Here is a 141,954-nt window from a genome sequence, read left to right on the forward strand (position 1 = left end):
TCCCATAAGATTTGTTTAGCGTTTATGTGCTTAGATTATTTATCATAAGAAATATTATTATTATACAATTTCCTATTTGTCCCTCTATTTTCATTTTTTTAATTGTAATTGCTTTTGAAATATTTTAAAATTGCTTTAAATAAAATTAAAATTTGAAGAGTCAAATCTTTATACTTTTATTTTAATAGTTTCAATATTTTAATTGTCATATATTATAAAAGAGATCGTTTTTAATAGTATTGGGTAATTTCAAAGATTTCCTTTTATTTTTTTATAACTTGCTAACTATTGACTATTTTCCCCTGTGTAGATACAAAAACAAACAGCCACTGTACTATAGTAACTGGCAGCAGGTTCAAACTCAGGGGCCATGGTTAAATTGGGACCAAAGGGGGCGTAAAGGGGGCGGGGCGTGGGAAGTGTGCAGCCAAGTGGCGTGTGGTCATTGTTGTTGTCTTGCTTTTACTACTCCAGTTGTTGTTGTTGTTATTGTTTTTGCTGCGTGGGCGTTGCTCTGGTGTCAGTTGTGGGTTCAGATCATGCATCGAGTTGTTGCTGGCTCACTTGCCGTTGTTTACATAAAAGGCGTTTAATTAAGTCATTAACAAGGGGGAGATAATAATGCACTTATTTATGTAGTGCCACCAAATGGATTTTAAGGAGTTTTTGTTGTTTCTGGGTTGTTAGGCTTACAATCAGATAATAAATTAATATTACCTAAGGCTATTGTTAAACATCAAACCAATTCATGCCTATTAAAAAATAGTAAAAAGTTGGTTTTATAGCTCATAATTTAATATTATATTCAATTTTATAGTCCGCGATTCCATTAATATTACAGAATACAAATCCTGTACATAGCTGTTTAATTTAGTTCTCTTAAAAGTTTTAGTTATGTTTAACTTCCCCAAAACAAGTTTGTTGCCTAAGTCTTTTGTTTATGTACCTCCGCTGATGAATAAATCTCCTGCTACGCACAAAAGTTCCTTTGACTTAAAAAACCACTTATCTTGAGCCCAGCTCAAATAGATTTGTAATAAATTATGCGCTATATGCACGATAATAAATCAATAAATTGTGGCCATACGCAATTTTTTGCTGGTCATCGATTTTTCTTGTCTTTTTGCTAACTTTTTTTGCGTGTGCTCAATTTTTTTTTTTTGCATACTGCGAAAACGCATTTTTCTACACAGAGCTGGCAGCGTGTGCCAAGTATAGTATACGAAAGGAGCAGGGGTTTTTTTCTTTATTGAAAACTGGGAAAACACACGCCATATAAGAGGGGAAAATGGGGGAAATCAGGGGGCTTTGGAGGTGACAGTTCAGACAGTGACAGTGAAGGGGTGGTCAAAGATTGCTTTTGGATTAGATCAGGTTAAAAACTGTGAGTAAAATTTTCTCAATAAGGAAAACATGGAAATAGTATACATTAAAAGCATAGTTTTCTATGAAAGAAAAAAAAAGAAAGCCTGATGTAGTTTTTCAGAAAAATCGGATAAATTCAGTCAATTTCATATTTTTATTTATTTAATTATTTATTTCAATTTAAAATCAAAATTTAAAGAAATGTTATGTATACCTAGTGATGAATATAAAGGCACTTCTCGTCGTTTAAATCAATTGAAATAAAAGTATTAAAAGCATGTTTTTGTTATGAGAGAAAATGCAAAAATATGTTTACTTAATTTTAATAGCATACAATTTCTGGTGATTAATAGTAGCTTGTTAAGTAACTTAATAAATTCCTTGTATTACTAGACTTGAAAAGCATTTCTTACCATTACAAATTTAGTGAAGTAAAACATAATAAATGCAATATGAGAGAACATGTTAAAAACATAGATATTTTAATAACTTACATTTCCTACTGATTAAAAGTTGCTTGTTAAGTAGTTTGAAATTTTAAGAAAACCTCACCCTCTTCCCAACGCCACTGGACTTGAAAGGCACTTGGCCAGCAGGTAAAAACGTCAACTTGCGTGTTGTTGGCCACTTCAGGCTCAATGAATGAATTGCATTGATTGAACGGCTCACGCACCTCGCTTTGGGCCTGGCTTTTTTTAGCTCACATCGCTCTATAAATTTTCTGTGGATTTTCCGCCGCCAGGGAACAGAGGGGCGGGGCAGGGAGTGGGCGGAAGGCGGTGGAAAGCGGGGCGGGAAAACTGTGTCAATGCAGCTCTCGGACTCGCTTTGATTTGTTGATAATTTTTGCGTGGCACATTGCATCACCGAAAATGTGGCGCACTTTTTTTTTGTATTTTATTTTTGGCAGCGGAAATTAGATTTTTAGCCAATCTGTTAATTAAAATCCTTTACGATTTTCCCAGTCACTTGTATGTGAGTAAGAGCCAAAGGCTAAGAAGTTGCGGCCATAAAACGTAATCAATGCGTTGCATATTAAGTTGCAGTAGCCAGGATGTCACGTTATGGCCTCCTTCTCTCTGCAAGTTGTGCAATTTGCAGTCTTTTTATTTCTATATTTTTGGGTTTTACGGATTAGCTGGAGGGGCGTTTTGTTTGGGTTTTCGGATTGCATTGCGTTTAAACTGGTTTTGATAAACTGGTATCAATTGGCATCTCGATACTTAAAATAATCTCTGGATGATGGTGGCGAGCAGGGCCGGAATGCGAATTGCTAGCTATTGCATCAGTGGGGGTTGCTAGCCGAGTTGCCGGCACATTAATCACTCGGCTGTACATCCTTCTACCAGCGATTTACACGCCGAAAATGACCATGTCCAGACCGAGTGGACATATCATGACAAATGTTGCGTATGCGCCGCGTTGACCGACTAAGAAACGTGAAAGGAACTGTGGTGGAGTCGCTTGAAGGTGGAATACTCTTGCAAAACGTTCAATAGCTACTGATTTATTAAATAATTACTAAATTGTTAGCTAGAAGTAACTAAGAAACTATTACATTTTCCTTTCTGCATTACAAAAAAGTATTTAAAGTAATAAGAATCTATTTTTTTGTCAATATATGAAGCCATAATTTATTAAGTTTTCTTATATTGATAACAAAACGTACTGATTGATAAGCAAAAAGCTTAACAACTTAAACTTAATATTATGGATCTATAAAAAAATACATTTTTAAAATAAAATATGATATTTTGTCCTTATTTAAAGCAATAAGAATTTATTCATTTTATCAATATATTTGTTAAACCGTAATCTAAAAAGTTTTCTTATATCGAAAATCAAACGTTTCCATATTTTTTACGCATTTTTGGACTTACTTCCTTATTAATAAGGAAAAGGCTTAACACATTATATAATAATATTTCCTCAAAACTACAAAACTTTATTAATCAATAAAAAAACTCGCACTTTTATTATTTTCTTCTTCTCTCTTCTCTGAAACTGAAGTAATAAAAATATGCCATCAAATGTCAGCCAAACGTAACATAGCTAAGTTAATTAATTATTTACTTTCCCCATAAAAAAACCCATTAACTATCCTGAGGCCATCAAACCCCTCAATGCGATCTCGTCGCCCGCAATCGTTTAAGGGTACTCAGAAAAAAGTTATCAAATCGAACGACAAGTTTTTAATTACCAACGCAGCGCAGCACAGCACTTTCAAATGCGTAAACTAGTTGTCTAGTTGCCAGACAGTCAGACCATTGCAGATTTCAATTAAAAATCTTTGAAACTGCAACTCCAGACATCGAATTCAACACACACAGTGTGTCTAGCTGGCACTCGAGAAAACAGAGTCAGAGTCCCAGAGACCGAGATCCAAAGACATGGCCCGATTAGGGTGTGTCGCTGAGTATCTCCCTCTGATGAGGCGGCTTTTAGAGGCTCGGACATTTGGGGCCTTAGGGGAGATTGCAGATCGAGGATCTGGGGGTAAACTGAGGAGGGGAAGGGGTAGATTCAGGGGACGGAGCACCGAGGACTGACAAAATTTGCGTAAGTTGCCGGCGCGTAACTCGAGCGCTGCCTTTCCAAATGGCTTCCAATCTGGCCACGCAATCTTGACCAGGTCTCCTTGTTGACCAGTACACAGGAAAAAACGGGAACCCATAATAGGTATTTTAGATATTAACCCTTAGCTAATAAATTTATTTGTACCATTCTCTTATGCTCTATTGATACTATCTGATCCATTGATAATATTTTTATAAAAAGATAGGGTTATTTTTATAAGTAATAAATATCTGTTTTTTTTATTAAAATAATACGTTTCTATGCGTTTCTTTGCTCAAATTAGTATATTATTTAAAACCATCAAAACCCTTTATAACATACTTTTATGATCTATTGAATTTATAAAATACTCTTTTAAAAATTCAGCTAAATATATAATATAATAATAGATACAAAATAGGTTAAACATAAAAAAACACTATTGAAAAATTATATATTATTTTATTACTCAAGGTTATAAGACTTTTGAATGGTGGTATAAATAGAGATCATATCCTTTTATTAGTATAATAACAAACATACATTGAACTATTGTTTTGTTGTGTACCTACTCCACACCGCAGTAGGAAAATTGATTGACTTGAGGCGTTTTTCGACGCATTTTTCTCTTGCGCTTTTCAGCGTTTTTCACGCCAAATGTGGAACGCACTTAAAATGCCGCTAATTGATGTCGTTCGTAGCCAGCGACGCTGTTGCAGGTTGCATGTCGCTAGTTGCTAGTTGCTGGTTGTCGCGGCTAGTTGCAACATCTGAATCTATCTGGAAGAAAATCTGCTATGATCTGAGTGGGCCTATCTCGTTCTGGCCAATGATAATTTACATAATCACTCATGTGTCACAGCTTAAATTCTTTTCGGCAATTAAAGCGGGTGTTCGAGCGAGTCTAATTGCACAAAATATATTTGGCAGACCAAGGGTGGCAAATTGCTTAGTGCAATAGAATATGTGAGTTACATATATAAATTACAAAAAATCTAAGCTAATTGATTATATTCTCTTTTGTTGTATATAACAATTAGGAAACATTTCGAAATTGTTTCGATATGAAATACCTGCACCTTTTTTTTTTAAATTCTTAAGACAGAAGATTCAAGAGAAACTTCTGCCGACATTGATACTTGTTAATTGCTTTGTAACAAGACGGATTTATATCTAAGGCAATTAGAAAGTTCAGTCTATCAAGACAATGATTTAAGTGGAAACAATTGATAGCTGTAATTAGTTATAGAATTGGGTCTGTAGGAATACATACACAGAAAACATTTTGATTAAAGAATACATAATTTATGTAGTAGTAAACAAAAATATTAACTTGGTCTCTGAAGAAAAATAAAGTACAACTTGTGGATTCAATATGGCTCAATTGAAGAATAACATCAAATAATTTTATTATTTATTATTTTTAAATGTTATATAATAATATAATTGAATTATTTTTGTTTTTTAGCCCCACCTTTAAATTTCTTATTGCACAGTTCAAGGCAAACTTCACCGAGTAAACTCAATATGCTCACACATTTTCCAGCCTTTATTCTTTGCGAAACCGAAATTCTAATCAAAAGCTACGCCTTTTGTGGCCGGGCGGACACGCCCACATGTGCGTTAACTAAGGCCAAATTGAAAGCAAAACGCAATTTGTAGCTGAGCATTGCCTAATAACTTGCATCAAATGACAGCCGCATTGACCTGGATACCAATAGCGAAAAATAAGCATAAACAAGAAGTAACATGTGTATGCTATATAAGTGCCAATAAAAATGTTTCAATAAGTTGCCAATAAAAATGTTTCAATAAGTTGGGACAGGTGCTAACAGCTATGCAAATGCAACAGCAGCAGCAAGAGCAACACATCACTGCACAATCGAAGGAAACAACAATTAAGATCCGGCGATTAAAGATCCGAAACAGTGAGTTAAAACTATTAATTAGGGGGCCAAAAAAACACAAGGCAGATTCAACCCGTTTTCAAATCAAGTTCGTTGCCTCAGTCTTTCGTTTTCGCAGGCAGGCAGGGGCTTTGGCATTTTGATAAAGCAATTAAAACGGAATTAAAGTGAAGCAACAACACAAACAAAGCTGAACTGAAATTCGTCACAAATGCCAGCGACATTGGACGATTTATTTTGAAAGGTTCTGCTAATTGCGAGGTTCCAGCAAAAGTGTCAACTGGCGAGTACTAAAAAGGGGCGGTGTGACCTCCAACACATTCTAACGCCCGCTGACATATCACGAACTTTGTCTGGGAAATGCAAATTGAATTTGGGCTCAAGTAACTTCGTTCCGATCAATTTGCATAGCACTCATAGCAATAGTCTAAACTCGAATTGAGAAATCGCCAGCAAACAAAACAAAAAGAGATTCAGATTCAAACGAAATTGAAAGGGGCATATGCGTGACTACCCGACTGGCTGACTGACTTGAGTAACTCAACCCAACTTGAACTCGGCCTACCATCAATAATTTTGCCAATTTGAACTTTTGACTGGCCCACAATAATCGACGCCTCGGGGAAAAATCGGAATAACGGGAGGCAAAGAAACAATGGTTTGGATAAAATTGGTTTCTTCTTAGAAATGTTTTGGATCCTCAATTGGCCAGTTGCGAAATACCAGTGGGAGTTTCATTCAAAATAAGGTTCGGTTGGGAAATTTTGGGAATTTGTAATGCCTTCGGTAAGCTTAACCTTAATATATTAAATATTATAGATACATATTATTATTGTCTTTTATTTTATTTGTTGCAATATTTATGTAATGTGCTGTTATAAAACAAATTGTATAAAACAGAAGTGTTAATCTTTAGACCTTCAAAACTCTAAAAATGTTTTTGGAACCATTTCTTAACTTCTCTGAAATTCAATTTTGAGAAATATCCAATCAACTGCTTAATTACCCAGAGGTTAGTGGGAGGAAACCCTTTCGACAGCCTGAAAACTTTTCCAGTCTGTTAAACCAATCTCCCGCTGGGCTCAATCAATTTTGGGTTCAATCACTAAATGGATGGCTTTGCTCTTCCGCGCTCTTCAATTCAATTTGATTTTTCTGATTGCTAGACGATATTAAATGCTCGTAAGTTTTGTAAATACTTTCAATTAATTCGACGGTCTGCCCTTGTTATTGTTTGTTTTTTGTTTCGACTTGGATTTCGATATTCGATTCGCTTACACTTACATTGGGATTTCACAACAATTGTTTGTTTTCCTGCTGCTGCTGTTGTAATTGAACTTTGCACCGAAATGTTTGCTTTGGTTAATTTGTAAATTGAACATTTAGCGGGCGAAGATACAAGAGTTACACAATCCAATGGCCCAACTGGGCGACGCCCACCCTTAATGAAGCCAAAGGTTGGATCTTGGCCACTCCACTTCTCCTTCAAGAGGGTAATTAATGTAAGTCTCGCAAGGGGGAAACTCAATTAGTAATTGTCTGTCTCAGGGACCGTCTTGTGTTTCTGTTACTGTTTCTGTCGCTGTTTTTGACTCCAACTCAGAGTGTCTTGTAAGGTTGTCGGGCGAAATGTCAACGGTTTTGTACGCATTTCTGGGTGCAGCCCAGACTTTGGCTTGTGCCTCACCTCAAACTTGGTTCTGGTTTCCTTTTTTTCCATTTTATTTTATTAATTTTCTGCAATAAGTTGAGCTCACTTGAATTTCAAATCCATGTTCACCTGCTTCAGTCGGTTTCCCCCGCGGGAATTGTCAGGGTTCTGACTTGATTATGACACATATCTCGTGTGGGGAAATCAAATTGAATTCAAATAAAAGTCATTTAACTTTGCTTCATTAATTAGCCTTGTTTGATGGCTGCGCTAATAGTGTTAATTAAAATGACCCAAAGATGTGCCAGGCCATAGTATATTATAAAAAACAAAAAGTCATCTTAAGTAAAGCGAAGTTTTTATACTCTTAAAGAAAGCCATAAAGTCGGATTTATGGGTATTCTAGTAGTACATTAAATATATAGAAAGAAGCAATACAATTTATAGGGTTGAGACCATTTGTTAACAACAATTTAGGGTTTTTTGTTCTACAAAATAATTTTTGTAAACAACTAAGACAAGCTCTTAGCTTTTAGTTGGTCGTCGAACTTGTGAATATAGTATAATAAATAATTACACTGGTTGGTTTCAAAGTCTTACTTTTGAAGATCAACAAGAAATGGGGGTTTTTGAACCACTCAAGCTGTAATTTATTTTAAAAGGAATTGGAATTGTTTCCAAGAAACTGCTTTACTCTGAAAAAATGTATAATTTACAGGCTTTCTAATTGAATGTAATTTGGCTTACAGTCATCTTATAAAAATTTGCTTTGTTATGCCTTGGTAATATGAAAACTTGAAAATAAACCTTATTCAGAGGATATAACACTGTTTTTATTGGGTTTAATTAATATAAGTTGTAAGATATTTTAAACGGAATCGAAATTGCTTCCAAGAAAATGTTAAGCTCAGAAAATATGATGTTACGGTAATATAAAAATTAAAAAATATTCAAGTTTCCTTTAAATTAATAGAAAGACTTAGAGGGAATATGACTGTTTTTATTGGTTGTAATCATTTTAACCATACGTCAAATATAAATCTAAAACTAATTTAATTCTTAACCATAAAATGTATACCTAAGAAGCTCCAAATTAGTCTCGATTGGTAATAAATTTTAAGGGTGATAGCATCACGCACTTGGCCCTGACCTTGGCAGCCCGAAAGACAAACAACTATCGAGAATTAATATCACTCGGCTAGTTTCAGGTCTTCTTTTCGGCATTTCCATTTGCTAGTTTTTTCATTGCAATTAAAAGTCGTGGGAATGAAATTTGCATATGCAAATTCGATGATGGAATACAGTTCGAGATTTGCGAATTTTTTTTATGTGTCTGCTTTGCTTTGGTTTCGCCAAAAAAGTTTTTTTTTTGCTTTTGACAATGACATTGAATGGTTAGTGTGTAACAATTTGCCAAGCTTGTCATTCGTTAGGCGGAAGTTTTAATAGGTGATACGTTTTTATTACTCCCAGAAAAGAGAAATGAGAGTGGGATGATGCTGGCAAAAATTCGCAGTCAATCAATCAAAAGACTTAGGCAACGAACTTGCTTTCAGTTTGCACTTTTTTTCTGCTGTAACCACATTTGTTTGGACAATCTGTAGCTGCATTGTATTTAAATTTATTCTGTGTCTGATTTTATTGGACCCACCACGTAGCCAGGGCAGCTGCAATCGCCAATGGCTCTATTTCAATTCGGTTTTCATTTCGATTTGAGTTTGAGCTCGAATTTGAGTTTGAGTCTGCGGGCTGACATTTCCCATTTCAATTCGAATGAACTTTATCGATGGATGTCTCCTGCCGGTCGCTGTTCACTCAATTAAAATTAATATGCAAATTAGTCTGTCTGCCACCGTGTGACGTCTGTCAGCCTGATTAAAGCGCAATTCGCTTGCAATTTCAATGGCCAATTCAATTTAAATTGAATCTAATCTAAGTAATTCGTAATATAATATAAAGACATTTGTAATTGTCATTCAGCAACAAAGTCTGACTTCCCTTGCTCGTAGTATATTTTATCCCCACTGAAAACTGAGCTATAATCTTCATACTACTTAGCACAATTTGTATTTATTAGATATTGCACATTTCCGCATTGCAAGGGGTTGACAAAAAAATAAACTAGGCAAACTGGTATGAATATTAATAAATGTGAGCCAACACTAGATTTTTATTTATGTGTAGATCCTCTTAAAAAGCCAATAATTTTGTGTGGTGCTATGTTTATGCAATCTGTGACATTTGGCCTATTGAAAGTTCTCGATGAAAAACAAAGCTTAAGCCGAAAAATGTTGTCATACATAAATAGTTCTATTTCACGTTTTTCTGATATATGCGTTGTATATTTAACAGGCAAACTTTAATTTGTTAAATGGTTTTAATCTTTATGCAATCTGTGGCATTTAGATCTCAAATAGTTTTCTAGGAAAAAAAAGGTATAATCAGAAAATAGTGGCTTATTTTGAATAACAAGTAAGTATTTAGATGGAGATCACATTCTTTAGATTTAATTTTCAGGAAATTTTAAGCTTAATAATAAATCAGACCGATTATATTTTTATAAAATATATTTTTGGAAGAAATCAAACCGTAATCGTAAAAACAACTAAAATCTTTAAACAAAAAAGGTTTTGCTCATTTCACTTTTAAAAAAAGCATTCTGAACCGGAGTTAAATTTTTGTTTATCAAATGGTATTTTCTCTGTTTGGCATATTTTATTCAATTTTTGGCATTTGCCTAATCTAATGTTCTAACGTCAAAAACATAACACATGGACATCATAAATAATCGATTTAGTCGATGCTCAGGAACTTTCGTGCAAAAGTGAATAATAATAATCCAACGATTTCCGAAATTTATGCCAAAAACTGGCTCACATACGCCCCGTTGACTCTTCATTTTTCTTACCTTCACTTTTGTTTAGAACTCAATTATTTGATGTATCCAAAATTAAGTGTGTTTTTATTCCAAATGCTGTGTTTATTTTTTTTTAAGGGACTTAATAAACACAGGGGAGTTTTACGCTGCCTCCATATACTATAGAGGATAAAGGATATAGAAGCTTGATCCTTGGCTGCACTGCACTTCCGCGCGTTTTAAAGTCCGCGATTTGTTACGAGGCGATCGCGACGCTTTCGGTTTGAAGGCGTTTGCTCCACTGAACCACTTTTTATGCAACGCCAAGTAGAAGTAGCCGTTCGACTCCGAAAGTCCGGTATTCCGAACCGCCAACGAATGCGCCGCGAAAAACGAACAAACGAAGGCTTCTCTTCGGCTCCGGTTTAAGTCTCCGCTGGCGAGGCTTTCGAAGATGGTATCCAACTTATAAACTTAACCCTAGAATAGTATGCAAATAGCCCCGAGATTACCTGCCCATTGGCCTGTAATCGGCAGCTAATTAAATTTCAGATCGCCAACAATTAGAGAGACAGCTAGACAAAGGCCACTCCCTACAGGCCTCCTAATCACGGTTATTATTTATGGGCTTTGGGATAAATCATGATCAAATTGAACTATAAATCTGTGAGCTGAAAATTGCCGCCGGTGGCAATGCTAAAATTGCATTGCTACAACATTTCATATTTCAAATGCTCGATCAAACAAATCGTAAATTGAAATCGGTGCACCAGGCGTATGACTTTATTTGGACAATGGGCTGGCGAATCGATGTGAGAGTTTATCAAGTCATAAACTATATAAAGTGTCAGTGCAGTGTGCATGTAAAGTTTCATAATCACCGGAGTCTTAAAGTGGAGTGTCTGGGCATGTTCATGCTGTCGATTTTGCGAGGTTGTTGTTGCAATGTTGCTGTTGCACTGCAATGTTGGTTGCTAATGTTGCCGTTGTTCCCACCTATAAAACGTCAAACCCGAAAGTGAGTGTGAATTATTGCACTTTGTCTTGAAACGACTTTTTCGGGCTGCTCTCCTGGCCCTCCTTCAAAAATGCCCAAAATCCAAATTCCCCAAGACTCAAGTACTAAATCTATACCATATCGTTGCGAGAGGCCTGGTCAAATGTTATCTAAATGTCTCACACTTCCCCATTACATAAGCTTTTCATTTCACATGCCCAGGCAAAAATAATATTCGATTGTTCCGTTGGTTAAAGATCAAAGTCATTATTGTGTGAGCATTGAGGATGGCCATTTGTTTTGAAAGAAGTTGGGTAGCGATTTTTTGGGTATAATGGTTTTTGAGGTAAGTTTGCAAAAGGTGGCAAGAAAGCGTAAAAAATTAGCATATTCTTAATGAAAAGGAGTAGCCTCTAGTGGAAATTTGGTAAATTAAAACTAAAATTTTGTAAAAGGGTAAATTATAACTTAAAATGGGTAAATTATAACTTATGCCAAATATTGAAAATTAAAACTAAAATTTTAGCTTTTTGAGTTCGGAATCCGCATGTAAATGTTATGATTTAGATACTATTTCATGATTTAAATGACTTTATTATTTTTAGGATAGCTTTTAAATTTAAAGTCTTACCAAAATCTAAGAAAAACAAATTTAAATGACTTCTTGCTTCCCTTCCAATTTGGGAAATCCCAATAATATTAACATTTATTGTTCTCTGAAGTAGCCAATAAAAAAAATCAAGTATCTTCCATAAAATCTTCGATTAGAGTATTAAAACTTACCCAAAACCACAAAAACTTTCTTGCCGCTCTTTTCGTGCCCGTTGACAACTATTCGTGTATGTGGGATAATAGCTTATTGTGGTCTATAAATTATAGCAACCTGTTGTGGCCATTGCCATTGCCATTTCTGAACTTGAACTCAACTTTCAAATTGAACAAGTTTCGCGATCGACTAGCTCATTGTGCTATTTAATGTGCCGGAGTCTTTGAAAATATCTTCTTTTGTAGGGAGCGCGCTGCTCTTCACTTTCAAATCAGCGGCTTCCGCTTCGATTTGCATATTGGCTATTTAGCCATTTAGCACCCTGGTCTAATCTTGAATTATTATAACTGAGTGACCACCCCGAGTAATGTGTTTTCTCACTTCTGGTGCTGACAACTCAATTGACGAGTGACGGCGGCGGCGGCAACCAGTCAAAGGTGCTTAATGTGCCTCAGACACGCAATCTGCTCCGAAAAGTCATCGAATAATAATTCCCACCGAACGAAAATCAACTGCAAACTCAACGCAAACACTAAAAAAACCTAAACCATAAAGCAAGAGCAAATCTGAAGACGGAGGCGCACGTTTACAGCAAATAAAATTAGCTGCCTGTCTTGGTAATTGCACTGCCGCCTGCATTTTGGTTAGAAGTTGCAGTCCGACTTGCAGGCGAATAGGAAATCCAAAAAAAGAGACCGTCACCAGCACACCACAATGGTAGGCAAAGGCAATGCCACGAATGAGCAATTTGGGGACGACTTTTTGAGCGAGTGATTTCAAAAGAAAATTAAAAGAATATTTAAGATCAACCACAAATAAAAAATAAACAAAAAAATCTTATAAATTAATAAACAGTTGTATAGTTTATTCAATTTAAAGAGCTTATTTTAGTAAAAATCATAGCCAAATAAAGATAAAAGGGGCTTTTGAAAGGAAAATCAAGATTTTTATACGGTTTTTTGGTTAAAACTTATCCAAATGGCGACCGTTTTCCAAAAGAATGACTGTTTTGAGCAGCTAAAGATCTAAATAAACAAACCTCATCACTTTTTTAATGATTTCAAGAAATAAAATTTTTGATAAACTTTCGTATTTTTTATAAGGGGTAACATCATCATTTTTTGTAAAAATTTTCAAAATATAAAAATTTTAAGTTTTGATTGCCAGCTTATTGGGAATTTTATTACGAATTTTAAGAGGTATAGCATTCCATTTTTTACCCAATATTTGAATTGTTATGACCAAAATGGTGATTTTTCTGTTAGGTTTTAATGAAAGTTGGTATATGATCTATTGATGAGTTAAATAATATATTATGTAGCCAAATAGGTCCATATAATACATATTTTCGGATTATTTTGTTAAGAATTTGTTTGTTTATTAAGCAACATCAAAGCTTATAAAATATAAGTTTGTAGAAATATAAATGCGAATAAATATATATATAAACTCGCAATGCTGCAACGCTAAATAAATCACTGATCATATGAGCTTAAATAAAAATGTGGATAGTACGCATACAACTTTCAAATAAGTACAAGGTGCTACTATTAAATTATTTATGCTTACTTATAATCAATTGATCAAAACAACAGAATGAGGAAATAAATTAAGGCAAAACGGAACTAAGCAAACCATAAGAGACCATATTAAATTTCCGAATTGGATCGCAACCACGGTGAATCAGTTACCTCCCAAAAACCTCTCGCCATTCTGGGTGATCTGGCCAAGTCAAGAACTCGTGGCCATCTAGAGTTGGTCGAGAGTGGACTGTCGTCTTGGCCATGTTGCAATTAACTAGCCAACTAAGCACCAATTGGCCACAATTATTATTATTATTTCTTGTACGAGTAGTATGCTTATGCTCCGATGGCCGATTGTTGTGCCCGCCGCATTTTGGTAATTGTTTTAGCCATGTTTTGCCATTTATGTATGGGCTAGACCAAGACTGAATATGTGACTGGAACCGAGTCGCCTTAGTTTTATTTATTACACTGAGAGTTGTACTATTTGATAATATATTTTGATTGATTTTAAATTGGACTGTAATGGATTCGAAAATTAAATAACTGCTTGCATTATAAGCTTGCATACTATTTTTATAATAATTTTATGTTGGGGTCTAGTATACCCGATTATATATTAAATATTATTTATCAAAAATCTTGAATTTTATTTTTGTAATTTCTCAATATACTCGTATTAAAAAAAAATGTCTTAAAAAAGGATTTTTTTTTTGTTTTTAAACTGTCTTTTTATTTTAATAATTTAATAAGGGTTTCAATATACCCGACTACATTTTGACAGTTATTTATTTTGTGTTTATTAAATTGTTGCTTTAGAATTTTAAATGTTTCTAAAATATGCGATTTAATTTTAAAAATCAGTGAATAAAATCATTTATGAGATTATTAACATGTTTCTTTAGTATTCTTGAAATTTGTAGTCGTTTTTATATTTTTTATCAATACATACCTATTTTAGCAATTTTTTTTCTCTGTAATTTTTTTTTTATATTTATTAGCTGCATTTGTTTTTGTTCAGTTCTTTTGGCTACCGTGCGTGGAGTCTCCCCCGATTGGCCCCCCCCCAAAACCCCTGACCCCCAGATCGGCCAGATGACCTTAATTCGTTTTGGCCACCGCTATGCCACCACTCGTTTATCTTTCGGCTCCGCCAATTTGCTGCACATTATTCACATTTGGACTTGCACCCGAGTCAGAGACAGAGATTTGTGGCTTTTTGGCTACAGAGAAAGCTTTATTACTGCTAAGCATAACTTATGACTAAGGATATACATACAGATGGATTTTTGGATACGGACGCTCTTCAATCTTCATTCTTAAATCGTGTAAATAGATTTATCTGTGTATATATTTGCACTATTTCAACCAGGAACTGCCCATTTACATATGTGTATGTGTATGTGGTAAGTGGTAAGTGTGTACAGAGAATACAATTGAAAACTAAGGTTAACTTAAGGATATCTAATGACAGGAATAGAATCTACAGAGCCTCACAGCTATTAACCAAACTTTATAATGCACTTCTCATTAATTTCTGCTTAGACTTCATCTTTAACCATAGATAGTAATGCACTTTATGCGTTAGCTAATTAATCAGGTATACTTTTGCATTTAGAGGTCATTAAATGTACAATCCTTGTGCTGGGTCAGTATATTAAAAGTTACGTTTCACTTGATTTAGGAACAATTCAATCCAGCTGTTGGTTGTTTTAGTATTCGGGATACCAGATCAATGATAGTAGGGCACCCGGAATTCGGTTCGCTCGAGTCGATCGTCCTCATCACTCACATACATTCTGGTCAGATCCGAGGCCAATGAGACATTGTCGCTGCTGCAATGATCCAATGAGCCAAAAGTCGAAACATGAGCAACACACACATCAAATTACCCGCCCAAAAAAAGGCCAAGTTTCCCGGCCAAAAACAGCCAATGAAATTGAGTTAAAAAAAGGTAGGAAACTGAATAATTGCTTGCCATAAATTTATGTGAGACACTGTTCAGCAATGCCAGGCATTTTCGAGCATTTTCCTATTGACAAGATGACGGCCTGCCATTTGCGCAATCTGTCTAATTGTCAATTAGCCAATAGGCTTGACTTTGACATGAGCCTCGCCTCCATTGCGATTGAATTTTCAGACTCACTTAATTTCCTCAGCTGCCAGTCAGGCAAAAAATCTTCCAGACTTTAAACATAGCCAATAAAACCTACTGATAAATTGCAATAGGAGTTTTTCGGGGTCACAAAATAAATTAATTAGGTGGGCTAGATGGTGGTACAATTCACCATCCTTAATGTATAACAATTATTCATCTTAGTTTATGCTTTCAAAGCTTGGGCGAATTGTATTGAAGAAATTTGTCTAACAATTATTTCTGTTTATATTAAGTACTATAGTTGGTAATGGGGAATTATGCAAGATGCACAGCATCAATACATATTTCAATATATTTCTCTATTCAAGAAATCTGTTCAAACAATATTTTCCGAATAATATTTAAGAGAAAATATTTTGTGAGAAGAAAAAAGAAAATATTGCATTGAAAAAATCAAGTGTTTTCGGACAAACAAAAGTCCCCACAAATAAATAAAAAAAGAGCATAGTGCGACTTCTTAAATGGGCGTCCTTTGAGCTGAATGTTCAGTTCCCATCGCACACGCACTCACTTTAATTCCTTTTCCTTCTCGTACACAGATGCCACCATGGCACTGTATTCCTGGTCCAAGTTGTTGGCCCTCGAGAAGTGCGATCCGTTGACCTCCAGTCGCTCGAACGAGGACTTCATGGAGGCATCCACATCCATGTCCAGTCCGGACGAGCCACCTCCTCCTCCTCCTCCACCACCTCCACCACCTCCACCTCCACCTCCTGCGCCACCCGCTGTTCCCGTGCTCATCAGGGCCACCATGGAAAGCGAGGACACGGTGCCCCCGCATCCCGAACTGCTACTGTTCTCATTGTGACTACCCATAAACGTGTTCAGCATGCTGATCTTCAACGTGGTCGTCGGATTCACCGAGCTCATCGAGGTGCTCGCCGCCTGCGAGGTGGCCGCACTGATGGACTTCCCCAATCCCTCATCGTCCATGGTCGTCGACGAGGATCCCATGCTGCAAAGAGAAAAAAATTAAATTTTATATAAATAGTTTGTACAAATAAAGCGGATAATCAGGTTATGTGTTTTAGATGCCATTTATGGATATTTAGTTAAAGCTCCAGTGAAGAATAACAAATGGGTTTACCTATATTGTTCTGTCTAACATAAGATTTTAAATTAATATTAAGCTACTTAGCTACAAAACTCTTTATTACTTCAAATAAATAAACTTTAGTATATCTAAAACGCAAATTGATTGGACTTAATATATTTTTTTTCTTTGCGAATGGTGTATAAGATTAATTTGTAGTACTAGATATTTTTAACACAAAGATTAACAAATAATAATAAAATAAAAACCTATAAGATATAATAAGATAAAAGACATTTTTAATAGCTTATTAAAAATAAAAGCAGACACAGTTTCAGTTTCTTTCCTACAAAATAATAATTGAAGTTACGATATCAGAACGTGTTGCTTAATGTAGGTCTTTTATTATTCATATGCATAAACAAAAGAAACCTTTTAATAACAATCTCCGACCTCCCAATTTATATTTTTCCATTAATTCACCTTTTCTTCTAACATGTTCCTTCCCTTTCAAAGAAACCTTACAGATCGTTGCCCAATTAACCCTTTGGTACTCGAGCCCATATATTCTCACACTTTGCGATCATAGTAGCAGTTACTGAATTGAATGACTCAGCAAGACTCCATGGCCTGAACTTGTTTATTTAATAATTAAAATGATTTATGGGGCTGATTGATGTAGTAGCAGCAGCAGTCCGCTGCATGTTGCACTCATTGCTCTGCAGCAGCAACAAAATGCATTGGCAATAAATGCAAAATGTTAACAAAACTAAAACTGAAGCCAAACCCAAAAAGGAGTCAGAGCCAAAGAAGGTCGCAAATTGAAGCTGGGAAAACCATAGCGAAAAAAAAAAATATATACTAAAGTTAGTAGTCTTCTGCCCGATGTTGCTGCTGTTTGGCTGGGTGTTGCTGCTGTGCACTTGGTGTTGCTGTTGTGCCCGACAGATTGCAGAGTCGAAAAAACACAGCCCACGGGCCACTTGAAAAGTGCAACTCAAGCTCGAGCTTTTGACTTTGGTTTCCTTGTGGGCTGGCCATTGCATATTGCATATACTACTCCCAGCAGAAAAAAAATGAGAAAAATGTCAAATTCAATTTTCGCCAGGCGTCAAAGTAAATTACTTCGGAAAATTGCCTTTTGTCAACGCCCACGCCCCCTTGGCAATAAGTAAAAAAATGCATTAAAAGGCGGCCAAAAAGCGTGCCCACATCTCGTGTTAATTTGCCTATGGTTTTATAGAAAGTTGTGAAATTACTCAAAGTATCTGTAAGATACTTCAACTCTGTGTGGTTTAATTAAATGCCAGCAATAAAAAGTTTACATAATTTTAATGTTTTTTGCACATCATTTAAATATATAAAATATTTATGGATTTTTTCGCAACTTAATGAGCTCTCAAATAGTTTGAAAACGAAAATTAGTTTTCTGGTTGGCGTTTATTTCCTATATATAAAATATATTTTATTTTACACACTTTTTAGTGCTCAACTATAAAGACCATTGAAAGTGTATTTTTCGAAGAAAAAACGCAGCATTTCCAATGACTAATATCAAAAGAAATTAATACACTATTTGAAAGTGCCTAAAGAAATGTTAGCGTTTTTGCTAGTACAGATTTCCAAGCTCTTTGGAAAAAATCAGATGACTTCATCCTTAATGATCTAAGCCAACTATTGAGTCAGCAGCTGAGCCAGCTTTTTATATGCTATCCAAACTAACAAAAGAACTTGTTTGGCTGCACTCTGGTGGGACATAGCATACGCACTGCCGTTTAGCTCGGGGATGCCCCGGGGGGCCAAAGATCGCGTAACTTTTGACTTTTACTTTCCACGGAAAAAAAAAAACAGTAACAGCAACAAACTGTAAGCACTGAAAACTCGTTTGACAAAGGCAGAGGAACCAAAGCACTGGTGCAGCAAACAATAAATAAAATATCAGCAAGAATATTTCACATGCCTTTGCGGGAACGAAACAGAAAAAAATATGCAAATTTTAACCCAAAACTGGTTCAGTTTACTGGAAATTCTCAGGGGGTCGACAACACAGCCTCATCTAAGGATGCAAAAGTTGTAATCTCAAATGTCAACATCACTCGTTGTGATTAATGGTTGTTTTTGACTTCTCCAGCTCCGATTTCTAATTACCGCAAAAAACAATGGGCAATTATTTAAGCGGTTTATTTTTAAAAGTTAATTCGGTGTAAATGCTTTGATTTCGCCCTATAAGCCTAATGAATTGATTGACTCCGAGCAGCGAGATTATCTGGGCTTATTTATGCGACCAAGACGAAGTCAATTTATGCAGTGTGGCCACTGTCCTCCACTTTTCGAGTACCAGTACGAGTACGAGTACGAGTACGAGTATCTATCAGATACAACTGAACGACATTCATAGGCTCTGTCTCAGCTGCGCGTGCTAATCGCGATGACTTCATTTCGTGTTGCTCTTGATGTCGCTAGTGTCGCTGGTGTTGCTGGTGTTGCTGCTGCAGTTGTTGCTCATGTTGCTGCTGGGTTTTTGCTGCTGTTGCTGCTGCTGTTGGGTTCGACGACAGAGGTCAGGCCACTGTATCTCATGGATAGCATTGATTGTTCGCTTGCTGCGGACATGGCAGACTTGTCAAAGGTGTAAATGATTCTAAAGAAAAAACGCCTGGTGTTTTATTTTATGTTAAAGTAGGGAGTGGAAAGTCTGGGTATTGAAGGGAAGTTTGATTCTAAAATATTATAAGCATTGCTAAAAAGATTTATTTCGATAAAAATAGCTGGTAAAAAAAAATAGAATGGAAATTAGTACCATTACTCTAAAGTTTTTTTGTTAAGTTTTTGCTTTGTTGATTTATTACGATAAAATAATATTTAATATTTATTATAAAAATTATCAATAGCAAGAAAATATTAAATATTAAATATTAAGTACCATTTCTCATAATCTTTCAAATATTATTACATGAATTTCTTCTTAATTTTAAAAATGGCAAAGAAATATTATTTTTAATAACCTACCATTACTCTTAGGCTTAAACATATTACTTAAATGTTTTATTTCGATAAAAATAGCTGATAATTTAAAAGTATGTGCTTAAAGTTGCTTATATTGTATATTTTTAAACCTATATATATAACTTATTATCTCAGTGGAATTATGTTAATATTATCTCAGAAAATTACATTGTGAAAATAAAATCAAACATATATGGCTGCCTTAAATCATCAAAGTAAGTCTAAGGCTGAATTATTCAATATTGCCAATCACAGTTAAATTCTTTGCATTTAATTAGAGATTAAATTCTTTAATTGCCTGATATCAATCATGTTTGACTAGTTTAAATGTCCAAATTAAACGCAGCCCCTCCTTTTTTGGACTCATTCCCAGGCGTTTTACACGGCGAACCCAATATACTTTGCGTTATCCTCTAATCGGCAAAGTCCGACTATTTATCGCAGATCTAAGCTCTTTGGTGTAACAACAAAATGCCATACAAAAAGTCATAAACCCAAATGCAAAATGCTGTTCAACATGAGCAGCAGCCGTCGCAATCGGAATCGGAAAATCGAAAAATTTGGAAAATCGCAGGAGCAGCTCCGCCAGCGGGTGAGCTGATCGTGTGGGGTCCAAAAGTGGGCCCAAAAGTACGGAGCCTGGCTAAAAACGTACGAGTAACACGGAATAACACATGGCCAATGACCAAACGGATGAGATACACTCTATATGCATCTAGATAGATAGTCGAGCGGTGGCCTCAAGTGCACTGCGAAAATCCTGAACACTGAATTATTTTGTTAGCGTTTTAAATATTTAAATTATTTATTTTATTTTTGTAAAAACATTTAAAATTCAATTTTGAAGCATTCTACTTCAAAGGAGGAACAATCATTAAGTACTTTGTGTTGTCGTCAAGTTCTGAAGTTACTATTTGCCATTGGCACATCAAAAATATGATCACAATTGCATAAGTCATAAAAGTATTTGTTATTGTTCGATCAAACTATATTTATATTATGATTATGATAATTATATCATTTTGTAAGGAATATATTTTTTCGAGTGCAGTCAGTTCTGAGTGGAAGGCAATGAGACTGAGACTGAGACAGAGTCTGGCCGACAGACACAATGGCCAAAACGGAGCTGACATTTGGTGCGCAACTGGCGACAACGACTGTCAACACGGGAAAGTAAATGTACGAGGGGCCGCAAAGTTCATAAATCGCGGTCTAGAGTTTAGAGTTTTTGGCCAGCAGATTTCAGTTTTCAGTTAGCAGGGAGAGCGTCGCGTCGTGTTAACAATATGTTATGTTAGCCATTCGGAGGAGAGCCTTAACGGCTGCCGTGTGCCATAAATCTGAAGATTTTGCTGCATTGTCTTCGCTTAGGTTGGGCTAGGTCGCGCGACTTGTGTCCGGATTTGTATTTGGGTATGTATAGTACATTGGTATGGATTATAGATTATGGTTATATGTGGACAAAGTGCACTCACCAATCGCTGGGATCACCAGACGGACCTGGGCGCTGATTGCATTTGCTGCGCATGACCAACTGCAGCCAGTTGGGAACTGGAGGCGTGGGATCGGGCGTATATCTGTCAGATCAAGACAAGATCAAGGAAAATTAGTAAATGAAGGCAAATCGGAGACTTTAATTTATGCTATTCTAAAAAAATGAATTTTGTAAACTCTATTGAAGAAATGAATCCGGCAAATGAATCACGAAATCAATGATAGAAGGAGGATTTCAAAAATCGACTTTGTAAATACACGAGAAAATATCTTCTGAGGAAACTTTTTTTTAAGCATTTAATTAAATGATTGCATTGAAAATTTAGATTCTTTCTGATGCCTTTACCAATTCATTGAACAAGGAAAGAGTTTTGTAATGGAACCTACCTGATAATCGAATTGCAGTGCTTGGTCTTGGGCACGGCGAAGATTTCGCTGGGCGGAGGCGTCGATTCCATGGCGTGGGCCTTCTCCACGTCCGGGTCCACTTCGGGGATGAGGGCCAGCTCCTCCGGCTCACCCAGGTCCACATCCAGGCTGCTAACCGAACTGAGCGAGTTCCTTGGCCCCGTGTGATGATATCGGGAAGGACTCGACGCGGTGGCATCCTCCAGCACACTGGCATCGAACTTGAGGTTGACTATAAGAGCCCAGATGGAGAAGAGGGAAGGAGAGAGGCACACAGCATATCGAGATACACCGACGGACACACAATGAGAATGCGAGTGCATGGAAGTACGGATTGGGATTCGGATTCGATCAAAATTTCACACACAGAGAGAGAGCAAAAATTGTTGATAACGGTATACACAACACCTTATGCGACATGATAGGTAGCGGGGTTGAATTCAACTCACGTTTGTCCACGGGTCCCAGCTTCTTGGCCAGTCCGTACATCGTCTCCGGCGTCCAGTAGTCTGGGATTCTGGCAAAGATCGAGCCCGCATCCGCTGGCAATTGGATGCCCAGTTTATGAAGCAGCAACACAAATGGCTGGTACAACATCGTGGTGGACTGCTCGTTGTTCCACTGCACCACCGGTATGGATTTCTGCTTGCAGATGCAGTGATAGGCCACCGGCTCCATGATGTGATCTCCGTCCGGCACTTTTAGGCCATTCCTCAGGGTCAACTTGACGAAACAGCACTCGATCAGGATCTTCTGCAGCCACAACAAATGCTGCGACTTGTGTTCCTTGATGATCAGGTCAAGCAGGATCTGTATAAATACGAAACAAAATTATATGAGTTTAGAGTTACTCTAAGAGTACATGGTATTCGTAGAATCATGTTAGAGGTCAGTTATTGGACGGTTAATGTGTATTTGGTCAATATGTTTCGACACAGTAAAAATTGTTTAAATCTAACAAGTATTTTAGAAGTTATTAGGAAATTTTCAATTATGACGTCATATTTGCAAAACTGAGTGCACATATCTGAAAGAGCGAAAGAGAGCAAAGTAATGGGGCGGTTCGCGGTGGTTAACCAACCTGCACATCATCCGAGGGCTTGCCGTAAGCACACTCTTTAATCTCTATTCCGGACTCAGTTGTTCCGGAAGTGGGTGTCGTCAGCAAAGTTCTCTGATACTCAGCATCCTCGAACTTCATCAAGTCATCGTACTCCAACAAGGTAATAATATCCTGCAAAAAAGTAGCAAACACATTCATAAAACTCATTTTAGATCAGGTATTCGTATATCCTTACCTGTTGCAGAAGTTGTTGGATTATGGAAATCCGAGTCTTCAATTTGTTGCCATTGTTGCTGAATAGCTTCACTATTTTACCCACAATATCGTTGTTTTTCTTGCTCTGCACATAATACCAATACAGCGTGTCCATTTCTTCCTGAGACCACGAGCTAATAGGAAAAATAATAATAATAAATTAAATGACTCCTCTAATTGTTTTAGTTTTAATTTAGAGGAGGACCTTAAGCACTTGAATTCTACATTTTGGTTAGTATGCTCTTTGTTAAGAAAGGTTTGTTAGTAGGCTCATAAAATCTAAGAAAATAAATAACATAAATACTTGTTTCCCTAAAAATGAATGAATAATGTATGGGGAATTCACTTGTAGAACATCCATGGCTTCGTAAAGAAGATTAAATTGGTGTGACTTAATATTTCTAAAGTAAAACACTAAACGCCGATTCTTATTGGTTCACAAATGTTTCAAATGATTTTTATTCTTAATGGCACTTAAGTCTCTCAATCAATTCAATGAATTTGATTAATTATTTTAGTAAAATTCACGCTTGCAAGTAATACACCCTAAGTGAGATATTGCTTTTACAAAAACGTCTGAAATCCTTACCAAACGGTATGTTCCTGATTGTGTTCTTTGGTCATTTCAGTCAAAGAAGTTGTGGGAATGGTTAGAGGCGATTTTGGCGGAGTGTTCATGAACTTATGAATCACGTATTCGATCAGATCGGACCAGTCCTGTTAAATATAAAAAAATTAATAAAATGAATAAATAAATTTTTCTCCTAAAACTTACATCACATAGTTCATAGTCGGCCTCCCAAATTCTTGAATAGGTCTTCAAAATAATTGGTTGAAATAGCACACCAATCTGGCCCAGATCACCACCTATATGATGCATCATAGTAAAGATGCAGTCATTCACAAACTCTCCATTGTTGTTAAAGTCCTCCAAAAGGATGCCATAGTAGTGCATTACCTCCAGGGTGGCAAACCTTTATAATAAATATTTTCATAATATTTTTTAATGATTTGCTATTAAGTTAAAAACATACTGTGTTATGTGCTCTGAAAGGCGTATAGATTGACTTCCACCTAGTTTCGCCGAACTGTCTAGGATAAGCAGGAGTATGTGATTTGTGACCACCAGATCCTGAAGATACTGTTTGGAATGAATGCTGGGATTAAATCGTCTTAGCAGCAGCACAAAAAGACATCGCAGATCGGACATTTCGCTAATTTGCAACTGCAGTTGCCTCAAATGAGCTCGATCGTCTTCATTTAGATGGTTGACTTTATTGTATGTGTCGATGGCCTGTAGGAATTCTCTTATGGCCGTCACCACCAAGTGCATCCTTCTCAAATAGGGCTTCAGATCACTTCCCTCTTGTCTGGCATTCAGTTCCAACTGCTCACAAAGGGTCACACCCTCATAGGTCAAGTAGCTCAATACATCGTAGGTGAGTATGGTGTCGATGTGCTCCATGTCCAGTTCCAGTTGGGCGGCAAACTTCAGGAAGTACGTGACCAGCCAGAAAAAGTGCGACGTATCAATGGGCACCTTCTAGAGGCAAATGGAAATATATGTTATTCTTTTGATCTTAAATTTTAAAAACATATTATAAAATATTATATGAAGGTTGCAGTAAGGTTGCAGTAAAACTTTATTTTGAAGAAAATGTTTAATAATGTTTTTCTCAAATAGGCAGAGGAACGTTAAAGTATATTAAGATATTGTAATTAAATATAAAAACTTTAAATAAATATATTCGTTCGAGCAGTGAACATAAAATTGATAAAAATGAAAAAAATATTTTAATTCTAGCAGTACACAAATAGATTATAATTTATACATAATTTTAATATTTTTTATTTAAACCAAACAAGCATAGAAATATGTTAAAAATTTCACCTTGTTCTGCCCCATTTCGTAATAAATTAAATTTAATGACATTAAGTAAAACAAAATTAGGCAATTGAAGATTTAATTAAATCTAGAATTATCGCTACCTACCGCATTGGAAAGCAGTTGCGTGTGTAGCTCCTCCACTAGATAATTGTAGCCCTTGAGGAGGAAGTCCACAGTGAATTCCTTCAGCAGATTGGATATGTCATCATCGGTGGGTGTGTGCTGCACCAGACCTTTCATGTTGATGCTGTAGATTGGATATGGTAATTTGTAAATATATACGCTTTCCCTTTTTTATATTCCCTAAAAGAGGGTGCTTTAACTTCAGGCAGAAGTTAGCTTTCATGTCCGTTAATACGCAGTTTTAAACACACAAATGTCTTCTTGATATTGCAGGTAGTATACAAGTCGGGTGGTTTAAATTTAAATAAAATTTTCAGGTATTAAAATTAATTCCAAAAATAGTGAAAAAATTTAAATATTTGGATTTACTATTTTTTTTAGGCAGTGTATGTAGTACACTTTAGTGTCCATGGCTTACCATTCATGGGTTTAATAAAAAAAAAATCGAACAATCATTACATAAAGCTGTCATAGGAATGATGGAAAAATTGATCTTTTAAGCGACATAGCTTCATTGTTTTAAACATATAAGCACAAAAAACGAAGTATTGTCGTTTTATAGAATATTTTGTTTTTGCTTTATATTTGTTTTTTCTATTTTTATATATTTTTTCTTTTTTTTTCTAAAACTCACAGACTGCTCTTGCTGCGCTTGACCAGCTTTTTGCGTCTCAGCTCCTTCTTGTCCATGGGTGACATAATGGTGCGTGGCTTGTTCCTCGGTTTCGTGTTACACGGCGGCTTCTGGTGCTGGGGCTTGCCCTGCGGCCCGTCGTCGTCGTTGCTGGAGGTGGATATGGACTCCTGGTTCTCCACCTGGGTGCCATAGCCGCAATCCGATAGCTCCGATTGCGAGGAGGGGCACTCGCGCTTCTGCGGACAGCACTTGCCCTTGGTCAACTGAAGTTGGCCGGAATGGGGTGACTTCTGGCCCAGTTTCACCGCCGACACGTGGGACGTGTAGGAGGACTCGTGGAACTGGTGCATTTGAGCTTGGGCCGAGGTGCAGGCTCTTACTGGTAGTGGTGGTGGCGGCTTGAAGGGCTCGTTGCCCAGGCATCCATTCGCTGTGGCGCTTGGGTTGGTAGTGTTGTTGACCTTGTCAGCTGGTTGTTGTGTCAGGTTCAAGGGTTCAGAGGCTGCGGCCATTCGCAGATACTCCTCTTCCTCCCTTTCGTCCTGGAAAATGTAGGAGATTTAAAATTGAAAATAAATTAAAACGTAAATTTTGATTTTGTAGAAAATCTTGAATATTACTAGGAATTTATCCCTACTTTTTTATGTATTTTTAAGTTTCAGGTTAGAGAGTATTAATAAGAATATTTAATTGGATTTCTTATAGCATTGAAGACACAATTTTTGGGCTATTATTTAATAATAATTTTTAGAAATTAATGGCACTCAATTAAATTTAGCTTTACAACGTTTGTGAACTTAAAAAACGAAACGGAGCATCTTGATAATTATTAAGAGTATTTATTTATTAATAATACTCTATTTAATATATCTTAAAACTCAAAATTAAAGAATATACCCCATGCTATCATTTAAAGTCTGCTTTCAAGGAATCTGGAGAATCTAAAGAAATGCTATATTTGCTTACCTCATCTTCTCCATCCTCCTCATGGCGCTCGATCCGCTGCTGATCCTCGTAGTCGCCATCGTCCATGGACTCTCCGGCGGGCTGCGATTGTTCCGGCGATCCGGGCAGCTCGCTGTCGTTGCCGGTCATGTCGCTGGCCTCCTCGGAGCCATCTGGCTTATCGGCCGGCACCCTGGCCATGGCATTCTGATACTCCTGGCCCTTGCGACTCACCTCCTGGAGGGTGGCCGCCGTGCCACGCCCATTGCTGCCATTGTCGGAGGAATCGGAGGTGGGGTCAGAGGTCAGCATGGGACTGGAGTCGCCACTGCCCTGCTTGGGCGGCGAGGTATTACTCTCGTTATCCTCAGAACTCTCCGACAGCGAGGCTTCGAACCAGATGTTGAGCAGCTTCTGCAGCGTGCTGACATGCTGATCCTTGTAGATCAGGGCAATCAGCTGGACCATGGTCACACCCCAGAAGGCTCGCTGCGGACAGGTCATCAGATAGAGGAGTAATTTGTCAATGCTCTGGATGAACAGGTTCCAAAGGATCGTGTTCTGCATGGAGATGCCATGGGGCATCGACTGCATCATGGGCATCACACAATGGGCATGGGTTTCCGGAATGTGCAGGATATTCCTCAGCAACAGCAGGCAATTGTTGATCTGATCGCATTTGTGCGGCGACAGTTTGGGATCCGATTCCAGGATATGCTTCATGTACTCCACCACACTCTTGGTACTCTTCGCCTCGGTGAAAGCCTCCTTGCTGGTGTACAGCAGCTTGTTCAGCTCGAAAATCGTGTGGCGACCCACATCCGTGCGGTACATCACGTCCACGGAGAACAGGCACTCCACCGGCACCGTCAGATTCACCAGGATCCTGATGACCGACTCCAGCACCGCATCGTCCTTCGCATTTTCCAGCAGCGGTATCAGATCGGAGCGCACATTCTGTCCAAATCCAATGGCCCGGCGAAAGGTGCGCAGCGTTTGGTCTTCATATGTCAGCTTGTAGTTGATCTCCTCTAGAATGGCTGGGGACAACAAAGAACTCCATTACTACACTGATAGAAAAATATGGCTATTAAATCCTTTGAATTAATTCTATTAATTATATAATTTAAATTTAATATGAAATCCATTTAGTTAATACAAAGCATAAAAAACTTGATGATGTATAATTAAAATATGTGAATTAATCTCAAAAAAATTATACAAATAAAATAAGTCATAATTGTTTAAAATGATTAATATTTCAGTTAAAAGTTGTTTAAATTTAAAGTATATTTTTAGGCATTACCATTTATCCCGAAAATAGCCAAATAATAAACAACAAAAAACTTAATTAATTAGCTTACTCTTAAAGGTTTTTTTTAAATAATGCACTTTCAAGGTAAACCGTTCATAAATAAAATCTTAAAATAATATCAATTTCAATTTTATTTTCTTGTATTTTATTTCAAATACAATTATTTAAATGCGTTTTTAACGACATCGCAGGATTCTTAATAGTTTTTTTGTTCAACACAATAAGCTAAACAACTCACCCAATGCATTTGGATTGACCACATAGGTATCACCCTCCAGGCAACCCAAGGAGGAGAATGCGCTGTACAACTGCGGAGTTGCAAGTAACCAGTCCATAACCAACTTCACTCAATATAGTTTTGATTATTCCAGATGTGATTGTGATTCTTGAGCTGCCTGCCTTTGCTCATTGTTGGTTCCAAACATTGAAATACTCCTTTGAAGTTGCGCACAGGAACTGCAAAAATATATACAAAATATTATATAAAGTTAGTTAAAATTGTTACCTTAATATTAAATTAATTATTATGTTTATTACTGTTAACTATTTAAAGGCAATTGATTTAAAGCACTTTATTTTGTTTTAAATGAAACTACATTTTGAAAAAATAATTATATATGTTTATATGTTTAATAGTTCTTAAGTAAAAGTGAATTACTATTTTAAGCCAACTTTAAAGCTTTGCATTAATTATAATTAAAAAGAAAACGCACACAAGTTTATTGTTAATGTAACTACATTTGGAAATAGTTACCTAAAAAAAGAAAAGAAAAAACAATTACCTGAAAAACCTTAGCCTTGATTGGTATACATATATACCAATAAATGGTACATAATTATAAATAACCAATAATAACATAAGAAAAATCTACAAGCCTAATGTTATTGTTACTAAATCTTCCAATTATTATCTAAAAATAGGAAAATGTCATTTGACCTTTGTCTATCATAAAGGCCAAACAGAATTAATAAACAAATTCAAAGTCTTTAGACTAATTGTACATGAATGAACTTCTCACAAACATGACCTAAAAATAATAAAGGCTTTAAAATAGAAATACTGAATGATTAACTGTCGTTTGTTCAATTATACAACCGCAAATGCCACACATCACCGTCTGCTATAAATATTTGCGTTCGCAAACAAAATCACTGGACATGTGACCATAAAGGGCGCAGTCAATGCAATGTGCTGCAATTGCAGCACCTTGGGGATGAAACCCGAATCAACTTTTATTAATTCCGGGCCTTTAAAACACGTGCCCTTAACAGCCACAGCCAGTATTAACCACCTACCACCCGTTGTGAATCAAATCTCGAAAAATGCCTACCAGACGAGCCCCAAAATTCCGGGAAGCCACACTTCTTAGAGAAAATAAGTGGGTTAGAAGGACCATTAGGGAGGGTGGTGAATTTCCTACCTTCACCCATCATGTAACCAGGTAAATCCTCAACAACCGGTGGCCGCATGTGACTCACTTGCAGACAAACTCGGGGACTGATTGTGTAAACAACACACATTGTGCCAGTGAGTTCGATTTCCAAGGGAACAATGGCTGCAGCAGTAGCATTCTCATACTCAATGGATAAATGTGTTTTCTGTCGAACCCCCGTGGCGATATTTATAGAGCATGAATCGGGATGCAGAATGGCGCAGCATTGGGTTCCTTTTTGTCTATGGCTTCCAGGTTACTGAATTTGAATGCCTTCGCGCTATATTTGTCAACAAAAGCGAACATGCAGTTGGGCTGCATTGAAAACGTATTGCCCTCTTTTGGGCGAACACGTTAAATGGCACGTTAAATGGTCAAAAACAACAAAATGTATAAAAAAATATATATTTAGTTTAATTTTCATAGTTGGAAAGAAAACCTATAATATTTAAATTGGGTTTTAATCAAGAGTTCTTCAATTAACATACTAATTATAAAACAAAATAAAAATCTACACCCAGTGATTGTAATAAAACAAAAAAAAATATAATGATAATTCTTAAAATGAAAGGTGAAAAGCCACTGTTCAAAATCTTAAACTTAAAATTCTACAAGCCAACAAGCTTTAAGCAATTTTGCAGTAAACAAAAATAAATTGTATGCTAATTTTCCAGATAAAAAATGAAAGCAAAAACAAAAAGTTGTATTCCTTAAGTTCTAGCAGCGTAAAATTTAAATTTTATAATTGTTAACTTATTAATAAACAACCAAAATGTGGATATCAATTAAACCTAATTGCCATTCTATAGTGCAGCATAATTTTTGCACAACTAAATCAATAATCATATATAATCTGGAAATCTATCTTTGGTGCATTTCTAGCAACCCCAATACCATTTCCGCTGACTGGTTATGAAATCAAAGACAAAACTTACATAAAAGGCAAATCGAGAACTACAAAATGATATGCGCATTGAAATCTAGAGTTGAGTATTTTTTTTTCCAGATAGCTAGTAAATTTGTCATTCTTTCGCAAAAAGGCAATTCATTGAGGCGAGCGCAAAAATTTGCATTTGAAACGGAAAATGTAGATAGGACCAGCAAAATAAAAAATTTAAGAAATTTCATTTGCAATGCCAATAAATGCAGGTTCTGAGGGTCGTTAAAAGTCCTGGATAAACAGCAACAACACACTCAACATCTGAGTCCTGTCATGAAATGTGTCAGCTGCAGAATTGATGGGGGAAATTTCCCGGAATTATTTTGTTATCCTGCCATTGACAGGAAATCTAAAGAAAGGCCAAGCCTCTTTTTCTGCCAGTTGAGTGGGTGCAATTTACATAACAGCTGTTGCCTAAATTGCCCCTTTAATTGTTCCTTATTTTATTTATTTTTCTTATTTTTTTACTGTGAAATCAATTGTGGTCAAGCTTTGCTTTTTTTGAAATTTAGCGCCTAATAAAAGTTAGCTTTGTGAAGAGAGCTTTTTAAATCGTGCAATTTTCACAATACTCAATTCAAGTAAAACTGTGTTAGGTCAAGTCTTATCTTTAGTATGTCTATTAAACTATCTTTTTTCTTACCGATTTATAATAATTTACTCTGTTGTGTTAGTTGTTAATGTGTTGTTTCACTGTGATGTTTAGTTTGATTGTTTATAAATGTTTTAAGAGCTGTATTGAGCACTTGTTGGGTTTCTTTGTGGTCTAGATCACGTTCTAGTTAATTCGTTTTATATCCACTTTCCAAATAAGAATTGTTTAATATCTGAAAGTAGTTTTAAAAAAATTATGGTTTTATTTTTGAAATTTTGTTTTTATTCTCAAAAATTTAGTTGGAAGATGCGCAGCTTCATTTCACAGTTTTGCACTTTGCTTTCGTGTTTACACTGCACAAAACTTCTTTATTAATACGTTGGTTGCGTGTCTTGGCTTACGTAAAATTCACAAGCAACTTGTACAATAAAAACAATTAATTTGCACTTTTTTGATTGCAATCTAGACAAGACACTGAGAGAAAAAGCAGTGAATCACAAAGGCACTCTCTCTGGTAAAATTGCTGAGCACTTTTATGGAAATTGTTTTATTAGTATTATTGTTTTCTCAGTATTGCAGTTGAAGATTAAAATATACATTGTTTGTAAAGATTTATTTATTTTGAAGATTTTTATTTTGAGTTATATGTTTTGTGGATAAATTTGCACCCGCTAAACGAACCGCTTACTTGGAACTCAAAACGCTGAATGCGATCTAAGTTCTCGTTCGACCACCGAAGTCAGATACAAATTGCAACTCACAGATACACACACACACTTACGGCGAGTCCCACCCACACAGGGGCAACGTGCCGCTGCCGGCGCTTGTGTGAGTGAGAGAGGCGAGCCGAGAGCTTTCGCCGCGCTTCCCCGTCTCTGTCGCACCCAGGTGCGAGCGGACGGTTAGCTCGGCTCACGTGTAGCGGCAACGTGCCGCACGTTTATTTGCCAACCGCCACTGGCGAATGTTCGATAACCATGAATAACCAGCGCCGGAAAATACGGAGAATACTCGGCAAACAACAGCAACAGTCAGAGCTATTCCATGCACTCAAAAAAAAAAAACGTTTTCTAAAAGGTTTTGCATATTCGCACTGAATAGAAAAGAAACATTTTCAAGCCATCTTTAAACAATATATGTTTTAAAAAATTGAAATTCAAATTTGTAGGTCTATTTAAATCCCATATTCATATAAAACACAAATAAACATTTAATAAGCTTTGACATTTTTTAACCATTAAATTTTCCGTAAATATCCATGATCATAGCCTATATAAATATTTCTAATGGAATGCCATTTTTAAATAACAACATATTTATTTTTAATTTTCAAAATATTTAATTTCCTTTTAAAAATTTAAAATATATGTAGTCATTATTTCATTTCATTGTAATAACTTATAATTTTTTAATGAAATATTTTTTATAAGCTAGAAGGAAACGTAAATGACAAATGTCTGATAGTAATATAACTTGGTTATTGTAAAAAGGTTTTAAAAGAAATAAATAAACCTTATTTGCAAATATAAGTATGTCTACATTTTTGTTTAAATTTGTTGTGTGTTTAAAAAATATTAAATTTTTCTTTTGTAAAAAAATTTAGTCTTCTAAAATCAAGATAACGAAATTTAATTGTACTTTATTTGGGAAGCTGTTTTTTCAGTGTAGCGTTAAACGTTTTCACCCAGCTGAATTTCGCCTTTATTCGACTCGTTCATAGGCTTCGTCAGGGTGACTTTGTTCGGCTTTGAGTGCCACAGATGATTTTGCTGATCTGTTGCCTAATCCTTTGGGGAACGGAATCAACAGTTGGTTGCAGACACACGGGCACACGCGGCGTATACGCACCGGTTTCATTGCACACTTATACCAAGTGGTATTTAGTATATATGTGTCTTCTCGAAGGCGAGAGCTTCGGCACGTCGTCACTGAATCGCGACTGCAAGTCAACTAAAAACAGTGGTTTGGGGCGTACTTTTGCTCTGCCGAAGGCACTCAGAATTATTCGTTGGCACTCTCAAGTTACAAGTTACAAAGTCATTCGCACGCAACAAAGGCCATTTGAGTTGGTCAGAATGTTATTCAACAAATTATTTTAGGGACAGACAAGCGAATTCCGCAGTGGCTAAAAATCTCCTTAGCAACATTAAAATAATTTCAATTATTAGCAAAAGCTTCTTAAGAAAGTTGTTAATAAGCTATATATAAAATTATATATAATACTAAAAATCTCTATTGCCTTAATAAAAAAAAACAATATTTTATAAAAATTTCATAAATTTTAACAGATAGTTGTTTTTATTTGTTATTTTTTTTAAGAGTTTTTCTTGATTATAAGTTATTTTTGATTAAATAATATTTGTCATACTAAATTTAAAGATTTTTTTGGTCTCTTATTGGGTCAATTATATTATTTTATTTTTTAGAAATAAATAAAAAATTTGAAGTTTAAAGATAACGTCAATTACGTTAGGGATTAACATAAGCAACTTTTTGCTTAGTATTCATTACATTCCCTTTGACACCTCTGAGTTAGGCAATTAATTAATAATCGTACAAGCTAACTCAGACATTGTTTTAACATTGCAAAAAATTAAAAAAGCAAAAGTGAGAGTGACGAAACAAAATCTTCACAATTATGGCCCACTTCAACTGATCAGCTTGTGTGATCATTTTTGTAATGCCAAGGCTATATAAGTACATACATCTAGATTATGTCACATCTAATATTAATTTTCCCAAGCTAATTTATCCGTAAGAACACAACAAAAAAAAAACGACTCCGGTCAATAGAAAAATAACCCACGCCAACTGATTGCCTTTTGCATTTGTTCATACCAAATACAAAGTTGTTCAGACGTATACGTAATGCAAGTAATTGCGTATACGCCGCATGTAACACATGAACGGAATGGCAGGCCGATAAGCCTCCCAACGAAACAATTAAAATGTGATGTGATGCCTGGACATCGAAACGCAGTGCCGACCCCCCGCATCTAAGCCCATCTAAAGGTCGCAGGACTCGTGCCAGGACTACTGACTACCGACATCCCCCTAACGTGGCCAACTAGACTCCGACCTCGAGCAACGCGACATGCGCCTGCAAAGTGTGCAAAATCCAGGTGGGTCGCGTGTCTTGCAAGTTGACTGTGTGCCGGCAACGTGTGCGGTGTGCGGATGTTCGCGTCCGAACAGCAGATTATGAAATGATTTTAGGGGATCAGATGCTTACACGATTGTTGATTTATGACTCTGAATACATGTCTACACCAAAAAAAAAATTTTGCACCATTGGGTATAACAAATTTCTCAAGTTGAGTATTAAATTAATACCAGGAAGTATCGCAATTGTTTAAAAAACTCTGGGCAAAGATTGTGTGTCAACAAAATATATTAAAACATATGCAATGTACCATAATGTTATTAAAACCTTAATTTATTTATTGAAAATGTTTAAAATATTTTTCTTTTTACATTTTAGTGGATAATAAGAATAATCGGAATTCCGAAAAAGAAATAAGGTTTTCTGGGGTTCCACTTCAATGACGTATTTAGCAATTGGTAGGAAGGAATCTGAAATAATTTTGGGCTAAAAGGTTAAGGGTATCTGAGCACTGAGTATTGTACCCAGAAATATGGATGTTATATGATATATTAACACTAAACTTCTTCATCAGCCTGGCAAATAAATTTTTTTTCGATCGAACACAACATTAGTAAGTTCCTGGCTATTTTAAACTCCTTGAAAAAGAAGTCAACGCAGCTCGGATGTCCGAACAAATAGTCGGGCTGGCCATCTGTCCAATTCAAAAAGGCTGGTTTACCAGAGGCCAAGGACACAAAGGTGCCCTTCTCTGCGTGATCGTTTGTGCCCAACCAGTAGCCCTCATTGTTGTTGAGTCTCACGCTTAAAGCGTCTAGCTCCTCTTGGTCCTTAATCGAGGCCAGATGGCCACCCAGTTGGCGACAGGTACTGGCGGCACTTTGCCAATCCACATAACTGTCCTTTTCGATGTAAAAATACCTTGAGCCAATCAGCTCGAACTTCGGGGGGATGCTTTTTGTTGGTGCGACTGCCTTTGGCCCAAAATTCTTTTGCAACGCTTCCAGTTGATTATGCATACTGTTCATCTGCGAAATGATTTTCCCCAGTGAACTCTCAACTTTGGAGAGCGATTCATTAAAAACTTTATGTTGGGCATCCAGCTTGTCCTGTAGATTATTTTCAAAGACTATAAATGATTCCGGCAAGTCCATCCTGTCCAGCCATGAGTCCTTGGGCTCCTGTGATCTTGCTATCATTTGGTTGCAGGTACTCCAGCGATCCTGATTGGCAACAACGTAATCCATCACTGTTCGCATCCTTGAGAAGCAGTGTCCATCGCAGCGGGTCTCAAGGTCCTCCAGGGGTCTTCTTTTATATGCTGCCTGAGATCCGTGACATCCGCCAGAAATCATCACAAAGAACAAAAGCGCCTTAAACTTATACATCTTTGTGTTATTGTTGAAACAGTAGAAGGGAATTAGATCAGCTTTTGAAGGCAACTGAAATAATTTCGCCCTCTTTCGTGTTTTTATACGCTCTCTGCCAGCGCTTATCAATGACGTATATGTATTGTTATCAATCGGTAGAGATGAATTTTAAATATTTTTGGTGCTAAAAGGTTACGGGTCTGTGAGTACTGCAATTATTTGAGATTAAGTTGACCGCAGATAACTTCTGTTTCGGAGGAGTGAAAAATAAAAAATCTTTGTCACTTTTGCAATTGATATCAAATTTGTCAAATTTGTTTCAATTGCCGAAGAAGTTTATTTGTAAACAGTGATATTTTATAATATTAAAAAAAAGTTGTTATTGTTCTTTTTGCAATTGATATTCTATTATTAGATATTAATTTCAATTACTTAGCTTATTTAAAAAAAAACATGCTTTATAAAACAGTCGTGTCTTATGTGGCGCCATCTGCCGATATGCAGGGTCAACATTATAAGCTAAGAGCGAGCAGTTCTTTCACTCTCTTCGATTTTAAAATATTAAGTGACGTCATAATTCGAATTTTCTTAATAACTTCTACAAAATTGGTTCGATTTGGAAAATTTTAAGTGTGTCCGTAGATATAAACCGAATAAACATTTAAAGCCTAATAACAAGCCTTTACCTTGTCTCAGAATATCATTGCAGAGTTTCGGGAGAAGCGGGTATGATTAAAAGCAATTAATATATTTAGATGAACAAATTTTGCATTTATTGTTTTGTCAAACTAGGTTTATATTGTGGGTTTAATTCTTTTAAACACCACTGTGCTCCTTGATCCAGTCCCGGGCAAAGCTCACTCTAGAGTAGACACCCGGATAATCCGGTTTAGCACAACCATAGCCCCAGCTAACCACGCCCACCAGTTCGCCCGCCTCGCTGACCATCGGACCACCGGAATCCCCTTGGCACGCATCCTTGCCGCCCTCCAGAAATCCGGCACAGATCATTCGCTCGGTAACACCGCCATACTGCTTGTACTTCTCGCTGCACAGCTCCTGATTGACCAGAGGCACCTCCACCTGACGCAGCCACTCCCTGGACTCCAGCAGGTTCTGGGTATTGCCCCAACCGCTCACAAAACAGGTCGTCCCGTCCATGAACTTCATCTGCGACTCGGGCAGCCTGATGGCCTTTTTGGTCTCATCGAACTGGATGGGATGCGCCAGCTGGAGCAGTGAGAAGTCATAGTCAACGTTGGTGTAGTTAAACTGCGAGTGCTGAACAATTTTCTGAACCCTCAGCAGTTGTCCGCTGCGAGCAAATTCACTGGTTCCCAGGCGAACTTTCAGGCGATCTGCTGTTTTGCCACTGTTATTTTTGGTAGAATTTTCATTGTGAATATAACTATTAAGCATGTTAACTTCGGCAAGCCGAATTTAAACATATAATTCTTAAAAACGAATTAATTTACAAAATTTTAACAGTTTGCTCCTAAGTCAGCTATAGGATATAGTCATCCGATCAGTAAGACATTTATATCTATATATAAGAGCAATATTTAATGCAAAATACACCGAGTTATGTAGAAATTTTAAATAAATATTCAAAATTGTATAGTTTAAGCCCGGTTGTTTCTATGGCGGCTAATAGGATATATATGGATATAATTACTTTGTTACTTACTAAGTGCAATGGGCGGCAGTCAATATCCACTCCTCCGAAATCAGGGAGCCTCCACAGATGTGAGACGACGTCTGCAGCGAAACCTGATGCGGTGCATCGGTGATGTTGATGCGATGACCTCCCACAATCCGACCATCCAAGCGGGGTGATATTTTCCATGGTTTTTCCAGCATATCCTTTAGCGAACGCTGCCTTTTAATGGGCTGTGGTATTAGACAAACGCCGGCCAAAACCAAAAGGCTGCACTGCAGCAGTAGAATCAAGCGAAGAGCCAACATGGTTATGTACTATGGCTTTTAGCAGAGCAATGCCTTATATAGGTGTTCTTCTTTTCTTGGATTAGTGATAGCCACCCAGTGGGCAGAAGACCCGCTGAGAGACCACTGTTCAGCTTATCTGTTCAGCCAACTGACACACTAAACACGTTGTTTAGGGGTGGCATTGGATACACTCTCGCTTACAATTAACAATCAAGTCAGTTATCTTTAGTTACAATTAATTGGGGCACATTTGTTTCCTTTACAAGGTTGCAAGTTCACGTTTGAATGTTGAGCATAAATTAAACATGCATTTGATACAATTTAGTTTAGTTTTTAGCAAGGCATACCAATGAAAACAATAACAAAAGACCCAACTCATTTACAAATATGTGAAATGTTTCTCTTAAATTAAAATAATATTGTTTTTCTAAACGAGCAAAGCCATTTTTGCTAATGCTTTTAGTTACTAGTTAGCATTTAGTTTTAAATCTCAAGCTAACGTTATATAAAATATAATTTTCATTTGACTTGGAGCTCACAGTTCATTTTAATAGCCATGGATTTGTTTAACAAGGTCGTGTTGTTTCATTTAATGAATAAATTAGTATAGCTTGTGATGCTCTTCGACTTAATCCACCACATAGATAAGATTTCTGCCCACTTCCGTCAGTTTTCCGGCCTGCTCCAGGCTCACCTTCTTGGCCGCCACATCCAGAACAAAGTTGCCTTCGGTGAGCAGGGACTTGCCCGTTTTGTAGTCCCCAAAGTTGGGCATCTTTCTGGGTCCCAGAATGGGATCCACATGGGACCAGATCTTAAGACTGGCCGTGTCCGCCTTGAGGCCAATGATCTTGGCAAGCTTTTCGCGCAGCGAACGCACGGTGTCACCCTCGGAGATGACGGTGTTGACCTGGAAGAAGGAGGAGCGCTCGATGGGATTCGTCAGCTCCACGCTCACATTGGGTGCCACCGAGAAGCTGATGAAGGGCGAGCCAGGACGAACTTCCTCACGAGTTTTCTCCGGCGCAGACGGATCATCGGTATACTTAATTTCCAAGACGTCGAGCTAAAAAGCAATTAAGAGTTAATAAGAGGGAAACGATCAAAAAGTTTAGAGCTACTTACATCCAGTGTGTTTTTCAGATACTCCAGATTATTGACCAACACCTGGCGCTCGTCGAACTCCAAAGTGACGGCCAGGGCAGCCACACCCTTGCCGGATTCCACCTTCTCGCGAATCATCTGGGCGAAGGGCATCACGCGTTTCATGAACTTCTTCAGCTCCGCCTTTTGTTGCAGCGTCGCCGCAATGACTTTGTTATCCGGCAGGGCCTGCGATTTGTTGAACAACTCCTTCATGGTGTCCAGCACACAGCACTGCCACGGCGGATAAGTCTTGGCCACCCAGATGAGGCCTCTGTTGGGCTTCGCTGCTTGGACATCCGCAGACTTGTCTTTTCCCGCCTTGCCCTTGAATTGCAGCAGGTTCTTGAGGTTCAGACGGAACGAATGGGCGGCCTCCATGAGATATTCGGAGCACAGGATATCCACTTCGTTGATCTCCCCCACTTCTGGCCAGCGAGCATGAACAATGGACTCCTTGTTGCCCAGCAATCCCCACACATGCTCCGCCATGTGCGGACAAATGGGGGACACCAAGAGGGCTTGCCGGCGTATGAACTCCAGCACCAGATCCTCGTGCATTCCCTGGGTGCCGCACAGTTGGCTGTACTTGTCCCTGGCCAACTGCAGCTCGTAGAAGCCACTTCGCAAGGCCTCCTTGAACAACATCTTCCGGTAGTTGTCATCCGTTTGCTGCGTCTTCAAGTTAAGCTCGCTCAGGAAGACCTGATCGTTGAAGGTCTTATCCTTGCCCTTTCGCAAACTGCTCCTGCTGTCCAGCATCTCCTTGACCCACTCAATGAAGGTGTAAAGACGCAGGATGCCAGCGTCTGCCGTGCTCTCCACAAAATTGGCATCCTCCACACTGTCGCCTGCGTCGGCCAGACAAAGACGCATGCCATCGGCTGAGAACTTGTCCACAGCCTCGGTTAGCGTTAGGAAGTTGCCATCCGATTTGGACATCTTCGATGAGTTGAGCAACAGGTGACCATTCACACGCATGCCCTTGGGCCATTTGTTCTCATCGTTTGGCCAAATGGCAGCATGATTGTACAGACAGAAGGTCAAATGGTTCTGGATGAGATCCTTGCCAGAGACACGCAAATCCATGGGATACCAGTACTCAAACTCACGACGCAAGACAGCCAGATGCTCCTGTTTAATGGCTGTTTTCTTGGGCAGTGGGGTTTCCTTAAAGAAGATGTAGTCCCAGATCTCGGCGGTCATGTCAGAAGGTTTGATGCCTGCAAAAGCGGAGGGGAAATATAAATAAACAAAGTTCGCTATAAGAGTAATAAGTTCACCCACCAAATGGACCTGGCTTCTCGCCGCGGAAAGTGCCGCCCTGCAGCAAGTGCACCACCGTGTAGAAGGCCATGTAGATGGTGGAATCCGAGAGGGACTCAATCAGCCACTTGTCGTCCCAGGGCAGTTTGGTTCCCAGACCGTAGGTCCTGGAGCAGGCGTACTCGTGCAGCCAGTTCAGGCAGGCTTCGAAGTTGTTGCGCGCCTCCTCGTGGAACGTCTCCATGTCCTGCAGTATCTTGGTGGCCTGGGCCTGCCACACTGGCTCGCCGTAGTTCAAATACCACTGGTTGCACAGCGCCACCACGCATTCGTCAGCCGAACGCGACATGATGGTCTTCTCCGGTTCGTAGTAAACATCCGCCTCGTTGGCATCGACCAAACGCTTCTGCAGATCCTTTTTCACATCCTGAATCTTGCGGCCAGCAAATTCGCCCACCAACATTACGCCATCATAGAAACCTTTAGGTAAATAAATAAATTTATTATCAGAAAGTCATTAGGTTTTATTGAATTAAACTTACTCTTGAGGTAGCACATTTCCTTGGCTTCGGCCAACTTGTCCTTGTCGTTTTGTGACTGAATCTTGAGCGTCTCATACGCATGGACGGCACTTAGTTTGCCCAGAGTAGGCACTTCGATGATGGGAATGGGCTCATAGGGCAGCACCATCTCATCCTTCAGTCCGTACTTCTGGCGGAATGCCTCCTTCTTTTGCAGATCCACCAGGGCGGCATAATCATCGGGGGAATCGGAGGGCACCGAAGTGACCACTCCAGTGCCCTTGTCCTCCTTGATGCTCAGCATGGGCAGCGTGTATACGATTTTGTGCGGGGTCAGAGGAGCCGAGAGGGGCACTCCCAGCAGCTCTTGGCCAGTCAGTTCAGCCAGCACCTTGACATCACCCTCCTCGGCTGTGAATCCCTGGTAAGTCATGTTTCTGGCCGCTCGCCGTGTGCTGATCCACACCTCGTTATTTCTGCTGGTCTGCCAGGCAATGTACTTGATGTCCGGATGCAGCCAGCAATTGGTCTGGCCATACATCGTCTCCGGACGCAGAGTGGCGGCCACCATGTAAATCGGCTGCTTGATGGAGCTGAAATTAATAAGATTGCAGGATATATATGAATTTTCTATTGAGTATTTGACAAAAATTCAATTTTCAATTGAATATTCTTCATCTGGTACCAAATTCTGTACCATTTAAACTGAGATTACAAAATCATATTATAGAGAAAACCCTTATTTGTACCTCAAAGCCTTTGGCGCCTCCAGCACCTTCATCTTGATGAGCGTGTACTCCTGGGGACCCACTCCCTCGCCGGAAGAGCGATCGTGGTCCATGCAGGGCTGCCCATCCTTGGGCGAGTAGATGGTGTACCGCTTGCCGTACATGATCTTGCCCCTTGCCTTCAGGTGATTGAACTGCCAGCGTACGAACGAATCGAAGTAGGGATTGGCATCGGTGGTGATGAAGGTGCGCCGCCAATCGATGTGCACGCCAATCCGCTTGAGATCCTGCACCGCCAGCGGTGGGAAGTAGTTAAGCCAGTGCTCGGCATTGGCAAAGTCCTTGATTTCCTCGTCCTTGAGGCCGAGGCTCTGCATGATTTGCCATTGATATTTGGCGGCTCCCGTCTTGGCCACCGCCTTGCTCTTCTTTCCCTTCGACTTGTCCTTGGGCACTTCGGATGCGGTGGTTTCCACGGCAGCTGGGGCCACATCCTGGCTGTCCGGGAACGTTGGTGGAAAGCCGAACTGCTCCAATTCCCGGGTTAACTTATCCGCACAGGCCTTGATGGGCATGCCAGTGCAGTGGAAGCCAAAGGGCCAGAGGACACGACGTCCCTTGAGGCGGTGATACCGCACCGAGTACTCCGCCTTGGACAGGGAGAAGGTGTGACCCAAATGGAGGCGTCCATTCATGTAGGGAAACGGAAAGGTCACAAAGAACTTCTCCGCCTGGCGTTTTTTGGGCGCCGTCGGCGCATCCGACTGGTGCACCTTCTCCAACTCCCATCGCTGCTGCACTTGCTGCTCGATCTTCTGAAGATATTCCACCTTAAAGGTGCCTTTCCGTTCGCTGGTGGCCTATGGCATATAAACTAATTAGCATGTGTACAATATTTGCATTTTAAATGCAGTCATTCAGCGGCGAATTGCATCAGCCGGCATGCGTTCGTGGCAATTTCGATGAGTCATTAATCGAGGGGGGATTTTCTATACCGATAAGAACTCACCATTGTCGATTTGATGCAGGCACTTGTAATTGTTTAAAACAATTCTTTTATTCAGATTGCCGCACTCAACAGAAAATAAAATAAGTTTCGCACTGCAACGTGTTTACCTTCGCCAGTGTGACCGTGGGTGATTACTGTTAAAATAATACCATACGAGCTTTTCGTATTTTATTTATACCATTTTCACACTGCTAAACCATTTTATTTTTGTCCGTTTCAATATTTTGCTTACGGCAATCTATCTATCAGGCCGGGCGGTATATTTTAACGAACGATCGACGGTCACACTTCAAATTTAACCTAGTTTTTTTTTCTTAATTAGTTGTGAAAAGTTTTAGGACATTTAGATAAATTGTAACTTAAGTTAACCGACCAGATTGCGCCAACACGTGATCCCGCCAAGATGCGACCAGTATTTGCCTTTCTGCTGCTGGCGCTCCTCTGCTTTGCGAGCACAAAATCGGAGGAGAGTGACTTCGAGGAAGACGATGGTGATTTTGCCGAATTCGACGATGGCAATTTCTACGCGGAACCAGCGGCCAAAAACGCGGACTCCTTTTCCGGCGGAGCAGGATCGATCCGTGAGGATCAGGTTGCGGCCCCCAAGGACTCCACCCAGTCCCGCAAGCCAGCACAAAATGTGGAGAGCGACGAGGAGGATGGTCTTGTGGAGGACGATGACGAGTTCGAGCACTTTCAGGTAAACAAAGACAGGTGTTCGGTTTTCCATGGCGTGACACAAGGGTTAAGAACTTTGATCACGTACTAAGCCTATCGATTCAAATGCTTCATTAATTAGTAATTCTGTCTAATTGGATTGGTTTTAAGTGCCCTTCTTGGACTATAGAATGTCAAGGGAGAGGCTACAATTCCAATATATATTTTTAACTAACCATTAATTAATTATATCAAGCGTTTTAAACTTTCATCTTTTGTGACAGAAAGTATTTTATTTAACTTTCTTTATCTCTAAGTTTTTTAAAAAGCTGTTTTTAAAACTCGAAGACATTATAAGCCTGTAAAATTTGTTAAAGTGTTATCATCACTTGCTTAATTATGTAACTAGATATCAGTTAATTTAAAATAAAATAAGTTTCTTTAGCTAAAAAGGAACAACATTTGTAAACAATTTTGATAACTACTTCAACAGTTGTAGGCAAATGTTTTCTGCTAGTTTATTAGATCTGGTCTAATTTTATCACATTGATATTTCTAAAAAGTATACCAATCTGGCTAAAATAAAACACCCATTTTGATATATTATATTTTCAGGATGAAGAAGAGTTCGAGGGTTACGATGGCGGAGACTCCAAGGACCCGCCCATCGACCAGAAGGTTGAGCCCAAACTGAACATACCCAACATACCGCTCCACTTCCGCACCCACTGGGACTCCTACTGGATGGAGATGCTCATGGTGGCCGGCCTGTTGGCCTACTTTGCCAACTTCTTTGCGGGCAAGGCGAAGAATGCGCGTTTGGCGCAGCTCTGGTTCAGCACGCACAGAGCCCTGCTCGATGAGAATTTCGCCCTGGTGGGGGACGATGGCAAGGCGGATAACGAGAATCCAGGACTGATCAAGGAGAGCGAGAGTCTCTACACCTTGTGGTGCTCTGGCAGGACCTGCTGCGAGGGCATGCTCGTCGAGCTGAAGATGATCAAGCGACAGGATCTGGTCTCCTTGGTGGCGGGATTAATGCGACCACAGCTGGATCAGGCCCACATCAAAATCGAACTCACACGCGGCGTAATGGATGCATTTGTATTTGCAGTCGGTACCAAAAAGACCATTACCAAGGTCTTTAAAGAGTACACAGATCTGGTAAGCCCTCGAATATATTTACACTGTGCTATATGTTTAGCGATTTGACTTTCTGTCCCTGAAAGTATTAAACTCCTTTGGGTTTTTCAAGCTTAGTTCAATACTTAAAATATTGTAGCTTTATTGTAGGTACGGTCATAAAATAACATTATGTTGCTATAATTTCCGAAACTAAAATATATATTATTCATACCTTTAACTAAGATTATACCCATATTTTTTTGCAGAGCAAGTTCTGTAGTTTAGTCGGCAAGCCGGAGGATCGCTACAACGTGCCCACCGGCTTTGGTGTGCTCTCCGAAGTTCCGGAGGCCACGTCCGCCATACTCGAGTCACGCGTTATCACTGCACTTAACAAGTACCAAAGCTATATCGATTACCTGCACATCTCGGACCAGTTCAGTGGGCCCATCCAGCAGGAGGAGGGCGGCACCCTCAAGCAGCCCGAGACGAAGGCCGTTCTCCTGGCCGGCTTCAATCTGCCCAAGCACGCCGAAATGGAGACCATTAAGCCGTTGTTATTGTTGATCTTTTATTTGATGGAACGCCTGAAGACCTACCGCATGTCCAAGGAGGTAGCTAACCATAGATTACTCTTTCTTTCCGAATTATCTTGTGACTTATTATATCATTTATTTTGTAGGGCAAAGCCAAGTCGGACAAGAATCGGCAGCGCGTCGAGGAGGAGTTCTTGAAGAGCACCCATGCTGCTCGTGCTGAGGCCGCCGCTCAGCGTCGCGAGGACAAGCGCAAGCAGGAGAAGGAGCGCATCCTGGCCGACGAGGATCCGGAGAAGCAGCGTCGCTGGGAGGCCAAGGAGCAGAAGCGGCAGGCCAAGCGGAATGCGCCCAAGATGAAGAGGCTGGCCGTCAAGTCGCTGTAGATCTACGTCGCCAGTGTGTGCCATTTGCACGGCAAGGAGCGCTCCTCCTTAACGTACACAAAAACCGACCATTTGTAGCTCTTCCTCTCAAATGCCACAATAAAAGCAATATCTATTTGTTTCCTATGGAGCGCCAAAACAAAAATAGCCTCTGTGTCTACCTAAACTGGATAATTTAAAGCGATAAGCAACGATGAGATAGTGGGTGAGATAAGTAAGTACAAGCCTTTGTAATATAAGCTATACGTACGTTATAAGCAACTGATTTTTACAGTGTAGAATGAATTCATTTTTTTCAGTTTTCAGTCGAAGGTTTGTATGTGAGTAACGAACAACTCTATTCGGATAAGCCTACAAAATATTTATAATTAATGACTAATGCTTGTAAGCTCCTTGAAATAAGTTATATTAAACCTATTTATATTTATATTAATATTTATATGATCTTTGAAGTTAATTATGAAGTATGTAAGCTTTACTTAGTTATTTTGTTGAACGAAAGAACACAATTATTTATTATTTTGACTGGGATTCAGATAATAACAATTTAAATGAGCTATGGCCATCTTATTTAACTTAATTGTAGAAATAGTAGATACGATCAAATCTCACAACTTAATTATCTAAACAGGAAAAATATTTGTATTTACTGTAGCTATTTATATTTAAATACTTATTTATTATTTGTATATTTATAACTGATCATAGCTCACAACTTATTTAGTTAAATAGGAATACTAGTAAGATCCCCTGTAGTTATTAACGTTTAACCACTTATTCAGCTATTTAGTTGGCCGAAAGAATACTAATATTTATTAGCTTAACAGAGATTTGGATTACAAACAAATTGGAATGAGCAGTTTGCGAATCGAACAATTTTTTCACAGGCACGGTACGTTTGATGAGCTTCGAGTGATCGATACCCAGCCAATTCAACACTTGACGGGGAAACAGTTCTCGTTGGACACATACGCTATGTGATTGCGCAGCGTTTTGATCTGTTTCTGGGCGGCATCGAAGCTGTAGGACAGGGTGTTCAGTTGGCCCTGCATCTCGCGGATGACGGCCTCGCGGTCGTTGACCGAAAGCGAGGCAGTTGCTCGGCACTGGGCCAACTCCTTCTCCAGCCGATTGATTTGCTCCTGCTGCTGCGACTTGATCAGCTCGGCTCGCTCCTTGGTGCCGGCTATGATCTTGGCCGATTCGGTGCGCAGCGTGTCGAGATCATCTTGGGTGGACTTGAGCTGCTCGCAGAAGAGATCCCGCTGGCGGAGCAGCTCCTCCAGTTCGTTACGGGCCTGGGTCAACTCCATTTGGCACTGGGCCAACTGCGGACGCACATCGATGCTGGGCTGCTCCAGTTGGGCCTTGCAGGCCTTCAGTTCCTTGCAAACCACCACCAGTTTGGTCTGCATCTCATCCTTTTCCTTGCAAACCTGCGCCAACTTCAACTGCTCGTTCTCCAGCAGCTTGGGGAAGTGGAGCAGCTCGTTGAGCTTCTCCTGGAACTTGGCTCGGATCTCCTTGACCTCCGTGTTGATCTGCTGCTCGATGCGCTTGTTGTTCATATTCAGCTTCTCCAGCGAGACGCACTGCTCCTCCACTTTTTGCTGCGCCAGCAGGTACTTGTTGCGGTAATCCTCCAACTGCTGCGACTGCTCCTTCATGATGCACTTGAACTCCAGCTGCTCCTCCTTCAGTTCGTTGACCCGGGCGCGAAGTAGATTCAACTCGGCAGCATCGGCATCCCCATCGCCTCCTTTCGATGGACAGGGACCGCAGATGCCCTTCATTCTGGTGAGGTGGGGATATGGGTTATTTATTTAAGTTTTTATACCCGTGAAGAATACATTTCTGCCCCTATTAAAAATATTTATTCTTGATCAACATATCAGCCTAACGAAGCAAGTTTATATAGCCAAACTAGACACTCAATTTAAAATCTATATGGGTAAATTATTATGATCCTTTGTTTAAAGTTACCTTTCTACCAAGTCATTTTTTAAAATTTTTAAAAAATCGATACAAAATTTGTAACAGATTTGTTTGAATGCAGATTTGCTGGCATTAAAGCCACAAACTTTTAGAGGTACGCCTTTTTTAATTCGGATTTCTGAGAGAAAAGTTATGCAATTAAAGGAGCTGGGCTTCGGTCATTTTTCGACAAACATCCATATTTGGGAAAAATTGAAAGGGGTACCCTCATCAAAATTTCAAGAAAATCGACCCGAAATTACAAGCCAATATTTAAACGCAGATTTATGGGAAACTAATCCAAAAACCTAAAGAATTAAGTCTTTTCCAAATCGGATATCTGTAAGAAAAGTTATGGAATTAAATATGCTGGTTTTGGTTCACTTTTCTGCAAGGCTTTTTTTTAAACTTAAATTTCATTAAATCGCTTAGAAAATCAACACAAAATTTAAGAGTAAAATTTGGATGCAGAATCCTAGAACACTAAACCACAAAGCTTAGGAAGCATGCCTTTTCAAAATCGGATTTCTGAGAGAAAAGTTATGCAATTAAAGGAACTGGGTGTGGGTCATTTTTTGACAAACATCCGTTTTTGGAAAAAATTATAAGGGGTACCATCATCAAAATTTCTATAAAATCAAACCATAATTACTAGCCAACATTTAAACGCAGATTTATGGGAAACTAATCCAAAAACCTAAAGAATTAAGTCTTTTCCAAATCGGATATCTGTAAGAAAAGTTATGGAATTAAATATGCTGGTTTTGGTTCACTTTTCTGCAAGCCTTTTTTTTAAACTTAAATTTCATTAAATCGCTTAGAAAATCAACACAAAGTTTAAGAGTGAAATTTGAATGCAGAATCTTAGAACATTAAACCACAAAGCTAAGGAGGCATGCCTTTTTAAAATCTGATTTCTGAGAGAGAAGTTATGCAATTAAAGGATATAGGTTTAGGTCATTTTTTGACAAACATCCGTTTTTGGAAAAAATTGAAAGGGGTACCATCATCAAAATTTCAAAAAAATCGACCCGAAATTACATGCCAACATTTAAACGCAGATTTATGGGAAACTAATCCAAAAACCTAAAGAATTAAGTCTTTTCCAAATCGGATATCTGTAAGAAAAGTTATGGAATTAAATGTGCTGGTATTGGTTCACTTTTCTGCAAACATTTTTTTTAATTTAAATTTCATTAAATCGCTTAGAAAATCTACAGAAAATCCAAGAGTGAAATTTGAATGCAGAATCGTAGATTACTAATCCACAAACCTTAGGAGGTATGCCTTTTTAAAATCGGATATCTGAGAGAAAAGTTATGCAATTAAAGGAACTGGGTTGAGGTCATTTTTCGACAAACATCCATTTTTGGGAAAAATTGAAAGGGGTACCATCATCAAAATTTCAAAAAAATCGACCCGAAATTACATGCCAACATTTAAACGCAGATTTATGGGAAACTAATCCAAAAACCTAAAGAATTAAGTCTTTTCCAAATCGGATATCTGTAAGAAAAGTTATGGAATTAAATGTGCTGGTATTGGTTCACTTTTCTGCAAACATTTTTTTTTAATTTAAATTTCATTAAATCGCTTAGAAAATCTACAGAAAATCCAAGAGTGAAATTTGAATGCAGAATCGTAGATTACTAATCCACAAACCTTAGGAGGTATGCCTTTTTAAAATCGGATATCTGAGAGAAAAGTTATGCAATTAAAGGAACTGGGTTGAGGTCATTTTTCGACAAACATCCATTTTTGGGAAAAATTGAAAGGGGTACCATCATCAAAATTTCGAAAAAATCGACTTGAAATAACAAGCCAACATTTAAACGCAGATTTATGGGAAACTAGTCCAAAAGCCTAAAGAATTAAGTCTTTTCCAAATCGGATATCTGTAAGAAAAGTTATGGAATTAAATGTGCTTGTTTCGATTCACGTCTCTGCAAGGCATTTTTTTAAATTTAAATTTCATTAAATCGCTTAGAAAATCAACAATAAGTACAAGAGTGAAATTTGAATGCAGAATCTTAGAACACTAAGCCACAAACCTAAGGAGGTATGCCTTTTCAAAATCGGATATCTGAGAGAAAAGTTATGCAATTATAAGTGCTTGGCTTAGGTCGCTTTTCGACAAACATCCATGTTTGGGAAAAATTAAAAGGGGTAACATCATCAAAGTTCCAAAAAAAAGTCTACCCTATAGCTGTTATAGGAATAATCGGGTAATATTTACTTAACTTGGTTGTTTTTTTTTTTTGTTGCCTAATATGGTTATATATTAAATCATTTGGGAGCCATTCCTTGCCTGCAAGGGTATATAAACTTTGGCTTTCCGAAGTTTCCCTTCTTTTAATACTAAATGAATGGTTTAATTTTTAAATGTAGCTTAAGGACAGCCCTACCTTTTCTGCAGCTCCTTCATCTGGCAGTCCTTGCGCTGGAACTCGGTCAGCAGGCGGGTGTAGTTCTCCTTCATCTTCTCGTACTTGTCGGCCTTGGTGTTCCGCTTGCCGCCGCAGATGACCAGCGGATCGGGATCCTCGGGACAGGGAGGCCGCGGTGGGCATGGCCTGGAGCAGGGACTGGCAGCCTCCTCCGCCTCCGCCTCCCCATCGTCGTCGTCCTGGTAGTCCGGGCAGGGCTCTGGGCCATCCCGATTGCTCACCTCCTGGAGCAGCTTCTTCACCGAAGCCTGCATGCTCTGGATGCGTCGCTTCAGCTTCTCCATGGACTCGCACTTGCCAGGCGATGGTGCAGCAGGCGGCATGGGACAGGGTTTCTTTTTCGGTGGAGGTGCACATGGCGGACCCATGCTGCTGCTGCTGCTCTCCTCCGGTGGACATGGGGGCTTGGGACAGGGTCCTGGACTGCAGACTGGCTGCTTTTTGCAGCTCATTATGGCACAGGCTATCTCCTCGATCATTTTCTTGTCCTCCGGACAGGCGCCCTTCATCTTCTGCATGGCCTTTTGCAGGGCGCAGATCAGCTTGTCATCCTGGCCAGCCATATCCCGCTGACCGCCACCAGCTCCTCCACCACAAACACTGGCACAGGAGCTGGCTTCATCCGCACAGGGATCTGTGCCACTGCCAGCCGGGGCACAAGGACCAATGCCACACATATAGGGCGACAGGTTGTCCTCATCCACAGTGGTGGTCATGGGCAGCTCCTTGTAGTGCCGGTGCGAGCCAAAGTTCTGCAGCTGCACGGCCCTGTTCATCATGGTGTGCAGCTTGATGTTCTCCTGCTCCATGCAGATCCTCAGCCTCTTGATCTCCCTCAACTCATTACGCGTCTTACACGGCTTGGCACACATATCCATTATGTTGCTCTTGATGTCCTGTATTATCTTGTTCTGGCAATCGATCTCCTTGATCAGCGCCAAGTACTCCATATACATGCGCGTCTGCTCCGGATCGTCCGAGGATTCGCCCAGCTTGGAGAAGAGATCCTCGTCGGGACCCTCCTCCATCATGTGCTGCTCGCCCAGGTACTGATTCTCATCGTCCTCGTACTCACCACCCTCGTCCGTGTACTCCGTGTTCTCCGCCATCTCAGCTTCTCAATATTCACTTTAACTTTATACCAAAATTTAACCAAGAAGTAAGTCTACCTATCTATCTATCTGAAGTTTCTTTTTTTTTCGTTTTTTATCCAGTTAGGATTACTAACGATTTTGGGCCACTTCCAATCTGGTTAAAATTTTAACACATATTCTGAAGGAGAAAATTTCGAACAAAAGTTTCAGAACGAATCAGTTGTTTTCTTCGTTAACGAATAAAATGAACTGAAAGATCGATTGGACTTCTGCCTTGGCAATTGGCAACAGATTTGGAATGGCCTGCTCGGATTTTGGGGCGGAGAACGAAGGTTCACGGAGCTCTACGTTGGGCTACCTCCAGTTAAAGTCTAGCTTCTCCAGAAATCTGGAGGATCAAACAAATCTTCTGAAGGAGAACAATGTTTCAGTTAATTTGTTCGGCGAAACAAACAACTATATTTACTACTGCCGCTACTTGAATTGGGTCAAAATTAAAACGCAGTCTAACTTAAAGGCAATGCAATTTTTTAATAAATAAATAAAATTACTTGTTTTAATAAAATAACTCTTATGACGAAGTTAAAATAAATATTAATTAATGTTTTAAAATGCTTATGCTAAAACAATTTTTATTGTTGTACTTTAGAAACAAATTTAATTAATTAAAGCAAAATAGCTTTATTATTAAGGTTTTTTAGTTATACCTATCATATATTTCCTCCTCCGCAACTCTTATTTCCGCGAACCACTATTATAATGCCATACGAGTAGGCGTAACATCATATTTTCTATCAAATAATTTTCGTAACGTCTCAGGCAAAAATATCTTCAATTTTTTTGGGAAACGAATGTGTCATAACGTTTTAAAAAATTCTCTGTTGGCCAAAAGCAGTGCAAAAAATTAGACAAGTGAATTTACAAACGAAATAGGCTAAATTTTCGTAGATGTTAAAGCCATCCAAGGGGTCACTGGCCACAAGACAACGCACACTTGGATTCCGACCGCAGAATCGTGCTAAAATCGAGGATCACAACCAGGAAAAAGACTCAATGGGCGAGGATTTCGAACTGGAGGAGAAGGGCGGAGATCAGTTGGATGAGAAGAGTAGCTATGTCTGTCTATCCCGGCGGAATTCCAAAATCCAGGGCTCGATGAGTGCCAGCAGTTTGGGTTTCAGGGATCACATTCCCGACGGAGAACCCGAATCGGAAGGTTATCGAAAAAATCACAACTCTGAGAGAAGGTCAAAAAATACACCCGATTCAGAAGCCATTGGCGACAAGTTAAAGGATGAACTCTGCAGATATAAGCAGGAGCTCAAGGAATACAACGAGACCACCAAGGACCTGGAGGAAAAGTATATGAAGATCAATTACGAGCTAAGCGAAATGCAGCAGAAACACGATCGTTTTGTGTCCAGCCGAGGACAAACTTCGGAAATGGATATGGAAAGTGAGGGCGATCCGGATAATTTCTATAGTTCGGCCAGCAGTGTGGCCTCGCAAATGACGGTCAAGCGGAAGAGTCCCCAAATTCTGCACAGCAATACCAGTTTCATGACCGTTCTCTCGGCCCGGAGTTCCTGTGACAACATTTCTCGTAAAAAATACTCCTCCGAAAGAAGCAATCATCAGCGAAAGGATCATCGAAGTAATGAAAATAGTGTATTTGATAGCCGTGTTGTGGAAACACTGGCCAGTCGACATGCTAAGCGGAGGAAGAGATCCTTGGAGCAGGACGATCGGGAGAGGGAGCCCGCCGCCTCCTTCAAGGATGTCTACAATGTGCTAAAAGACGTGATTAACACCTCACAGGTAAGCATCATTAATGAGGAAATATATGATACTCTAAGTGAGTAAGCAAAAGTTGCTTTTGTTTTTAAGAGGTGTCTATATCAGGTTCGTTAAACAGAAACAAGTAGGAGGAAGCGTTTATAAAGGTTGTTATTTATTATATATCTGGATCAATAGCTATGTGAGTTTGAGGGTTTTAAAGTCTGAGATTTGGGATCTTAAATGCAGTTTCTTGTTGTCATTTGTTTATTGGCTTAGTGTCTATCGACACACCAAAAATATTCCAAATCGAACCAGTACTTAAGAAGTTATTAGGAAAATACTAATTATGACGTCACTGCATGTTTAAAAAAGGTAGTCCACATAATTGAGAGAGCGAAAGAGAGCGAGGGAGTGCTGCTTGCTCTCAGCGTAAAGTGTTGACCCTTGACGGTAGATGGCGCCACCCGATGGTGTATTTATTTCAAAATTTGTTAGCTAATATTGGTTTTACCCCTTTTCACCCAAAATCAGGACCACAAGTACAAGCATGATCGAGATCGGGATAGAGATCCAAGGGATACGGGTGACCTGAGGCAACTGCAGAGCACCATCAAGAGCTTGAAAAGCGAGCAGCTCCAATTCCGGACGCTTATTCGGCAGCAACAGGACCGGATTGCGGACTACCACACGCGATGTGTGAAGGCCCAGGACATCATGAGCAACCAAAAGCACGAGATCGACAAGCTGCACCTGAACAACAAGCAATTGGAGACCAGCATATATCATGACATTGACAGTCTGCGCTCCAAGATCGACACCAAGCTGAAGAGTGTGTCCCATTTGCCCAAGAAGATGCGCGAAGAGCACTCCAAATACGAGAAGGTAATGCGGGAAAATTGTCTGCTGGCGGATAAACTTCATGCCCTCCAACAGGAGGCCATGCAACTGAAGGTCAAGATCGATGATCTGGGGCGAAGAAAACTGGTCACCATCAATAGACTAAAGGCGGCCGAAAGGGATCTGAAGATATTCAAGAACTACAACTCGGCTCTAAAGACGGAAAAGCGAAAATTAACCCAGGAACTGTCGACCATGAAGGATCAGCTGGAGCAACTCCAGGCGAGCAGTAAGAGGCAACTTTCCCGCCATCGCGAGCAGAGTGAAAAACAGCGCAGGGATCTGCAGAAAAGGATTTACGACCTGGAACTTAAGCTGAGTAGAAGTCAGAACTCAACCTCCAGTTTGATTCAGGAACGGGATAGCCTGATAGCCGAACTCCAGACGCAACTGCACACTTTGGTTCACAACTTCGAGGTGTCGCAGAAACACATACGGGTGCTCCGGCGGCACATCTACTCCATGACCAATCCGGGCGGGAATCCGGGAATTCCTGGCGGTGCTTCTGCTGGCATTGGCGGCTCCCAGCGACCCAGTTTAATCAGGATCAATCATACGCCACATGGTTCCAGCACTGGACGCATCGGTAACCCGCGAACGCTGATGGGCAAGATCTAGATAAAGATTGGCCATATATAACTATAACCCAAGATCTAGAGATCATGCCCATCAGCTGTCCAGGCAATTTGAAGGTAAGGTTTTTATAGTCTAGACCATATCATCAAGTTGCCTGGACTTTTCACGCCGATATCGTCTCGATACTGACACTTTTATTTGGTGATCATGCAAACTAATCGTCTTTTTACAAACCCTGTTAGTATCTGGTTTTAATGGGTTAGGGATTTGGCAATTGGTACTACCTTTTTTAGAAATCCAGGAGTATGTGGAAATATATTTAGGTGTAAGGAAGCAAGCACACTGATAAAAAAAAATATATTTCTGACAATTGCATTCAAAAAACTTGTATTTAGATTAAATATTAAATCAAAGTATATTAAATAGCATGTTTTAAAATGGTTCCTATTTGATTTAAATGCATTTTATTTAAGTTAAATATGGTTTAAATCTAAATTTAATTTTTAGATATTAAAAAAAAAATTCCAATAACACTTTGAACAAGTCCTGTATTTTTAGGTTTTCTGAATAATATTATTCTAAATTTTTTTAACTAAAAAATGTTAAAAAACAAGAATTATATTATATTAAAGTATAGTCGTACTTAAATGTAAAGCTTCGTTTTTTCTGAGTGAAGTAAACAATAATAAATTATACAGTTTGAAATCCAACGTTGCAATCAAGAATCAAAATGAATAATTATGGAAACAAAATATTTATTTTTTGTGTTAATCATCCACATATATGTACCATAACACTTTGTATTTTTAATTTTTCAAATTGTGTGATGTTGTTTGAGCAGCTATTGCGTTTGATGGTGCTGATATATGAAGATTGTCATTACGGTTGCCCTGCTTCCAAAGTCTCGTGAAGGTCGGCTGATTATAGGGATTTGTGACTAATCCTGCGACGCATTCCTTGATATAATTCAGGCAGCAATTGCCATCCGAAAGGCAGGACTCAGTGCATCCACAACCCTCGTTTATATAGTGGCCTGAAATTGAGACTTGGCCACAACGAGCAGTGCAGTTTGCCATTTCGTAAGTTAATGTACCATGTACCAACTGGCTGTATCCTACACTATAGACCAGCATAAACTGCACCAAAGTCCAGAAAAATTGCATAACTTTAAATACTCCAAAAGAAGATGTCTATACCCAAGAAGCGAATGAACGACTGATCGATTTTTGATTTCCAGGGCATGCAGCGATTTTAAGGCCATACCAAGTGGGCTTATTTGGCTTCTTGTGATCTCATTCCAAATCTAAGTACTCAGCCAACAGTTGCCGGTTAAAATTGGCAATGTAAACAATAAATTTCCAAAGAAATCTGGCCTTATTATTGGCCTTTCTATGCACAGTATGCCAACAAATCGATCGGGTGTTGTATATATTAATATGTAAACAATTTCCACAGCCACTTTGAAGCGTGATTCTGCGCGAAATGTTTTTGGAAACGGAATCGAGTGGTTTTTGTAGGCGCCAGTGGAAAAAAAAGGGGCGGGGAATTGGGGCCGATGACAGCTGAAATAAAATGAAATTAAAACAAATAGGAAGCATTCTTCTGCGGAGAAAGAGAGCGAAAAGAACGAACGTCAGCCGGTCTAAATATAAAACAAAGATTCTCTCAGAAATAATTTTTAATATTAAAAAAAAAACTAGAAATGCCTAAGTTCAGTTCGACGACTACAAGATACCTGGTGTATGCACCTTGAAACGAAGACATGGCGTATACTTAATTTCATTTCAACTTTAAAATCAAAGTTAGTTAGCAAATTAAAAATATAAATAATATATATAAATACATAAAATTTGATTTAATTTAAACTTAAAAAGTAAAGTTATTTAAAGAATTAAAAACAGCTTTACTTCACTTAAATTTGTTGATTTGTAAATGTTCCCAAAACAAAATATTATTATTAAATTTGAGGGAATAATCATAAACTTATTTATTGAATTAAAAAAAAAAAAGATCTTAAGGTATATGTTTTGCCTTTAAAAAAAAATAAGAATATATTAAATTTGAGAAAATATTCATTGTTGTGAAATGTACTTTGTTTTAAAATTTATAAATGTCATTATTATAAAATATATCATTTGTCTAATAAAATAAGTCCATACAAGTAAATGTAATTAAAGGTTTTTTTACTTTATTTTCATTAAAGTAATTCAAAGTTTCCCTGAAAAATAACAATTATGATAACTGTTTAATCAGTGTTTTGTACTAAGTGCAATGATTTACATAAACTCATACTAATTTAAACTAAATAAATATCCTAAACGTGTACGTGGAACCATGTATGAATATCCACAGAATTTGTAGTTTCTGAATTATTTATAAGCCTGGCATACCCTGGCTATTTATGTACAGTGGGTAGCATATTATCGGAGATGGCCAGCGGGGAGCATATTGAAACGAAACGAAATAAAGCCAAAGGTGCGCCGGTGGTTTGTCGGTTTTTCAGTTTGGCTTTTCCAATGTGAGGGTCGTTCGTCGATTTGTGCTCGCCTCAGTTTGAATTTCGCACACGACGCGTCGCGAACGGACGAATATTTTGGTAGTTCATTGGGTAGGATTGGCATCTTTGCGCGTTGATGATGACGCAGTGCGTCGCATACCTCGCATTGGCGTTCCTCATTTTGTCACACGTGCGGGCAGCCGACGATGAGATGACGATGTCTTCCGGCTACGAATCTGCATCCAATAGCCCTGATTGCGTCATCCGTGCCACACTCTATGTGACACCATCTTATCCGGCCAGAAGTGGCCAGGATTTCGGCTTACCCTTGGACATAGATTGCAGTGGCAATAGCTCCCTAGAGCTCAAATCCTTTGATCTGGGTGCCCAACGAGTGGCCGGAAAGAGGCATGTACTCCTCGATGGCTCACAAACGCCGCCTTTGGGAATCTCCAGTTATGGCCTGGAGTATCTGGACAATTGTGTGGAACTGGAAACGCTGGAGATCCAAAAGTTCGTGGGTGATGCCAGCCTAAAACTAAGCTGTGGAGGAGCTCTACTACCTAATCTCACAGTAGTTGTGCTAAAAAACAATGAATTGGGCACTTTAAGCGAAGATACTTTTCAGGAGGTTCCCCACCTGAAACTACTCCACATAAAGCAGAACTCTTTGAGATATATGGAAAAGCTTAAGGCTTGTGATGAACTGGAGGAACTTGCTATCCAGGATGAAACGGATCTAGTGCTCAAAGATAGTGACTTCATACAGCAGCTGACAGAGCTGAAAAAACTGCGTTTGGGAAATCTTAAAATGATAGAAGAGTCATTTCTAAGTGTCTTGCCCGAGAATTTAACGGATTTGATAATCGAAGATACAGCCATACAGCCTGGAGATTTATTTCTCACAAAAGGCATAGCCAAATTGGTTAATATTAGCCTCACAAATTGCCAGCTTAAGAGTTTTACTTTGGATCCTCCACACAATTTGGATGTTATGCACTTAAACCTCAGTGGCAATGCCTTGGTTTATTTTAATATAAGTTTTCAAGATGGACCAAGTACTTTGGAGACCTTGGATTTGAGCAGAAATAAATTGGAGCACTTGAACTACACTTGGTTTTATAGAACCACTAATCTGAGGATTCTACACCTGCAGCAGAATAATTTCCATACACTTTCGCTCTACCAATTGGGCCTGATTTCTCCAGGGTCAATTCAACGTATCGATTTGAGATCCAACAATCTAATGAGTCTGGGGGATATAGAAAAAGCCAACTATCCCTACTGGAATCCACAAATACGTCTGCTAATCGATGGAAATCCCTGGAGCTGCCAATGGATATTGCATTTCTCGCATACGCAACCTCAACTATTTCGACTTTTCCAGTACTCCAAATACATATCCCACATCAATGTTAATGGCCTGAGTTGCAGACCCCAAGAGCCGCCAGTGGAGGAGACAACAAAGGCGAGAAGGATTCATGGATCAGTCGATATTGCGATTCCCAGGCCACATCATAGCTCAAATGTCAGCAGTTTTGAGGTACTCTACGGCAATCCCGTGCAACTCCATCGAAGTCAGCGATCTCTGGCATTAATAATCGTGTTCATGCTGCCTCTGGGCATAGCATTTCTCTTTCTCCTCCTCTATCTGTATCTCCATTGCGAGAGGCTCTTCCACTTGTCGTACTATATCTCGGGATTGCCCTGTTTTGGTGGCGAAAAATCAACACCTAGATTTGTGGATCATGTGGATATCGTACGCTATCCCATTCCAAATGGTGGTGCTTCACCAGTGGATCTGGACATGGAACTGCCAGATGGCTATGAGACGCCAGTGAGTGGTGGAACCTCGATCTGCAACTGCACGGGTCACAGGGAATCCACCTGCTCCAGGACCCATCATGTCACCTATGAATCCCTGCCAACTGAGCTGCCCTATCAACTCTATGCGGAGATCAAGGAGCAGGCGGATGAGAACAAGGGCGATAAGGATGGTATATTGGCAGGCACTCCAGTGCCCACGGCTCCCATCTACGATCATCTCTCCTTTGTGGAGGAATTGCCCAAACTGGAGGAACTGAGGGATATATCCTAAGAGCGAACCCACAGTCGAACTTCTTAAAAACTGAAAATATGAATAAGTAAATAGTTACTAAAACAATGTCTGTAAGAGCTGCATATAATTGCGCTACTACCTTTTAAACAAGTGCACTATATTTAGAATTTAACAGAGAAAAGTGATAAATGACTTAAAAATGATACTGATCGTGGGATAAAAAGCCGATTACACAGATCTTCTATTAAACAGATAAGTAATGTGAATTGAGTGTAAATTTAAATTGTAAGAAAAGCCTTTGCTTAACTGAATGCAGAAGATTGTCTAATATATAGTCTATAAAATAGTTATTGTTCTAATAATGTCGATATGCTAACAAATACAAAAGTGAGCTATAAACAAGTGTACTAATGTTTAATGTTGTACCTCTAAAAACTGTATCATACAAAAAAGATAAAACACTTAAAAAACATACAAATATGGACTGCAAGTTGTTCATCTTTAAAAACAAAGATGAAAATGTTGATTGTTTAGATCGATTGTTTTACAAAAATATAAACTATATTTTGATATTTAATCTGGAGGTGATAAACTACTGTTTTATTTATTTAACAAAACAGAAGTGAATTTAAAAGGCAAGAAAATACTATCAGAAATGAAAAAAAGTGGTAGAAATAATCTGAAAGATCTATTTGCTAAATTTTAAATGAATGTGTGACATTTCTCACTGAAGTACATTGCAAGTTCATAGTAAGTGTCATACGGACATTAAGAATACAAACAGAATGCCCATATGACACTTCCTGTAAATTTGCTGGCTGATTACATCTTTTAAAATAAAAAACATTAAAAAAGAACAAAATTCTACTAGTGCAAAGCAATTGAAGTGCCTCTGAAAGCTACTAACTTACAAAAAAAAATATTACTAACTTGCTATACAAAGAAGTTCGACTGTATTTATACTGCTGTTTTTTTATTGATTAGCTTAATTAGTTTTAAAGCCCTCTCGAAATTCGATAAAATAAAAAACAAATTTACATTATTATATTTGTCTCTATTTGTAAACTTAATTGCTCTGCCTTGCTTGGCTACTAATGGTTAAGATTGGCTACGTCTAGACTTCTTTAGAAAACAAGAAGAAATCATTTCATCGTGGGTTTCATTGAGCTTACTACAATACGCCGTATGATATTTGGTCTTTTAATTACGGGCTTAATGTCCTTGTTTTCTTCAGTTTCAGTTTCCAATGGCTTTTCATTTTCCTTGGCGACCTCCTCATTGAGCAATCTCTCGGCAGGACTTAAGTTGTGGACAATGGGATCGCTCGCACTAAACTTGACCGCCTTTTGCGAATCTTCGGCAAAAACTTGGCGTTTTTTGCTCAGGATAGAGCGCACATTGCTGGTATTGGTGGTATCTTTGATGGCCACAATCCGCACTGGAGTTCCCTTACGTTGTGGTTTTTGTGGCGTGGGACTGTCAAGGATTTCAATTGCTTCGATTTTGCTTACTCCAATGGGAGATGTCTCCTTGAAGGACTCTTCGCTGCTATCTTGGGTTTCGGCTTCTAGTTTAATAAACTTTACAGGAGTTCCCTTGCGCAAAGGTTTGGCAGGTGTCTCCGCTTTGGACTTTCCTGTGCCCAGCAACTCTTCATTGGACTTCACTTTTATGCCACCCAAAAGGTTCTTAACTGGCGTGCCTTTCATCAAAGGTTTGGCTGGGGTGTTCGTAGTTTTAACATCCTCTTCTTCGGCTTCATTTTGGTTCATTTCCTTTTGAGGGCTCTCTTTATAGTTTTCGAATTTTTGAATAGGCTTCGGAATAAATTCTAAATTTTCCAATTCCGTATTTAGTGGGGCCTCCTCTTTAATATTTAGTTGGACTTTCTCAACCACTTTTGAGTTGACTACTCTTTTTATTTTAAAACCCATTGTTGCTTTAACGGGTGTGCTGTTAATAAAGGGTTCTACACCATAATCTTGTGACTCTTTTTTCACTTTTACTGCCTCTTCAATAGGTTCCTTTTCCTCTGCTTTAATGGGCAGAGTTGTGGATGTGTTTTCCGTGGCAGTTATCAAAGAAGTCTTCATTGCAGTTAATTGAGCAGCTGGAGAGGGCGATGATGTAGCCACACTGACGATTCGTGGCAAAGCTGCCTTGAGTTCCGCCTCCCTGATGTCAAACTCCATGGCCTGCATGGGTTTGAAAGCGATCTTGTGCTCCGTTAGCAGATTTTCGCGATCAATGAGCACACAGCGTGATTTGAGGGACTCAAAGCGCCAGCTGGAAAATAACGTTTATTACTTTTTTTTGAAATGAAAGATTAGGCAAAAGTAAATACCGTGCCATTTCCTGCTGCACGGATCGCATTCGCTCCTCGAGTCCAGCCTTCTGGATGCGCATGCTGTGCAGCTGCGCCTTCAGCTCGTCCGTTTCGCGTCTAAATTGGGGATGAGGATTAGGCATTAGGGGTATGGAGAGGGGCTACACCCAACTGGTCACCAAAAACAGGCCGTAGCTGGTGAGGCTCAGCAACTGATTGCCGAGCGAGGCCAGCGCGGCGTCGACCAGGTGGGGCAACTCATACTTGCAGAAATCCAGCATCGAGTCCAGCCAAGTGACCGACTTCTCGCTGGCCAGCTGGCGCATCCGCTCCTGGGAGAGATTTAGCTGCTTCTCCAGACTGTCATTGGCAGCCATTAGCTGTCGAATGCGCTCGTTCAGTTTGTCTGTGAAAGGAATTGAAAGAATGAGCTTTAGTAAGGGTTTAAAAAGGTATAAAATTAATTTAATTTCTCTGATTCGAGTTGAAACATGAAAGTATTCCTACACAGGAGGTGTATAGAGGCAAATCGGAAGATTAATACCTTTAAATTGATCAAATTGGTGTGCCATATTTGTTAGTTATATGTTCAATCTTTGTGAAATAAAATATGAAAGTTCCCAGTGATACAGGAGGTATAAAAATTAAATTTAGACATTTAATACCCTCAAATGGATCAAATTGGTGAGTGATACTATTTGCAAGCTATAAGTATGATCATTTCTTATATTTTAATGGATACTATTGGAGAGTGATTCTATTTCAAAGCTATATATAACTCATATATAGCTCACTCTGGTGGAAGAAAGTATATAAATGGAAGCCAGAAGATTAATACTCACAAAAGGATCTAATTGGTGAGTGATACTATTTGTAAGCTATATGTAAACTCAATTCAAATAGTATGCAATGCTATTTCTTAGCTATATGTAAGATCTTATCTTAAAATGGATCAATTACGTGTCTGTTTCCATTTCTAAGCTATATAAGTGATCTTATCTTATTTCCAGAAAGGACTATAACTCTTTTGAAAACAAAATTCAAAGATTTCCCTATCCAATACCCACTCTGGTAGGTTTTATCCGCACTGCAGAAGATGGTGCTGCAGGCCTGCAACTCGGTGTGCATGGCCACGTTCTCCCGCTTCAGCCGTCTGATCTCGAACTGGCTGTCCGTGAAGGTCTTCTTCATGTCCAGGTAGCTCTTCTTCTGGGCCGCCAATAGCTGCTTCATCACCTGCCTTTGATCGTCCACCTCGGCGAACAACGAGTTGCCCTTGCGATCTACAGAAATGGTAATGGTAAATTACACTATATAAGTTAAATTTCTTGAAACGTATTTAAGCCATAAGTACCATTGTCTTTGGGGGCAGAAGTGAGCAGAGCTATCTTGGCATTGGCGTCCACCAGCTGCTCCTGGCAGCTCTCCAGCAATTGTAGCTTCTCCTCCAGTTCGTCTCGTTTGCAATTGAGATTCTGCTCCATGCAACTCACGCGATCTTCGAGGCATTCAATGGTTTTCTGTGTACAAATGAGTTACTTTAGATTTTGACTATATTAAAGGCATTAAGGGTTTAAGGGCAACCTCTTTTTCGGCCACAACCAGGGTGTTGGTGACCTGGGAGTCCTCATATTCCGAGAGTTTCTGCATCAGTTCGCTGTTTTCCAGTTCCAGGGCATTCAAACGGGCCAAACAATCCTCGTGGGTATCCGTTGACCTGGTTGCCGACTTATCCGCCAATTGCTTTTCAAAGGCAGCCAGTTTATCCTGTAGTTTTGAGGACTCCTCCACTTTGGAGTCGTAGTCCTGCTGCAGGATGTCCTGTTCCTCCTTCAGCGACTTGTACTTGCGACGCAGCTCCTCCAGTTCCTGGGAATCCGCTCCCGACTTGCTGGCCACCGGCTGGCTACTCAGTTGCTCCAGTTCCTGCGTTAAATACGCTTCTGCAGCCAAAGCGGTGTCCAGATTCCTTTTGAGCTCGTAAATCCTTTGCGCATCCTGGTCGCTCTGAACCTTCAATTGCTGATGACGATCGTGCAGCAGTTTGTACTCCTCCACAATGTCATCCACACTCAGGGCGTTCAGGTCCAGATTGTTATACATATTGCACTGTTCAAATTGCTTACTAGATCTCTTTCCAAAATTAACTTGTTTTTTTCAAAAAAGTGACGCTAGAGATGGTAAAACATCGATGCCAACCAGTGTTGCCAGGTGTAAGAACTGTTTTCCCCCTAAATAATCTCGCAGAACTTAACGATAACGATAAGAAGTATTACCCGCCAAAAATCAAATACTACAATTTAACAGCGATAACACTTAGCAGCACAAGTGCTGTTAGACGCGCATTAACAGCAGTGTTAATTTCAATGTTAGCGCCATCTGCTGGAAAACTCTGATATATTTAAAATTTGTTCAGTAATGTAGTCTAAAATCAAAAAATTAGATTTTCAAAATAAAAAACTAAAAATAAATCCTTATAATTATGATAAAATTAAACTAAAATGTATTTCTTTTTTTATGCTCTCGCAAAAATTGTCTTATCGTATTTATATATACATAAGTGAAAGTATTTAGTTTTTATTTCTTATATAATATTAATGAAAATGCAAAGAATAAAAATAAGTCTTAACAGTAATTGAAGAACATTATAATTTTAAAATAAAAATAAATAAAACGCATGCGCATGTTGTAAGTTTACCCACATGTTGTTGCCAAGGCGACTAATTTGTTTTTCAAAACAAACTTCACCTTCACTTAACCAAAGTATTATTTGGCTAAAGTAAAAGCTAGAAAATGCAGCAAGATGATGGCCAGGAAAAAACACAGCAGCTGCAGAACTTTCAATCGGATGACTTGCTGGAAAAATTGAAATTACTCAACTACGAGAAGCATTTGCTGAAGGAATTCAAACTGAAGCCGTTGTCACGTTTCTATTTCGTGAAGGCCACAAATCCCGGTGAGCAGTTCTATATGTTTACGTTGATATGCTGGTGGCTTTGCAAGAAACTTGGAAAGGATATGGAACGGCCACAGGAGTACGATGATCCCAACACTGTGGCTGCCAAAATCATTCAATTGCTTGGGGAGATTGTGAGTATTTAAATATAACATAATAATAATAACAATAAAGAGCTATTAATAATTCAATTTTAAAACTAGGTGTTAAGGTGTCATAAGTATGCAATGAAAAATTTTCGATTTTATATAGATATATTATATATAGATATATTTGTTAGTTTTTACTGTTCCATTATTTGATCTGTGTATATTTCATACTTAACTTCATATTACTAATACCAAACACCTTTTGCAAACCTTTAATATTTATTCTTCATAAATAGTTTTTGGCTTACAACAATTACAGTTTATAAAAAACTTATTTTATGCAAAAAAAAAAAAATAAAATATTTAATATAATAAAGCGAATTTTTAAACAAACGCTCCCTTTTTCAGGATGTCCCCGTCGACTTTCAACCAAATAAGCTGATACGTGGAGCCGGACCCATTTGCCTGATGGTCCTGGATGTCCTTTCCACGCAGGCCTGCAAAGTGGCCAAGGTGGGTTACCAAAAACTGCACATCGCCCAGGAGGAGGAGTTCCTCGGCGATTATCTCGAGGATAATGCTGAGATAATATTGGAGAAGCTGGAGGATGAGCAGAATGCAGCCGCTTTGAGTGACGACAGCGACATGGAGTTGGAGTCGCACAATTTCAGGCAACTCAACTGGCTAAATCGACCGCAAAAGAAGTCCATGGGTGATGTGAATCTGGATGAGCGGAGTCAGGAACTGAATGCCCGGATGAGTGACCATCAGGAGTGGCATTTGGAACTGGAGAGGGTGCTGCCCCATCTGAAAGTATTCGTGAAGGCAGATGCCCGCGACTGGAGAACACACATCACTCAAATGGAGGCCTATGAAAAGAGCATATCAGAATTGTCGGAAACCACCGAAACTCAGCTAAAGAAACTGCATAGTGAGTTCACATTCAGTTTGGAGAAAATCGAGAGTCGCGAGAAGCATCTGAACAACGAACTCCAACCGTTGATTCAGCAGTTCAAGGAACTCTCCATCGAACTGTCCGCCATTCAGTATGCCCAGAATCAAGTGCAGACGGACACGGAGAAGCAGATGGCCCAGCTCAGCGAGGTCATCATGGAGCAGGAGCTCAAAAAAGAGGAAATGGAGCGACGTGGCCAGGTCATGTCAGATGGCAGTGAGTATCAAGGGATAAGTTGACTAGAGGATTTGGGGATCAGAAAAAAAATTAGTATAATAAATGGTCGAGGTTATCTTGAAAGCACATTTCATTCTACTGAAATAATATTTCAGGATCAACAGTATAAATAAAGTTAGTAAAATCATGAGAAAGTCAAGGTTATTTTTAAATATTGTAGATAACCAAGAAAATGTTTTAATAATTATTTCAAGCTCAATAGTTGTAGTTTATACTCTTAATTCAAAAGCTAAATTTTTTCGTTTTCATTTCCATGATAAAGAAAAATAAAAGGATTTGGTTTATTTTGTAAATAATTTTTTTTGTTTTCCTCAAGTATATTCCTAGAGTAACATTTTGGATATAGTTTTTAAAAATTTATATAGTGAATATATAGGAATTGCTTTAAGAAATGTTTCAAGAAAAACAAAAATATATTTTAGGTAATATAAGAATTAGTGGCTAGAATCTTTTTTACATTTACGTTAGGATTAGGATGAGGCTCAAAAACTCTGTATTACCGACACCTTTGCCACTCTATTTACTCTGCAATGATAAGCGATCGCCTGTTTACATTCCTCGATCCCAGATTCTGGTCAACAAAATCAGAAATCCCTTTTTGGGAAACCACCCACAATGCTGTTTGGTGCTAATCCCAATCGCAATCCCATTGCCTTTCTTTGCTTTTCAGGTTCGGTGCAGCAGATCAGGAAATCGATCGTCAAGCTGAAGGAGGACATCAACCAGCTGAATCTGGAGGTGGCTCTGCTGGTGCATGCCCACGATCAAGATATTGTGGTGCGGCAGTTGCAGCAAACCACCGACCTGGCAAACAACCCATAGAATACACTGTATGCTCTATACCAAGCTGATAAGGAACTACTTAGCATACTATCTGATTATATGTACCATATATATCCCATCCAGGGGATGTCCCAGCCCGATCTTTTCACACCTCGCAAATGGGTGTGCGGTTGCTCTCGTTTACACTCGTTCTCAAAGAGATAACTCCACTGAAAAATAAATCACTGATAAAACAAGTTCACTAAAGAAACAAATTATTGAAAATGAGTTTATTTTTTTAGAGGGTTTTTCCTATAGACACATTGATAGATATTTTTGATGATATCTTGATTGGGTTTACTCTTTAACGTTTCTTTATTCTAAAGTTTTACTTTAAATCCTTAAATTTCTTTACTATCTTTTGTGGTCTTTAAAATTGATTAATCTTGAGACGTATTCTGTTAATCCAAAAAAAAATATTATAATATATAATATTTGCAATATAATTAGATTTGTTTGGATTTTTTCTATTTTAACTTCATTCTATATTTATTTTTAATAAATAAAAAATTACAATGATTATGCCTTATAACAATTTACTTCTTTTATTGTGTCATTTACAATTCATTATTCCAAAGATTGTAAACAATTTTATAAGCTATACATATATTGCTATAAATTAGTTCCAATTTTTATGGCAGCTCTTACTATTTTCATCATTTTTCTAAATGATTTTTCACTGTAGGTACGATTTTTTTGAGTGTATCGGTGCTAGAAAGCCTTTGGACCACCGGCGTTGACTCCGCCCGCTTTGACGATCGTTTGATTTGATTGCCGGTGCCGCTGATAAGTTTCGTAATTGGTTGCCAAGCCAATTGGGCGGTCAATTATCACCTCCTTGTTATCTGCTCCTTGGACAAATACACACACACACACACACACACACATGGTTACACCAGCAAACGCGTGCGACGATCCTTCGACGATCGATCGGAGATAACGGTACGGAGCGGAACGTAGGTCGTGCTAGAGCAGGACGGAAGCAGCAGCGGTACACCGACGGCAGTGGCGCACGTACTTGACCAAAGACGCCGCCGACAACTACATCTTACACAGCCATGCACTCCGAGAAAAAGTAAAGCGAAAAGTTCTTACCAATAATAGTATTTATAATTATAAACATACCTTTTCAGATGTAAGATCGACAATAGTGATTGGATTTATTACTATTAATTACAATCTGGTTTGGAAAATATGTATGATAATTAAAAAGACAAAGTGGAATATTTGAAGAAGTTGAAGTGAAATCAGTTTTATTTACAATTTTTTTTTATATATTTAATTATTTCTGATCGACATATTTAATGACTATGCTGAATTTTAAAAATGTGCATCATAATATTTAAAAAAAAACTTGAGGCAGCTAAATTTATTTCTATAGTAAGAATAAAATAAATATTAAAAAAAAAAAACAAAAGGTACCTAAATTATTTTTTTTTCAAAAACAATTTTAACAATTTTCTTCAGTGTAACTGAAACCATCACCTAAGCAAACCACTTTGAACCTGGAAAACCCTCGAAAACCAGTAAAGAGGTGTTGTGTGCGCTGCATCCGCGGCCACATTGCGCATCTGCATCGGGTATTTCGCATCCAAAATACCATATCCTACTTACCTCTATTCAATGTTTGGCCACTTTTTGGCGCGGTAACTGATAAGCCAAAAACGGAGTTCTCGGTTTGGCCCGCAACTTGTTGTCATTTGAGTTGCGGCCTGCCAAAGGTGCTAAAAGGTTTTTCCCAAATGCTAGCCACACAAAGGGAAAGGAAAATAAGCCTAAAAATAAAACAATTCAAAACCAGATCGGAAAAAAACCCGAGTTCTCATTTTTGATGTCAAAATTATGGCAACAAAAAGAAAATGAGAACAATAATGAGTAAAATTAATATATATTTCCAAACGATTATAATTTTATGTATACATTTCATAACATCATTTTGGGTTCAAAGTTTTTAACAATTTAATTTGTTAAAGACTTTAAAAGTGATACTTATAGCAATGAAAACCATAATGAGTACAATTATTATAAATTTCAAACGACTATAATTTCAAGCTTATATTTTATCCATCATTTTGGGTTTAAAAAGTTTTCAATTTTATATATTAAAGTTTTTGAAGGGTATTAAAATTAATGTTGTTTGTACCTGAGTAATTATATTGAGTGTTTACTAAATTTTACTGTCTATCAAATATTACGTATACGTAATAGGATCTTTTTGAGTTATGTTAATTAACTAATTAAGTTAATTGAATCATTTTTCTAAGGTTTTTTCCAGTTGCCTCCTTAAAATATTTATTCAAATATTTAAATTTAAATTTCATCTGCTTGGCAAATGAAATGTTTATTGTCATAACAATCTTTAGTATGCCAATCTCTAATCGACAGTGAAAGGCAGCGAAAATTTGGAATTATTTCGTCAAAATAAATTGAAATTCCGGAGCCCAAATTCACGAAATCCCCCTGATTTGCTAGATTATTTACCCCCAGCCAGTAGTCACCATTTACATGCAGTTTTTTCATGATAAGCCTCACCTCCTTTTCGTTCCTACCGGATGCCAAATGTCCGCCCATCTGGCGACAGGTGTTTGCAGCGGCAAACCAATTTTGCTTACTTTTGTGTTCGATATAGAAGTACCTTTCACCGATCTGCTCGAACTTCGGCGGAATGGGTTTGGTGAAATTCTTTAAACTCGATAGTGATTCCTGCAAGTCTTGAAATTTGCTTGCCAGCCCGTTTTGAACCTCTACACTGTTAACAAAAAAATAGATTAGCTAAAATAAATATCTGACTCTTGAAATCAACATTTTAGTATTTAAATACATACAATATTAAATAACTATGTTAAATACTTAATGATTTAATATTAATATATTTTTATTAATGTGCAAAATATTATATATTAAAAGCCTAAAATTAAGGTTGAATATCGAATTTAAATTACATTTTCAGATATTTAAATCAATTCCGAAAATAAGCAAATTAAAAATTAAATACTTTGATATAAACGCGATAGAATTAAATCAAAGCGATAAACATTTAAATCATGTTCAAAATATTTGAATTTACAAATTTTATTTTACCTGTTTTCCAATTTTTTTTCCAGTTTTTCAAGCATTGCTTGCATTTTATTATCCATGGCTGAAAGTATCCCTTGTTGCATTGCCTTCATTTTGTTTTCTATGATTATTTCCACACTCTGTTGTATTTCCCGTATTTTAGTGTCACGTAAACTGAGCTTCAGCTCAGCCATGTCATCGAACAGGGGTGAAAGTGCGGCGAGGGTGAAAGCACCACATTGGTGTGGGGCATCCGTAAGTAGACATATGCCCCTATGGCCTTGGGAATAGGCCGGGGATCCCAAAAGAGCCACGGCTACCAAGGCTCACAAAATATAATTCCCGAACTTGGACATACCGCGAGTGTATGATGAAGGCAACTGTCTTCACGGAACTAATTTGATTTGAAGCACAATCTACTCTTAAAAATGCGCGACAAGATTATTATATTTTTGCGTGTTATCTCTGCCGCGCAACCTTTGCTGATCTACATTTGTCAAAATACCGATAATTCAAAAACAAGAGCGTAGCAACGCATATTTTTAAACAATTTAAACATTATAGAAGTTTATAGTATTTCCATGCTACAAATTTTTTAAGAAATCGCCAAAAATATTACGAAAATAATAATACTAGTTATATTATTTATACAAATTACTCTCAAATTTGTATAATACTTTATTGTTTGATATTTGTTAAAGTAAATAAGCAATGTCATTAAGTTAAAATTTAATTTTATTCGTTGCTCATATATGAGTAACTTAGTGTCTGCAAATTGAGTGTGCAGTAATTTTCTTTGTGTACCGAATATTACGTATACGCCTTCATTTCATATTTGTTTTTTATGTTAAAAGATCAATGCAGTGAAACAGTTTGGTTTTGAATTATTTAATTTAACCTTAACGAAAATTACGTATACGTAAGAACACATATGTATGTGCATACATACATACTTACATGTATTGCTTTCCGTTAAATATAAAATTCTTTTATTTCCAAGCCTTTCTTTCTCTTTCTCTTGCCCTATGTTCGCGCTGCTTCCACTTGGCTTAAATTGCATTATTATTAGGCTCATTTGAAATGCGCCGACAACAACAACAAAAGCAAAACGCTGCAGTGAAATTGCAAAAGCTCACTCAGCCAAACAATAAGAGCAACAACAACAACAAAGATAGCAAAAGAGTGGGTGAAGAGGGTAGAAGGAGAGAGAGGCGAAGGAGGAGGAAGAAGGAACGTCAGTAAACTGGCTGCTGCTTATTGTTGTTGTTTCTGCGCTTACTGCTTTTATTGCAGCTGTTTGTTGTTGTTAGTGCAAAAAGCCAAAAGACTACTGTTCATTTCCCACGGTAGGACTCCCTCTCTCTCTCGCTATCTCTCTCTCTCTCTCTCTCTCTTTCGGATGCCATTCCAGTGAGGCAGAAAAAAAAAGAATGAGATGGAGACTGAGTGACTGGCAGCAACAACAACAACAAAAGGGGAGCCTCTCTTTACTGCTCACCCTGTTGTTATTGTTGTTGCTGTTTGAGCTTGATTCGAGCTTCGTTTTTTTTTTCGCCCTCGGCTTTTTGAGCTTCGGCGGATTTGCTCTCATTGTTGTTGTTGTTGTGTGAGTACTTGGATGAGTTTCATTTTCTCATTGTTCAATTTACTGGTGAACTTTGCTAGAATGAACAAGCAGCAAAATAACATAAATAAATGGAAACCGAAAATATACAACAAAAATCGTAATTTTCAGGAAAAACCTTGATTGAAAATAAAACTTAAAAAAAAAAACTATATATCTCATTGTTTAGTACTGATTAACATAGCCAAATTGAACAAGCAGAAAATTAGGGTATTTGAAATTCTTAAAATAAACAGAAGACCAAAATAAAAAAATAAAAAAAAAGTTTAAATCAAATAAAGTTCTTCAAAATTCCATCAATTCCGTCTTGGTAAGTCTTCCTGTTCGGCAACAACAGCGAAAAAAAATAAACCTGTTGTCCGTTTTCGACTTCACTTTGAATGAACAAAAATGTCTTTTTTGTAGTTTCTTTTTGAAGCCTGCGGCTAAAAGCATTTTGTGAGCGCAAATCGTGAGGGGATCGGATCTCTCCCATAGGTTTCCCTCTTCTTGCTTTTTGTTGTGCCTCTCAGAGTTTTAAGCCTCTAATCCCTAAGCAAGGCGCCACCGACCCCAGAGACTCCCTTTGCCCTCCGATGCCCTTCGATGCCCTCCCTTTTGTAATTCCTCAATAAAAATGGAAAAACTAATAAATTTTGCCCAACTAGCGAGTGGAAGGAAGTGGGGGGCTCAAGACTCAGCGGGGTGGCTACTGGAAGCACGACAGAGCCACAAAAAAAAATATATTATTTGTTTTGTCATATATGCAAAGTTCCATAATTTATGATCTAATATACAAAAGAAAAAAGTTTCCAGATTGAAGGATGAAAACTTCGGCGCTTCCCATTCAACAAAACAGAAAAAAAGAAAGAAGAGAAAAAGAAAGAAACAAATTCATTGAAACTTTTAAGATTTTTGGGTTGGGTTGTTTTTTTTTTGGAACTGATCGCGGTGTGGGATATCTGGGATCATTGTCAACATTTTGACCGCTCGCTGTGCCCGTAATCATCGGTCTATTCCCTCCACAAAAACCCCAAACCCCCTCTATCCAAAATCGGATAGAATGACGCCGCCGCCAACATCGATTTAAATGCAAATCAATGTAATAAAACATTTTTTGGTCTTTTCACTTTGGTGGCATTCGATTTACAGATAAAAAAAAATATTTCAAAAGCAAAACAATTGTATTAAATGGGTGTATCAAATAAAATTCCATTATTAATAATTCATTTTAAATTAATAGAAATTTAAAATATCAAAATAATAATAATCTATAATCATTTTAGAGGATTCTTTTTATTTGTTAGATTTACAATATTTACAATATGACAATATTTTATTTACAATTTAGCAGGATTATAAAAGGATCAATTTAAATATTTGTTTTTATAATATTAAACTTCTAGCAAATAAGGTTATATCTTTGTATGCATTTTATAGGCTACTATTTATTTTTCTGTGCGCCAACAGTGTTAAATGTCGCATAAGTTAACCCAATACTATTAATTTCGAATTGAATTCGTGACACCCACGCAGGCGACACCTTTAAGATTATATATCCCCATTATACTATATATCCCCCATGTTCGGAACGGAAGTTCGTGTGGCGCTTAGGAAAAGAGCAGAGAACTAAATGAATCGTAAATCACTTAGAATCCAGGTGAAAATGTTGGAAAAGATGTGGGCTGGTAATTTGTATAGAATGGGGATTGTGTTCCTAGGAAAATGCAGCAATTTACAAGTTTTAAAGCACAAAGCGGAAAGGGAGGTGAGGAATTCCTATTTAGAAACGAAAAAGACATGGGTTGACACCTTTTCAGATCAATTGGGCAGTGATAAGTGTTATAAGAGCCGAGATACAATTGTCAATTTGGTTGGTGGGGATGCATTCTACATGAGGTCAAGTGGTAGAGTGATTTAATGGTATGGTTTCCCTTTTGAACATTAAAGTAATTCAAAACAAATGGTAAAGTGCTTAAATGGTTAATAAAATGGATCATGAGCTCAATTATTTTTCGACAAATTGGAACAGGAGAGAACCTAATCCCTTGTTTGGTTTTTAACTAACTAAGTAATCAAGCTGGAAATTGATTTAAAAACTTAGCTAACGACAAACACTCGGTTGAACAATGGATCCCCTCCTGTCTACCCACTTTGAAAGCTTTTGCCACACACTTTGCCCATTTCTTTATGGCAAATTAATGACCGAAAAAACGAACAAGAATTCCAAATAAACCATAAATTTTATTAATTTCTATAGCGGCTGCCTCACAAAAATAAAAGAGAGCTTTGTGTGTTGGTGTTTTTTTTTTTATAACTGAACAATAGGTTCGATTCATGGAGTTCTGCAGAAATACTACCGAACCACTGCGAACCGCACCCAATTATAATAAAATTCGTTTCGTATAAGTTGAAAAACCTCGGCTGCTCCCACAGAAGTGACAACAAATTTAAAATTTACGAAATAAAAATTAAAATTAAATAAAACACCGCTCGGGCAAACAGCCAAAAAAAAAAAAAAACAGAAAATGAACAATGGACGCGAAAGACTGAAACCGAAAACCCGAACAACGAAAATTAGCATACAAACTGAAGATCGAAGCTGCATATCAAATGAGGATCCGATCCGATCCGAGTTTTGTTGGGCCAGTTCATTCAGATCGTTCGGAATTCATTGATAGATCGTTCGCCGTTCGGTTGCCGTCCCCCGACTAACTGTTAAAATAGACACATCACCCAGCGACTTTACGAGCCAGCGGACCATAATTCAAATTTATGTGAATACACAGGTTCGGGCCAAAAAAATAAATCAAGTCACGACTTTGGTGGGGAGAGAATACACTCGGAAAAAATGCGTTAATTCACAAATGTCATACGATATTAGGCTACGACGATAATAACTAGTTTGGCCTTAACAATATCTCGAATAATGGAACATTATGTGCTTTTTAAAATTTGTAGAGTCCAGAACTAGATGAGAATTATAAGGATACAATGTAATTATTTTTATGAAACTTGAAAGCTGTTTCAAAATGTTAAGTTTTCCAAAAGCTTACAGTTATTTGTTGGTCAAGTTTTAGTTAGAGTTCTAAATATAAAATTGTTTTAAGATATATTGGTAATACTTTTTTGCCTCAAGAGATCTTATATCCTCGATTTTCCCTCAGTGAAGAGCTACCCCCAGTATTTTTAGTACTCGCACACCTTGAATGAGGCCCAGAAACCTGAAGCTAAATGACAACTCAGCCAACTACCGTGCGCCAAATGGAGAAAAGAAAAGATGAAGATGGAACCAAGTCGTCATCATCGGAATCATCATCAGCAACTCATCGCCGCCAACTGTTGACAACGCCTTGCTGCGGTGGCTGCGGTCCAGTTTCATTATTATTAACCAAAAAGTATAAAAAAAAAGCAGCCAAGTCGAAAAAAACCCCAACGGATCCCATTCAACGCCCACGTCTTCGACATTTGCCTGCTTCCACAGATTCATCCGTATACCTTCTCGTGTATATATTTATTATAATTTTTTGCATCTGTCGCGGTCTTTGTTGCTCCTTCAAAATTTATGTGACCGCATCGCTGCCGTATGAATTTTTAATTTTTAACCAATCTTTTTTGTTGTCCGATTTTGTTTGCCTTTTTAATTTTGGCAATTAATGAAACTTAATACTTTTGAGTGCACTGTCTGGGGCAGAAGTTTTGGCTCGTTGGAATTTTTTATTTGGCCTTAACTTTGTTTATTGATAGATTGAGAAAGTTTTAGCAAGGTATTTGGGCAGAACTCAAGGGTTTTTGGCATAACAGATTGTCCGCAGATGATAGATAAGTATACAAAATGGATTATTTTTTTAAGATAAAATGATGAAAAAACTATAAAAAGCTTTAGTTCCTTATAAATTGATAGAGCAAAACTTTGAATTTATATTTCAATACTTAATTCCATCTTTCAACATCCAATAAAATATTGCATTACATTTTTTTCCTCCAAAAAATGAAGTCTCCAAAAATGCCAATACATTTTTTTTGGGCTCTTCTTTGGCCGGTTCATAATTAGTTTCTCCTTCATAAGGAAGCTCCTCGCAATTGTCGAAACGTCTCCTTGTCGATTTTGTTGATTGCCCATTTAAAATATGCAAATTTGATTCGAAAAACCAATAAGACAGACGGAAACGGAGAAAAACAAAAGCGAGGCGGACTAAGATGAAGCCATCAAAGTGGAGTTGCCAACGGATAGCACTTAAAAATGCCCAAAAGCAGTCGAAAATAATTTGTTAAACTTTATGGACAGTCGAAAACTTAATTAAAAACAATCCTTTTCGGGCGCACTTAATTAAAAACACTGGGTGTTAAGTTAATGAAGTATTTTTTTGTTGAATGAAAGACACAATTTTTCAGTTTTCATTGAGAAATCGTAAAAGATAAACAGATATGGTGGGGCACAAAAGATAAACAGACCATCAGTATGGGTGTCTTTTCTGTTTTTTATTTTTTTATTTTGGGTCTAAAGAGGCCACACAAGAAGAAGAGGAGAACAAAGGCGGAGGCGGCGAAGCCAAAAGAAATGCGAGAAAAAAATTTCCCAGGCCCTGAAAACAAAATGGAGCTCCACCAAAAAAAAAAAATAAAAAAGAGAAGAAAAATATAAAAAAGGAGTACTGCGTAATACGGTTGCTCTGCTCTGCCACTGGTTTTTATGTTCCACCTCTCTCGCATGCACACAAAACGGGTTAAGAAGCAGTTAAAAAGAGGGTAAGAGAGAGCGAGAAGGCCAGCAGGAGGGAGAGAGAGACAGATAGAGCCCTGCCCAAAGCCACGCCCACATCTATAAAAACATGCACAGGTATAAGTGAAAGAAAGTTACCTTTTAAATTAACCAGCAGCTAGAAAGAAAGAGAGCGAGAGAGACAGTAAATAACCAAATTCAAAGAAATCGCAAAGATATTACTTTATTCAGTCACCAACACACCTTTCACTCATTAGCGCGCTTAACTTAATTGAAATGTTGACTTACTTAAGCTTAATTAACAGTCAGCTCAGGTAACGCCTTCAAAACCACTCAACTCAGGTAGCCCTCTCTCGCTCTCGCACTCTCCCTGGCTCTCATGCCGCTCTTGAGCTCATTTCCACTGACCAATCAGCTGAAACACTCAAAACTCGTTCGTTCCCGTTAAAACAGTGCGAGAGAAAGAGATGGCCAACCAAGAGAGGGCTGTAAAAAAAGAGGGTAACGAACAAAAAAGAAAAAACACAAAAAGTTCAACCCATCAAGCTGAAGTTTTCGATCGTAACTTTGCAGTTGACTCTCGCGCACAGAAGCGTTCGGAAGTGAAATATATTTTATTAATAATATTACCCAACAGTTGCGGGCTAACAGTGCTACCAAATAAAAAGTTCATATACAAGTGATTTGGCGAAAAGCTGCAGGAATTTCGGGGCTTTTGCAATAGGTAAGTGACGCCATTTTGTGTTCTTCTTGGTGGCTTCCGTTAGAAGCGACGCCATTTTGTGGCTACTGTTTGTTCAGCTTCCGCACTTACGCCTAAGAACTTAGGGAGTGAAAAAGAGATGGCTAGCGAACGTTGCGCATGAGCAGTAGCTTCGGCTACTGGTCTTCGTTTCGTCTCGTTTCTTTTCGTTTCTCTTCGGATGACTCACACACACACACAGTGCCACCGAATTGAGTAACAGACAGGGACAGAGCGATGATCTCGCTTCCTCAACTTCCAAGCAGCGACGTTGGCAGCGACGACGGCAGAGGACGTCGGCAGAGGCGACTACTATTTCTTTCAGTTATTAGTAGCATTCATTCATTCAACTTTGTGCCGCTCGAGCGTGCGTATATAGTTCCCTCTCATCAGTATCAGTATCAGTAAAAGTAACAGTAACAGTAACAGTATCAGTTCCTTCGCGAGTACCTTCAAAAAAGATACAAATCGATCCACGGTCGCAGTCCCAAACATTCGATCGAAAGAAAATCATCTGAATAGAAAACGGTCTACTTCTCGATTTCGAACTCGAAGAACGCGTAATTCCAGTGTTTTCCCATTGGTTAAGGTAAGTCTTTCTTCCGCTCTTCTTCACCTCGTTCTTCTGCTCGTTCTTCCCCCTTCCACACTTGTTTCGCTACCAGTTTTACGCCGCTTTCATTGGACAACTGAAAACTGAGTAAAGAAAAAGAAGAAAAAACCCCACACGTAACACGGGTGCGTGTATCGCCCTCTCTTTCTGCCCGGGCCTCTCTTTTGGGGGCCGTTAAGTGTGCCAGAGGGAGAGAGGGCGTTGCGTCTAATATGGCGTGCGTGTGGCCAACGGAGCTTTTATCTCGCATCTGTGTGTGTGTGAGAAAGTGTCGCCATTTGCCAAAATGGCGGACGCTAAATTTGAACATTTCCCTATTGGATTTAAAAAAGCATTCAACCTTATATCTTGACACAAATTCTCAAATGGGGTTATCTACTTGATCACAAAGTCTTAAATTTTAACCACAACTCAAACATTTGCCTATTGGATTGCAAAGAAAGAAAAGGAAATATATATTTTATGATTTGAAAATGAAAATATTCATAAGTTTCTTTTAAAAATTATAAAACAAAAATTTAAGATATCTTTTTAAAGCCCAAAAACAATATTAAAATTACAAAAGATTCTTGTATGTTACAAATTTAGATTTAAATTTCGCATTTAGGTCTTATAATTAAAAACTAGCTACATTAATGAAAATGTCCTTAATTATCAATAGATACATTTTTTATGTTAACTTTTTTGCGCCTATTTGTCATGTTTAAAAATTATCTATATCCGAATCTTGCTTATGATAAAGGCAAAGTTTTTCTGAGACTTCCACTGACTTTTCTTTTACACATAAAAAACTTAAGGATTCCTTAAAAGTTACAAAAGCCGTCGGCATTTGTTCAGTTCGAACGAATGGAAGTTAAAAAAGTTGATGAGTCAGCATGAAAAAACTTCTTTTAGATTGGACAAAAGCCTAGTTTGTCGAAGGTTGATCGCAAGACGCACAAAACACAGCGAATCATCGCCAAGAATGTCCGACTGATCATCATCAGCCGTTTTGGTACAAGTTTTTAAACTATGACTCACTGAGTTGAGTTTTTTTTCATTCGATTATGAAATACCAATGAGTACGGCTCAAGCTACCAACAGATGTTCCAAAAAGTTTGGTGAATGTCTAATATTTAGAAATACCAAGCTGGCAACACCTGTGCCTAAAGTCCAATGAATCTAAGGGGAAACTTTGGGAAATCAGAGGTTTTTCTATTTTCTACTCACAATTCACAAGTGTTTTGGTAAAGTTTTTCAACAGTTTGCTTAAAATACTTTGAATGAGATCCTCTTAAATGTAAGGAATACATTTTGGAATGCCTTTACGAAGTCTTTTGATTGTTGGTTTATAACGAAAATTAACTCAGAAAACATAAAAGATAAATCTTTAAATATTTGTTTTTATTAATTTTTTTAAAAAAAGGGTTTCCTTATAATTTCAATATCAATATATCTTCAATGTAATTTTTTCTGTGGAAGACTTAAACGCTAAACAATCCATTTGAATAATTTATGTATTACTTTGGTTTCTGGTTTATTGGTTTGTGCATTGAGGAATACTGGAATTTGTACCGCTTCACAGGCGACCATTTCTTTTCCGTTGTTTTCACCTCCTGACTGTGTGACTGTCTGATCTTTGACCTCGTCTGGACCGCCCGTTGCGCTCCATCAATTAGCGTCTAATTAGCTAAGCGATTACGGTAAATGGGCTCAGCTGGCAGCTAATCTCCGTCGACTTTTGAGCAACTGTCATATCTTAACAGCTGAAGGTGAGAAGCGGCTAAAATCGCCCCGAAATTCCCAACCGATTTGAGATGGATCTAAAGATACTATACGTATATCCCATACCTCAATCTATTTGTATCTTTGTATCTTTGTATCTTGTGGTGTGTGTTTGTGTTTGTGTTTGGGGTTAGCTAGCCTTTTGTTCGCGTTGAAGTGGCAGTGCCACATATCCTAATTGTTTCCACCGACTTATTGGTTTCGTTTGTCAGGACTCTGGGTGTTTTTTCCCGGGAATTCTGCGCCATTAGCACAATTAGATTCGTATCAAATGGACTTCGGTACCTTCGGTGCCTTTGTCTTGGCCAGCCTTATGTCCTTTTATTGTCATTTATTCTCGCTTCGGTTTTTTTTTACTTTTTCACTTTTTGGTTGTAATTTTTAATGGCACCTTGCCAACTCACTGTCCGCCTCCTACAAAAAAAAATAAAATAAAGGATGGTGAAAGAAGTGTGGTAATCGCTTTTGACCATATCCCATCCTTCGACGTGTGTGTCACTGGTTTGAGCCCTTCTACTTCTTTTTTGGTTTGGTTTGGGCCCAGTTTTGAGCCTGTTATCGCCCATACCGCTACACATTTATCTCGGGGTGTTAAACTGTAACTCTCGACGCTCGAAGAGTTTCGTGGAAGTCGCCGACGCACTTACTCTGCACTTCTTTCGCCCAAGAAATCTCTGTTTGCCATTTTATTTCTCTTTCCCATCGCTGCAAATCTAATTTCACGCAGCATTAACGCCTTTCGCATGCCCTTCGCACGGCAACCAAAAGCCTTAACTCCAGAGTCAGGATCATGCTGTGCCAAAGATCTCCCAGATCTTCACATCTTCAAATCTCCTTCAAAACGGGATGTGTGTGTGAGTGTGTGTGTGTGTGTGTGTGTGCACAACACTAATTATTTTCAGTGCGGATTAATGGGATTATCTTTGCGTTGGACAACAGTTTATTATACAATATTTGGGCAGTTTTCCATCCACTGATCTGTAAACTGTGATCTTTGGGTGTTCGCTTTTCGCATAAGCGGATTGCCATTCGCAGTTGCCAAATACTAACAGTTGGATATCGCTTTGAATTCCGGATCGGAAAAGGTGCCAAGTAACAGGTTCTTCGATGGTTCATGAAGATTGTTTGGCTTGGGTTTTCAACGGATTAGAAATATCCGCTTAGCAGATCCATAGATTGGGATTTTAATGCTTTAGGCTACCATTTTAGTTTGCAAAAGTTAATACCTTTTAGCGTTACAGAGTTAAGGTGATAAGATTGACTTTGTTTCGGCTTAGATGGGCTTAAATGAAACAATTTTCAAGCAATATTTAGTGATTAGTATTCTCTTGTAAAACAATGTCAAAATTTGGCTTAAGAAATTCTTATATAAGTGGCTTTTGCTAAATTATAATAAATACAATATTTAATAAATATTGTTCTTTGTAACTTTGTTGATTTTTTTGGTATAACATCATAATTGTTTTATATTTTACTTTTGATGATTGAATGCATCAAAAATTGGTAAACAAGCTAGTTATGCATCTTTTCACCTTTTAACTATTTTACTATAATATTATTCAGAAACTTATAGTTATAATTAAACCCCAAGGATAGTCCTGCCATTTGCCATTGGAAACCTTTATTGCTTAAATGGTCCAACTCACTTAACCCTCAAAATTGATGGGCTCACTCAATTGTCAGCTCGAATTTCACCGCTCCCCAAAGGTTTGTCCACCACTTTTTCCCCTGGTCCCCTGTCATCTGAAGACTAAAGACTACACAGACAATTTCATCGTCATCCGACGCATCGCACATCGCAGTAAATGAGCAAATAGAGTGCTTAACCCCGGAGTGCAACCCGTGGCTAATGCTGCTCCACTTAGGCCCACGCTCCCAGGGACAAACTGAAGACTAAAGCCTAAAGACCAAAGACAAACATCCACAGCTCAGCCACTTCCACGTCCAAATCCGAGTCCAAATCCAAAGCAAAGCATGGCCAAATGGCAAAGAGACCCGGACCCAAAGAATCCAAATCCGAATCCAAATCCGAATCCATATCGAATGGATGGCCTTATGCAGGCGCCCTGTGTCGCATGATTAACGGCGTTAAAATGCCAATGTGACGCCACATTGTGTACACAAATTAACATTGGAGGAGTCTCTTTGGGCCAGGCTTTCGACTTTTGGGCCGAGATCCCAGGCGAGGTCCCCGTTCCAGACATGACCAATGCGATCAGCGATCAGCGACCCAAGTCCAAACCTCTCCCACTGGTCAAAAATCGGGGTACCCAAATTAGAAATTATATTCACAAGTTAGAAGAGCAAATAAATCTATTATAATTCTTTATTTCATTTCTAATCTACTTCTTATTATATTAGGGGAATTTTTAGAAGCATGCGTAATAAGGATAAAATGGTTCAAAGATGGGACGATATAAGGATCTTATATTCCATTATTTAACCATTTTCATAATACTAAAACCTTTTAGATATTTAATGCAATATTGTTAGTTTTTAGGGGGTGTCATGCCAACTTAATAACCAAATCATATAACTTTCAAAGGCCATTGCTTTAGTGAAACCAAATGAAATCAATAATAGGTTTCTCAGAATAGAGGCCCTCCCATTTCTCGCAGTGCAGGTCTCTCGCGCGACTCAGTGTTATAATTTGAATATGTTTAGTGGGCATTAATGTTATAATGACAATAACTACGTACCGTCTGCGGCCGGTGCAACACCCGCTGTGACGTTTGCCTTTTGTTGTCAACGTTAGCTCCCCGATCTCCGATCCCCCAAACCGAACCCGTTTCCATTCCCATTCCCATTCCCATTCCGAATATGAATCTGAATCTGAATCCAAATCCCAGTCCGATTCCCATTGCCATTCCCATTCCCATTACCAAAAGTGTTCCAGCTGCGAGCTGAAAGCACCATAACATATAAATAAATATCGAAATCGGGTCTTGCCGAGCCGCTTGTCGCTACCAGTCAGCGCTGGCTTTTGTTTCGCGCAGGAAGAAAAAATACCTTAAGCGAATACCAGTAAATCTGGGAAATATATATCCCGAAAAGAAAAGACCCAAGGGAAGAAAATAAAAAAAAAATTCAGAAATCCAGCGGCGCCGAAATGACAAAAATAAAATTACATAAAAAATAACAGTTGTTAACTACCGCGCTGGCAAGGAAGATGGGGCATAAATTTCAATCGGCTACGCCAGGCGCCAATTAAAAATATACTTGTTACAGCGCCACCTTAATGAAGTGGCCAAAAACAGGGAGAATTTGGCAACTGTACTTGGTCATAACGCGGCGGGGGAGTTGCCAAATGTATTTAACCAGCTGCGAGATGACTCAGTTAATTTAGAAATGCAAACCGACCATGGGAACTTGGGTTTTTATGGCCGTATCTTCATGAATTTTGGTATAGGAGGTATTTTGGCTATGGGAATTCCTTTCAGAAAGGTTTCATTAAAGTCAAAGCATTTATGCCTTTGTTATTCCAAATATTTTGCTTACTTTGAGCGGCGATATGTAAAGAAATGATATTTAAATAGCATACCTAGTGCCTAGCCCTTTAATTGAATAATTGTGTTTGCGGAAATAAAGCGCAGTCCTCTTCCGTCAATGAACTTCACTAAAGTTTGTATTTAAGCACATATATCCAGAGACAACGGTGTCGTTGAAGACAAATTACTATAAGGCCTGCCGAAGGTTAGCAACTGTGAAAAAACAGTTGTCTGGATGTCGGGGTGATTTGTAAATGTCAACACCGCGTCCGAGGTGCGGATTTGGTTGCTTTTAATGAGTCATTGCCGATTCCATGTTGCGTGATCTCGACAACTTGTTGTTGCCGCAAATATATGCATGGAAATAATACCCATAATATGTATACAGCTGTGGTCAATGTAATGGCACTTGGGAATATCCATAAATTAGTAAAGTTGTTGGACAACAGAAGCCTAATCAAATATTTCAAGAAGAGAATAGGTGTTGCCAAGTAAGATTACTTTTGAAAATGATAACTAAGCATCCTTTTATTTTATATATAATAATTTATCCTCTAAAGTAATAATTGATATTGATAAAATGTAGCTAAATCTAGTATTTTCTCAATAGTTCCTCCATTTTAATTTTTGGCATTGATTGAAACTAAAGAAATCAAGGAATCCTTTTAATTCGAATCTAAAATGTTTACCTTGCCTTTATTTTGATAAAAGTCGGAAAATGTTTTAAAATTTAAGCCTTAGGATGAAACATTCTTTGATTTTACAATTTCATTTCTGAAAAGTTCCCTAATATTAATTTATGGCATTGATTAAGTAATCCTTATTTACCTTGCTATTGTTTTGACCGCAACTGTTTAGATACAAGTCGTGACATATAAATATATATATTTTGCTTGAAATTTATTAACCCATAAAAGTTGTCGCAGGCGTTGCTAACTTAACTTTATTGAAACTTTGCGTCTCCCTCTGTTTTAGGTGTTTGCCTTAAAGTGAGCCATAAACTAAAAACCGAAACCTAAAAGTCGGCGGAGAGGAAAAAAACTAAATAACGCCCACTGCAAAAAACACCACCTACTGGTTACCCGTGGAAAAAGCTAAAAAAAAGGGGAGTAAAGGTGAAATCACAGAGCGGCGAAACGAGCAAAAAAAAAAGCAAAAAAAGAAAAATAGAAAAGATAGATAAAGCCGGAAGCGACGTTGCCGCTTTTCACCGACGACCAATCCAAGCCGAAAAGCAGCAGCAATTAACCGCCGGGTGTTATCTGGCAGATAGCGATTAGAGGAACTCAACCCGGTGGAAATAAACCCCCATTGAGTGGAAACGCACACCCCCCACCCCCCCAAACAAATTGAGCCGACCAAAAAGAGCGCCATAGAGAGGGCAGCGAAGAGCGGGAGTGTAGCCCACGGAAATCACCATTTGTCGAGAGCGGGAGTACTGAGTTTGGAGAGCACCGAGAATCGTACCTCGTACTGCCACTGCCACTAAAAAAAAAAGCACTCAACACTCAACAATCAACGCCGAACACAAAACACTCAACTGCCAAGCAGAAGTACACATATCGCCTGTCAAAATGTTTGCTGTAATGCGAATCGACAACGATGACTGCCGGTCCGATTTCCGCCGCAAGATGCGTCCGAAGTGCGAGTTCATTTGCAAGTACTGCCAGCGGCGATTCACCAAGCCGTACAACCTGATGATCCACGAGCGCACCCACAAGTCCCCCGAGATCACCTACTCGTGCGAGGTGTGCGGCAAGTACTTCAAGCAGCGCGACAACCTGCGCCAGCACAGGTAAGCCAAATCCCAAATATCCCAAATATCCCAAATATCCCAAATATCCCAAATATCCCACATCCACATCCCGAAATCAAAAGTCCAACAAAGTCGCCATCACCCCCATTAAGTCTACAGCACAAGAATTTTCACATTTGGTGTAGATATTCTCGTTTTTTTACTGGTTTATTTGATGAGTTTTTATTTTTATTTACACAAGTTCTTACTAAGTACAAAGAATTAAAAAATTAGCACAAAGTCAATTGATTTCACCAGAAATAAGGTCAAAAGTTATATTTCCATTTAGTTGTACTGATTTAACTAATGATTTTTAAGCTGGAAAATTATTGCACAGCATATATTTTCAACAAAATAAATAAAATATTTGTTTAATTCCACTTAAGTTTTTACTGAGTACTAATAAAAAGTACAAAATTCATTGCTTTCACCAGAAATAAGGTTAAAGTAACATTTGCATATGAGCTTAGCAGTTTGAATTTTTCTAACAAAAAAAACATTTTCTAAATCTTTTCAAATAATCAAACATAAAAAAAAGTTTTTCTATGAATAAATTTATGGGTCAAATCAATTATAATTCTCTCCAATATAAAAGCAACAGGATAATATTATATTTGTAAATAAAAACATATCAAAGAATAGATGTAAATGTAATGTTAATTTTCATTGGTGTTGGTTATAGAAAATAAAATGCGAATTATAAATCCCCTTTCAAGAGATTTCTTCTTATTAAGTATTTAAAAACAGAACTCATAAATATATATAAATATACTTAGCTGGGGAAAGGTATATTCCCCTTTGTGTATGAATTTGAATTTATAATAGTAGCTTATGCATATTTTAATGAAAGTTGAGCAATAGCAGGAAAATTAAGTTATAAATTCCTTATTCAAATAGTATTTTAATTTGTAATCTGTCATATTAATTCGATTTGTTAGTAATCAATTACAGCTGAATATAAAATTTAGAGTTCGTTAAGGGAAAAGTACAATTTTATGTAAATAAACTCGTGATAAACTTATAACAAATACAAATGATATACCTATTATCTATAAATTCGGTAAATTAGTACCAACTTATCCAAAAAAAGCTAATATAACCACCGAATTTACCGAATTAAAAGCTTTTTTTGATTGATAAAAAGCTCAATCGCTCACAATCGGCACACACGCATATACATAAACATCTAACCAACCATAAAACAACCAAAATCATATTTTTTTTGGGGCAGTTAGCAACGCTTTGTTAAGATTACCAAATATTATTATAATTTTTTCTACCACATCACGAATTATTCTCTATTTTTCTCTGTTTTCTCTCTCTTCTATTTGTAGATGTAGTCAGTGTGTTTGGCGATAAGCTAAAATACCATATAAACATATATATAAATATATATAAAAACCACACACAGAGCAATATATAAAGTAAAACCGATATCTAAGCACCGCAGCACCAACAACAGCACGCAATATCACAGCTATATCTTACACACACATAAAATGAATGAATGGGATCTGATGAGGCAACTGCAACAACACACCCCGCCTACTTCTTCATGCACCACTCTTTAAATATATACATATATAAATATATATAAAAATATTAAAAACCTGCAACACCGGCAACTGCAATATTGCTTAAACTACTAGATGCAATCTACAGCCACGACAAGCGATTATAGTGAATGGAATGCTAAGTTCAGGTGTTGGTTTTCAATCTATTCGGTTATCTGGTCTATACAATGCACACTTGCCACGCCCCCCATCATCAGCAGAACAGCAACAAAAAGATATCCAAATGTTGCGCAGGCGCAGCACAACAGCAACAGTTGCAGCCGTTGCAACGAACATTGCAACAGCAGCCACCATATTTTCAATAATATTTTCAGAAATCTACACATGGACACTTGTGGGCGTGGCTGCTTCGGAAAATGATGAATATGCAACCCCAAAACAACCAGCAACTTGCAACACGCACCAACGAAAAGCTTGCAACATCCTAAATTGCAGCGAATTTCAAAGTTGCAGCTGGAAGAAAATAAAGCGCAGCACCTAAAAAAAGGAACATTTTCAACAGCAACACTAGCCATGCAATATCCTGCAATATTTACGTTAAATTCCTTTAAATATCAGCATTCCCGCCAGCACCAAGCCACCAGCAACAGCAGATCATCAATTGACATCCCAGAAGAGCTCAGTAAAACAGCTAACAAAAACCGCATGCAACACAACAGCAACATGTTGCTGCTGACTTCCTCACGTGAGTGTTGCTCGTGTTGCCGGTGAAAGTGCAATTAAGCCAAAGCTTCTTGTGCTTTTTAATATATGCAGGCAACAACAGCAACACACAACAGAGCAACACACCAGCAACTTGCAACATCCACATGCAACAACAATCAGCTGCAATTATCTTGCCTTAAACAATATTAAAGATTTACACACATTCTACACCCACACTCTCGCTATATTTTTATGAATAATAAATAATATAAATAATAATATTAAAAATGCATAAAATCAAAAAAGAAACACCCACACACACGCATACATCATAAGTATTTGTATTTTAAAAAATCGAAAGAAAAAACACGTTGAAAATGTATTACATAAAATTAATAATAATTAATAATAATAATAATAAAAACAATTATTAAATAAATATTTACTATATGCGATTGTTTTGTTTAAGTTTAAATTTTAAATAAATAAAACGAAAAGAAAAGAAAAAAAGCGAAAAATTGTGCGCAAAATCAACGAAAAATAATGAGAAAATTGTTTTTTGTTTTTGTTTCCTTCTTTTAAGTGCCCGGCAATAAGATTGTAAATGTTTTTCCGCTATTTATAATAAAAAAAATCATTAATAATGCCATCCTCCCTCTGGACATTTTCTGTTTTATTTTCCCCGAGTAAATCAGCTTAAACGATAAACAGCAATGTATGAATAAACCTAGATTTAACGGCGAAACAATAAGTAATTAAATAAACATATTTATACAATTAAATGAAAATTCAACCAGAAAAAAACAATTAAATGTTTTATTTTTTGAATGGGAAGAGGGTAATTAATGGATATTTGATTGGTCTATTCTTTAGGTCGGTTGCAACTATTGTAAGTATTTTTCAGAGCATTACTGATAAATTAAAAAAAAAGAGCTGTAGAGTTGAATAATAATTATGAACATTTGTTTAATCAATATAATGTATGTGACTAGTGTAGGTGTTTTCCATCGATGCATTCTTACTAAAAACCACTTGAAGCGCATATTTATTTATGCAAATAGGTGTTTAGGTAATAGTCTTAATTATTTATAACTGCTAAATTACAGAGAACATCAGTAATCTGACAGATTACAGCGCAACTGCCATGTTTTTATGCGCTTCTGTTGCTTTGGAAAAAAATTAATTGCTAGACAAATTAATTTGCCTTCCCCTTAATTACCTTCCACATAACAACTGCATATGCTATTTTCTGTTGTTGGCTTAAGCTTAATTGATTTACCAGCACAATACTTATAATTTTAAAGGAAGATCTAGCTATTACTTAATATTTAATGTTTTATATTTTAAAATATTGTTTTAATTTTGAATAAACTGGTGTTTACAAACTCAAACGAAGCTATTCTTCTTCTAACTTATTTGGTATATAAAAAGAAACATTGAAACACACTTGTTGAACTGATTTACCAATTTTTGAAAGGTTTATACAATCCTAAAATTTTTGAAATATTTTATTCTGTTTTTAATTAATATTGTAAATAAAAAGAAACATTGAAAAAACACTTACTTAAACAATTTTTGAAAGGCTTATACATTTTTGGGCGCCTAAATTTATAATCTATCAGTGGTCCTTGCTTTCGTTTACTAATTTCAAAGTTCTTATCATTAATTTGCTGATTTTTGTATTTTTGTATTAATATAAAAATATAAATTTTATTAAATATGCATACTAAAATATTTTATAAATGCAAATGTTTTTACAATAGATTGAAATACATTTCGAAATGTTACCAACATTTCACGTATTTAATTTGCCATAGAGCCGATTGAATTCTTATCTGCAGCACGTGGGTGTACTGTGTGCACTGTGTGTTCAGGAAACTTCTCACCTCCGGTGTGTGTGTGTGTGGCTGGTATCTCCCCTTTGCGAGCACCCACTGTACCTGTGAGGGATGCGATAATCAATTCATCGCAACGTTTGCCGAGCATTTAGGTTAACTATTTACCGACAATTAAGCAAGCTATTAAGACCAACTGCTCCTTTGTCGGCTCGCACAATTGGTAAATACCATCGGGGAATATAATTTCACATGCGATCATAAATCATTTCTCAAGTTCGAAATTCCCATTTCCAGTTCCAGTTCGAGTTCCAGTACTCTTCGGCCTGCTGCGTTCGTGTTAATTAAATATTGACTATGTTTTGATAAGCCGTAACATTTGCCCCGGGAGGAGTCCTCCTCACACTCCGATTTCAGGTTCGATTTTCCACAAATTTAAATGTTAGCAGGATTCCGGAAAAAAAGGGAGAAAAAGAGAGATACCGAAGCAAACCCACGGCGAGTTGCACATAATGAAAGCGTTTCCAAATGCGAAACGAATGCTGCAACAGCTACTGTGGCGAGTGTGGGCCAGGACATATAGACATATAGATATAGGGCCTGTGGTTGGGATGTGGCCTGTGGTTATCGCGGCAGGTACAAAAGTGGTCAGACGAATAGGTAGAACTGCTACCAAATTATCGAAAAAGGTAACCGAACTGCAGGCTTAGAAATTGTCAAGTTTTTGAATTATAAAAGGAATACAAGCAACAAAAAAAGCTGTAAGTGATTAGGTTTTTTAGACAGACTTTATTTTAAATACATTTTTTTTTTACAAAATATCGCCATATATCCCTTTTAATGCCTAAAAAATATTGTATTAAATGTGTAAATGATTGGGTTCTCCTTAGATTGACTTTCTATAGTTTTTCTACGTAAGGTTTAGGGCACTCTCCAAATATATATGGCATATATCCTTGTTATTGCCAGAAAAGGAAGGCAAACAACAACGATCTTTCGCAATTGGCATGCCCAGGCATTGGTCTCGCATTTCTCGGTGGCACTTCTATTATTTTGACCTCCGCTGTGGAGCGGCATGTGGTCGCCTTCCGGGGCACGTGTGGTTTTCCAGCTAACCGCCGCCGAGGCTGCTGCTGCTGAACGCTGCTGCATCCGCCTTCGCCTTCGCTTCCTGCTGCTCCCATGGCATTAACCTAAACTGTTTCCACCTTCGCTGCCAAAAGGACGACGTCCACGCAGTTGGACTTCGGTTCGCCATCGCAAAAGGAGCGGATTGGGATTGGGATTGGGCACTTCGAACTTACGAAGTATAGAAGTCACATTCAGAGTCAAATCCGGGCCAAAAGGAGGCCCGAACGGAGGCCCGCTGTGTGCGCCGTCACCCGCTGATTTTGTTGGCCGCACATTGGCTTATAGCCCGAAACCCAGCGCAAAACTAAACCAAACCAAAGCGATACCAGACTTATCGCAAATACTCAGGGGCGAGCCACTGCCCACCCACTCGCAATCAGCACTTGCAGTCCGCTGAATAAATTTTATAAGTAAAAAAAAAAAAATCTATATACTGACTAAAAAATTTTAACTTCATGATTCTATAATGAGCATAACATTAACCGTTTCTTAATTAGTCAAACAAGAAACTATTAAATCAGTCTTAAGGAAAACAAACATCATCATTATCAATGTGGGTCATCTCAACTCAAACTCAATCTCAAGACTGATTCAACACTTCGGTAGCGCAATCAGCATTTCCGTCACAGAAAAAGGTGCCAGCTTGGATTTTTTTTAAGCGCATATGCAGATTTCTTTTATGGCCTGATTCACCACTTTTCATGAACGTTGAGTGGCTACTACAAATAACCCATTTTCTCACACCACTGACTCACTCAAATTTCTATCTAAGTCTGCGGATAAATCTCACGCAGTCACATCTAAGCGAGATATTTGGCAACAGGTTCCATGCCTCCTCCAACTGATCAAAAACTGATCTCCAAGGTGCGACGAGACGAGTCAGCCGCATATATATCTGGGCAGCAACCTCAGCAGCAGATTCCAACTCTCAGACCTTTCGGAATTCAGATTCAGATTCCGACTCAGACTTTGGGACCCGTTAAGCGACGGTGTCTAACTCATTAGATGTCATTTGCTGATAAATACTTGATATACTCTACATAGCATGTTTAAACGAAAGAGTACTTATGTTGATATGTGTGTTTTCAAATCAAAAAAATTTGTAAACGCACGTTTTTAGAGAGTACGCCAACAAGAATGTAGAGATAAACCACTTCGAAATCGGATGCCTGAAAGAAAAGTTATGAATTTAGAGCTTATGAAATTAAAACTGAAGGTTTTTGGTAGTTTTCCTGGAATTATATTTTTCATAAATTGATTAAGTTGTTATATCGTAAAAATAGCAACTCTAAATTTCAAAACAAAATTTAAATGCAGACTTTTAGAGACTTAAGCCACGAGACTTTCAAGATATACCACTTAGAAATCGGATGCCTGAAAGCAAAATTCTGGAATTAAAACTGCAGGTTTTTGGTCACTTTTCCGCAAAGCCATTATTCCGATTTTAAGAAAGGGGTAACATCATAAAAATTACAAAAAATCGACTCGAAATTAGAAACCAAGATTTGAACGCAGAGTTTTAGAGACTTAAGCCACAAGACTTTTAAGATATGCCATTTTAAAATCGGATGATTAAAAGAAAAGTAATGGACATAGAACCGCAGGTTTTTGGTAATATTTTTGGAAATACATTGTGACGAATAATTTTAGAATTTTGTCCTTTATTTAATATGAAATCAAAGAAGAAATATTCAAATTACATTTAATAAAATTAAAGGGAATCCGTTCTTCGATCTTTTGATGTGCCTAATTATACTACGTAATAAGTGACAGTGGGTTGGCCATATATATACATATATATAGTATATTCCTACTCCAGTGAGTCGTATCCCCCGTATGCGATAACATCAGTGCGACGTATTGGAATGCTTCGCCGGGTTGTCATCACGTAGGATCGCATAATTCAGCTTTTTACGGCTAACGGGCGGCCGCTCCTGTGGCGGCTGCTGTATGTGCAATTAAAAGATCCCAACTACCATAAAGTGCAGAGAGCCAGGCACTCCATATAAGCAATCTACACCCTCAGAGGCATCAAAATATATATAGTATATGTGGTATAACCAAACGGATTCCAAAGCGGCACGTACAAACTCGCGGCTATTTGTCTGCTGACTTGTCTGCCTGCTTCTTAACTTATTTTACTTTATTTATTTATTTTTGTTCCGCATTTTTGTTGCTGTTTTTGCTGCTTTTACTTGGCATTGTGATTGTGGCGGAGCCTAAAAAAAAAAAGATTTGTGGCCGGTCCAGACTTCAGATCCCGGTGCAGGACCAGGACCAGCTCCAATCCATGTTAACTTCCCCGTCCCAGTCCCAGTCGCAACTGCAAACTGGCTGCCTGTCGCTTTTAATCTAGCAAAGCAATCGTTGAATGCCACTAAACTTTTCACCACAACTTATATCAATTGTCGTCCAATGTACGACGTCAACGCGCCCCTGATATATTGGATCTAAAAGTGATCGTAATCGCAAAGCGGAGCACACACGCCCAAAAGACGCAGTTCGCAATTCGCCATCCGCAATCCGCAGACCGAGTGTCTCAGTTCACCAAGTTGGCTACGAGTTAACTTGGTTTCGTTTTGGCCAAGTCCAAGGCACCCAAGGCACCAATTTGTCTGCACAAATTTGAGGCCAATTGTGGGGAAATTCTCAGCCAAGGAATAGAACAAAAGCTTAGGCAGGAATTGGTATCTAAAGCTGGGTTTAAGAAACTATTTATTATTTATTTATTTACGGATAAGTTTCATTATTATTATTAGTTATAAATTCTTTGTAAAGATTTGGTCTTAAAAAATGGATATGAACCAAAATAATTTAAAATATTTTGAAACCGAAGAATATAGTTTTTGTATTATTTTGATTGATTATAATTGTAGAACCCACAATTAAAGCAGCAAACAAATTTTATAGCATTTTTATGAGATTGTTTTGAATACATTTTATATTGATCAATTTTAATTGCAGAAGCCAATAACAAAATTATTAAAAAGTGTACAGATAAAATACTTTTGAGAAAAAGATTATGTTGTTCAGTTGTTTAACTAAATTTAAAAGACTTCTAGTTTATTTTTTTGTATACAGATTTTGAAGTTGTTATAAATAAGGATTTAAATATATATCTCACGATATATGAAAGCTTTACCAAAATTGGTAGCAATTTTGAGCTGATATTTTTTTTAAGATATTTAAAAAATATATATTGCTCCATATTACATAGTAAAATATTTTTGTGAACTGGAGAATATTATGAACTAATCGATTGACTGAATTTAAAAATATATTTGCAGCTCTTAAGACTCCCATTTAAATCCCATTTTTTCTGGGTGCACAACTTCTGTTTTTGCTAGATCCCCACAACCAACAAAGACTTAAAAATAAGTTAAAACCCACTGGGCTGGGTCTCCGAGCTCCGATCTCCGGTGTCTCCTGGCTACCTCCTCGGTTAGCATTAATTTATGAAGTGATGATGACAAGTGGGATAACGGGGTCATTTCGCGCTTAATGTCGCCAACACGTAAAATGATTTGCATCGAAAGTCAAAACCTAAAACCCAATGCCGCGTAACTTTAGAGCCTGTGGCAAGGCTGCCCAGATTGCGACTTGGATTGGAATCGGGCATCGGTTCCACAACCGACCAACTTCATTTATTCCCATCTGGCTGGGCAAAAACTTATCGCCGCCGCCCGATCATAACAACACATTTTAAAGGGCTTAAAGGCGGGCTGCGACTGTTGTTGTGAGCAACTGCAGCCGGTTGCAGCTGAAGCTGCGAAGCTGAGAAGCTGACATAAGCGGACCGCAAACGTGACAGCTCACTTCAGTTCGGTTGACAATCTGCAGATCGGAATTGGTATTGGAGTTGCAGATGAGAGAACGCAGAACTGAGAACTTAAAGACCCAACAATTGTGCTTCAATATTGCTCCTAATTTGGCACTTAAATTCAATGAGACCCAAAGCATTCTTTTCTGCTTTTTTCGGTATTTTGGCCGGAGAGCCACGGAGCACCGTGCGTTGACATAAATCAACGCGACTTCCAACTTTTATCACGATCTCCTAAATAAGGCGACGCGGCCTGCAGAAAAATCCGCTTCATACATTACACACACACGGAGTCGCAGTCGCAGCCGCAGTCACTAAGTAAGCTATCATCGGGTTGAGGCTCAGGCGAAGACCCTGTCTCAGGATCCGAATCAGAATCAGAATCGGAATCGGAATCGGGCTTCTCAACTTCAGGCCGAGTAGGCCTAAGTAGCACTGAGAAAATAAGGTACTGGCAGGCAGGCAATTAGTCAGTTTTGGTCTACTTAAACGCATAAATAGCAAAGAATAAAACGGATCATTAATTAGATCAGGATACAGTAGAAATATTTTCATTCAATTACATTTTTCTTTGAAATTAAGTTGTATTATAAATTTTCATAACTGTATTCTGAAAAAAAAATACTTATTAATACGAAAATATTAGAAGCTTAATGGTATTGGAGGCATTAATTGGAGGCATATATAATTATAAAAAAACTACTTGTTTAAATGATTACATGTTTAATAATTGCTAAACTCTTCAAAGAAGCAAATAGTCACTTATTTTTTAAGGTGCATACTTTGTCACAGTGGGCCAAGAAATACACCTGGGTGAGCTGAAAGAAAAAAAAAACTGAGGAGTGAGAAGTGAGGAGTGTAAGGGGAGGCAGATCTTGCGGATTGCCGCTGACTCGTAAAATGCGTGTGCGAGTCGCGCGCTTTTGCGATCCTCTATTTTAATGACAGTCGTAGACGAAGTCTGCAGCTGGAAGTTGCAGATCCTATAGGGAATAATATGTTCAAGGGAATGGGTATAGTAACTATTAGGTTTAATCAAGTTACTTAAGAAAAAATATATTCATAGTATGTACTAAAAAAGGAAATTTAATGTTCTTTGAGTCAAAAGTAGTTTAAGTTTAGTTTAAGTTTAGGTTAACATTACAATATGTTTCTTATAATATTTATAAGCCATGATGTTTTAGTATTTATATTAACCATTTGGTTGCACAAAAGATTGGGCACTTATTCTGATTTCTATTTAATGTAATTTATTTTAAATATCCAAACAATTGTAGAATTTTTATAATAATGTTTTTTTATATATATTACACATATGGTTGCACAAAAGATTGACCTTTTATGTTGATTTTTATTCAATTTGACTTTAATTTAATTTCCAAACATTTGTTTTTATAAACTAAATGTTTTAGTATTTATATTACTCATTTGATTGCACAAAGGATGGGCCATTTATTCTGATTCCTATTTCTATTCTGACTTTTTAGTCTTCCTGTGATTTCAGGATTTTTCTTACTGTTTTAGAGTATACAAATGTTCTACCATTTAACGAGCTTTAGTCTATCCCTCTTAGCTTTGTCCCTCAAAAGGCGAATTGCTCACTGAGTTTTAGCAAATGCGATTAAAATGTCACAGGCAGCGAAAGGGAGAGACTTTTGGCTTGAAACGACGGCAACGTGTGAAGTAAATGTGGCGCAAATGCTGTTGGCCGTCTGTCAACCGGCAAAAGGGGCCTAGAAAAGGTGGTACCCCCCTCGAAAGACCTTCTCCCGTGTAATTGTAAATGTCTGCAAAAAAAAAAGAAGCGGCAGTCTTCAGAAAGAAGAAGCCGAACCATGAAGGCTCCCTTTTTCTGCATAATGATGACATTCCGCCGCGTATTTGATTAAGAATTTTGACAGGCGACATAGTGTCGCTTTACCGGCCACCCAGGCCACGAATATTAAATGTCCCACAACGATCCCGACCCGATCTCGATCTCTGAAATCGAGAATAAGAAGGCAACTCGGGATCCCGTCGTTTTAATCAACAGCGCTGATCAATAACAATCAACATGTTTGCTGATAATTTCGCCAATCTCTTTTGGGGGAATGCTTTGCTACACAGGAAAAATTAAACCATAGCTTAAACGCTTCTGTTTCAGATTCAATGGATTAGGAACAAGATAAGTATTAAGCAAAACTGATTTTTGTTTTAATTAAAAACTGTATACCTGATTTTATTTTGAATAAAATTATCTGGAATTAGTATATTCAATACAATACATAATATTACTGTTAGTAGACATCTAGACTTACCTTTCTATCATTTTTATTTTATGTTTTAGCTTTCTGGACATTATTAAAAATATATTTTCTCATTATCTTTATGGATAGAAAACTACTTTTAAGCCAATGTCATAAAAATAAATTTATTTATCTCAATTTTTTTCTTAATAGTTTTTATTGCAGTGTAAACACCCCAATTCGGAACCCCATCTGATACTTTTTTTGGGGACCCTCCTTTGTCAGCCAGCGGATTTTTGTAGGTGGCGTTGACTTGACTCATTTTGCGGTGCATTCTTTTTAATGGTTTGATTGATGGCTGGCAGTTTCGTGGCTGTCGCTGCCTTGAATTTGTCAGCAAATTTGTCAGGCCTTAACCCAGAAGAGGGGATCAGCCGAAAGAGTTTAATACATCACGGAACTGGTTTGCGAAGGTTTTTTGCGTGTGTTTTATGGTCAACTGAATCATTAGTCAATGGCATTTCATAAGAATGCTGGGGAAAGTGAACCGAAGACAGGTAATTGCGAAAGTAATCGTGATTATGTCCAAAGTTGGATGTGTCATAAAGGGTATAAAGGTATTTTGAGTGTAACGACAACTAAGCTTATGATACAATTTCTGTTGGCTTTTAACAATTTTTGCTGACTTTAATATAAAAACCCTGTGAATCAGATCAGTGACTTGAGACTCCCCCACTATTTATTTAATGACATGTTCGGCTTCCCCATCGACCACACATCAAAGTGGCTCAAATTGCGGCTTAAATCGATCCAACTAACTGCAAATGGCAATCACGTTCCATATAGCCATATAGCCATACATCCATATAGCCAAACTTAGACAAGGCCAAAAATAATTTGCAACAATTTGCAGCGTCCCCAAATCAAATGGAGTCAAAAACGAAAACAAAACCAAAACCAAGAGCCAACCCAGACGCCAAAAAGGCAACGGAAAAAAATGTTGTTTAATAATTTAATTTGCCACAATTTAGCAGCGTTTATCAAAATCAAAAGCCATAGACGGAATCATTCAGTCAGTCGGTCTATTGGCTCAAAAGTCCGCACAAACCCATGGTTAAAATGAGGCCCAAAACAGACAACTGAGAAAGTCTAACGCCGACGCGTTGAATGATGCAGCAAGATTTTAACATTTTACACAGAAAGAAATATGACTATATTTTGGGTTATAGATTATATTTAATTAAGATCATGTTTCTGTAAGTGGAAAATAATTGCATATTATATACATTGTTATTAAGTTATGTAAACTTAGTTATCTTAAAAGTATTTGTAATATTCTGCTATACAGCGGTTTATAGTTTATATTTGGGCCACCTTAAATTAAGAACATTTTGCTGTTGGTAAAAAATGTATATATATTCAATTTATTTATTAATTAATTTTATACAGTTCATTAAGTAAAATATATTTTCATTTAACAACAACAACATTTTCCCTATTGAAACAATATTTTTCTGTGTGTAAGACTTTGGATTTGGAACTCGGATTACACGCAGATATAAACGGCTACCTAAGTGAACGGCGTGCAGGAACGTGATCAGCCCAATTTTAACGCCCATCGAAAACGAAAGGGAGCTACCATGCCATATATGTTATATAGGTAGGGTTTTTGAGATGCCAAGGGCAGGGGAAGGGGCAGGGGAAGGGGCAGGGGGAATCGGAATCGGGATGGTCGGTGGACCAGAGGTCGCCTTGGATTTCTACGAAATGTGGTGGGCGCACACACAATCCGTGGATGTGGCTGTTGATATGGATATGGACCGAGCCACATTGTAGTCCGTCATTTGGTCAGCGAGTACAACTCACCAAAAACCTATTATTAAATTGTCAAAAGGTCGAGAAATATATGAAGCGGGGGAAGAGAGAGTGAGAAACTGTGTTCCTCTTCACCCAAATTCGAGATGAGTGCGTGAGGGGTCATCGGGTTCTAAAACTATCTAATCCGGCGAGGAAAGCATACAACATTCTAACTTTATTTTGTATATAATGGTAAAAAAATATAGATGTCACAGCCAAAGAAAACACGTAAAAAAAAATCACAATAAATCCTGAGATCAAACCTTTAAAAATATTTAAAAAAAAGGAATATATTAAAAACTAATAAAGTTTTTAAAATCGGTTCTTTTATTAATTCTGTACAAGACTTAGCTAAAAATCAAATCAATTTATCGTTTTGTTACACATTAATATAAAAATTTATTCAAATATCTACTTGACGACAGCAAAGCTACATTTTTGTTTTCAGCTATTGAAATATTTATTAATAAAAAAGGCGCATACATTTTTTTTACTTGTAACTTTTTAGATAAAAATATGTAGTATATAAAAACATTTTGTGGGCCATCCCTAGGCTGAACCCTTTGGCCCAGGGTCAGGAGATGATTTCGACGTTTTCGGCGCGCGTATCAGAAGCAGATCGGACTAATTGGGGCATGGGCATTGGTGGATGTGGATCGTTTCAGGGCAACACGAAGGGGGCGGCAACTGGGCACGGCGCATTAAGACAATATGGCCCGTATGGGTATGGATGCCGAGTTCGATCCCAGGAGTAGGACAAAAAAAATAAAATACTTCGAGGGGCTGATCCTGACTGCTGTTGCGGTGCTGCCGTTGCCGTTGCGACCACAACATTTTGTTTATTTTGTGTTTAGGCCCGTGTGAATTTTCAAAGGCTCAGGGCTAAGAAACTGTCGAAAATTCCAAAATGTCTGTCCGTTCGCTGCCCTTAACCCTCGTTCTCGATTAGCGTGGCTGCTTCTGCTGTGGCTGCCTTAGCCTTAACCCATGAGCAAATGGTGGGCGGATCGCGGCATTTATTACAGCCAATGTTACAATTTGTGGCTTTCAGATTTATGCGTTTATTCAGCGGTGCAGCGCCTCCCGAACCCAAAAAAAAAAAAAAACAAAAAACAAAAAAAAATAATAAGAACCAAAAACAGACACAACTTATGACTGCCATGGGTTTTTGGTTGAGCCGCAGACCGTTGGCTATGCTACCGAAAGCCTCCAGTCGCTACAGTCGCTCCAGTCTGATTGATTTCTGGGAATTTTACTCACTGGGAGACTTCAGTGCCACACAGTGTTCACAGCAAAGTTATGATTAAGATTAAATGTGTCTGCGTCTGGACGGCGGGCTTCCCACTTATATTAAATTCTCTCTCACCCATCTGAAAACCCCGAACCCATTCCCATCCCAACTTTGCGCGGTGGCAAGTGCTATATATTCTGGCCTGCTCTATTATTAATTAGATCTAAAGTATGGGATATTTGTGGGCTTGGGGAAATCTCCTGTGGGAACTTTATTCACAGGGTAAATTTCTAGGTAAATTACGACAGGCTTAAAGTTCTTCAATAATTAAATAATTAATAAACTACATAAATAAAAGATTTTTATTATATTATTTTACAATTATTTTAAAATAAAAAACATACTCCGCCAACTTCGTCAATATAAAATATTTTGTAAAGTAGCTAACTTTCCTTTCTGTCAACACACATTGAAAACAAAGCCTTGTAATTTTTATTTTTATTGAACCAATATTATATTATAAAATCAAAAATGGACTCCAACAATTAAATGTTCATTATGTTTATTTAGAAGCCACCAAATAAATATGAATATTTTTTCATAGATATACCCCGTGAACATCCATTATCACTAATTTTGAATTATGAAGCCGATCAACTCCAAAGATTACTTAATATAGTCCGATGTTCCCCAACTGATAAAAAACCGGCAGCTGATGCGACCCATTTAGGCCTATTAGTCATGCTGGCCGATACGAATTTACATATTTAAGTCGGGAACCAAACAAACCAACAAATCAATGGCTAATTAAGCAGAGCCATCCCCATTTTAAATCAGTAGCCAAGCGGGAGATGTTGGGCTTGGCTGGGGATTAACAAGCGGGAAAAGACCGCAATTAAAATGCGATCAGCTGGCGACGACTTCAGTTGCTAGTCGACAAATGAATAAAAGCCCCAGCGCATTAGCATAAAACTAACAAATTTAACGATACCTATTGACACACATTTCAGCACACTCCCGTGGGGGGTCAACTATTGGCAACCTAATCGATTATAAATGCGCCTAGCAATGTGCGATTAAAATAAATTGCAAGCGGCAGCGAAGTCCGCTTAAGTTTCATAATTAATTCAGCTTCAGCCTCAGCGGCGGGGCAACCGCAAAAGCTGGCTTTGTGGGCTAGTGATTCACCAACCGGACCCCGATGGATAACCACCGAGCCACTGAGCCACCGATCCCTTGATTACAGTCTTACTTCTTAGCCTAAGACTTTTCTTAGTAAATTTAATATATTAAAAAACTAATACAAATATTTAAAACCGCCAAGGAAAGAAGATAACTTCGTCTTCGGATATAAATACTTAAATATGCTATTTTTTAGGCCTTATAGATGTCAATAGATTCAATGATTCGAAAAGAATACCTTATTTAGGTAAATTTTGATGGCCATTTCCTTAAATAAATAAATATACTCCAAAGTTTTATTTAGGGACTTAGGACTGTATCGGTGACCGTGTCCAGTTGCCGGATCGCCAGTTGGCTGTCAACTTACGGCCCATATAAAAACGGGCGACGACTGTGGCTCGTTTCATAAACTCTTGTCAAGCTATCGCTGGATCGTTGGATCGTTGGATCGCTGAATACTTGGATGTGGATGTGGATGTGGCTGTGGCTGGCTGATGTAGAGGTACCTCTACGCAGTCGTAAAATCACAGCCAACACCTAGACTGAGACTGCAGACTTCGCTTATGAGTGTATTTTGCTGGCGAGAGGTGTCAGGAAACAACTTGTCGGAATGCATCTAACAAGGAATTCGATTTTGCCGGCCGTTCAGTTGGGTTTCAGTTGGGTTTCAACTGGGTTCCCTTCGTTTTCTCGACTTGACTGTGTCCCATCGCCCAGGCTAATGGCACGTTGCATGTTTTACCACGCTTGATGACATGAATGGGCGCGGGCTCCAGACAAAATGAAAGAGATGGCAGTACGCCGAAGGGAAAGAGACGGCTTGCAAATTATTGGAGGGAGTTGTGCTCAGGCTCAGGCCCAGGCTCACTTCCCTGTCCAGTTTTTAGTCGATTGGTTCGATCAAGCTTGACCGGGTTCCTTTGGTTGGCTTAATTTTCACCCTGCCCTTTTTTACCCGGGGGGTTTTAGTCCATTAAAAAGAAATTTTAGTCACCTTGAGTCATATGGGGATTACATAACTATACGAGCCATGAAGTTGCAATTAAAATGTATGATTCCTAACGAGTTTAGCTTTAAGCTTTTATTTTGGAAACTATTTAAGTAAGGACTAGATTTTGGTCATATAGTTTCCATAACCTTAAACAATATTTCATTCCATTTCCAGACCAAGGAATATGTATACTTCAAAACTTAAAAAATTATGAAGCTGGATTTAAAGAGCCTTTTATCCTAAAAAGTACATAGTTTTAATTGTTTCATAAATAATGAAGATCCTAATTAACAAGTTACATTTTTTTTTAGAAAACTATTTAAGTTAAGACCAGATTTAGATCATACATGTTTACATCACCTTTTAAAAAAGGAGATACGGAGATATTCTAAAAAAAACCTTAAGCAACTAAAGCCCTAAGGAATCTTTTTTTAATAAAGACTAGATTTGTTTTATTAATTTTTTAATAAAGACTAGATTTATTAACTAAAAATATATTTTTTTTGTAGCTCATTATAAATACTCCTAAGCCCCGAATCGAAAGGAATGCAGGAGAACAAGAGAGGAAGATAGTGCGTATAATGTATTGTTGATAGCAGCCCCAAAATGATTGAATCAATGTGGCTCGAAACTTTCAAGCCAACACACACACTTACACATATACATACACAGATGAACTTCAAAACTGAAGGAGGAGTTTCCTTGCAGACTGGCAAACATTTTTGGAATTTTTGTTAATTTGTAGGACGACATTTTGCTGCCCCTGTTGGTTGGATTTGGATTTTGGGATAAGACTGTCTTGGCTTAGGGAATTTTTAAATACCCTTCTTATTTTAGTTGTATTTAAAACTATTGAAACAACATATATTATTTGTAAATTAAAATGTAGCATTTAACATTTAACATTTATAGTCTTTTAATGATTATTTTCTTGAATCAATTGATTTAGTTTACAATTTAAATAGATCGACGGTTTAAGAAAAGCTTGAAAAACATATATTTTTAGTAAGGAAAGGATTTGTTTCATCACTTTCAGCATTCATTCATCCATTTACTTTGTAGCACTTTTTAAGCTCTTTTTTTGTTTACTTGTTGATGTTTGCGATCGAAGAGCTTGTCACCACTTTCCTAAAGCAATTTGTACGCGTTTTCAACTCTGGAGGCTTCGAAAACTTGTGTATCAGCCATCGAAGAATTCTCGTAGGTGTTTATAATGTACACTCACTTCGGCCGATCGATACGTTGTGGTTTCTTGTATTTTTTGTTTTTTTTTTTTTGCATTTTTATTTGCTTTTTTTGCTGAGCTGAAACCGAACGATTTTTAAGTTGTTGCTGCTGCTGGCCGTCATTGTTGTTGGTGGTGTATTTTCGCAGTTTACTTTTTGGACATTAAAACATCCGTTTACATACTATTCCCATTAGCACGACTCTGTCGTCTTGTTGTCGCTGGGGAGATTCGATTCGATCCCAAACCTCAGCGATCCACATTTCCAGGGGGACTCGGGATTTGGAGGACTTCGTTTTTTTTTTTTTAGCGATGCTGTCGTCTTCTTGTCTTGGACACGCGACAATCTTTATTTTTTTTAACTCCCGCTGCCCGATTTCTTGTAGCCTCGTTTCCATGTTGTCATTGTTGTTCTTTGGCCGGTGGTGCAGAAACAAAAGCAAAATTAAATTGTTATGAACACAAGTTTTCGATATAAGGCATACTTAACACATATTTATGGCGCGTGCAGCAGTAGCGGAGATTCTTGAGATACTTTTTTCCCGATTTCTGTTGCCCTCCCTTTTGGGTGATATAGGCTTATAAATTAGTCGGCTTTATGGACGATCTGAGTCATCGGATGCGGAATGTGGAACGGGTGAAATCGAATCGGGTGGTGTTGCAGCTATGGGGCTTAATAGAATTAAAAGTTTTGTCTTTGTTTCGGTCTCAGTTTTTAAGCATTTACGATTGATTTGAATGACCGGAATAGCCTTACAAATATTTGTGAATATTAGGGTGGTTCAATGGGAATACTAGAAAAAAATTTGATAAAATGAAAAATTATTTAAAAAAATATTTGTAGATATTATGGTAGTTCAATGGGGAGTTAGAAATATAATTTGGTAAGAGGTACTATATATTACTCTGCATTAAAAACTACTTCATATCATACGGAATATTCCATTAAAATTAAAAACATTTAAAAGTTAAAATCTATCTTATCATTTAAATATTTAAAGCAGCTTCCTAATTTTTTTAATATCTTTAAAAACTTTCGATACACCCTAATGAATTTTGGTATGCAACCCAGCAATACCATTTATGTGACCTCCCCCCGCCAAACACCCCGTTTTGGACTCCTGGCCGACCAGACTTAATTAAATATCAGTGACATTTATCGGGTCTCGTGGAGCTTTGGCACGCCACTTTAACGATAAGTTAAGGGGGAAATAAAAGGGGAAGAGAGCTCAGAGCCCCCAAAAGCACCAAACCCGCAATGTCATGTATAAATCACCTGAAAAAGAGCTTGCGCCAAAACCACCTTAACCTCTCATGCTCTCCCCAAAATGAATTCTCAAGGGTTAAAGGAGGGGTCGGTAGGGTGATGTGGGCGGCAGAGGTGTGGGGTGGGAGGGGCTCGGGGGTCGAAAGGAAGGCCGCGACTCCAGAGCAGCCAATAAAAAGAGCGACGACTGTGCAGGAATGTTTAATGATGTATAAAGCATGTTAGAGTTTATCTTTATGGTGGCGTTCTTTTTGGCAAAAAAAAAAAAACGAAAATTTAAGAAGAATGACAAGAGAGCCACAAACATATGGCCAAGTCGAATATTAAATGATCTTATTTTTTAAATAGTAAACAGTAAAAAGGATTTTGAACAATCAATAAAATATTGTTATAAAATAAAGATAAAAATGAACTTTAACATTATAGATTACAATAAAAATTTAAATTTAAATGTATTTACATTTTTAAATTTGTATTATTAATTTAACTGTGTTTTAAATGCAAGCCAGTTAGAATAAAATATAATTATTAAGCCAATGTTTTGGTGCATTCAGTAATAGTTTAAGATGAACTAATTTTCAAAACAAAATCTTTTCTAATTTGTAGCATCCTCCCTTTGGTTAGAGTATTTCCCCCAAATAAAAGCTGTCACAAGTATTTCGGAAATTTGTCTCCAAATTTATGGCGCTCGATGCTATCAAACATATAAAAGTTAACGCTGACTCTCTAAAGAATCAACCTGAGCAATGCCCGAAATGTGTCGATCCCATAAACCCCTATCTCATCTCCGATTCCTACCCCAACTCAGCTCCCCTTGGCCCACTCGAAAAAAGCACCCCATCGTATCTCGTTTTTCGGGGCCTTCTTCTAGAATTCTTTTCCAAATTGGCGACATCTGATTAAACCAACATTATCGTTCAGATATTCAGATATCGCTAAGTGTGCCAAGTGTTCGATGATAAGTAATAAGTGCGATAAGTATCGCTGAGTTTTCGTGGTCGGACAAGATCTAAGAAAATCTAAATTTCTCAGTACCTATGGGACCCCATAAAGATTTTATCGGACAGCAGGCACAAGCTTTATATGACACATATGTATATGGAAAAACTACTGGAATTGTGTTACGATTCCTTCTATTCGCATGTTTATTTCGCTGGCAATCGAAATTACTTTATGGCCTCCACTCGAAAAGGCCATTAGATTCCCATTAAATTGTGGTGAGGCACATTGCCAGAAGGTATATAAATAGCGAAGAGATAAGAACTTTCTTTTGGGTGGGTGTTGCCAAAAAACCTGGGAATATACCCACAGTTACAAATCGTAGAAATTGCAGGTAATGATGATAGCGAACATGTGTTAATGAGTCAGTTTTTTGTTAAAAAAAGGGGAAGGCCGTTTTTCGGAAATTTTCGGATACAAAAAACAAATAAAATTTGACAGAAATAAACAAGCATAGCAGGGAATTAATACAATATAAGCTATATTCGATTTAAGAGGAGTATTTTCCTGATTTTTAATAACAATAAAGGGAATTTAAATACTAAATACCCTTCTTATTAGAATTATACTAAAGGTTTCCTATATTTAAAATGCAACTCAAAATGTTGAAAGATTTCTTTTGATTCCCAAATTATTGATTTTCGAATATGGAAACTTAAAAGATGACCCCTTCAAACGCAAAGTTAAGTTTCGAGATTTACATCATCCCCGCTACTTGGTGATCTATCTGGTGACACTTTCTCCATGCATCTAACGATCCATCCATCTATCTATCTATACATTCGCCGCCCACCCACATCATTGTTGTTTTCACGCTGCGGCCATCGATCGCAACTGGAAATGGGGACTGGAAACGGGATTGGAAGTGAGCGAGGCGACGCCTCATCATGTCGCATAAATAATAATCAAAAGTAACATTTTCTATAACGCGCCGCTGAGCCACGCCACCCACATGCATATACTATATAGTCGAGTGTGTGTGTTGTGTTGTGTGGAAATAAATATCCAGCCCGCATGTTAGGCAATCGAATTGAATCGAAAATTGTGTCCAACAAAGTAGCCGGCCCCGGACTTAAGTGAAAAAACAGTTGGAAAATTTATGGCGCAAAGTACAGTGCCCGATTGTCAACCGGCAATGGGCAAAAAAAATCAAAAAAAAAAAATAATAAAATCCCAAAAAGAAGGCCAAAAGACAAGCGTCCAAGCAACCAGTTTATTTCTGGGGCTGAAGGAGCAAACGGAGCTGAGCTGAGCTGAGTCTTCGGTGCAGATTAGTCACATGTCAGTTTCAATTATCGTCGAGTCAATTTGTTGAAAGGCCGCAAACGCAGCAGCCAAAGCAGCTAAAAAGCAGCCAAAGGCCCAAACCCAAGCCCCGGGGCAATGCAAAAGAGATCCAGATCGAGACCAAGTCGCCAAGTCAATCGATACCGCATTGGCCAGATTTCGCTTGAAATATTCCAACTGCGAGGCATGTGGAGTTGCTCCACGCCAGGAGTCGTCAGAATGGGAATCAGGCGAAAGAGTCCACCCAGAGAAATTCAATTTAAATAATTGTATTTAAATAGTTATTTAATACGATGAAGTATTTAAACCGCCGAACTTTTAAAACACAAAGCTTATTCTGGTTTTGGTATAATTAGGTGGAATTCCCAAAAATATTAAGTTTATAAATGTGTTTAATATAAACACAAATTGTAAACGTCTCAGTAATTTACAAATAAAGCTTTATTTCATTCTTACTTCGGTTAAAAAGCCCCACGTTGGGCGCCAAGCTTTAATAACCTATAGCTTATTTAGGTTTTTATAATTGGTGGTGGAAAATTATTTGTTACTTTAATGAATTATTATCAATTTTCGGTGTAGTCTTTGCATCACGACATCCTTAGCATTAACTTCTGTACAATTTCAAAATTTCTTACAGTGTCGCGACTCAGAATCTGAGCCACCAAGCGCGTCTGATTATCGGCAGGACAACGACAACTGCGAACTGCGAAGACGACGACGATGAGACGGCATAGGGCATAACTCAGATGCTCTGCTATGATAATTTCCAATAAGACCCGATGCCCGATGCGCGACGCTCTCCACTCCGATCTCCACCAGTCCGCTGATCTGCTCTGGAAATTGATGATGCCGAGTATGTTTGGAGTCAGCTTGTTTACACAATTCAGCGCACATTGAGGTCGGGTACCGGCATGGTGTCGTGTAGCCAAAGCTCGAAAGGAATTTGTTTGGCCGCTTCCATCAAAGAGGCGCCGAACTGAAATCAAGATCAAGATTGATATCGGGATTCTCTCCCGTCTTTCTCTGTTTTCTCGTTTGTTTTTTTTTTTTTGTTGTATTCCTGGTGGTCACAACAAATCGATGAAATTCCTAGACAAATGTTTGGGTTGCATAATCGCTTTTCTTTATTTTGTTTTTTTTTGTTTTTTGTTTGAGGAGATTGAAGATTCTGTCACCCAGTTCACGTACGGTTTGCGCGCTCACGTACTTCGGCTATTTGTCGGCCTGACAAATTGTCGCCGCATCTGTATCGGGATCGGTGTAGCTGTGTATCTGTGTACCTGTGTATCTTTGTATCTTTGTATCTGCGCGATTCTCGCACTCTCCTGGCTGCGCGGCAAAAAGCGTGTCAACACATTGTGTGAGTGCCCCAAGCCACCGCCTCATTTGTCTTTCGAGCTTTGCTTTGTTTGCCAGCATTTTGCTTTGGCTTTGAATGCCATCCCATTTGTCTTAATGGTTCAATGCTGCAGTTTCCTCCGTCTCGAGTTTGGTCAGTTTCCAGTATCTTCGTATTGGATTTGAGTTTCCCAGGGCCAACTTGCATCTGTGATGTGCAGCATAGAGTCCCCCAGAGTCCCACGCACCTGGTCGGCTCGACTTTGACACCTTTTCATTGTCATTACCTTTGTAGTGGTCGCTGTCGCTAATGCGAAATATCAATTTTCCCAAGAGTTCACGTGTGTGATTTTGTGTGTGTGTTCAGAGCTTATTGAAACTCAAACAAATCGTAGTTCCGGCGTTGTCGTCTTCTGACACTGCGGTTGAGCCCATTTTGTAATGATGTGTGAAACGAGATCTGCGGTTGACGTTGCGGAAATGGGTATTACTCACGAAATGGAGGTGGACAGAGACCTATGATGGATTGTTCGAGAAGGATTTGACCAGAAAGTTGACTAGTTTCTGGACAAGAAAATGTTTTATGGACTTTAAAGAAAAACCAATTTAAAAGTATATATATGCTTTATATATATCTAGAATATAGGTCAAAAAAGTAAAATTTGTTTGTGTTTTTGTAAATCTAAAATAAGGGCTTATTTTCCAAAAATGTTCAGCCCACACCCCTCTATAGAGGGAGCCACTTAAGACATTTAAGCATATTAAGAATCTTCAAGTGACATAAGAGTTATTTCTGACTGACATTCGTGACAGATTGCTCCTCTCGAGACAGCTGCCTAACACTCGGTCGAAATCCGTTGAAGTCCCCCTGTAGATGGCGCTTTAGCTCATCGGATCTCGACTTGGGACAGTCATTAAGCACAGCAGCAGGCCGCTGTCGCCGCTGTCATGGCTTACGCTCAACAAATGATTACCAATTTCTTCACACAATTCATGCATAAAAATAATTCCCAATTAGCTGCAAAGCCATAAGCGAAATAAATAAAAGGAGGCGCACAAAAAGGCAGCTCCGAAACCAAAATATATACAAAAAAATGAACAGGCGCCTTCGTGTGAATGCCGCCGCAGCGGTAAAAATAATAATAATCGTAAAAAAGGCAATGTGATGGGAGGGGAGGAGGTAGAGTGTTGTATATAGACATAATTGTCCAGACAGGGGGTGAAATGAAAGGGAAACTGAACAAACGAGAGTGCGACATGATGTTGATATGTTAACAAGACGCCCCAAGAGTGCCAAGTGGTGAAGATGATCCTCAGATCTCAAAAAGGCTCATGCTCACAAAAAAATAAATAAAATGCCAGGGACAGCCGTCACAGTTGGCATTATATTCCTCATATAATCCGGTAGCGATGTTGGGCACATGTGAATGAATGTTTGTTTTTGCAAACGCGCCAAGGATTCGCAATAACAAGACTTCACCTCAACCCCAGAGATTCAGAATCGGCTCTTAAGCCAAGTATGACTGAGGTGGCTTGGCATCTCTTGTTAATTTCCATATATGAATTCGCATTTCGCACACACAAAATCCAGATATAGCCTCGAATTTCTTTGTCTTCAGCTTTGGCCAGAAACCAAAATCTTGTGACCTTACCAACTTATTTTTTGGTCTATCAGAGAGTATATTTAGTTTAAGCTGAAAAAGAAAAATAAATCAAACCAAACAGACAAAACGTTATAATAAAATGATTTTAAATTTGAAAGCAATTATATACCTTAAACTAGTAAAAAAAAATAAAGTAAATTAAAGTGTTTATAAAACACTTGTATTCAATAATAATATTTAATTTAACTATTTTCGAAATATTCAATTAATTCAAACATTTTAATATTCAGTCATACCATTTAATATGCTTTAATATAAAGATATTATATTAAACCATAAAATTATTTACTTATTATTATTATATAGAAAACTACTAAACTAGAGTATTTAAGCATTCGTCCTTAAAGAGCTAGCATTTACCTGACTTTAACTCACTTCCCTGTTTTATTTTATTTTTGAAAGGTTTCTAAAAATGCGCTTTGATTTATTTTTATTGATGACCATATAAATGGTCGACCGTGATGCGGATTGGGATGGGTTTTGGGGACTCCATTGGGTATTGGGTCCCCAATATATTCTGTATTTCTGTATTTTGTGGGTAGCCACAGTAGTAGTTCTGTGGTAGTAGTCATCACCCAACAGCGGGGTTCTTTTGGGGCCTTTGGTGATGGCATTTTCAGAAACATTTCACGCTGTGTGAACGACATTTTCTTCGGGGTGCTTCGTTAAGGATCCACCTCCTACATTTCATATTTCACGGAATATTATTTTTTTTGCCCCCTCCGTTGGCCAGAGAACAATGTTGAACCCGCTGTCCAGTTGACCACTTCACAAAATATATTCTCATTAAAATTGTGCTTTTTGGTGCTTCTTGTTGTCAGCTCAGTTCTGTTGGGATGCCAGCCAAAAAGTATATATGTCTGTGGCCATTGGCCAAGGTGTCTCTGTCCCTGGGATCAAAAAAGGGGGTTTGTTTTTAAGGGGGGGTAAAGGGTGGACGACGCCGCCACCACGCCCACCCCCCGTGGTTTTGCTTCCGTTGGAGACGCCACTGACACTGGACCCTCGACTCTCGGATTGCGATTGGAATTGGATTGGGCAGCGGATCGGGCTTTGTTCAAAAAGTTTTTTACGCTGTTTATGTGCAAATGTCGAAACAAAGATATTTCTTTAAATTGATAAAGATTAACCATAAACAATGCGCCAAGGGAGGCAGTCATGTGGTAGCCTAAAAGTCGGGATAGTCATGGCATCTCCTTAATGGGCTGCGATCATGAAGGCGTACTTTGCGTTGTGTTAAAAGATTGGGTTTTCTTTGAAATTAAGTTTCTTAAATAAATACATACATTTTAACTACAACTATAATTTAAAATAATAGCTAATTAACCTCTAAAACAATAAATATTCTTATACCAGTACTTAAGTTTCTTCCAAGTTTATTGCCACAGTAAATGGTTAACGTACTTTAATAAAATTATTGAGTATAACCAGTAAAATGGCTTGAATTTTCATTATTTAATTTAAGTATTTTTTTTTATTTATTATTTATTATTATAATAATCACATAATTATTTTTTATAATTAGCTGTTGCCACTAAATCCCAGAATCTCTGATCTTTCCCACCATGTAAAAGCTCTAACTCCATTCGGTGTTCCCCCCAAGCATTTTGTAATGAAATTTTCTCAACCATTTTTCTGTGGCGTTTCAACTCCCCCGCCGCGTGAGCTGGTGAAATATGTTCATTCACAGTCGCGGCTCTAACATTCATTCAACACTTTGGCTGAGTTTTCTGGCCAAGAGTGGAGACCTTAACCGGATGTGGGCGTCAGCAGGCATGTAATCTGATCCCTGACAAATCGGTCTATTAGAATAGCGAGCGGCGTGGTGGGACTGTGTGTTGAAATATTTGTCGCATGCACCACTCGAGATCCCGATCTCCAATCCCCAATCCCCAATCCCAATCCACAATCCCCAATGGCTGGCATCTCCATGGAGCATCATCATCGAGCGTAGGTGGCGCTCGGCTTGGGCTGTGGCTTTTGCTTTTGCTGTGGCTTTAACTTTGGGTTAACGTTAACCCCATGGTGCACGAGGTGCAGTCTGCTCCCCCACCCGAAACTAAAAAAAGAGCCATACACTGCGAAATCTAGAGAAATCTACAAAATCTTATTGGTTATAAGACACATCTGTTTTCTATATTAAAAATTTTAGAGCAGAGTTCTTAAAACGAATTTAAACCTTTTCTGTAAGAACATAATTACAAAAATAAAATTAAAACAAGAAGCAAATCTTCTTGATTTTTTAAATAAAACTAATTCAACAACCCTTTTTCGCTAAGTGCACAGACCGCAAAGGGAAAAGTCTTGGATGGCGCGTGTGCCTAGCCCTTATTTTCCTTGCTCCATTCCTTCTTTCTTTTTCTTTTTGTTTTTTATTTTATTTATATTTTTTTTTTGCTTATTTTTTTGTCGATTTTATGAGGCGCAAGTGGCGACGTTTTGTGGTTGCAAGGCACACGAATAAAACAACCAGAAAAGCACAAGGCTTGTGGCCCAATGGACAGCTAAAATGTTGCACGTTGCCGGTGGTTTGGCCCGGTGGTTTTGAACCACCACCACCACCACCACCGCACCCCTCCCCCGTTTAACCCCTGGCTGGCCCCGCTTTTTTCGGCGCCGCAGCAATTCATAAACGTGGGCGATTGATTCTCGTACCTCGTGGCCTCATCTTGCCCAGCTTTTGAGTCTTGAGTCTCAGTTTTCAGAGTTTCAGCTGCGACTTCTTCTGCTTTTGGGCTTTGGCTTTGGCACTAAGGCTGGGCAAATGGCCCGCGGCATTGCGATTGAACTTCAAGTTATGATCGTCGTCGGAGTCGTCCAAGTCGTCCAAGTCGCATTGGCAAGTCGCAAGTCGCAAGCCGGAGTATTGCCACATTGATGGACGTTCCGCTCACGAATGAACCGAGCTCTGGGTACGCGCCACCACAAGCAACAACAGCTGTAAGACTAGGAATCGCCGCCAAGCTGATGGAGTCCACGAATTCCCCTTAAATTTGGGAGATACCCAATTAAGACTATGCTTTTTAAACACAACTACATTAGATTAATTTTTTTTTTGAAACAGTTCTGCAAAACAAAAAATATGCTATCGCCCAAATATAAAAATTATTACTGAGGCAAAGATATGTTAAAACTAAAAAATAAATATTATAACTGAAAAAAAATAATATAAACTTGATTTTTTGAAATAATGTTTAAATATATTTGACTTACAAACTTGTTTAGAAATTTACTTTTTGTTAAGGCTTTAAACTCCTCACATCAAATATTTAATTAATAAGAATTCAAATTAATAATAAATACTAAAAACCAAATAAAACCACATTGGACATTTTATGGACAAGATTCAGAAAACTAAACTTGCTATAGTTATAGATCAATTGTTATTATTAATAACGTGTTAACCACTTTTTCTGGGACTTTCGAATTCTTATAAACTTCTCTAAATTTGCATTTCTGATTAAATTTCTGAAGTGTCTCTACCATTAATATAGTCAATTTAATGATTTCGCTGCTTTGACATAATTTAAGCTGATTTTGTCAACCTCATGTTAATAGCTAAGTAGACTAAACTATAATAACTAAATTAGAGTTATATATACTGCATAATATACCTTTTCTAGACTTTTTAAAGAATAGGTATGGGGCCACAACACACGCTGTTACCACTTATTGATGGCACATTGTGATGGTGATGCGTTTTGCCTGCTCCACCAAAAAAAAAAATATAAATAAAAAAATCGGGGGAAAAAAACGGACCCAGCAAGCGGCCCAGACTCCCCATCGCCCCATCTCTTTCTTATGAGCAGGATGGCGATGGAGGGGCGTTTTGCTCAAATGTATGATACCCACCCACGAGCAGAAAGCCAGAAAGTCAGAAAGAAAAAAAAGGCAGCGAAACTATGATGATGACTGCTCCACTCCCGCGATTTTAGCCCGCTTTCCGTTGGGTTTTCGGTTTTGGTTTTGGTTTTTGGTTTTGGTCTCGCTTTGGCTGAAGGTGCATCTTTCGGTTAGGTTCGGTTTAGTTTGGTTTTCAGTTCAGCTCCCCTCGCGGGGGGAAAATAAATAAGACAATGCAGAATTAAGCGTTTCCTTTATTGTTGTTGCCGGCCAGTGGTGGTGGTTGTGGTGGCTGTGGCTGGTGCCTTTGTATTACTTTAAGGTGTGCTCCAGGTAATAATTTAGCCAAATCATATTTTCGGCAAAAGACCAAGGGGAATGTTTGCGCTATACTAAAAAGTTATTTGCCTTTAACACTCACTCACCAACTCAGCGCCGCCTATTTGGAGAAGGAGTGAATAAAGCGAAGGTACTTTTAGATTTTTATTTATATTATTTAAAAATTTAATACTACGTAAAACTTGACAAATATGAATGAATTGCCTTCTCTTTATTTTTATTCTATTTTTAATGTGATACAAACAGAATAATGTATTTTTTTTTTTGTAGAAAACAACAACTTATAATAACACCATTCCATGTGACTTTGATTTATGCACCCGAGAATTGAATTAAATTGCAGGCTAATAAACGTATATATCATATTTAAGTCAGCCTAACGGCTAAAGCAACTCTATTGACTACCTCTTTAAATTTCAAGTATATTTGCATTTCGCTCGCCTTTGAGGCTCATTAATATTTTTGGCTTTTGTTATAACCTCGTCACAGAATACAAAAAAATGATCTTAGCCGTGCCATAAATATTCGTTATAAATATCACCTCGTTGTTTGAGTTTTTGCCGAGCGGGGGAACTGAATTGAAACTGAGTTTCGAAAAACAGCGGCAGCTTGCCGCTTGTCTTGTCTAACGATAAATAACAGTTAGAGTTTGGACCTACCGTATACGCCGAGATCTTCCCAAAATAACACTCTAGCACACACAAAAACCGAAAAATCAAACAACAACACCCAAGTCAGGTCTGATCAGCTCAGCTGAAATCAAGTTAACATTTTTAAGGTGTGACCAAAAGCGAACGAAACTCATAATTTTTTAAATTAGCATTTTTGTTTCCATCTTCTCGTGGCTTTGGTTCAAGTTTGGATTGCACTGGGAAAATAGTTATAGTCTTAAATAAGAAACACATGACTTTAATAAATCTTTTATAAAATCGTTCTTAAAAAAAATAAACAAAAAAATTTTAAGTATATAAAAGTACATATTTAGGGAAATAAATATATGAGTAATGAAATTATTAGGTGATTATAATAAGGGATCTCGAAATGTTAAAGAATCTGCATCTTAAATTCTGGTAAATAGTATTTAAATATCTCAATAAAATAATGTATATATTATTGACCATCTTTTCAAACAAACAATTAATTACAAGGAAACAAACTTTTAAGCCAAAATTTAAACAATAATATTCTTAAATTCTAATAAATAGATTTGGTCTTTTTTTGGATTATTTGATTGAAAATCCACTTTTCTCTGAGTGCAGGGTTAGGTTGTCAGCGGAGACACACGAAGCCACCGCAGATGGTTTTATTTTACGTGGCGCGCGTTGTCATAAAACGAAATTTACAAATTGTGTCCCCCCGCCGTTGAAAATGAGGAAAAAAATACAAAAATAATACAAAGAATCAACTGATGATGATGCCGATGCGACGACATAGACATCATCGAGCATCATTCTGCAGTTTTTCCCCGCTGCTCGGTGTCGCCTCTCAAGTGGTTGCAATAAACTCATCAATAAATTGCCGTCTGTTTCGCATGGGCTATATGACGCCAATGGAGCCACCAACGCAAGTACACAGAAAACAAAAATGATAGCTCTGATAAATTGATAATAATTGTTTTATTGATGTTCCGTATTAATTTGGAATTTGATACTTGGCGTATTACTTTTATATTGGTAAACAGAGAGTGAAAGCGAAATTTACCCTTGCTGTATATTTGCTTTGTTATTTCTTATTTATTCTAGTGTTATGAGTTAACAGATAAATTAGTTTTAAAGCATTAGACACAATATGGTAATTACAATACATTAGATTTTTTGATAACAAACCAAGACTTTGTGCTTAAATATTTAAAGTAAAATTAAATTTATTGAACATAAATTTTACATTTTACAATGGTGTTTCAATATATAGATATTTTAATTATATTCATATATTACATTCTTTTGGTAATCATTGACACTCGCCAATATTTTTTCTGTGTACAACACGATCATGTGGAATTCTTCTTGATTCTTCGAGATGCCTTTTTTTCGGGCCCTGGTGGTCCCGGTCTTTCTTCTCATCGGTGGCTTTCTTTCTACGCGCGTGGCTAAGTGGATTTGTGTGTTTTGTTGTGCGAGAAAAATGTTTATTGTTTCAACTTTGTTATCAGTGGTTAAGTAAACACACATCACACACACGCATTAATACGCACACACAAAGTGTGGTCAATTTTTTGTGGTCGTGTGATTTCTAATTTGTTTACACTCAAACAAAGGGCTACAAAATTACTGTTCGCTTATTTATGGCTGCAACTGTCAAATGTCCGAACCGGAAGAGACACTCCAATACTCCACTCCATTGATGATCGTTCTTTTCCACACTTCGGGGATCGGAATCGGATTCGGATTCTTTTGGTGTCTGGTCACAAAAGTGACCTTATCTCTGGGGCCCTGGAATTTTGTCTGAATTTTGCTGAGAATTTATTAGTACAAAGAAGTCGCGTGTTGGGATCATCAATCAGGGTGAGATCGAGAAATCGGGCCCAGAATCAGAAGCTTGGCTTTTGGAAGATGTTCCAGGTGGATATACAAAGTATTTCACGCTTCTTTTTCTTCGTTTTTAGTCGTCGATGGAAGTCTAACAAATTAATTACGATGGCTTTGGCGTTTGAGACCTGGCTAATGAAAAATAATGTTTTAATTTCAATTAAAGCTTTTAACAAAATATTGTTTTTGTAAAAAAAATGTAAACGTTTTATACTTTAAATTTAGTAAACACCACTTTGCCACCAAATTTTGTTGTAGCAGAAGACAAGTTATTAATCTGTATAGGAATAAACAAATATTCAAAGCCCCATTAAATATTTTTATGATATACTTGCTTAAAATTTGATTTTACCAGAGGATTCCGTTCTGTATAAATTGAAAATTTCAAACCATCTAGATCAAAAGATTCATTCTTGAATCTCAATTTTTCGAAAGGTCACCTCCCCCAAAAGTCAACAGAGATTTCGATTTCAGATATGCAAAGAAGAATAAAAATCCAAACACTGCCAAAGTCATGATTCAAATCAAGTTGTGACGCCCCCGTTGGCCATGGAAGATAAAAGCCACGATATGTATCATTTTAACTGGTAACCGAATGAGAATCCTAGCGAACTTCAAACATTAACGCGTTTCGCCTGCCTCAATGTTTATTCAATTATCGCAGCATGGTGGTAAGGAAAAAAAAACATCCAACGAAAATCCACCCTAATTTTACCATAACCATCCATTAGTAGCAACTGTTTCGCTTGTAATCTACACCATGCCACGCCCCTCCGCGGAGATCATTAAACATCCCCTGTTTTTACAGAGAGGGAAATACGGGAAATGGGGTGCGAAGTGGGTACAAATTATTAAGCTAATCAACAGCCGATGGCAACAATAGAGGAAAAGGATATATAGCCGAAACAGGGGAAGCAATTTGTCCCCTTTTATTCGGAAACATCGAAGGGAGGGTGGTGAAAATGCTGATAAGCGTGAAATATATGTATTATATATGTGTCCACTCGAAATGAGCACTTTAAAGTGCCCCGTAAACTGTCAACGGCAGCCTGAAAAGATCCGAAAACGGTTGTCGGGGTTACCGGTACCGGTACCGGAATAAGGAATAAGGAATCCGGAATCCGGGATATACATTTGGTTATATGCTTCGTTGATCTTTGAACGCAAAACGGCTTACGTAACCATAATTGAGTCGACTGGTCGGTCGTCTGCTGTCTGTTGCATCTGTTGGGTTTTAAGGAAATCGTATGGTATGGGTAACATGGATATTGATTGCTGTCCCTTTTTTGGTTGCACAGAAAAAAAAATTCCATTTATATCTATTTCATTGTTTTTGTATTTAAATGTAAGATAATTATTACAATAATTTGTGTTTATGTATACCTGTAAAAATAAAAAGATAACAGAGAAAAGTATTTATTATGATATTTTATTCTTTAAAATTTGTTAATTGCATTGTTCCAATTTAAATTTTTGTATTTCTTGTTGAAAGGGGCATCTTAAAGTAAATCTTAAGGTACCCAATATTTAAAACATCACTATAAAATTGTTTATTAATTTTTATTTGGATGCGGTACCTTTTAATTTTAAAGCTGAACAAATTATTCCTAAGTGTATTAATATTTATGTCTCAGCTTATCGCCCGTCTGCAACGGCTTAGAGATATTTTATACTCGACCTGATGATGAATTGAAATTGGGGAATGGTGAGTTGCCTCGGGCTTTTTAAATTTCTCTCCTTTTTCTCTACGAGGTTTAGCCAACTGTTCATATGGAGCCTACTTTGTTATTAGGTGTCGTAAATAAAAGTGAGCGCCATCATGTCACAAATGTCGACTTAGAAAAAAGTGAAGGAGTTGTCAACATGAAGCTCAATGGGTCGGTGAATGTTCTGCTCGGATTTAAAATGATTGAGGGAATGACATGAGAGCAGGGTATAAGTGAAAGGAAAGTCAAATGGTATACAAAATAATAAATAAAATATTGAAGTATTTTTAAGCTATATAAACTAAGTAAAATAAAACTAATTCAATTTTCAACACGATTTAATAATGTTTTACGATTGCACAATGTCTTAAAAAGTAAAAAAGAAATTGATCACTGGAGTTAAATAAAAAATTTTCTAAATGGATTAAAGCCAAGAAAAAATGAATACAAATTCTAAGCTAATTGATAAAATAATTTAATAATGTTTTAAGAGCTAAAATTAATCAATCACCTAAATTCCACAATCGCCTTTTTTAAAAAATACCCTTTAAAATTAACCAAAAGGCGCATTAATCATTCACCAAACATTCCTGTCCCCACTGCCATTCCACTTGGAAGTCTCATGATTTAGAAAAATCCCACACATTGCTAATCCTTAGGCAAACATATAGTACAGATCTCAGCCAAGTTATCTAAACAACAACGACACAAAAATATGTCACATTTTTTCTCTCTAAAAACGGAAATTTACAACTGCCCCCCGCTAATAGCAACACTCAAAATAGCCAAGACTATAACAGTATTACAACACCTTAACGGACGCTTAACTCTGTGTTGTGTGTTGACAAATATTAAGGGGTTACGGTGCGGTACGGTGCGTACATATAGTATACGTCAACTAACGTCCGCGATATCCGTGCAAAGCAATCTTGTCAGTATATTACGTTAATGACAAATTGACGGCACCGGCTCTTTGATGTGTTTTGTTTGATTGTTTTGGTTCTAATCATCGTCGACTGCCGACGAAGTAGTCGTGGTAAAAAAAAAAAAAATAAAAATAAAATAAAGGTGGGGGTGTGCTATGTGTAAAAGGGGGCGGGGCATTGTGTGGGGCGGTTTGGGATCTCAGGGGTGTGCTTGCAAATGATTTCGTTTTAATTTAACCGCGTACTCGTAGTCGTCACTCAATTAGCTGGCAGCTCAGCGGAGCTTATCAGTTTCCGAAAAGTCATAAAACCCCGTCACAAGTGTTTGTCCAGGGGTGGCGAAGGGGGTGCACCCATGGCCCAGGGGTGGCGGTGGGTGGGCGGAGTGGGGAGATAAGCTCGACCATTATCTGGCTGGCTCTCTCGCTCTTTTCAAGGTGGGTTTTCACTCCACTGAGCAAAAAATAGCTGCACAGTTAAAAAACAAATTTTTTTTTAGAAATCGATTTTGGTCTGCTAAAAAAAGTAGTGCTTAAAACTTTTTCTAGAGTGTTTTAAAGTATTCATGTTTAATAATAATTTTATATTATCTAAATATTTAAATAAGTATTATTTCAAACCTTTTGTTGTGTACTCAAACTATCATAATAGTGTGGTATCCAAATATTAAAAATTAAATACTTTATATGAAAAGTTACATATTTTTCCAAGTGTACACTTCAGTTGTGTGGCTGTTTCTGTCAGTGTTTGGCGACTGTGTGATGTTGTAGTACATCAGTGCTCCGTGCTACGTGCCCGGCAAGTTGTCAAACAAGCCGTGGGCAAATATAAAATACAGGGAATACGGAATACGGAGCCGTACGGGGTACGGATTACGGAGAGTGTATAGAGTGTTTATGCCATATAGAGTACTTTGCCGGACTCCACTCCAGAGAGAAAGAGGAGACCACCTCACTGCACTCGTACGACTGTCAATTACAACTCTAAATATGTGTGTGCACTCGACATTTGTCGCATTTGTTTGAATTTGCGCCTGCCTGCAATAAAACCGAACAACCGACATCGTGCAAGAGTTATAGGTTCTGGCATATGGGAATGCACCGGAAAAATAGAGTACTTAAAAGAATAACACATTAGTGTAACAGATTGATGCATGATAATTTGATAGTTTTTATAATATCCGATTGATAATGAAGTAATAACTAAGAATCGTTATAATAGTATATAATATATTATAGACTTACATAAAAATAGTATAGCCTAAGATCCTAATAATCATTAAATATTATTGGTTAACAAAAATTGATCCAACCGACCTAGAGTTCTAAACATCTATTTATGTATAAATTATTTAATGTTACATATATTTTTAATATAATTCTTTTTTTTCGGTGCACTGACCTACGAGTTGGATTTCATATGCATGCTTCAGTTCTCTGCCGCAACGTGAGAGAAGCCTGGAGAAGCGGCCCAACTCCCCGTCGGCAAAAGTGTCCCGTCCAATAAAATCTAATAACCACTTGGGGGCACCGTTCGCCCCTCCATTTTCCCTCCCCCCACCCTTTTTTTTCCTCTCGTCGGTGGAGTGCTGATGTCCCAATGGGTCCCATAACAGACCTTATAAGCAAGGTCTCTCTATTCACTTGCACGATTTTCGGCAGCTTTTCTTCTTCTGTATGATGACATTGGCACAAAGAAGCGGCGGCGGCGACTGCAATTCCAGAAATTTAGTTTTCCTGGCTTTATGATCGTTTGCCGGTTGTCAAAGGGCTTTTATGGGTGGGTGATTTTGGGAGGGGGGTGTTGCGTTGGAGACGAGGTGTCTGGAATACAGCTGTCAACACATGGGTGTACACAGATGGGGTAATTGGGGGTAGGTTTACTAAAGAAGAATTCGGGGAATTTTGTTTACCTGTTTACTGTCATCAGAAGTTTATTCCTTACTTATTTCTTACTACATAAATATTTATATCTAATTGAATTCTTAACGTTTTCTTTAAAACCTAAATTACTTAATTCCTGCAGACTTGTCTTTAAGACTCACAAAGAAAATCCTCGCTGAAAATGTAGATACCCATGTACAAATTCCATAACTCCCGCATTCCCTTTAGCGAAGAGTAAAAAAGCATGTCAGCCGCGTAACTTCCCTCCAGAAACCTATCACAAAACTAGACCCACTGAGGCAACAAAAATGCGAAAACGTTTACGAGATGGCACCTAATTAGGCAGAAGAACGCCGCCAGAAATTTACGTTTCCTTCGGTTCTGGCGCAGCTTTCAACTTCACAAACTGCTCAAACTATTCTTCAGACTTTTCAAATCCTACAACGCCGGCGACTAGCCCCAAAAAAATGAGTGAGATGTGCCCTTCTTACACAGTAAAAAAAAATGTTTTTTTTAACTGGATTTAATAAGATCAACTTATTGCTGCGCTATACTTTTTTTTAAAAACATTTCTTTAAAAGAAATTGAGAGTATAAGTTTATTGTTATGCAAATTTAATTTGCGAAATATATAAAATTTGTTTTAACTTGATTGTGTTTTTAATTTTAGACAAATCTTTTGTATATCCAAAAATGTTACACCCTTAAAAACTATTTTTTTTAAGGGAAATCAAACCAAAAATTGTTTCAGTGCATTTTTTTTGCGTACATCAGCGCTGAACAAACACGGATTCGTTACCATTGAGGTGCCGATGCGGCCGGCTTACAATTATTGGCGTAGTTACGACCGGACGGACAGTCACATACATCAATTCATAAAGCAAATGGTGCCGACAAACTAACTGGCCAACTGGAGTCAAAATGGCAGAGTGGCCAAATAACCAAATGACCAAATAGCCCAGCCGACAGCCCCCTGACATTTACATTCGCCCCCAAAAAAGACAACGCAACCGCCAAACAACCGAGATGTGAGATGGCCAAATAACTAAACACAGCCAGAGTCGAACAACCGACGACAACGAGAACGTTCCGCTTTTTTGCGTTGGTTCCGGGAAACGCAACAAAATTTCACAACGCACCAAAAAAATGTTTCCCTTCTTCGTGGCTGGCCATCATCATTTGCCCTCGCCCCATCATCGACAACACAACAACACCACAACAACATCACAACACCTTGACCAAAAGCAATAGCCAACTTCAAAGAATCTTCGGAACGGCCACGCCTCGAACACTAGACAACAACATTGTTGGATGGTGTTGTTGCTACACCAAAAGAAAAGGCTCCTAAATAGTTGGTAATTATTTACCTAAATATATTTTGATGGTTTTCTATATGTAAGTCATGTACCTATTGAATATTAAAGCAACAGAATAAAACAAAACAAAAACTTAATTCTTTAATATCTTTTAATTTAGAAACCAAATTTTGTACTGTTTATTTTAAATAAAAACTGTTTGAGTTAATTAAAAGACTACTTATTTCCCAAAATAGAAGGTAGTTTACACTTCCTATAGTTGATTATTTGAAGAAAAGAAAATTGTACGAGAAAATCGTTATTGCATTGATAAAAATTATAAATCTAGAATCTCTTTTGTCTGAGAAATAATATTGTTAATATTTGGGTTTTTATAAATTTCAGATTTTATTTATTTAAAATTTAATGTGATGATATAAGTGCATGTAATGGGCTTACCTAAAAAAATACAAAAATAACAAATTGTTTCTGTTTATAAATTTTTGAGAAGATTTTAAATGATTAATAATTTTTTATTTATATGTGTAAATTCTAAACTCTTTTCTCCGTGCAATGTTGCTGTTGTTCTAAGTGTTGCCGTTGTTACTATAAGTGTTGCAGATCGAAGGTGGAATGTTGCCGCGTTGTCGTTTGCCGTTGATGGGCTTATTAGAGTTAGTCAGAGTTTTTTCCTCATTTTTTTGCTGTTGTTGTTTTTTGTCTGGGGCGGTGCGGAAACCTCAAAGCGAATTTAGTGCGCTCCCGCCCCCCTCCGCACCGCCCCTTTTTCGGGGTTGTCCCCTCGCGTTTATGACGACAATGCGTTTGCTGTCATAATTATTAGTCAAACACAAACAATGAATTTCATAATTTTCCCATCAATACGGTCGACGTTCGTTCCTTCGTTCGTTGGTTCGTTGGTACGTAAACTCCAAACTCCAAACTCGAAACTCGAAAGCGTTCAAACATCCGCTCTTCCCGCACGCGCCGCTTGTGAAGAAATGTCCAACTCTTGAACCGGAGGATGAGCTGGATTTTACTATATAGTTTTGGGTTTGTGGGAAACTTAGGGGTTCGGAGGGAAAAAACTCTGGGGAGATGAAGCCGTCGCGCATAAAGTGTAAAATTGCCGGCAATTCGCAGAGACGCTCCATTCTGGACTCAAACACACGGCGTTTCTCGGTCTTTGGACACTGTTTAGAGCCTGGACTAATGGGAGATGTCAATACACTAAGGAAAATAGTTGAAAGTTAATTAAGTTTATGAAAAGAGTTTTTTTAATAGGTTAAAATCATACATATTTTGTAGCTTGAAGACCTGTATTTCAGAGCTTTTCCACATCTTAATTTTAAAGTTATCAATGTTTTTATATTGTTAGTCACAGAATATTTATTGATAAGTATTAGAAAACAGTTAAAGACCGGTTAAAAGAATTTTATAATATTTTTGAAACTCTGCTGTTTTAAATATGACTCTATATGTACTTGCATAATAAAACTAATTACAATTTTTTTAATGGAAATCTTTCGACTTTACAAAGTTAAAAAATCTTCAAGTTTCATTTAATTTTCAAGACTTTTGTTCCAGCCAAAATGATTTAGATATATTTTTGCAAGTGTGACTCGTACGTTTGTTCCATTGAATAGAACAATATCCGCGCAAATATTTGCAGAGAGCAGCAAGCAGGTCGTGTTAAAAATGTTTAACCACCTGAGGAGTGAGGAGTGAAGGCAGAGCTGGAGGAGCTGGAGGAGCTGGAGGAGCTGGCCACGACAAACAAACCAGAAACCTGGTCAAGAATCGGACTCAAACTGGGACTCAAAACGCGGACGCATCCATAATTGTTGTTTGATCGTTGTAATTGGTTTGGTGTAGCTGAAGCACAGGAAATGCAACAGAAACCGAGCCCGAAACCGAAACAGCAACGGCAACAGTAAAGGCCCCATAAAGACAACATTGCAGGCGGCTTTACATTGATCCGTTTAACGATTGACAAACGCGGCGATCGTTTTTTTTTTTTTTCGTTTTTTTTTTTCGGGAAGTCCGAAGTCCGAGAGTTAAAAAGAAACCAAAGGGGTAGGATGGTTATGGAAGGAAACGCGGTCGGCACTGGCTTTTGAACTGCACTGTATGTGTTTGTTGTCGTTATGGCCGCATCTTTTGTAGTCGATAATAAAAATTGTAAACTTTGTGGCAGTCTGGAGCTGGAGCTGGAGCTCCACCCTTCTTCTTCTGGAATGGACAGCCCACTTTTCGCTATAAAATCTCCAAGCTCTTTCAGCGGACACGCCCGGAAATATCTAGATGTGTTCCTGTGTGGGAATTGGGGTGGCCCAATAACTAATAATACTGTGAACCCATATGGGTGGTCCTTCGATAGCGCCTGCTCCACTTGTCAACCGACTTGTACGACATTGTTTGACTTGAAATGTGGAACGGAATGGAACAGCCTGGGAAAATAGTTCTTTGTTTTAGACACACTATTGTCACTCGTGTTTGTTGTCGAAAGGCTTGTTGGAAAGGTGCGCACCTTTAATGGTACATTAATTGCCCTTGTTGGCACTTCAGCGATAAACATCGGTACAAATATTTGATTTTAGTTTGCTACAAGTGGGTAAATAGTGTAAGTACAAGAGTGGAATCGAAGCGGTAGAATGGGTGAGAAAAAGGTTATGCGGTGGTGGAAATTTCAGAATATTAATTCAAGTAATTCTGTGGAAATTGAACTGGAAAAAGGATGTTAGACATTACAAAGAAAGATTTTAAAACCGACTTGAAAAAAATTACTAAGTTAAAAAATATACCAAGTCCTCATTTTATATTTTCTTATAATATTAAGAAGCTTATTGCCTTTCTGATTTGAAGTGGAGTCCAAGCTATAACTCTTCCCAAAAATACTTCACAGTTTCCTTTTAAGCTATTATCATTTATTCGATAGTCAATAAAAGTCCACAATTTTTACTTAATTTCTAAACATATCGCATGCCTTACACAAAGTCAAACTTTCCTGCTAAGCTTACGTCACAAATATCCATGGCTTAAATCAAAATTATAGAGACTAAACTTAGGCTAAACTAAATGATGTTTAGTAAGTACGATTACGATTACGATTACGAAATGGAGGGATTCGTATTCACGAGAGCCGCAAATGAGATTTCATTTTATTGAGTGGGGCGTTTAAGATCAATCGCTGACGGCCACCAAGTCCCTGGAGGAACCGGAAGTACTTGTAGAGTTTGTGGGTAATCCTAGATCAGAACTGGAACTTGAGCCGAATAAATCACCCACCACACTGCCCACACCGGCGGCTAAATTATGGGTGAGACTGTGGCGCCGCAGGTCGCAATTCCGCCGGAAAACTTTCCCGCAGGAGGCACAATTGTACGGCTTGATGTCCGTGTGGGTGAGCAGGTGGGTCTTCAGATTGGATCGCTGGTTGAAGGAGCGGTTGCACACGGGACACTTGTGCGGCGACTCCTCCATGTGGAGGATCTTGTGCACAGCCAGAGTTCGCGATTGACAGAATCCCTTGCCGCACTCGGCGCACTTGAAGGGCTTCTCCTTGGAGTGGATATATCTGTATAACATAAGGAATACAGGAGAAGAATGTGGGGTTAGTCAAATTTACAGATTTATTATTTAAAAAATGTGGAATATGCCTAATTGGTTGTTAAAAGAAAATTTATGACAGTATAAGCTTATAAAGGTATGCTATGCCTTTGGTTTATGTTTAAGATTTATTTTGACTCAGAGCTTAAGCTATGAAAGATATAAAGGGTTAAACTGTGTTCCTAAGTTATAGCTAGATGAACATAAACTTATCTTAGAAAAACATTGTCTTGCCACTAGTTGAGTCCAAAAGGAATGAATTGAATTGGATTTAAATGAACTGAATAAGAGCAGTAAAATTTCTATTATATTAATTATTAAATTATATTATATATGATTATATACCGAATTATATCATTTACAATTTTTTTTTTAAATTTTAAAAACACTATTGCAATTTAAAAATGTGCGTAAACTTTTCAAAGTATATAATTTATTTCATGCATATCATATCTTATCGTCATATCATATTATACCATACCATATAATATCATATGAAGTTCTCAGAACAGAACTAAAAAAAAATATTAATGCTGATTAATGAATGGTTAACTATAAATGTCGAAAGCAATCTTGAAGTATTTGATGCATATCATATCATATCATCATTACAATTTATTATACAAAATACAAAACAGATTTAATAAAAAATGTGTATATCGCAAATTATTGATTCGACAATTTAGAATAACATTTATTTTGAAATTGTTATTTCGTTTTGTTGTAAAAAAATTATTTATGCCTAATGCTTGAGTTAAGATCCCGACCTACCTATGATCCCTCAGATGGTCCTGCCGCCTGAAGGCCTTGCCGCAGATGTCGCAGGAGTAGGGCCTCTCGTCGGTGTGCGTTCTTTCGTGGATGAGCAGATTGTAGGACTTGGTGAACTGTCGGTTGCAGAACTTGCAGATGAATTGTTTCTTGGACCGCTGAGCGGCCGCTGCCGCCGCCGCTGCTGTCGTCGAGCTGCCTGCCTCCTCCACGCCCCCCACCGCTCCTGCCCCGCCTCCTGCCGCCCCCGAAATAACGTTCATCTTGTCCTGATACATGGTGGCCTGTAGGGAGTGCAAGGCCGAATCCGTTTCCGCTTGGCTAAACGCCGATGGATTGAACATAAAGCTACCATAGCTGCTGTCCAAGTCGCCAGCCTCGAAGGATAATGCATCCTCGCCATCCAACAGCGGTAGATCGCATTCTGCTGCCAATTCTGCGGCTGTTGCGCAATCGAGTGCCGCCTGATGATTTGCTGCAGCTGCTGCAGCAGCCGCAACAGCAGCAGCAGCACTTACGGTGCCAATCGATGGCAGGGGCAGACACTTTGATGTCGCTGCCGAAGAGTTGATGGTGTTGCTGCTAGGCGAAGATGTTGCTGCCGTGCCAGTTGATGTTGCTGCTGTCGCCGACAAAGGGGGTTCCCCCGAGGAACTCGATGAACAACTCGACTTGAGTTCTATATTGGCTATATCTATCAGCGAGGGCAAGGCGTTGTTCTCCGTTTCACTGTTGCTGTTGCAGGTTGCAGTGTTGTTGCTATTGCTGCTGCTGTTGCTAGTGTTGCTATTGCTGGAAAAGCGAAACACATCCGACTTGCCAGTGAGTCGCTGCAATGCCAAATAGGATTCCAAAGCCTGGAGATTCAGGGCAGCTGCTGCCGCCGAATTTGCCGGCAATAGGGCAGCCTGTTGCAAACTACTGACCATGGTGCCTTGCAGCGAAAGGACAACTGCTGCAGCCGCTGCAAGATCGTTTGTTGCTGCTGCCGCCGTTGCTGTTGCAGCTGCCATGGCAGCACTGCTGGTCTTACTGGCAATCGGCGATGTTGCCGGCGTGCACTTGCTGTTGCTGTTGCAACTCTCGCTTTTCTTATTAGTGGGTGTTGCTGTGGGCTTGCTGTTGCTGTTGTGCTTGGACGATGTTGCTGCGGTGCTGGCTGGTGTTGCTGCTGTTGTGCCTGCCTCCAGATCGCTTAGCGCCTCGGCAATATCACTGGTTGTTGTTGCTGTTGCTGTTGGTGATGTTGCTGCTTTGGCCGGCATATTGCTGCAAGTTGCAGCTGCAGCAGCAGCAGCAGCAGCAGCAGCAGCGGCAGCAGCAGCGGCACTCAAATGCTTAACTGCCTCCATAAAAAAGTCGAATCCACGCACACACTCAGCTGGATATCGGGGGATAAGGCCTCGGGGCCGAGATGTTGCTGGTTGCTGCGGTGATTTTGTTGTATTTTTTATTGTTTGGCGCACCTACGCAGGTTGGAGAGGTTCGGAGCGCGTCCACATGAATATTAAAAACCACACGCCATCATAAATCACGTCTTAGTCACGCTTTCAAAAGTCATAAAAATCGAATTTGACGTCTGGCCAAAAACGAAAACAACAACAAGAAATGCAGTCTTAGCCAGGTTAACTTAAATTGGCAGGCACGCTTTTTCGTTTTTTGTTTTTTTGTTTGTTTTGTATTAAATTTAGTAAGCTTGGCACACGCGAAATATTAAGCAAAACTATCTTTGATGATCTTTAGTTTCTATAATTTAATTTCCATTTCCGTTTAATCAGACTTCCGGTCTAGAGACACACACGTGTAAATGTATACATATATATGTATATATAACTTTTTGTTTATTTTCTCTGATTCTCCAGCTTCTTCTTCTTCTTCTCTTGACGTCGATCAGCCGTCGCTGCACACAATATTGGTAAAAGATCTCGAATAACTAAAAGTCCATTGCTCTGCGGACATGTCGCGGACCTGCGCTCCCACTTCTCGATCGCCATGACTCTCTCACCGAAGTAATGCCTCTCTGCGAGAGCAAACAAGAGCATTGCCTGCAAGATCACCTACGAAAAAGAGTGTGCAGAGAGCGGAGAAATTTATTTTGGCCAGGTGCAAACACGTTTTGTCAGTGTATTTTGAGCACCTTTTTGTGCTCCCTCTCACCCACACTACCTCAAAATCTGAGACAGAGAGCGAGTTCAAAGTGAGGGAGAGAGAGAACCGGTTTCTGCGATTTTTGAGTGGGTGTTCTTCCCGCCCGCTCGTTCCATCTCCCTCTGTTCTTCTCTAGCCATCTCCTTCTGGCTTGATTATTTACGTTTATTTTTATAATTTTTGCAATCAGTCGCTTATGATGTTTCCTAGGAAATTTCACAGGCTTTTTAGGGTTTTCGCAATGTACTTGTGACCTTGGTAACTGAAGAATTTTCACAGCTAACACTATAAAAGGCTTAAATAAACAGGTATAGTCGCATTTACAGCTTAAACTAAAAATATACAAATTGTCAATAAGAAGAAAAAACCCTTCCTGTCTAATTACTTGTTGTTAAATTGTTAGTGTACTAATATATTAATTTATAAAATATTTATTTGTTTATAAAGTAAATTTATCTAAAAAGCTTATCCAACAAAATCTAAGATGTTCGAGTTTTAGAAAGAATTATAATATGGAAGATTATTCCAGTATTGATCCTTAAAGCCACAATTTTATGAAAACTGCCATTGAACTTCCTTGTCATCCCCAAAATGACTAAATTCTCCAGAATCAAAAATGATCGGTGATCATGAAAGAGAAAGAAAGTGTGTCTAAAGGATTGTGATGGCCTGATAAGAAAATAAGAACCAGCTGTTTTCCAAACTATAAAAGCCGCCGTAAAATTCCTAGTAAGAAATATGGAACAATGGTTTTTAATCTATTAAATATTAAGGATCTTTAAAGTCGTTTGATTGGTGACCAAAAAGAAAGGAACAGAGGTTCCTGGAATTCGCTCTCAATAAGATCCAAGATTTTCTTCTAGTGCATCAACCTGCTAGAACTTGCAAATTGTGGCCATTAGTCAACGCGTTGATTTCTTCAGCCCCAAGCGAAGCCAGTTGATTGAAATGATTCTCCTCGCACGCCATTACCTAAAAGAAATCGCAGAGGAAAGAGCGAGAGAAGAATTCTGCTGGCAGAAGAATCCAAACCCAATCACAATTCGAATCCCAAGCGCAATCATAGCTGAGACTTTTCAACTGTCAATTATTTCCTTATTCTTTATGCACAAAAATCTAAAAAAAAAAAGGGGAACTGGATTTTAATGCGCTAAACGGCGCAAGTAAATGACCAATAATCATGGGAGCTGCCAGCTCTCCGGCTGCCGGTTTGCTGGATACAAAAATAACACAGTCCACAGTCCAGAGTGCAATTTATTTTTGCATTAAATTGCAATTTGGCCGGTACGGGACGGGACTGGCTGTTTTCTACCATTTATACAGATATTATCGTGATTAATAATGCACAAACATGTCATACGCTCGTTTCGTGTGTGTTTGATTGGAGCGCATTAGGATGGCAGCATTTAATGATCCGGGAGTCTGGAATCTGGAATCTGGCATCTCGACTCTTCAGTCTTCAGTCTAGAGTCTTGAGTCTCACGGTAGCAATTATGTCGCTTAGTGGTCGGCTTACGGATTATGATGATGATCATCATATTATTATCATCCTGAATGGCGGCGCCATCAAAAGATTGCGCACATTCCAAGGTAAACGTAAACTCCGTCGTATTGACACAAGCTTCCTTTAAATGAAAAACCCTGGCTTAATGTCGTTATATTTTGATAGTCGCGCTTTTAAATGCTCGTTTCCTGTGCCGCCTCGATCGGTCCTCTTCAGGGACACGATCATCGATTGCCAGGCTCCATGGCCAGGTCCCCAATCCCATGCCATCCCATCCCAACCCAAGTATCGTTGTCTGTCTCAAGGCAAATGGTACATGATTTCAAATTTCAAGTACCAGTTTACATAAGATCGCACAGGCTAAAGCTAGCTGCACTTGCCAAAATGGGTTTCGAGAATTTTTGGGAAATTTTAATTATCTTTACCAGAAGATATTATTATCTCAAATCTCCGAAAAAATTGTAAATTATCTTTTAATTAGATACAAGAATTTATTATCTTATTTTAATATTTTTTTTAACAGTATTTGACTATAAAATATATGTATTTTGTAGAAACAAAATTAAATTTAGTTTCATGTCTTAACAAATATTTCTTGTAATTTTCTCACAGCTTGGCACATATATTTTTCTGGGTTACTAAATTTTCAAAAGTGTATGGAAAAAGGGAGAAACCAGTCCCTTCTGCTCCTGCTCCTGCCTATCCTATCCTTGCCTTTCCTTTTGGGTTCCTTTTTCCCCGTCCAAGTTGGGTTGGGCGATCCGAGGGAATGCCTTGAAGCCTCACAACCATCTGTCACAAGGTCCCAGTTTCAGTTCCAGTCGAAGTGGAAGTCGAAGTCGAAGACGAAGTGGAAGTCGCAGTCTTCATCTCCATCTCCAGTCGAATAAGAATGCGCTAAACTTGATTCCTTCGAAGCGAGCGCCGAGTGCGCATGCGTGGGCTGGAATTACATGATCACGATCAGCGATAAAACTTGATGTTGTACATAGCAGGCGACATGGAAGCGGGAAGGGATCGGGATTTGGATCCGGATCATCGCAGAGCCGAGAATCAGAATGAGAATGAGAGGATCGGTTGGGATCGATCCATCGCCTCGTACAAAATGTCGCAAAAGTCGTACAAATCTACACAGAGCTTCAAGATCGCAGCCAGGTTCACTTCAACAGCCAGCTGGAACAACGGGACACCGACAAACGATTCCAAATGCACTTAAAAAAATGTAAATATAATTTTACTTCCATAGTTACATTTAAATAATCTTATCACTAACAACCATTATTTTAAAAGTGGTTTAAAAACATATAGTCTATGGTAACTATTGATTTCATTATTAATTTAAAAAAAAACAAACGCAACAGTTTAAAATTTGATTTCGTATTTTTTTACCAAAAAACATTTATTTGGAACTTACTCAAATTTTTTCCAATATGTACATCAGACATATAAAAGAATAGGCCCTCTTAAACTTACTTAACTAAACTTGCATCTTTTTATGAAATTCCTCAGTGTGTACTTAAATTTCTTAATATTTCATTACAACATATTTATGTACCAATTTTTTCCCCCTGTGTAAGGATCCTCGTTGTCTTTGGGCCTTTGTCGATCGCCCCGCGTCGTGTCAAATTATTGATTGCTGTCTTTTAATTTGATTTTGATTTTTCCACCGACTCTTGTCATCTTTCCGATCGCAAACGATGGCTGGATGCGAAAGGGGGCAGAATTATTAATCTGCTGCTTTGATTTGAAGCGACACACCACGATCGTGACAAAGAAAAGTAAAAGTCATAACACACATCTAGGGCTGCGATAAGATCGCCAAGATCACCAGCTTAACACCGATCATCTGGTCTATTGTTTTGGAGTGACTGTTTTTTTGTTTTTCTGATATTTTATTGGAACTGAGTAATTATGAGGGGCGTACTTTTTGGGTGCCTCAGTTTCTTTTTTCTTTTTTTTTTTTGGGATTCCCTAGAAACAGACGGCAGCTCATTAGCCGCAGGCGTTGCCGCTGATTGGACCAACTATAATCCCTGACAGTGAGATTAGGCCCAGGATTTCTGGGGAAAACCCGAAAAAAGACAGGCGGTAGTCGATATTTTTGTGGTTAGATGTCGGCTATTGCTTTTTACTTTTTTTTTTTATTCCCTCACTTTTGACGCAGATCTCTTATCGCGATTTACGTGAGGAATTGACATATCTACTTGGTAATTTGATCTATTGAAAAGACCTCGCTGTTTGTTGTCTTTTTGGCCGAAGGTTACATTGCCTGCGACAAACAACCATCGACAATCGACAATCGGGGAATCATAATTACAATGGATTAGGAAATATTAATATTTCCTTTCATCTTTGCCGTAGGTCAAGACCCATCGTATTTGTTTTTTTTTTTTTTTTTGTTTTTGGGAGTACTTGAAATCTTTTCGTTTATTGACGTTGTTCTTGAGCAGGCAAACAACAAATGAGTTGGCGCATGGCCAAAGATCATCGGCAAATAAGTGTGGTTCTTATTTTGGTTTTTAGGGAGGGGTAAGAGAAAATGGTAGAATGTGGTATAAACTGGGATAATTATTTGGGAGGGTCTTTAATGTGGGTTCGGCTGGGTTTTGGGATTGATCTTAGGTTCCTTTTACGATCAGACTTGTGAAATTGTTGTGTACTAGAGGTTGTAAAAGGTGCCTACAATCCAATCGTTAATGCATCTGCCAAAAAGGTTTATAAATGTATTTAAGAAAATAAAATAACAACTGTAAATAAAAATAAAATTAAAATTTATATTTTAAGTTTATTTAATTGGCAATACAGAATTGATTAAAATACTTTAAAGGTACCTTTATTTTCTTTCCATAAATTTCCTTTTATTTCGTCTGGCGCCACACACAAATTTAACAATGCAATATTTTCGAAATTTCTGCAATGTTTGTTAATTTCCGAATTGTTTGGGCCACGTCCAAAGTGATTATGCATCACACTCGGCTCGTATTCCCACACCCAATCCAATGCCAATTCCGAGCCGACAACAGTGCGAATGTGAAATGTTTCCATCCCCCCCCCAAAAAAAAACATTCCGCGAATGATTTGCATGCCTCTGGAGATCCGATCGGAACCGATCCAAAACCGAGTTTTTTTTTCGACCAAAGAACGGACCGAACCGGGCCAATCAAATCGAAACCATCTGGCTGAGGCGTTCGTGGGAATCAGTTCAATACAATTTGCATGCACAAATACTCAAACTCCACTCCGGAGAGTGTGGTTTGAAGTCAAAGATCTGGGGTCGAGGGGCTCCGTTTGTCAATTAATTGCAGAAAAACGGAGTAAAAATCGTAATGCAACAATGGCAAATTGTTGCAATTTTCTCGCGGCGCTGAAGTAGTAAAAGACGTACAACTGCCGAATTATTGAGTGACTGAATGAATGGCTTGAATGACTGACGGCCGAAGCCTTTTCGTCTTGCATCGCTGAATGGGGCATTGGTTCTACAGTGAAACATCGAGAAATAGGATTTTTCTACCGATCAAAACATTTTAAATTTGGCTTTAAAAAGTGCACTGTTATAAGGAGTTAAATAAAAACGAGGTTATTAATATAAATAGTAAGCTAAAAAAAACTATTTTTTTGATAAGTTTAAAAACACTTTTTAAAAATGTTTTTTTTATTTTGTTCACTAATTGATATTTAAATAAAATTCGTTATAAAGTTTGTATTTCACTAATATATACGTTAGTTTTTTATTCAAAGAAATTCAAATACTTACTTATAAGGTCAAAAAAAACTTGGATTTTTTTAAGTCCAATAATTTATAAGCAATTTAAATTGTTTTTAAGGGTTGCGATCTCTAATACAAAAAATCTTCTTCTTTTTATAAACATTTAAAATTGCTAATTCGAAGAATTATTTTTGTACCTCAAAACTACTTATCTGTCGCAAGGCAAATCGATTTATAGAGGCTTACCTGTTTATATAGTAAGTCATGTGTCTGATGGTCTGATACCGAAACCCAAACCCTAACATAAAACATCGTTCCGTGTTCGCGGTCACCGCTTGTCTTTCCTTATTCCCGCCTGCCAAATGGTCGACTTGCTGTTTCTGTTGCTGTTTCTGTGTTTTCCAAAGGCCTAAATGGCCAAATTGATGCGCGATGCGATTTAACGTTTCTCTGATTGAGCTAATGACAGGCGACTACGTGAGAAAGAAATGTATTTCAATTTCGCATTCGCATTGGGTCAAAAGGGGATTGTTACTAGGGTGAGTTAGGGGATATATCTTATGTATAGATGGATCGGAAATGCGCCCTTCACCCTTAGCGCAATAGCTATACCTATTCAGACAGCAAACAACATATTTTGAAATATAGCTTTTGTCTTACATTTTCCTTTCTGTTTCTGCCTTAAAACGTATATTTTACCCTGTGTAGCTGTATTAAATGTTAGTCAGAAAATTAATACAATTTAAAAAATTTGAGTTAGTGGTTTAGATTTTTGTAGATTTTTGAAAGGTCCTTAAGAAAATACGGGTTTATTTAAAACGTTGCCTGCCTTATCATCAGTATTATTTAACTGCTACTTTACAATTTTCATTCAACTTAAATATATAAATTGAATAAATTCTTTAATTGCTGATTTGAATGCCCCTATTTAATATAAAATTGTGTGTCTATCAAATGAAAAATCCTACCGGATATGATACCATAACTGCCAGACTTCTTGTGGCCCAGAATCCGGTCTCCCTGGCCATAAACAAATCGTCACCCCCTATGGTGACCCGTGATTGTTCTATTGGCAACTCATTTCCTGCTGCCTTTTATTCCAAAAGCGAGCGCCAAAAAGCATTCACTTTCAATTTCTCAAGGAGCCCGGCAAAATCCCTGAAAGATAATACACAAATTAATATAAAACGCTGTCTGGCTGTAGGAGGCTTTTAATCATTTTTATCTCCGTTGCTTGGCCAAAGTAGAGCAGGGACTCCAGAAAGAACGCAGCTCCGAAATGGTTGCAAAAAGCTGTAAAGCGTGGCAAATATACGCTTAATTGGCTGCAGTCGCAGTCGCAGAATTCCAGGTTGCGTCTCCGTTTCAGCCTGCAATAAAATGCAAATTAAACGAAGACCTCGGAGGAGAACTCTTCGCTGAGACTCCTTCTACTCGCCTCAGTCTCGGACTCGGACTCGACTCGAGGCACATTTATTTACTTAGAACCTCCTGCTGTGCTTCCGAATTAAGTTTAAGCCCAGAGGCTAAAAATGCAAAATGAGTTTTACTAATTTCTCAACTTCGTAGAGCTTCGAAACTGATGGACAGTTTGCGAGGGAATGGGAATGCCAATGGGCAAGAAAAGGGTTAAACTGAATTTTAATTCCTGCATAAATCGATTTTAAATGAGAAAACCGAAAAAACTGAAAAACCGAAAAACCAAAAACCATAATCAAAATGTTCACGGTCCCATGCAAATTGTGAGGGCTGCTTTTATTTTTTTTTTCCAGTAGCCTCTGCCCGCATGGATCCTCCCACCTGACTGCCGAAAAAAAAGATCAGCGAATTGCCCGAAGGACGTGTGTGTTTCTTTTCTTTTTTCATCCTTGGATATACTACTCTATATGTGCTGAATATCTGTGTTGAAAGTGGGGCGTGATCCGTTTAGCAGCGCCTTGAGTATGCAAAGTGCTGCCTTTTCTTGCCAGCTGCTCCGAAAATGAGTTATGAGTCGGACTGGCCCAACATCTCCGACTCAGAAGACTCCGGCTCGTTTGCATATTTTAGGCCACCGTTTAATTAAAGGTTCCACAATTCTTCTCTTTTTTTTTGAAACATTTGAAACGGGGCACGAGCACAAGGGTCTCTCAAGAGTGCTCCTCCCTGTCTCGAGGCTTTGGGTTTCTTCTGGTCTCGGTCTTCTAAAGTCTTGACTCTGAAGTCTTGAGTCTTAAGTCTTGGATCTCGAGGTGGAGTTTGGCCCATTCCCCAAGCACTCGAGTCCATCAGACCTCAAGTGTGGAGTGTGTTCGGCGTTCGGCGGCTTTCTTACCGCTCACCGCCCGCTCAAGAAAATGCACTCGGAAAAATATTAGGGTAATTATTGAATGAGCTTAAAATATCAACCACAAACTAAGAAAGTAGCTTAATAAATCATAAATCTATTATGTTACATCAGTAATTAATAAAAAAATGAAGTACTGTGCAATGAATAAACGAACAAATCAAATATCAAGATTTTTTCATTTAATAATAAAATAAAATAAAAAATTATTTTAAAAGAAATTCTTTTTGCAATGTGCTATTTTTAATTAATAAATTCTTTTAATAAATTCTTGTTATTAATATGATTCCTTTTAATATTTTTTTAAAACACATGTCTAGAGAATTCTTATTTTAATCTTTCTGTGGTGTACTTTAAATGAAAGTTTGTTTAAACATTTTGTTCCTCTTCAAATGACATTTACATTACTTATTTTATGTCATATTATTATTTTTTTTCAACATTGTTAGAATTATAATAGATTTCCTTAAGGTGTTCCAAGTTATTCAGGGCCAAGAAGCCAGCGATGATCTGGCCTGTTATTTCAACGCGCACTTTGCTTATTTCGTGTGATATTTCAAATCAATAATGTTCGACCCTAAATAACTCTATTGTTGTGCGTAAGTTTTCTCGGAAATTCATCGGCTGCTGCCGCTCATTTTTTTATTTTTTTCGATTCCATATTGCTGCGGGTGTTCTGGGTGGCTCAATCCGAACGCAATCCGAAATCCAAAACACAATGCAGGCAAATCAAGTTGGTAACGAAAAGAAAGCGCATCTCAGATCAGATCGGATCGGATCGGATCGCAGCGGTGAGTCAAGTATCTATCGGCTATTAGCGCGCTGCTGCCCGGTGCGCATTTTATTGTCTTTGGGCCATAGCTTATGGGCCAAGCGACACCTACCAGGCGAACCTGTTTATCACACGCATTAGATCGGGCCAAAAGCCATATCCACATACCCACTGGTCTCTCGCCCATCAATTTCTTCAGCTGCAGCAGCTGAAAAAAAAGAGGGAACGCCACCCGACGACCAACAAAGATACACCTTTTATCCGAGGAAAGATGGAAAAAAAAGAGGGTTACCTCCTTTGTTCGCTGCTCTATAAATTCAAGTGGATATCAATAATAAATTTCACTAATTTCTGTCATTCCACTCGAGTGCTACAAGTCAGTTGAGGTCCCCTGTCCCTCGATTCCCCTTACCACTCGTTTGCCGCCTTCATGTCTGTGTGTTAATGTTAATGTCTTGCTTTTAACCACTTCATTGTTCGGGCGTCAAAGGTTAAGAGTCTCCGTCTCCTTCGATCCGCTCGAATGTTGTTGTTGTTGTCTCTGCTCGATGTTGCTTGTCTGCAGCGCCGCCAGCAACACGGCAACATAGCAACAGCAACATCGACAACAACACTACAAGCTACACTTGAAGAAAAATATTGTAAATATTATTTTCGTTACTTTTAAGTATCAAAACAGATAGAAAAAAACATTTTGGTGTAAAAAGTGTTAACTTATAAATATTTTTAAGCAATATTATAAAATTAAATAATTTTTTCAATAATATCTATGGTTTATTACCTCTAAGTTTTTAAGATATTTGATCTTTGGAAACTTATGAATAAAAACTTTATTCCTGTTTAACACTTTTTGAATATGTGCGACCAATATTAAAAGAACTTATTTTTATAATGCAATAGTTATATACTGCTTAAAATAATTTTTTTAAAAATTTTTGAAAAGTATCTTTATATTCTATGGAAAGTATTAAGCTATAAAATTCTTATTTTTATTTGGTAAATTACATTTTCAAAAGATATTTTTCCCAGTGCACAACAGTAACATCTCACCCTCACCTGAAAACAGCATTGGAGATACTTTGCGCTTTTGTAGTTATTTTTCTTGATTTTTATTGTATGCTTTTTGTTGCGCATTTTTTCCCCACAAAATATTATTGTTGTTGCTCTTGTTGTTGTTCTTGTTGTTGGTGTTTACCTTTGTATTATTTTCATTTTCATACACATCATTTGATTCGATTTCATTTCTTGGATGCTGCCCGTTTTCCTTTCTTAGTTATTGTTGTTATTCTTAAAACGCCCCAATGCGATTGTGGATTGTGGATTGTCGATTGTCCCATTGAGTTTTGATTTCTGTGGAGAGGGTTCAGTTTTCTCGGTTTTTTGGATCGATGGATCTGTTTCGTATGAATGGCGCAGGGGTTTTGAAAGGTGGTTGATAGATTAAGATGAAATGGTAATGGTAATGGCTGGTGGTTGGGTAAACAAAACTGTTTTCGGTCAAGTGCAGTGGTTCTTTTTTAAATGGGTGGTGGAAATATTGGAATGCCTTTTTGGGGTTTGATTGATCGGGGAAGGTTTTTAAAATCTATATAAGGAAAACTTTTTCACCCTATGATTCGATCATCAATTTGTATGCAATTTGGTTATTGTTAAAGTTGTTTGTTCTTTTGACAAGGAAACTCAATCATTTATAATTTTTATTTTTAATAAGTTAAATATTTTAATTAAATAACATTTTATATATAGAAAAACATATTTACCTTTAGGACTTTGAAATAACTTTCTTTTAAATACTTTTTAGGGTTTTTAATAGTTAACTCATTATTTTTACATCCTAACAATTATGTTGGTTTTCTTCATTAATTCATGGGCAATTTAATTGATAACACGTTCTGTTCTTTTGATATAAAAAATCAATCAATTTTCTTTCTTATTACATTTTAAAGTTGTGAAATTGTAATCTTTCATTAGAAATAAGTACATTTTTTTTTAAGTTTAATTTATAAAAGGAAAAATATATTTTAGTCTTATTTCAAATAGGGTTCCCAGCTCTGTTGTCTTATTTTTAAAAACTAAAATGGTTTTGATTTCACATTTCCCCTTTACCATTTACAAACTTCCCCTTTTCAGTAGCTTTATTATTCAAATACGGTGATCCCCGAAATGCAACTAATGCAAGACTCATTCCATGACCAATTCAAATGCCTGTTTGTCTGCCAAGTTGGCTGCAATTACGAGAAACAAACGTGAGACGAATTTCAATATCGATTGCATCTTGCCGCTGCCAAAATGACCAAACGATTTTCGGCCTTCTTCAACTTCAACTTCAGTTCTTCTCGCCGATCATCATCCCCCGTAAACAATGGATTATCTAACCACTTCACAAAGTGCGTGAAAAAAAGAAGACCAGAGCAGAGAGACACTTGTGGAATCGCATGGATCTTTGATTTTATTTTTGGCCGCGTCAGCATTTCCATTGTCCCTGAAAAAAATATATAAAAAAATAAAAAAAAGAGGGGAGCCCTGTTACAATGGCAAACAATTAATGTGGCTCATTGTTATCGGTCGATGTCCATTTCGGGGCATTACGTGAAAGTATTTTCTTTATTTTCTGTATTTTCCGCCACTCGACAGAAGTCAATTCTAATCGAATTGTTTTCCAAATAAAGGGAATCTGGTTTCCACAGAATCCAATGAATACAACAAATTGTGGGAACCTCTCTCCGCATTTTTTCCCTTTGCTGGGGCCATAATGCCTTATGCCGTATGCCGTATGCCGTAATAAACTCAAGTGGAAAAATTGCGGCAAAAGTCTTAAGCGCAGCCACTAAAACGTTTAAGTCGCTGCGTTTCTTTTCTGGCCAAGACTAATGGCCCGGCCAATTTGTATATGGCCAAAAGAGTTGCACTGCAGTTGGCCAAGGGAAAGGGAAATTTCATCAAAGAATTTTTCGGCTCTTCTCGCATCGCCATAAAAATCTTCATCTTCATCCTTTTGGCCCCGCCAATTTTGGTAGCTATCCGTCTTTTCTGCAAACCTCCTGCGAAACGTTTACGTGCTGGCATCTGTCGGATCGGAGTTATATACCTATATGTTCCAGAGAAAGGTTCGTTTGCGCCGCATTCTTCGTTCGGTTTAAAGCCAAATTACAATATTATTATTATTGTGCCTGAGAATTTTTGATTGGAGTTTAAAAGGCTTTAAAGCCCAGCCAACTACCAGTTTGTGCGATTTCAGTTGCCATTCGCTTTATTGCCGGCATTATCATCATCGACGTCCTTTTCGCATCAGACTGTGAATTTGAATACTTAATTTTGCATTTACTGCCGGCGGCCAAGGAGCCGCTGCCCAGTTCCCAAAAGGTCGGAGGTCACGCGCGTGCAGCGGTCGCAATGTGAGAAGGTTTAGTTTGAAAGAAAGTTTAATTTTGTTTCTTGGCTGTCTTGGGAACTCAATTTAGCTACTTTGATATTTAAAATACCAAATTTAAGCGAGAGAAAAGAGTGAAACAAAAGTCTAAGTCCATTCCTTTGCTAAATAAAATAAACAACTTCCTTAGGAACTTCGTTAATTGAAATATATATTTCAAAAATCAAATTAAGTGAAGCAAAAAGACATGCTAAGAAAATAAATATCTTTCTCGGGAAACTAATTTAGTTAATTATATAATATAAAAATAAAATAAGTGTTACCTAATCTTAATTTGTATGCATATTTTAAACCACGAAACTTTTAAGGTATGCCATTTCGAAATCGGATTTCTGTGAGAAAAGTTATGCAATTAAAGGAACTGGGTTTAGGTCATTTTTCGACAAACATTCATTTTTGGGAAAAATTGAAAGGGGTACCATCATCAAAATTTCAAGAAAATCGACCCGAAATCACAAACCAACATTTAAACGCAGATTTATGGGAAACTAATCCAAAAACCTCCAGAATTAAGTCTTTTCCAAATCGGATGTCTGTAAGAAAAGTTATGGAATTAAATGTGCTGGTTTTGGTTCACTTTTCTGCAAGGCATTTTTTAAAATTTTAATTTCATTAAATCGCTTAGAAAATCAACACAAAATATAAGAGAGAAATTTGAATGCAGAATCTTAGAACACTTAACCACAAACCTTAGGAGGTATGCCTTTTCCAAATCGGATATCTGAGAGAAAAGTTATGCAATTAAATGAAACTAGGTTTGGGTCATTTTTCGATAAACATCCATTTTTGGGAAAAATTGAAAGGGTACCATCATCAAAATTTCAAGAAAATCGACCCGAAATCACAAACCAACATTTAAACGCAGATTTATGGGAAACTAATCCAAAAACCTCCAGAATTAAGTCTTTTCCAAATCGGATGTCTGTAAGTAAAGTTATGGAATTAAATGTGCTGGTTTTGGTTCACTTTTCTGCAAGGCATTTTTTAAAATTTAAATTTCATTAAATCGCTTAGAAAATCAACACAAAATACAAGACTGTAATTTTAATGCAGAATCTTAGAACACTAAACCACGAATCTTAGGAGGTAAGCCTTTTTAAAATCGGATATCTGAGAGAAAAGTTATGCAATTAAAGGAACTGGGTTTAGGTCGTTTTTCGACAAACATCCATTTTTGGGAAAAATTGAAAGGGGTACCATCATAAAAATTTCAAGAAAAACGACCCGAAATTACCAAATAACATTTAATTTTGGCACTTAAATCACAAACCGTAAGAGTTATGCCTTTTCGAAACTGGATTTCTGTGAGAAAAGTTACGGCCTTAGAATTGCTGGTTTTAGGGCAATGTTCTTGGTCACTTTTCTGCTCAGCAATTTTTTATAAAAATTCTAGATATATAAGCACAAAAGAATGTTATCAAAGTTAAACTTTATTTGTTGTTGTCATTCTAAGTAAAACTAGTTTGTGAGTGAGAAAAAAAATATATTTATCATCAGGCAGTGAAATTTGCTGCAGGAAACAGCAGGTTTCCTATCTACTTACCAAAACAAATCTCTCATTACATTCGTATCCAATATGTTTCGGTGGTTTTTCCTTTGCCGCCTGTCTGATTTATGTTTACCACCGCCTGAGTCTATATATCACACCATCGGAAGGTGACCATCACATCCCATCCCGTATTCGTATTGTGTGGCGATCTATCTGCCATCCATCAGGCCGTGAAATATTGCCGTGGATTGGCTCCTCCGCCGCCTTGATATCACACGATAAATTCCGTGCCCGAAAACACGATGATATTATCGTAGGCCCCACACAATGGCGAAAATAAAAATAAAAATAAAAAAAAAGGCAGAAGGGCCGATAGAGAAATTTATAGCCGATATGGATATGGAACCGATGAAATGATACGCGGAGAGTCACCGCTATTATCCATAATCTCAGCCACGTTTTGGGTTCTCCTTCAAGTTATGGTGTAGTAGTAGTATTGTTGATGGCCAATTAAAATGGGTTATTAGCAGAAGTGCGATATGAGAAGAAGCCCCTGATTGTGTGGCGTTTGGAAATCAGTTTTCTATTCCTTTTGTTCGTATCTTGTGACGTTTTCAATCCTATAAAATGGGCACATTTACCGGTTGGTTTTACGACCACATCGGGCGTACCGAACAAAAAAAGGCCCCACCATCCAAACATTTTTGTGTCAGCGTAATAAAAACCATAAAATAACTTCTGCATTCGATCCGATCTTCACAAGTGTATGCGATATTGAAGAAGCTATAAAGTAGTTAAGTGCCCAAAGGCTCGAATATGATGTTGTGGTAGCCAAAACGCTCCAAATGGCAGTTGCGTGATGATGCCACCAACAGAAATCCCAATTCCAACTCGAGAATCCCGAGAAGCCAACCAAAATGCCGTCCATCAGTAGAAGGAGCATCAGCAGCAGCGGCGGCAGTCGGATCATCAGTTAAATGAAATGATTGAAGCCGAATTGAAGTCTTTAGTCAACGCAACACGCAAACCAACAATTGGCCAAAAGGAGGACTTGCGAGATGGACAGCGAAAGAGTCGGTTCCAGCCGATTCAGACGGACTCTGATAAGCTGTCAATAGTCGGCTTCGGCTATGCTTCATTAATCACAACATCATGCTAAAATTTCCAAGGAAGCAAAAGCCCGCCTTTGTTATTACTTAATGGTGTAGGTGTATTAGTTTCTTTAAAAAATATCAATTATTAACTTATGAGTCAAGTAATTTTGTAGAGATATAATAAGAATTTATTAAATTAACGTATACCCAAGTTCATTATATTTAAAAATTTGTCTGTAAATATTCGTTAAAAACTTTAATTTTAACATTTAATGGCTTGAAAGATTTTTTGTTTATTGATTTTTAAACTATAATAGTTTATTAGTTTCTTTAAACGTTATTTACTTATGTTATGAGTCATAGAATTTGTTTTGCTTATGTTTTCGAAAGATAATATAATAACTTTTGTTTAATAATTATTATTATGAAATTAAGGTATCCCCTAGTTCAGCCAAAAGCAAACCCAATTTGTGAGAGTAAGTTTCTGCAAAAATTGCGCATACGCCGCATTGACCTCGCCATGCCGCTGCCAAGCCAGCTCATAATAATGCAATATCACTAATTTATGGAGCTCTGACTGTGGCCAACTGCTGCAGCTCCCTTGCTGTGTGGCTGAAAAAAGCTCATCATCAGCAGCAGCTGACGATGGAGTTGGATTTTGTCTGGGATTGAGGATTGAGGATTGGGGATTGGGAACTTGGAGATTTGGGATTGGGGATTTGGGCAGCCGCACTTCGTCGGTTTATCTCATGTGCGGCTGTGCTCTCGGAATGTGCAACGTCATTATTTTTATGATTGTTCAGGTATTCAGAAATGCTCTCCGCTGGTTGGTTAGTCCAACAATCCACCATCAATTCGTCGATCGATCGCTTTTGGCTGTGGATTTGTTCGTTGTTCATGTACAATATTTTCTTTAGTCAATCGAAGTTGTCGATGTGACTTTTATGTGCCACTCAAGTGTTTCTTTTCCTCATGTTGCCTTTGCTGCCTTTGCTGCTCTGCTGTTTTTGCTTGTCTATCAGCGGTGCGGGTGTTAAAGACCACTGAAGACAATTGTTATTTTTAATATCATTGTTGGAGAGCGAGTTATTCACTGTAAAAGTTTCCCCTTACCAC

At 38.1% G+C, this 141,954-nt stretch overlaps 14 protein-coding genes across 16 annotated transcripts in view; 5 read left to right on the forward strand and 9 right to left on the reverse strand.

Annotated features, from left to right (window-relative positions):
* The window catches only part of LOC108134683, a 13,195-nt gene extending 2,571 nt beyond the window's left edge, over positions 1–10,624 (reverse strand). The window contains exon 1 of the mRNA XM_017255081.2: positions 10,388–10,624. The gene's annotated coding sequence lies outside the window, so the exon portion shown is untranslated. The remainder of the gene's footprint in view (positions 1–10,387) is intronic.
* A 4,206-nt stretch (positions 10,625–14,830) lies between these two features.
* On the reverse strand, positions 14,831–31,780 carry LOC108134741 (protein timeless). Its single transcript, XM_041710309.1, is given in 17 exon segments — positions 14,831–15,457; positions 16,292–16,735; positions 21,295–21,396; positions 21,701–21,953; positions 22,171–22,531; positions 22,803–22,955; positions 23,020–23,173; positions 23,629–23,756; positions 23,815–24,013; positions 24,074–24,582; positions 25,033–25,174; positions 25,685–26,229; positions 26,654–27,672; positions 28,186–28,296; positions 28,299–28,403; positions 30,964–31,147; positions 31,697–31,780. Coding segments are annotated over 15 exon segments (4,281 nt in total). The 5' UTR covers positions 28,357–28,403; positions 30,964–31,147; positions 31,697–31,780; the 3' UTR covers positions 14,831–15,354.
* A 2,795-nt stretch (positions 31,781–34,575) lies between these two features.
* LOC108134674 (accessory gland protein Acp29AB-like) lies at positions 34,576–35,406 on the reverse strand. The gene has a single exon (XM_017255072.1). The coding sequence runs from the start codon at positions 35,404–35,406 to the stop codon at positions 34,576–34,578; it is 831 nt and encodes a 276-aa protein (XP_017110561.1).
* Positions 35,407–36,138: 732 nt separating this feature from the next.
* Positions 36,139–37,756, reverse strand: LOC108134721 (trypsin-1). The gene is made up of 2 exons (XM_017255122.2): positions 37,076–37,756; positions 36,139–36,760 (listed from the first exon to the last, which is right to left on the reverse strand). The coding sequence occupies exons 1-2, from the start codon at positions 37,351–37,353 to the stop codon at positions 36,205–36,207; spliced, it is 834 nt and encodes a 277-aa protein (XP_017110611.1). The 5' UTR covers positions 37,354–37,756; the 3' UTR covers positions 36,139–36,204.
* Positions 37,757–37,863: 107 nt separating this feature from the next.
* LOC108134716 (leucine--tRNA ligase, cytoplasmic) lies at positions 37,864–42,137 on the reverse strand. The gene is made up of 6 exons (XM_017255116.2): positions 42,003–42,137; positions 41,015–41,853; positions 40,287–40,858; positions 39,766–40,224; positions 38,461–39,701; positions 37,864–38,401 (listed from the first exon to the last, which is right to left on the reverse strand). Exons 1-6 carry the CDS (start codon positions 42,003–42,005, stop codon positions 37,964–37,966), a joined length of 3,552 nt encoding a protein of 1,183 aa, XP_017110605.1. The 5' UTR covers positions 42,006–42,137; the 3' UTR covers positions 37,864–37,963.
* A 129-nt stretch (positions 42,138–42,266) lies between these two features.
* Positions 42,267–44,851, forward strand: LOC108134720 (PAT complex subunit CCDC47). Its single transcript, XM_017255120.2, has 4 exons — positions 42,267–42,702; positions 43,275–43,823; positions 44,051–44,398; positions 44,467–44,851. Exons 1-4 carry the CDS (start codon positions 42,406–42,408, stop codon positions 44,704–44,706), a joined length of 1,434 nt encoding a protein of 477 aa, XP_017110609.1. The 5' UTR covers positions 42,267–42,405; the 3' UTR covers positions 44,707–44,851.
* Positions 44,852–45,491: 640 nt separating this feature from the next.
* LOC108134718 (kinesin-1 heavy chain) lies at positions 45,492–50,507 on the reverse strand. Its single transcript, XM_017255117.2, has 2 exons — positions 49,086–50,507; positions 45,492–46,500 (listed from the first exon to the last, which is right to left on the reverse strand). Exons 1-2 carry the CDS (start codon positions 50,234–50,236, stop codon positions 45,639–45,641), a joined length of 2,013 nt encoding a protein of 670 aa, XP_017110606.1. The 5' UTR covers positions 50,237–50,507; the 3' UTR covers positions 45,492–45,638.
* Positions 50,508–50,872: 365 nt separating this feature from the next.
* LOC108134719 (myosin-9) lies at positions 50,873–53,706 on the forward strand. 2 transcript variants are annotated; one of them, XM_017255119.2, is made up of 3 exons: positions 50,873–52,039; positions 52,532–52,882; positions 52,934–53,706. In XM_017255119.2, exons 1-3 carry the CDS (start codon positions 51,170–51,172, stop codon positions 53,513–53,515), a joined length of 1,803 nt encoding a protein of 600 aa, XP_017110608.1. In that variant the 5' UTR covers positions 50,873–51,169; the 3' UTR covers positions 53,516–53,706. The 2 variants fall into 2 exon arrangements, with proteins under 2 accessions (XP_017110608.1, XP_017110607.1); XM_017255118.2 differs by having other exon boundaries at positions 50,876–52,039; positions 52,532–53,706.
* Positions 53,707–55,865: 2,159 nt separating this feature from the next.
* On the forward strand, positions 55,866–59,029 carry LOC108134759. The gene has a single exon (XM_017255202.2). The coding sequence runs from the start codon at positions 56,107–56,109 to the stop codon at positions 58,066–58,068; it is 1,962 nt and encodes a 653-aa protein (XP_017110691.1). The 5' UTR covers positions 55,866–56,106; the 3' UTR covers positions 58,069–59,029.
* Positions 59,030–59,062: 33 nt separating this feature from the next.
* Positions 59,063–62,563, reverse strand: LOC108134758 (protein Spindly). Its single transcript, XM_017255201.2, has 6 exons — positions 61,940–62,563; positions 61,710–61,875; positions 61,423–61,638; positions 60,620–60,761; positions 60,374–60,472; positions 59,063–60,315 (listed from the first exon to the last, which is right to left on the reverse strand). Exons 1-6 carry the CDS (start codon positions 62,456–62,458, stop codon positions 59,172–59,174), a joined length of 2,286 nt encoding a protein of 761 aa, XP_017110690.1. The 5' UTR covers positions 62,459–62,563; the 3' UTR covers positions 59,063–59,171.
* A 510-nt stretch (positions 62,564–63,073) lies between these two features.
* On the forward strand, positions 63,074–65,569 carry LOC108134699 (intraflagellar transport protein 57 homolog). Its single transcript, XM_017255095.2, has 3 exons — positions 63,074–63,445; positions 63,809–64,571; positions 65,263–65,569. Exons 1-3 carry the CDS (start codon positions 63,149–63,151, stop codon positions 65,412–65,414), a joined length of 1,212 nt encoding a protein of 403 aa, XP_017110584.1. The 5' UTR covers positions 63,074–63,148; the 3' UTR covers positions 65,415–65,569.
* A 1,949-nt stretch (positions 65,570–67,518) lies between these two features.
* Positions 67,519–68,793, reverse strand: LOC108134711 (C-type lectin 37Db-like). The gene is made up of 2 exons (XM_017255106.2): positions 68,496–68,793; positions 67,519–68,163 (listed from the first exon to the last, which is right to left on the reverse strand). Exons 1-2 carry the CDS (start codon positions 68,663–68,665, stop codon positions 67,725–67,727), a joined length of 609 nt encoding a protein of 202 aa, XP_017110595.1. The 5' UTR covers positions 68,666–68,793; the 3' UTR covers positions 67,519–67,724.
* Positions 68,794–75,372: 6,579 nt separating this feature from the next.
* Positions 75,373–85,738, forward strand: LOC108134751 (protein drumstick). Of its 2 annotated transcripts, none has more exons than XM_017255193.2 (3): positions 75,373–75,521; positions 82,380–83,199; positions 84,534–85,738. In XM_017255193.2, the coding sequence occupies exons 2-3, from the start codon at positions 82,979–82,981 to the stop codon at positions 84,556–84,558; spliced, it is 246 nt and encodes an 81-aa protein (XP_017110682.1). In that variant the 5' UTR covers positions 75,373–75,521; positions 82,380–82,978; the 3' UTR covers positions 84,559–85,738. The 2 variants fall into 2 exon arrangements, with proteins under 2 accessions (XP_017110682.1, XP_017110681.1); XM_017255192.2 differs by lacking the exon at positions 75,373–75,521 and adding an exon at positions 75,881–76,128.
* A 37,156-nt stretch (positions 85,739–122,894) lies between these two features.
* On the reverse strand, positions 122,895–126,304 carry LOC108134772 (protein sister of odd and bowel). The gene is made up of 2 exons (XM_017255219.2): positions 124,370–126,304; positions 122,895–123,566 (listed from the first exon to the last, which is right to left on the reverse strand). Exons 1-2 carry the CDS (start codon positions 125,719–125,721, stop codon positions 123,173–123,175), a joined length of 1,746 nt encoding a protein of 581 aa, XP_017110708.1. The 5' UTR covers positions 125,722–126,304; the 3' UTR covers positions 122,895–123,172.
* Positions 126,305–141,954: the final 15,650 nt, after the last annotated feature.

This window comes from Drosophila elegans, unplaced genomic scaffold (genome assembly GCF_018152505.1).
Source record: "Drosophila elegans isolate 14027-0461.03 unplaced genomic scaffold, ASM1815250v1 contig_814, whole genome shotgun sequence".
In the NCBI taxonomy this organism is placed as follows: Eukaryota; Metazoa; Arthropoda; class Insecta; order Diptera; family Drosophilidae; genus Drosophila; species Drosophila elegans.

What these genes read in the sequence shown, in the direction of transcription:
- LOC108134772 (XM_017255219.2), bottom strand. Translation starts at nt 125,721, where the DNA reads ATGGAGGCAGTTAAGCATTTGAGTGCCGCTGCTGCTGCCGCTGCTGCT. An exon ending in GACCATCTGAGGGATCATAG is followed by an intron (nt 123,567 to 124,369) that starts GTAGGTCGGGAT and finishes TATGTTATACAG; the next exon opens with ATATATCCACTCCAAGGAGA.
- LOC108134719 (XM_017255118.2), top strand. Translation starts at nt 51,170, where the DNA reads ATGTTAAAGCCATCCAAGGGGTCACTGGCCACAAGACAACGCACACTT. An exon ending in ACGTGATTAACACCTCACAG is followed by an intron (nt 52,040 to 52,531) that starts GTAAGCATCATT and finishes ACCCAAAATCAG; the next exon opens with GACCACAAGTACAAGCATGA.
- LOC108134720 (XM_017255120.2), top strand. Translation starts at nt 42,406, where the DNA reads ATGCGACCAGTATTTGCCTTTCTGCTGCTGGCGCTCCTCTGCTTTGCG. An exon ending in ACGAGTTCGAGCACTTTCAG is followed by an intron (nt 42,703 to 43,274) that starts GTAAACAAAGAC and finishes TTATATTTTCAG; the next exon opens with GATGAAGAAGAGTTCGAGGG. An exon ending in TTAAAGAGTACACAGATCTG is followed by an intron (nt 43,824 to 44,050) that starts GTAAGCCCTCGA and finishes ATTTTTTTGCAG; the next exon opens with AGCAAGTTCTGTAGTTTAGT.
- LOC108134751 (XM_017255193.2), top strand. Translation starts at nt 82,979, where the DNA reads ATGTTTGCTGTAATGCGAATCGACAACGATGACTGCCGGTCCGATTTC. An exon ending in GACAACCTGCGCCAGCACAG is followed by an intron (nt 83,200 to 84,533) that starts GTAAGCCAAATC and finishes TTCTATTTGTAG; the next exon opens with ATGTAGTCAGTGTGTTTGGC.
- LOC108134718 (XM_017255117.2), bottom strand. Translation starts at nt 50,236, where the DNA reads ATGGCGGAGAACACGGAGTACACGGACGAGGGTGGTGAGTACGAGGAC. An exon ending in ATGAAGGAGCTGCAGAAAAG is followed by an intron (nt 46,501 to 49,085) that starts GTAGGGCTGTCC and finishes CCACCTCACCAG; the next exon opens with AATGAAGGGCATCTGCGGTC.
- LOC108134721 (XM_017255122.2), bottom strand. Translation starts at nt 37,353, where the DNA reads ATGTTGGCTCTTCGCTTGATTCTACTGCTGCAGTGCAGCCTTTTGGTT. An exon ending in ACTGCCGCCCATTGCACTTA is followed by an intron (nt 36,761 to 37,075) that starts GTAAGTAACAAA and finishes CAAAAATAACAG; the next exon opens with TGGCAAAACAGCAGATCGCC.
- LOC108134699 (XM_017255095.2), top strand. Translation starts at nt 63,149, where the DNA reads ATGCAGCAAGATGATGGCCAGGAAAAAACACAGCAGCTGCAGAACTTT. An exon ending in TTCAATTGCTTGGGGAGATT is followed by an intron (nt 63,446 to 63,808) that starts GTGAGTATTTAA and finishes TCCCTTTTTCAG; the next exon opens with GATGTCCCCGTCGACTTTCA. An exon ending in CCAGGTCATGTCAGATGGCA is followed by an intron (nt 64,572 to 65,262) that starts GTGAGTATCAAG and finishes TTTGCTTTTCAG; the next exon opens with GTTCGGTGCAGCAGATCAGG.
- LOC108134716 (XM_017255116.2), bottom strand. An exon ending in GAGGCGCCAAAGGCTTTGAG is followed by an intron (nt 40,859 to 41,014) that starts GTACAAATAAGG and finishes TATTAATTTCAG; the next exon opens with CTCCATCAAGCAGCCGATTT. An exon ending in GGAAATGTGCTACCTCAAGA is followed by an intron (nt 40,225 to 40,286) that starts GTAAGTTTAATT and finishes ATTTACCTAAAG; the next exon opens with GTTTCTATGATGGCGTAATG.
- LOC108134674 (XM_017255072.1), bottom strand. Translation starts at nt 35,406, where the DNA reads ATGTATAAGTTTAAGGCGCTTTTGTTCTTTGTGATGATTTCTGGCGGA.
- LOC108134759 (XM_017255202.2), top strand. Translation starts at nt 56,107, where the DNA reads ATGATGACGCAGTGCGTCGCATACCTCGCATTGGCGTTCCTCATTTTG.
- LOC108134711 (XM_017255106.2), bottom strand. Translation starts at nt 68,665, where the DNA reads ATGGCTGAGCTGAAGCTCAGTTTACGTGACACTAAAATACGGGAAATA. An exon ending in GAAAAAAAATTGGAAAACAG is followed by an intron (nt 68,164 to 68,495) that starts GTAAAATAAAAT and finishes TTTTGTTAACAG; the next exon opens with TGTAGAGGTTCAAAACGGGC.
- LOC108134758 (XM_017255201.2), bottom strand. Translation starts at nt 62,458, where the DNA reads ATGTATAACAATCTGGACCTGAACGCCCTGAGTGTGGATGACATTGTG. An exon ending in TGCGGATAAAACCTACCAGA is followed by an intron (nt 60,762 to 61,422) that starts GTGGGTATTGGA and finishes TTCCTTTCACAG; the next exon opens with ACAAACTGAACGAGCGCATT. An exon ending in GTGCAGCAGGAAATGGCACG is followed by an intron (nt 60,316 to 60,373) that starts GTATTTACTTTT and finishes GTTATTTTCCAG; the next exon opens with CTGGCGCTTTGAGTCCCTCA.